Here is a 144,179-nt window from a genome sequence, read left to right as displayed (position 1 = left end):
GAGCGATCATAATGACGATATCAAAACAGACCATCAGACCACAGACACTTGAGAGTTGTGGTTACACCTACCAATTATAGATGGCATGTTGGTATACTGCGTTGTTGCCTGACGGGATTTACGAGTATTTATTACTTGTTAATGGCATTCGCAAAAAGCAGGGCTATTATTAAGCCGCTATACATCTGTGTCCAACCGTTTGTCATGAGAGATCTTATCACACCATTATTGTTATCACAATACTGTCACTGCGGAGAAAGTATAGATCGGAGACCTATTATTGCAAATTCGTGTTGTACAGAGACTTGTCCCCGGTTAAGGTCCTGTACGGCATGTACGCTTATGCATTGAAGGCCTATTTGGTACACTGATGTGAAAGTAAATATTGTGACCTGTTTTAAAGGTCCCGCCCTATTGTTCGACAATGGTTCAGTGATTTCAAATACCTGACGGGCTCATCTTGCCTATAGGTGTATTGTCTCGTGTGAATAGTTTCGACGTCCTGTGAGAGGTGAGAGACCCCTATTGGCTACTTCGTGTAACTTTATTTTGCCTACATAGCTGCTGCCTATAGCGTCCCTTTAAACACTATGAAGACTGTGACACTGGTGTGAAAGTAAATATAGTCCACTATTTAAAAGTCCTGTTCTATTGTTTGATGGGATTTCATGAATAGCAATATGGGCCCAGGCTTATACATCGTAGACGTATTACAGTCATTTGAAAGTCAGTATAGTCCCCAGTTTTAAAAGTCCGGGTGATTTTTCAGGAATTTAAAGATGACTACTGCATTAACTTTCATATCAGGCCATTGATTTTGAACATTCTGCCCTAGGTCATATGCATTCGGAGAGCGCGATCGCTACTGGGGACCTTTTGGTCGCTCGTGGGACCCGATTTGATGATCGCCGCCCAGACCCTCACGTGACCCGCGTGTTGATAGATGGCGACGGCGTTGTTCCAGGCGGTGGTCGACCTTTCCCTGTGTATTTGAGTATAAACTTGTATGTACGATAAATGATAAGCGTCTAGTTACTCAACGGTAATTCAGTACGTATTTCCGTAGTTGGCGTACGCCTTTATTCCAATAATCCCAAGAACGGGCATCAGAGAAGCTAGGATAGCAGCCAACGCCATCTATAATTGTTCCAAGAAACCATGATCCAATGAATCGACCGCTATTTTGATATCGTCATTATGATCGCTCCGCCTGTTCGCGTGGTGGCGTGGTGGTCGCGTGGTGCCCGTGGTGGCGTGGTGCAAATACCGCCTGCCCATTCCAGACCTCCCGTGGAGTAAAGTCGCAATTGATATGTTTGAATATCGGAGCAAGGAATATTTGCTGACTGTGGATTACTTCTTTAAGTTTCCGGAAGTGTGCATTCTTCCCACGCAGACAAGCCAGTCCGTTATTACGGCTCTCAAAGCATCGTTCAGCATATTTGGTATCCCTAATGACGTCATCAGCGAAAATGGGCCCCAATTTTCAAGCCGCGAGTTCCCAGATTTCTCCAAGGCCTGGGGATTCCGCCATACCACCAGCAGCCCTGGTTACTCCTCCAAGTCTAATGGACTGGTAGAACGCGCTATTCTGTCAATAAAGGACATCTTCAAGAAATGCGAACAATCATCCGATGATCCCAGCATAGCGTTACTTAATTTCCGCAACACACCACTCGATGGGGTTGGACAATCTCCGGCGCAACTGTTAATGTCACGCCGAAATTCGAAATTGCCAATTCTCCCAAATCTCTTAAAACCATGGTAGATAACGCTCATTAGAAACTCACAGACCGTCAAAACCGCCAGAAACAGTATTATGACAAGGGTCTGTGAAGTTCTTTATTCGTGCCCATTTTGAAACATGGTAAGTTTGGGTACGAATAAGGAACTAAGCATTTCCCAGTTCCCAATTCAAATTTCTTTCAAATATTAACCCTCCACAGTCCGATAACTCAACTTGGTGGTTTTAACCCTTTCCTACCAAGCTCCCGATTCAACTATCAGTGACTTTAACCCTTTCTGACCCATTTCCCGGTTCAAAATACCAGCTCCTTATTCGTCTTAACTCATTTTAACCCTTTATAACTCCATTTCCCGATTCATTTACAGTCGCTTTAACCCTTTCTGACGCTATTTCACGGTTCAAAATGCCAACTTCTTATTCGTCTTAACGCATTTATAAGCCCATTTCCCGATTCAAATACTGGCTCCCAATTCAGTTACAAGTCACTTTAACACTTTCTAAGCCCATTTCCCAGTTCAAAAGCCAGCTACTTATTCGTCTTAACGCATTTTAGCCATTTATAAGTCCATTTCCCGATTCAAATACTGGCTCCCAATTCAGCTACAAGTCACTTTAACACTTTCTAAGCCCATTTCCCGGTTCAAAATGCCAGTTCCTTATTCGTCGTAACTCATTTTAACCCTTTATAACTCTATTTCCCGATCCAAATGCTGGCTCCCGATTCAGCTAGAAGTCACTTTAACCCTTTCTGACTCCATTTCATTTATTTGCAAGTCACTTTAACCCTTTCTGAATCCATTTCCCGGTTCAAATGCCAGTTCCTTAATCGTCTTAACTCATTTTAACCATTTATAACTCCATTTCCCGATTCAAATACTAGCTCCCAATTCAGTTACAAGTCACTTTAACACTTTCTAAGCCCATTTCCCGGTTCAAAATGCCAGTTTCTTATTCGTCTTAACTCATTTTAACCCTTTATAACTCTATTTCCCGATCCAAATGCTGGCTCCCGATTCAGCTAGAAGTCACTTTAACCCTTTCTGACTCCATTTCATTTATTTGCAAGTCACTTTAACCCTTTCTGAATCCATTTCCCGGTTCAAATGCCAGTTCCTTAATCGTCTTAACTCATTTTAACCATTCATAACTCCATTTCCCGATTCAAATGCTGGTTCCCGATTCAGCTGCTGGCTCCCGATTCAGCGAGCCAGCATTCGAATCGGGAAATTGGATCGGGTAATGGAGTTATAGAGGGTTAAAATGAGTTAAGACGAATAAGTAGCTGAGAATATATGTATTGTGGTGGTAGGAATCTAGGTAATTCTAAGCTATTTTAACAAAAGCCCTTACAGGCCTTTTTGTCTCAAATTAGCTTAGAAACCCCTAAGAACCAGACACCACAATACATATATTCTATCATTCATGAGATTCCCAGTGAAGCGTTGCAATGAAATGGTAAGGGAATACTAGAGTTCAATGGGTTAATGTAATCATGACTTACTGTATTCCAACAGAAAGTACACGTCAATAGCTTTCCAAGGATACATCATTGCAAATATCCATTGAGAAATGGCAGAGAAATGAACCCTTGAAGTTCGCACATCTTGACAGTCCCAGCGTATTCCAATAAATGCTGTAGGCCTACAAAACAGCTGTTACAGTGATTAATCATTGTTGCTTGAATCTATTGAAAATAATGTTGACAGTGTCTGCATGTACATGGTAACATATGTTACCAAACAATACTCACGTCCCAAAGTATTACAATGGTCTATTGTTCGTTAATGCGTTTATCCGACAGAATTTCGAGACATTATTTTAACGACGCAAAAATAATTTTCAGCGCTGAAAATATTTTTCGAAAATTCTGTCGGATAAACGCATTAAGACACAATAGGCCTTTTCATGTCATTGACAAGCAAAAATAATTAATGATTGCAACATCTGATATGGCCATTGTAATTTGCAAGCAAAAATAATTAATGACTGCAACATCTGATATGGCCATTGTACAACTTAATATCACTATGGTTTAAAGGCAAATGTTATTCTGTCCATGGAGACATGATGTTAACGTCACACTTCCTCCATCTGGTGAGATTATTCCATTAAAATAAATGGCCTTTTTACTGTCTTCATTAACCAAAATTCAAGGAAAAAATTCAAGTAAATTAAATGTATTATCCAATAGCAAATCAACATAAAAGTAAATTCACCTATGACTTCTTTAATTTAGAAGTAACTGTTAATACTAATAACTTCTTCAGACTACAAGAAACTAAGATAACACCTGGGTTTTTGAGCCTGAAAAATAAGAAAGACTGTCTGCTACTGGAAAAGAATCCATTATCGTTTTACCAGAACCAATTTAACATGGCTGTTTGGTTTGCTACAACAGGTTGTGGTATTTCAATAGACGATCACTTGAATCACAGTGACCCATTGTTAAGGTCAATTTACAGGTTTCATGTTTACTATCAAATATTGAAGATCATGAAGAATCTAGAGATACCAATTCCAGGTGAAAGTGATTTTAATGAGACAAACAATAACATTAACCGTAGGAAACTAGGAGGGTTATTGAGTGAATTTGGTTTAAAAGACGAGTATGATTTCTCGGTGTTTGAAAATAACGGTGGTTGGAGGTCATGGAATGTACCGGATTACAACCCGAACATAACTGATCCCGGATATTACATCAATGATTCTAAAATCAATTTCTTCCTCATGCAAGTTCATGAAAATAGAATGCCACCGATGTTCAGTAAAGACTGGGATGCTGGAATGGCTAATTTCAAATATCCAGATATTTTCATCAAGGATCATGTCAGGAGACACAAGAATGTATTTGATGTAATTACACAAAATGAATGTCAAACCTATCAACAATTCATGATATTTAAATCAAATGGTTTCTCTAATCCTGGAATAGAGAGGTTAAATGATACAATAAGAACATATGTTTACTGTATTCTGGGTGCTCAGGCGTTGACCAGAACACCAATAATTGGAGTACCGGGTACAGAATTGGATGCACAGAAGGAATTTAACAAACTATTAAAGGATTCGATTAATCAACATCCTGATATTCCCACTTCAATTCAAAGATACCAAAAAGCAGTGAGTGACACTCATACAAGACTAGATTATGTAATATCACCAGGATTGTATGTCATAGGATCAAATATGGTACTCGTTATTGGTAAGCTGGATAACTACAATAATAACATTTTAATAGCACCAAAAAATGCTAAACCCGGTAAGAATGACATTAACCACAAAAAGACCTTACCACCACCACTGATGGAAGGAAATAGCTCTAAGAAAATAAGAGTTAAGAGTAGCGTTGGTACTGTCAAGACGGACTTCGTCCTGAGAGCAAAGCTCGAGACCAGTCATAAACCAAATAGTAATGTTGATACACCAAAAACAACTGAAACCTCAAAGAATACTCCTACTACTACTAAACTTGACACCAAAGTTGAGAAGGTGGATGATACTCATAAAACAATTAAATTCATGCTTTACTCAGTTGTTGGTACATTGATTGTTTTTATGGTTAGATAAATAAGTAATTATGGCTGAAGGAGGTAAAAATTATGAAATGGATGATTACGATCCACAATCATCATCATCATCATCAGGAACTTTTGAACAAATTCTAGAAATGAGAAAGGATGATTTAATTAATCAATATTATCACGCAAGATACAACACAGGTGAAACCAATAGAACTTTTCAAGATGCCGGCACAACATACAACACAGGAGGTGAATATATCCAAATGGATGAGATAGATCCTAATACAAGTGAAACCAATAGAACTTTTCAAGATGACGGCACAACATACAACACAGGAGGTGGAAATCTTACTACTGAAACTTCATTCAGTACACCAGAAAGAGTAAGAGGTATTGTCCCTGAATTGATGGAAAAGGAGTTAAGTTACGATACAATAGAGGATAAACTTGATACAGCATTGGGAGGATCAAACTGGAATTATGACAAGAAAAAATTGAGTAATCTTGCACCACACATTAGTTACAATGGAAACAAACTTTATTACGATCCGAAAACAAAGTATGAAGTTGATTTGATAAAAGGTAAACTTGAAAACGAAAATTTATTTGACTGGCGTAATAAGGATAAAACCATTATTATCAAGTTAATTCCTTTAACTAAGGATAATGGAAGCTTCTATGCTGAAGGCACATTAAAGACTAAGTTTGGTACTAGATTTGTTGACATGATTAGAGGTATGATTGCACCTGACCCACCAGTAAGGGAACCTACATTAGTAACCCCTGAAACACAGGCAGTAATTAATGAGGTAAACAGTTCAAACAAACCAATAGATAAACTGATAGATTCTAATGATGATGAACTTAAATCACTGGGTTTTACTGAATATGCCTTGAGAGAACTTAGAGGGTTAAAACAGGCTGGTGATAAACTAGCTGCAGTAAAGAGGGATAAGGACATGCAAATACAAGAACTAGAAAATCAACTTCATAATTTAACAAGAGACTATGTAAAGTCTGTAGAAGAAGGTTCTGAAGATAAAGGGGAGTTGAAAAAGCAAATAGATGAACTAAATGACAAATTGCATGAGGAACAGTCAAAGGTATGGAGGTTAGACAATGACAGGGAGTCACAAACTAGAAGAATTAAACGTTTAATTGTTGATGTTCTAAAGAAACCAGATTCAACTATTCCTCTGAAGGACAGAATAAAGTTACTTTTTAAGACATATGGTGTAACTATTAGCGCCATAATAACAGCTGTTGTAATGACATTTACAACTCTAGGTCTTAGTATCAGTAGTGCTTTAAGTGGTGCCACTAAATCTGTAAAACCAACTCCAGGACCAGACCCAACTCCAGGACCAGACCCAACTCCAGGACCTACACCAGAACCTGGACCAAAACCATCAATACCAGATAAAGTAAAAGAAGGTCTCAAGAAGTTTGCTGAATGGCTAAAAGAACTAGCCAAGAAATCAGCTGCGGCTTTACCGGGAATCATCGGTTCTATCGTATCATTTCTCCTGAAAACAATTGGTGCAGTTGTTGGCTTTCTAGCTGAACATCTGATCATAGCAGTTATTGCTATTGTGAGCTCCATAATTTATGGTTTAATTGGGGGTGTTAAAGCCTTAAAATCACGTAAAACAGTAAAATCACGTAAAAGGTCTTAGGTGACCTTCTATCAAAACAATGTTTAAAAAATAATTATTATGTAAATATGAATAAATACATCTCATTAAAAGACTATTATTCTAGTGAGTCGGACTTCGTCCTGAGAGCAGAGCTTGAGTGGAACAATGAGAATCTTAAAGGATACATTCGTCCTAGGGTCATGGATCGAGCTATGCTCTCAGGACTGCGTCCGACTAGAAATTTTAGTGAAGAAAATGTCAGCAAGAATTATGACAGTGGGAAATTTGATAAGCCTACTCGAGCTATGCTCTCAAGACGAAGTCTGACTAGGACAAAGTCCCGAGAGCAAAGCTCGACTGAGACAATCAAAGTAGTCCTGCCAAGAATGAAAGAATATGACGTCAGTACCAACACTAATGCTCAATTCTGCCGTAATTGTAAAAGGTGGACACTTTTTGAGTATCAAAAAAACTTGAATTCAGCAAGGTACGCAGCTAAAACTGTGAAGTATCAATTCTGCACCAATTGCAATTCGACTACTTACGACGATGATTTTAAAACTCTTGAGATCAATATTGACAACAAGACACGTTACTTTGACAGTATTCTAAGGAAACTTGGATGGAGTCGGCTGTCCGAATCGGCAGTTAAGTATTTAAAGGACTTTGTGGAAGGGTATTTACAGTGCTACTTTTCAAGTCACAGAAAATGTCTTAGTAAGCAGAGATATGAAAGTACTCTTCAGTCAGCCCTAAAAATGGGTATTAACACTCTCCCCTCTAAGTTATGTAACCAAGGGTTACATGGTGAAGCCATGCTTTTTAAATTTCACTGTGGGGAATATGATTGGTTTCTTGCCATTGAATTTATTAACAGGGCAATTGGTAAACCGCAATTAACCGATGAGAATATCACTGACCTTAGACTAGTGTACTATGCTTTCCTTAGATTTCTGCATTACTGTGGTGTCAAGGTCACCATTAACTACAAGGTATTTTTACACCAAGCCTTTAAAACGCTGAAAATTGATTATGTAATATTTACACCTTTTTTAACCAACAAGGAGCGAGTAAATGATTTGGAGAGATTATGGTATGATTTCACTCAAAGTATTTTCTTCCAGAATTACAAGGTTGAGAAGGAATATGACCAGGATATTGACAAGCAGTTTGACGTTTTACTGAGTGCCAGTGCAGGTCGAGACATTAACTGCATCAGTAATATTAAGTTTACACCAGCCGGACTTCGTCCTGAGAGCATAGCTCGAGCCGGACTTCGTCCTGAGAGCACAGCTCGAGCCGGACTTCGTCCTGAGAGCACAGCTCGATCTAGTGTTAAGATGCAATAAAGTTGTGAAAACAGCATTTTGCACTTAACAGTCATTTTTCCATAATTTTAAATGAATAATCAGCAAATGAATAATCAGACATCTGCAGTGATTGAACAACAGATGAAACAGATTGGTGTTATGAGTCCTGAGAGCTTAGCTCGAGTTGGGGCTTCTAACCAACAGAACACTGGTAGTTACCAACAAAACAGAACTAACTTTCAACAGAACTGCTCTACAAATCAACAAGTTTCAAACAAGCAGTTGAATAGTTCAAATTTTGTTAATCCTAGTCAAGGAATAGTTAATCCCAGTCAAGGAATAGTCAATTCTAGTTGCCAACTAGGCTCAACTCGAGCTACGCTCTCAGGACAAAATCCGACTAGCAATCAACAAAATTTGAACTATTTGACTGATAGTGGCCTTAAAGCCAAACAAGACTTAGAGATTCTAGTTGCAACTGGTAAAAGCAAGGATTTCCTTAATAAACAAATAACTTTTAATGACTTAGATAATATGACTGAAAAAGAAATCTTAAAACACCATAGAATGTATGAAACAAAGATGGCTGCCAGACTTAATGATTCTTTGGGTAAGACAGTAATTAAAGCTTACACTAAATTATCAAGGTGGTTATTACCAATAGATGATGAAGATAATCTTTATCATGATCTTAGAAATGATTATTTGATAACTAACGAGTTGGATAAATGGCTTGGATGGTTGAGTTTGAGAATGGGACCATTAACTGCACTTGCCTCAACAACACTTATTACTTTAGGTCATTGTCATGAGGAATCATCTATGACTGCATCGAGTATGACTGCATCAAATATGAATACACCAAATATGACTGTCTCTGAATGTGACAAATCAATAGATGAAAGTCTAGATATCACAGGTAGTGATGATAAAGAAGACTAAATTAACCTGGTTATGAGAACATAGTTCGAATTAAATTCGGCCAAGATAAATGGAACTTGAAACTGTAACTGATACTACTAAAGTTTCAGTGTCTAAGAAACCTCGATCAGAGAAACAATTAGCATGGTCTAGAGAACTGGGTAGAAGATCTAAGGAATTTAAGAGGATAAAAAAGGATAAGACGACATTTAAAGTACAGGACTCCTCACAAAACAACAGAGTTGTGGAAAAGGAGGAAGAAGAATTAGAGGAAGAAGAACCACAATCTCAAAATACTGATGTATCACTGCGTGAATCTAGTAGTAATACTTATGTCTATGTACTAGGTTTAGGTGCAATTATTTTAGCATCATTTATCATGTTTAAGAAACTTCCTAAAAAAGTAAGTAAAGAGCAGCGATCAGGCTTGAATCGAGCTCTGCTCTCAGGACAAAGTCCTAATCGAACTTTGTTCTCTGGACAAAGTCCGAATGAAGCAGTCATGAAGGGATCAATTAACCCTCTTGTTAAACCTGTAGTTAAAGAGAAGAAATGTACTATTCCTTTAATGGAATGATCTCATCAGGTGGTCGAGCAGAGCTCTCTGGCCTTTGTCCTAGACGGACTTCGTCCTGAGAGCTCTGCTCGACCACCTGATGAGATCATTCCATTAAAGGAATAGTACATTTCTTCTCTTTAACTACAGGTTTAACAAGAGGGTTAATTGATCCCTTCATGACTGCTTCATTCGGACTTTGTCCAGAGAACAAAGTTCGATTAGGACTTTGTCCTGAGAGCAGAGCTCGATTCAAGCCTGATCGCTGCTCTTTACTTACTTTTTTAGGAAGTTTCTTAAACATGATAAATGATGCTAAAATAATTGCACCTAAACCTAGTACATAGTACATATCATAAGTATTACTACTAGATTCACGCAGTGATACATCAGTATTTTGAGATTGTGGTTCTTCTTCCTCTAATTCTTCTTCCTCCTTTTCCACAACTCTGTTGTTTGGTGAGGAGTCCTGTACTTTAAATGTCGTCTTATCCTTTTTTATCCTCTTAAATTCCTTAGATCTTCTACCCAGTTCTCTAGACCATGCTAATTGTTTCTCTGATCGAGGTTTCTTAGACACTGAAACTTTAGTAGTATCAGTTACAGTTTCAAGTTCCATTTATCTTGGCCGAATTTAATTCGAACTATGTTCTCATAACCAGGTTAATTTAGTCTTCTTTATCATCACTACCTGTGATATCTAGACTTTCATCTATTGATTTGTCACATTCAGAGACAGTCATATTTGGTGTATTCATATTTGATGCAGTCATACTCGATGCAGTCATAGATGATTCCTCATGACAATGACCTAAAGTAATAAGTGTTGTTGAGGCAAGTGCAGTTAATGGTCCCATTCTCAAACTCAACCATCCAAGCCATTTATCCAACTCGTTAGTTATCAAATAATCATTTCTAAGATCATGATAAAGATTATCTTCATCATCTATTGGTAATAACCACCTTGATAATTTAGTGTAAGCTTTAATTACTGTCTTACCCAAAGAATCAGTAAGTCTGGCAGCCATCTTTGTTTCATACATTCTATGGTGTTTTAAGATTTCTTTTTCAGTCATATTATCTAAGTCATTAAAAGTTATTTGTTTATTAAGGAAATCCTTGCTTTTACCAGTTGCAACTAGAATCTCTAAGTCTTGTTTGGCTTTAAGGCCACTATCAGTCAAATAGTTCAAATTTTGTTGATTGCTAGTCGGACTTTGTCCTGAGAGCGTAGCTCGAGTTGAGCCTAGTTGGCAACTAGAATTGACTATTCCTTGACTGGGATTAACTATTCCTTGACTAGGATTAACAAAATTTGAACTATTCAACTGCTTGTTTGAAACTTGTTGATTTGTAGAGCAGTTCTGTTGAAAGTTAGTTCTGTTTTGTTGGTAACTACCAGTGTTCTGTTGGTTAGAAGCCCCAACTCGAGCTAAGCTCTCAGGACTCATAACACCAATCTGTTTCATCTGTTGTTCAATCACTGCAGATGTCTGATTATTCATTTGCTGATTATTCATTTAAAATTATGGAAAAATGACTGTTAAGTGCAAAATGCTGTTTTCACAACTTTATTGCATCTTAACACTAGATCGAGCTGTGCTCTCAGGACGAAGTCCGGCTCGAGCTGTGCTCTCAGGACGAAGTCCGGCTCGAGCTATGCTCTCAGGACGAAGTCCGGCTGGTGTAAACTTAATATTACTGATGCAGTTAATGTCTCGACCTGCACTGGCACTCAGTAAAACGTCAAACTGCTTGTCAATATCCTGGTCATATTCCTTCTCAACCTTGTAATTCTGGAAGAAAATACTTTGAGTGAAATCATACCATAATCTCTCCAAATCATTTACTCGCTCCTTGTTGGTTAAAAAAGGTGTAAATATTACATAATCAATTTTCAGCGTTTTAAAGGCTTGGTGTAAAAATACCTTGTAGTTAATGGTGACCTTGACACCACAGTAATGCAGAAATCTAAGGAAAGCATAGTACACTAGTCTAAGGTCAGTGATATTCTCATCGGTTAATTGCGGTTTACCAATTGCCCTGTTAATAAATTCAATGGCAAGAAACCAATCATATTCCCCACAGTGAAATTTAAAAAGCATGGCTTCACCATGTAACCCTTGGTTACATAACTTAGAGGGGAGAGTGTTAATACCCATTTTTAGGGCTGACTGAAGAGTACTTTCATATCTCTGCTTACTAAGACATTTTCTGTGACTTGAAAAGTAGCACTGTAAATACCCTTCCACAAAGTCCTTTAAATACTTAACTGCCGATTGGGACAGCCGACTCCATCCAAGTTTCCTTAGAATACTGTCAAAGTAACGTGTCTTGTTGTCAATATTGATCTCAAGAGTTTTAAAATCATCGTCGTAAGTAGTCGAATTGCAATTGGTGCAGAATTGATACTTCACAGTTTTAGCTGCGTACCTTGCTGAATTCAAGTTTTTTTGATACTCAAAAAGTGTCCACCTTTTACAATTACGGCAGAATTGAGCATTAGTGTTGGTACTGACGTCATATTCTTTCATTCTTGGCAGGACTACTTTGATTGTCTCAGTCGAGCTTTGCTCTCGGGACTTTGTCCTAGTCAGACTTCGTCTTGAGAGCATAGCTCGAGTAGGCTTATCAAATTTCCCACTGTCATAATTCTTGCTGACATTTTCTTCACTAAAATTTCTAGTCGGACGCAGTCCTGAGAGCATAGCTCGATCCATGACCCTAGGACGAATGTATCCTTTAAGATTCTCATTGTTCCACTCAAGCTCTGCTCTCAGGACGAAGTCCGACTCACTAGAATAATAGTCTTTTAATGAGATGTATTTATTCATATTTACATAATAATTATTTTTTACACATTGTTTTGATAGAAGGTCACCTAAGACCTTTTACGTGATTTTACTGTTTTACGTGATTTTAAGGCTTTAACACCCCCAATTAAACCATAAATTATGGAGCTCACAATAGCAATAACTGCTATGATCAGATGTTCAGCTAGAAAGCCAACAACTGCACCAATTGTTTTCAGGAGAAATGATACGATAGAACCGATGATTCCCGGTAAAGCCGCAGCTGATTTCTTGGCTAGTTCTTTTAGCCATTCAGCAAACTTCTTGAGACCTTCTTTTACTTTATCTGGTATTGATGGTTTTGGTCCAGGTTCTGGTGTAGGTCCTGGAGTTGGGTCTGGTCCTGGAGTTGGGTCTGGTCCTGGAGTTGGTTTTACAGATTTAGTGGCACCACTTAAAGCACTACTGATACTAAGACCTAGAGTTGTAAATGTCATTACAACAGCTGTTATTATGGCGCTAATAGTTACACCATATGTCTTAAAAAGTAACTTTATTCTGTCCTTCAGAGGAATAGTTGAATCTGGTTTCTTTAGAACATCAACAATTAAACGTTTTATTCTTCTAGTTTGTGACTCCCTGTCATTGTCTAACCTCCATACCTTTGACTGTTCCTCATGCAATTTGTCATTTAGTTCATCTATTTGCTTTTTCAACTCCCCTTTATCTTCAGAACCTTCTTCTACAGACTTTACATAGTCTCTTGTTAAATTATGAAGTTGATTTTCTAGTTCTTGTATTTGCATGTCCTTATCCCTCTTTACTGCAGCTAGTTTATCACCAGCCTGTTTTAACCCTCTAAGTTCTCTCAAGGCATATTCAGTAAAACCCAGTGATTTAAGTTCATCATCATTAGAATCTATCAGTTTATCTATTGGTTTGTTTGAACTGTTTACCTCATTAATTACTGCCTGTGTTTCAGGGGTTACTAATGTAGGTTCCCTTACTGGTGGGTCAGGTGCAATCATACCTCTAATCATGTCAACAAATCTAGTACCAAACTTAGTCTTTAATGTGCCTTCAGCATAGAAGCTTCCATTATCCTTAGTTAAAGGAATTAACTTGATAATAATGGTTTTATCCTTATTACGCCAGTCAAATAAATTTTCGTTTTCAAGTTTACCTTTTATCAAATCAACTTCATACTTTGTTTTCGGATCGTAATAAAGTTTGTTTCCATTGTAACTAATGTGTGGTGCAAGATTACTCAATTTTTTCTTGTCATAATTCCAGTTTGATCCTCCCAATGCTGTATCAAGTTTATCCTCTATTGTATCGTAACTTAACTCCTTTTCCATCAATTCAGGGACAATACCTCTTACTCTTTCTGGTGTACTGAATGAAGTTTCAGTAGTAAGATTTCCACCTCCTGTGTTGTATGTTGTGCCGTCATCTTGAAAAGTTCTATTGGTTTCACTTGTATTAGGATCTATCTCATCCATTTGGATATATTCACCTCCTGTGTTGTATGTTGTGCCGGCATCTTGAAAAGTTCTATTGGTTTCACCTGTGTTGTATCTTGCGTGATAATATTGATTAATTAAATCATCCTTTCTCATTTCTAGAATTTGTTCAAAAGTTCCTGATGATGATGATGATGATTGTGGATCGTAATCATCCATTTCATAATTTTCACCTCCTTCAGCCATAATTACTTATTTATCTAACCATAAAAACAATCAATGTACCAACAACTGAGTAAAGCATGAATTTAATTGTTTTATGAGTATCATCCACCTTCTCAACTTTGGTGTCAAGTTTAGTAGTAGTAGGAGTATTCTTTGAGGTTTCAGTTGTTTTTGGTGTATCAACATTACTATTTGGTTTATGACTGGTCTCGAGCTTTGCTCTCAGGACGAAGTCCGTCTTGACAGTACCAACGCTACTCTTAACTCTTATTTTCTTAGAGCTATTTCCTTCCATCAGTGGTGGTGGTAAGGTCTTTTTGTGGTTAATGTCATTCTTACCGGGTTTAGCATTTTTTGGTGCTATTAAAATGTTATTATTGTAGTTATCCAGCTTACAAATAACGAGTACCATATTTGATCCTATGACATACAATCCTGGTGATATTACATAATCTAGTCTTGTATGAGTGTCACTCACTGCTTTTTGGTATCTTTGAATTGAAGTGGGAATATCAGGATGTTGATTAATCGAATCCTTTAATAGTTTGTTAAATTCCTTCTGTGCATCCAATTCTGTACCCGGTACTCCAATTATTGGTGTTCTGGTCAACGCCTGAGCACCCAGAATACAGTAAACATATGTTCTTATTGTATCATTTAACCTCTCTATTCCAGGATTAGAGAAACCATTTGATTTAAATATCATGAATTGTTGATAGGTTTGACATTCATTTTGTGTAATTACATCAAATACATTCTTGTGTCTCCTGACATGATCCTTGATGAAAATATCTGGATATTTGAAATTAGCCATTCCAGCATCCCAGTCTTTACTGAACATCGGTGGCATTCTATTTTCATGAACTTGCATGAGGAAGAAATTGATTTTAGAATCATTGATGTAATATCCGGGATCAGTTATGTTCGGGTTGTAATCCGGTACATTCCATGACCTCCAACCACCGTTATTTTCAAACACCGAGAAATCATACTCGTCTTTTAAACCAAATTCACTCAATAACCCTCCTAGTTTCCTACGGTTAATGTTATTGTTTGTCTCATTAAAATCACTTTCACCTGGAATTGGTATCTCTAGATTCTTCATGATCTTCAATATTTGATAGCAAACATGAAACCTGTAAATTGACCTTAACAATGGGTCACTGTGATTCAAGTGATCGTCTATTGAAATACCACAACCTGTTGTAGCAAACCAAACAGCCATGTTAAATTGGTTCTGGTAAAACGATAATGGATTCTTTTCCAGTAGCAGACAGTCTTTCTTATTTTTCAGGCTCAAAAACCCAGGTGTTATCTTAGTTTCTTGTAGTCTGAAGAAGTTATTAGTATTAACAGTTACTTCTAAATTAAAGAAGTCATAGGTGAATTTACTTTTATGTTGATTTGCTATTGGATAATACATTTAATTTACTTGAATTTTTTCCTTGAATTTTGGTTAATGAAGACAGTAAAAAGGCCATTTATTTTAATGGAATAATCTCACCAGATGGAGGAAGTGTGACGTTAACATCATGTCTCCATGGACAGAATAACATTTGCCTTTAAACCATAGTGATATTAAGTTGTACAATGGCCATATCAGATGTTGCAGTCATTAATTATTTTTGCTTGCAAATTACAATGGCCATATCAGATGTTGCAATCATTAATTATTTTTGCTTGTCAAAGACATGAAAAGGCCTATTGTGTCTTAATGCGTTTATCCGACAGAATTTTCGAAAAATATTTTCAGCGCTGAAAATTATTTTTGCGTCGTTAAAATAATGTCTCGAAATTCTGTCGGATAAACGCATTAACGAACAATAGACCATTGTAATACTTTGGGACGTGAGTATTGTTTGGTAACATATGTTACCATGTACATGCAGACACTGTCAACATTATTTTCAATAGATTCAAGCAACAATGATTAATCACTGTAACAGCTGTCTTGTAGGCCTACAGCATTTATTGGAATACGCTGGGACTGTCAAGATGTGCGAACTTCAAGGGTTCATTTCTCTGCCATTTCTCAATGGATATTTGCAATGATGTATCCTTGGAAAGCTATTGACGTGTACTTTCTGTTGGAATACAGTAAGTCATGATTACATTAACCCATTGAACTCTAGTATTCCCTTACCATTTCATTGCAACGCTTCACTGGGAATCTCATGAATGATAGAATATATGTATTGTGGTGTCTGGTTCTTAGGGGTTTCTAAGCTAATTTGAGACAAAAAGGCCTGTAAGGGCTTTTGTTAAAATAGCTTAGAATTACCTAGATTCCTACCACCACAATACATATATTCTTAGCTGGTTTTTGAACCGGGAAATGGGATTGGAAAGGGTTTAGGTGACTTGCAAATGAATGAAATGGAGTCAGAAAGGGTTAAAGTGACTTCTAGCTGAATCAGGACCCAGCATTTGAATCGGTAAATAGAGTTATAAAGGGTTAAAACGAGTTAAGATGAATAAGGAACTGGCATTTTGAACCGGGAAATGGGCTTAGAAAGTGTTAAAGTGACGTGTAGCTGAATTGGGAGCCAGTATTTGAATCGGGAAATGGACTTATCAATGGCTAAATTGAGTGAAGACGAATAAGGAACTGGCATTTTGAACCGGGAAATGGATTCAGAAAGGGTTAAAGTGACTTGTAGCTGAATCGGGAACCAGCATTTGAATCGGGAAATAGAGTTATAAAGGGTTATAGGGAGGAGTTAAGACGAAACAAGAACTGGCATTTTGAACTGGGAAATGGAGTTAGAAAGGGTTAAAGTGACTTGTAGCTGAATCCGGAGCCAGCATTTGAATCGGGAAGTGGAGTTATAGAGGGTTAAAATGCGTTAAGACGAATAAGTAGCTGGCTTTTGAACTGGGAAATGGGTTTATAAAGTGTTAAAGTGACTTGTAGCTGAATTGGGACAGTATTTGAATCGGGAAATGGACTTATAAATGGCTAAAATGCGTTAAGACGAATAAGGAGTTGGCATTTTGAACCGGAAAATAGCGTCAGAAAGGGTTAAAGCGACTGTAAATGAATCGGGAAATGGAGTTATAAAGGGTTAAAATGAGTTAAGACGAATAAGGAGCTGGTATTTTGAACCGGGAAATGGGTCAGAAAGGGTTAAAGTCACTTATAGTTGAATCGGGAGCTTGGTAGGAAAGGGTTAAAACCACAAATTTGAGTTATCGGACTGTGGAGGGTTAATATTTGAAAGAAATTTGAATTGGGAACTGGGAAATGCTAAGCCCATTTCCTAGTTCCTTATTCGTACTCAAACATACCATGTTTTAAAATGGGCACGAATAAGGAACTGGGAACTGGGAGCCAACTTCACAGACCCTTATGACAAGCGTGTTAGTGATAGAACAAATGCTGACATCCATCCTGGAGATGCAGTTCGTGTCAGGACCTTGAGAGGACAGTGGAAATATGGGACGGTGCAAGACAAACTGCCTGATGTGCCGAGGAGCTATAAAATTCAAACCCCCGTGGGTAAATCGTTCAGACGTAACCGCCGTCGCATGTTTCAAACCCGCGAAAATAACATTCACAACGAAGGGACTCGCCCACGTGTAATATATACGTCTGGGGACCCGCCTCATGCGCCTGCGAATGATCAAACTGATGTCAACGTGGCCCCACAGGCTGCAGTTGCTGAGCCCATCCCAGGAGTGGGCGAACAAGCAAGCCACCTGATAAACTAGATCTCTAGCAAGACTAGCCATGAAACATAAACACTTCTTATAATTATTATAAACAAACACTTGTGTGCCGGTACAGGTATCTGGCATGTTATGCAAATTCGTGGAAGTTCCATTTTATTTGTTTTGTGAGTTATAATTAGATTTAGGTTAGAAGTTTATATATTAGTCAGTGCTTTATTGGTAAAAGAACACTTTAGAAGGGAAGATGTAATGTAGGCTACCTGACGAGGAATGCCGAATGGTTTCATGAATATGTATGAATGTGTAGCTGGTGAGTTTGTTACTTATTTGTAGTCTTCAGTAATACAGTAACTATCACACGAATCACTTCGTTGCGTTATATCTTACAGTCACCAGGAGACCACAAAGTGGCCCATTCCCATAGTTCCCATTAAAACGGAGTCAATAGGCAAAAGCCTGGTAGGTTAGATTAAGTTAAACGAATTCACTAATAGTCTCCCCTATTTACGCTGAAAGGGTGGATGTCGTCCTGGGTGCCGACAAATGGTACCCAGGTTCGAGATCGACTGGACAATAAGCACCCTGGGTGCCATTACACTATAGACAAATAGCACCCAGCTTCTTTTTGCCTGGCTTACGGACCTTAGGGACGAGGACGTTTCTTGCAATCTCGTTTTATCTCGCGCCGTGGTACTTGTGGCATTAGCAGTGCGCTAAATAAAAAGAACAGATAAACAGAAAAAAACGCGTTTAGGCCTAAAGGTCTTTGAAAGCATATTTCGGATGATTTATTCAGAAAAGGTATATACATGTAGGAGGGATATATCCGAAATGTGCTTCCAAAGACCTATAGGCCTAAACGCGTTTTTTTCTGTTTATCTGTTCTTTTTATTTCGAGCACGGCTAATGCCGCAAGTACCACGGCGCGAGATAAAACGAGATTGCAAGAAACGTCGTCCCTAAGATCCGTTAGCCAGGCAAAAAGAAGCTGGGTACTGTTTGTCTAGTGTAATGGCACCCAGGGTGCTTATTGTCCAGTCGATCTCGAACCTGGGTACCATTTGTCGGAACCCAGGACGACATCCACCCTTTCAGCCCTATTAACAGTACAATTCACGTTTGTATGAGGATATCTGATACTGAATCAAACATGACCCGGTCTTGTACCTGTGCATACTTTGCAGCTTATGATGACCAACAGGACCCTCTGTGCCTGCCTACAGTCCCCGTTTAAATGATAACATATCTAATCCAATGTTTTTCCAAACTTCTCCATCCAACATGTCCAACAGCAAACATAGCAATACCTGCCAACCACAGCCAACTACCTGAACATGCACTAACATGGAGTCTCCGGTGGTCCTTATTTTCATCACACATCGTCACAGAAATGTTTGTTTATCAGCTGGCGTTCCGTCTGTGACTTCTTCGTAAGTAGGAAGCTGGAGCAAAACAAAAGAGAACATCTTAATCGAACTGGGGTACTGCAAACCACCAATGGAATGAGTTTACAATCCCCATTCACCGCCCAAACAAAGGTGATCGGTTAACTAAACGCCACTGTTCAATGCATTCATAGTTGAATGCGATCAAACTACGTCATTTCTGATCGGGGATTGTTAAATTTAACCGTATTTTTGCACATTTGCAAATGACATTGATTTGTGGAGATAAAAAGTGTGAAAATATTTTTTTAATTGGTAAGACTTTAAAGGCCTACACCCCGATCGTTAAAATTTTTGAAATTGTAATTGAATTGAAAAACGTCCTGTTGCGAAAATACATACATGGATTACGGGGGGGGGGGTCTAAAAATTGGTGTTTTCGTGCGTACGTACTTAATGGATGCTCCCTACTATGAATACCAAGTTTAAACAAATTTGTATTCATAATAACTGCACTACGACATTCTGTATAAGTGGATTTCTATTTAACTGGACCACACGTAATTACGAACGGCGTACCCATTTAAGAAAAAGAAAGCTCATAATCTCCCAAATTGATAATCGAGTTATAGAACTTTTAATGAGTTTCAAAAAGAGGGCCACTGTGCAATCAAGCATCAAGATATGACATACAAAAGAAAAGGTATCTAAGGGTAAGGTATTTTAACCCACCATTGGATCTTTCGCGTGGTTCTGGTTGTCATTCCGCATCGCATCCTCATATGACGGTGGTGGTCCGATGGTTGGATTCTCCCCCGATGTATCGGCATTGGCCGCATCTGGGTAGCTCCTGGGGGAGCTTGCTGCAGCTCCATAGCCTCTTGGAGCATTGGACACCACAGTGTGGCACCTTAAACTAGCACCTGATGGTACGGATGCCGCGGGTACATAAAAACCACTCTGAAGAAACAAAATATCTATTCAGGCAAAGATTATATATTCTGCAAGAGTTATGAAAGAAAAATCACTTGATTTCTTTGGGAAGGGTACATTGGAGCAATGTCCTAGTGCAAGTACAGCATTACACAGTTTTTATTTGTACCCTAAAAGAGGCAGGAATGGTCTTTTTTGTGAAAAGGCAAAAATCAATGTCGGCTATCATGCCAAGCAGAATATTATGATGGGTTTGGTGACAAGAAGTTGATTAAGAAAACTTGACTGAAATTGCTTTTAGGGTTTAGCCTGGTACAACAGGTCAGATACCCCATTTCTTTCTCTTGATACTTGCCTCAGATAGAGAACTTGCTGCTGCTCCATGTCCTCTTGTAGCATTAGATACCACAGTGAGGCCCCTTGGACTAATATCTGATGGCACTGACGCCACGGGTACATAAAAGCCACTCTGAAGAAACAGAATTCCTATTAAGGCAACGATGACATATCATACATGAGACCAATTAATCCTCTTATAACATACTATACATTCCAGTATTTTTTATGATGATTAAAATTTTTCTTTAATCAGTCAATTAGCTGAAGATAGGCAACCACATTTTATCCTGGGTTTGGTGATGACAAGCAGTGGATTACGACTTTTCATCTGAGGTGGATTTTGAGGATTTGGCTGGTACAACAGGTCAGGCACCCCCCGCTTTGAAATAAAGACTCGAAACTGGCCTCAGATAGTGGATTTGATCTGGCAGTGTTGCTTGGACACCGAGTATAAATATATCTGACCCTAACCGCTGGTGGCCTCATTACAGCAGCTGGTGTTGTCTTGGCCACGCGAGGTCCACCTGACCTGTTTTGTTGATTTTGCGATGTGCTTTGCAGCTCCTGTATATTGTTATATACAGTTTAGACCCTTCCATGAGGAGCCTCAGCGTTAGAACCCTCCGTCACGTGACCACGTGGAAGGAGGCTGATCTCCAGGTATAAACTGGGTCAAGCGATCAGAAGTGCGCGGACCTCCGTCTCTATAGGTCACGCGTTGCCCTATCTATTGTCTATTGCTGGTCATCTGACTCTTGCCCTGATGTGGCTTCTTGTCTAGGAAATTATAGTGAATAACTTATAACATGATAAGAGGATATTCTTAGTCCATTCGAATTCTGTTGACGATCCCAACATGACATGGTGGAGAACCGGCTTTATCGTAAATTTTCTCTGATCGGGACTTCGTGAATCCTCTCACACGTGCTCGTGTGCTATCTTCCGACTTTAGGATATTCCATCATCCTTCAAAATGCCCTCTAATGGCAAATATATTCAAGCGGAACATCCTATAACGGACTACTCTCTACTGTAGGACCGATTTTCAACTTCAACAGGCCGCCAGGTTGTATTTCACCAATTCCGTCCCGAACTCATCATTTTAGAAACTGGTCGTGCCGATTTCTTGACGCCATATTGAGCGCCTTGCTCGATGGATTGTTATACGTCACGTGACCACGTGGAAGGAGGCTGATCTCCAGGTATAAACTGGGTCAAGCGATCAGAAGTGCGCGGACCTCCGTCTCTATAGGTCACGCGTTGCCCTATCTATTGTCTATTGCTGGTCATCCGACTCTTGCCCTGATGTGGCTTCGTGTCTAGGAAATTATAGTGAATAAACTTATAACATGATAAGAGGATATTCTTAGTCCATTCGAATTCTGTTGACGATCCCAACATGACAATATCAAGCTGAGACAATACCACCAATGAATATTCATAGGTTGGATATCATCCAGACCTATCAATTAGACGCGAGTATGTTTTTAACTCTCGCAAGTAAATGTTTGGAGAGGTATTGAAAAAATATTTGCTGTGGCAAGTCTACAGATATAAATAAATTGTTTGATGAAAAAATTAATTTTGAATTTTGATAATTTGGCAATAGGGGGCGTGTTTTGAGATTTTTCTGCCAGTTGGCTGAACAGAGTAGAAATATCAATGTTTGTCCAATTTGTCGATTATCAAAAAACTGCCATGGTCAACTACCAGTTAACTTTTTGCAATTTACTTGCCCGACTGTCCGCAATATCATATCAAAATTTCAGATTCACAACCCCGCGCAGTATTTGATGCGTCGCGGTCAAACATTGACAATTGAACTGCCAAAAGGCTTTAAAAATCAATGGTGGTGTTGTCTCCTCCCGAGTGAATTTTCCGATTTTCCATCAATATCTATCAAGATTTAACGATCTGTAATGATGTCATTCCGGGATGAGGGGACTTGTTTATAGTATTTTTTTCTATTTCAGTGACTGTAAGGGTCCACATCCTTATGGGTATGAACTCAGAATTAGTACGTACTAATGTCTCATTTTGGGACATGTAAGGATTTTCACACGTACTTATGATTTAGTACGTGTGATTTGTTTTAGGACAAACGTGTCACATTTCCGTAAGGGACTTGCTATCTTGTTGCTGCACTTGCACCCATCCGAGAAAGCTTCTTCCCGCCTAACCCAATAGTCTCCAACCTGGGCCTGTTGCTAAAAAATGGAATACGTAGACGATATTGATTTCCATCAACCAAGAAAAGACATCTCTGGACCAACTCCAGCCAGCAGCGACAGAGAAAGTGAATGTTGTCAACTTGATCAAGACCGAGTCAAAACAGAGTTCAGTTGTAGAAGCAATTGAGTTGGACCCATGTGGCATGACTCTCTGGCTGCGTCAATGAGAGCTGGTGCGAGGGGGACAAGACCTTAGGCTTCCTGCAGTGCAGCACCACAGACGTGGCAGCCTGCTCAATACAAAGACACATAGTTATCCACTCCTTACAAAAACTATGGAGCTGACAAACCAGGATTCTGTTCATTTCTCTATAACACGTACTGCTTATCCATCATGCTCAGCAACTGGCAGCAGCCAGGCAGTGACAATACCTCACTTGACAAGTTGGAGGAGTGCCTCTGCAGACCCCTCCATTCCACTTGTTGACTGAACAGCCTCATCAGTATAGAACCCGTCGAAAAAGGGGGCCAAACAAAAATGGTCAATCTTAGGTGTTATGTCCTACATATGGACACCGTGACAACTGCTCGGATGGCACTAGACGTTGCCATCACTGGATCGAAAGACGGCAATGCAGAAATGTTCCTGCCTGCCGCAAGATGGCACAGAGAGCACTGGACAAGAATATATTCCCACGGAAAGGATCAATGTGAGGTTTGTGCTTCATTAGCCTCCTATCCTGCGGTGTTTTTCTTTGTTCCATGATTGTTCGTGACCTTGTGACGTGCCACACACAAAGTGAACCTCTGTTTGGCAATTGTGACATTTTCATTGGTTTTACCAGGGACAATTTAAGCAATGCCTAAGGTTCACCGGGAATGAATACACAGCCATATGCATCACTCCCCTGACCAACAGGGTATATGCCAATAACAAGAAGAGTAAAGTGCCTAAAAATAAATGAATGGAGACAACAACAAATTAACTTTCACTTTCTTTCATCATCCTCGAATTTACAAAAACATACAAATAATAAGTTCCAGCACGCCTCGATGAAGTGAAACTGTCCCATGACAGGTTTTTGCTAATGTTAACTTTTGACAACTTTTAAATCTTGCACTATCATCGTAAATAATCTGCCCTCCAAACATTCCTGTGAGGTTCCAGTTTCCACCAGCATGATGTCAGAAAACCTAAATTCAACCCAATTTTGGGCTCACTGAATGACAATCCACCCTAAATTAAAAGCACATTAGCTACTTTGCATGCGCTCATGCTACAATATTTGTGCAAACCTGTCCAAGTCTACACTCACCTTACACCCTGGAGAATCAGTTTCCCAACAAATGCATTTCTGGTGTGGTCAAGGAAATAAAATTGTGTTCATCTGATGATAATTAGGGTTTTCAAGCATAATCTGCATGACAGTTATATGCAGAAGACATGTACCGCGACCAGCACTCTGCAGAATGCAGGAACCAGTTGTTTATTTTCCTCTCAATTCAATGCAATTGGTGTCTTACATGTATTCTACTGATTTCAAGATAAGATGGGACTGATTCTCCCAGCTCCTTCCCATGTAAGACAATTCGATAAGTCTAGCGACCAGCCTAAATACAGATGATTCTTGGCTAATCTTTCTCGGTTGAGAAGCCGATTCTTCAGAATCAATAAACACAGTCGCTGCATCCAATGACACACCATTCAACATGTTTAATGATTACTCGGGGATTGAAACAATGATCACAAAGACGCTCTATAATTGCCCGATGGCGGGTGACTGGTTGCACTAAAATAGTACATGCCAGCAAGTAACGAAATCGAAGAAGCCAGGCAGTTACGTGCACGTTTGAACGGAAATGGCAAAAATCTCGCTTAGAGATCAACAGGCAACTCTACAGGTCTCAATGTAACCTCGTTTCGAAGCTGATCAATGACTCAAAGGTCTTATACACAAAAAAACGTATAGAAAGCTGCAACAATAAAGACCTTTTCAAAGCAGTGAACAATTTGCTTGGCAAAGCCAAAGCTGCGCCTCTCCCGAAAATACAGATCATCTCGCGGATGCATTCGCAAGTTTTTTCAGCGAGAAAATGGAGAAAATTCGAAACAAACTGGCAGACAAAAGGGACTCTGCATCGATTTCATTTAGTGAACCGAACTGTCCTTCAGTAAGAAGTATGGGAGTATTTCAACCTTGCGCAGAGGTTGAGCTACGGAAGCTCATAATGACTGCACCCATAAAGAGTTGTAGTTTGGATCCCATTCCAACGTGGCTCCTTCGCAAATGTTTAAATGTATTGCTTCCTTCTCTTTTTCGGATTATCAATTTGTCTCTCGAAGTGGGCGAAGTTCCAGCTTCGATGAAGTACGCCATCATCACGCCCCTGTTAAAGAAAGCATCATTAGATAAGAACGAACTATCAAATTTACAGGCCGGTTTCGAATCTGAGTTACCTTTCAAAACTGTTGGAGAGAGTAGTTGCCTCTCGCTTCAAACTGCATATGTTAGCAGAAGGTCTATATGATCCCCATCAATCTGCCCATAAGGAAAACCACAGAAACTGTTGTGTTGAAGATGTCTAATGACATTTTGCTTGCCCTAGATTCGAATAAGGAGGCTTTGTTGGTTCTCCTAGACCTCTCGGCTGCGTTCGATACTGTTGACCATATCATTCTGCTGAAGCGTCTGGGAAACCGCATTGGCCTTACTGACATTGCATTGAAATGGTTCGCATCATATCTTAGTGAACGAAAGACGTCTGTATCTGTTGCTGGACAAACTTCCGCCAGGGTTGCTTTGGTTTTTGGAGTACCACAAGGTTCGGTGCTAGGGCCGTTGCTCTTCAATGTGCATACCTTGCCCCTTGGGGATGTAATGAGGGACAAAAACGTGGAGTCTTATGAAATGTTCGCCGACGACAACCAAATTTTGAGCGTTTTTCCTGCAGAACACATGGTACTCGGTGAAACAGCGGTTACTAACGTTGAGCACTGCATACATGATGTTGGTCAGTGACTCCTTCAAAACAACCTGTGCTTAAGACTGAGTTCTTAGCCATAACTTCAACAAGGAAAAGCCCGTCAATTAAGCAGATAACGGTAGACAGTGCCGTAATATCTTCCTCAAGTTGTGTGCGAAATCTTGGTGCCTGGTTTGACAGTCGCATGAACATGTCAGTCCACGTCAAAAAGGTGTGTCGTGGTGCATTTGCAAACCTCCACAAAATCGGTCTGATCAGGAAGTATTTAGACCAGACTACAACCAAACGGTTGGTAAATGCGCTTGTTACCTCGCGACTTGACTTCAACAACTCTATTCTCACGGGACTCCCGACAAAAACCATCGCTCCGATGCATAAAGTGCAGAACTCCGCTGCTAGAATCACTACAAAGAAACGTAAACGTGATCATATCACCCCTGTTCTTCAAGGTCTACACTGGCTACCTGTAGCCCAGTGCATCCAGCACAAAATTCTGACCCTTACTCACAAATTTCTGAAAAATCTTGCTCCACTCTACTTGCAACATCTTGTGCATCTCCACTCCAGTAAACTTAACACCCGTTCAGCTTTGAATAAGAAACCCTCTCCGTCAAACGAACAAGGGCATCCTACGGTGATCGCAGTTATATGGCATCTGCTGCAAGACTGTGGAATCTTCTTCCTCATGAACTTGCCAACACCATCGACTTTCTGCCTTCCAAAAATCTCTAAAAACATTTCTCTTCAAGGAACATTTCGGGCCAGTGCTTTAACAGTCTCATCACTGAGGAGCGCTATATAAATTCGTGACTCTTATCTTATCTTATTAAGAAATCATGGAATTTTAATCCTTTCAAGACAGAGTTTGCAGATCAAGTGTCAACATAAGTAGTATCACCTGGAAACTGTAACCTCACAATGGATGCAAGAAAGGTTTGAAAATCACATGATTCTTGGATAAGGACACCATTCCACAGAAAAAAGGTCTTTGGTTTAAAGCTAAACAACTTTACCAAGGAAACACTTCAGAAAAAAATCCGACTTTGCCATTTTTGCATCACTTAACATGGTTACCTTATTTCGCTTCAAATACCCACTTTAATATAATCACGGTTACTGAAGATGATAACGATATATACATAAACATCTATCACACACAATTTAAGTAACAACCTGATCCTGCTTTAGATCAGTGAGGAGTATTTCAAAAGATCAAAGTTACAAGAATTTTTATAAGGCATCATAGTACACATTCCCTCCAATGTATTCATCCAAGAATGAGATCACAACCATCACATCCTTGACACTTTGAAGTTATAACATCATACGAATTTGAAACAATAAGGAACAACTTGGGCATGAGATTTCGGTGGCCATTAGGTTTATATGGTAAATTCAGATCGCATCTTTGAGTTGTTTCGACTCAAACGGATTCAGGTTATTCCGATAATTCAATGCAGTTCCATTTCTGTTGTCAACAATTCTTTAATCTATTCAGTATTCAAGATTGATTGATACAGCTGCGGTGTTACGGAAAATAAAGACATTATGTGTGTATATTAGAGAAAAGTCTATTGAAATAAAAATTGAAACAAATAATTGGTGTCGCCATTATATTACGAACGCATGCAGCGATATCGATTGCCCTGTCTCATTCACAGATAAAGTATCCGGCTATTGTGAAATCCATTTTTGTGGGCTGTTCACTGATCGTCTCGCCAGGAAGCTTAACTTTGAAGGGACAACTTGGGCGTGGATTCACCTAGCCAGGAGCTTGACACCATGCGCCGGCATCCTTGTCGTATCAAACTAATGCTGACCTCTCATAAGGATTTTCGCCAGTGTTGCGAGGCAGTTTTAAACATGACTATTGTGAATTTCCAGCAGGCCTAAGATTACATCCCGTTCTTTTGCATTGTTTATTGCAGTTTAATGATTTTTCAATGATCCTGTTTGGAGAAGTTGCGGTCCTGCTGGAAGCTGTTTTTGTGTGAAAACCAACATATCTTGTGCCCAAGTTGGAAAGTTAAATTTAATTTTAAATTTCCTGCAGATCTCGACGTGAAAATATTCCTGGACCAATTCATCCCAAACAATCTCTTATTGACCAAATCAGTATTTTGTGAAGTCCCAACCAGACTGCAGGTGTGAACGTGGATAAGCGCGTCCCGGCCCTCGGAGCTTCCTTAAAACATATCCTGACATAACCTGTGATTTTCAATATACTCCACCTCTCGATATTTGTACACGAGGTAGGAGTATCAAAAACATGTATCTCAGGATGCCTTGAGGCCATGCCAGGGACCTTCATCCTCCATCCTATAGAATCGGGAGTATGCGGAGCCCATCATCAAGATACTGACCAGGTTGCATCTTATGTCACGTTATCAGTATATCATGGACTTGCGGAACGTGAAGCATGTTGCTTCAGCAGAGACTTTCACAACATGAGAGTATAGTACATGTTCCACTCGTCGAAGCGCTGATCACAATTGAAGACAATGTCACAACCTTAACCCTTAAATGTCCCATGAAACCCCATATCTGCGACATTGGACATACCCCCATTAACGCCAATTTCTAACAATACGCGGCAGCACCATGCAATTCAGTTGGTCTGATGTTGGAGATTATGGCCTTTTAAGAAAGATTGAACCCCAGGGACAGAGATACTATCCCTACCAGCGCGAGTGTCTGTTTATCAATCATCGACGACACAGTCATCTCTCCTACCTGAATGAGTGGTGTTCAACCGCTCAACACATCAATCAAACAGACTCACAACCACCCAGTCAACTGAAGGGACATCCTTACCGCCGGTCAACTCATCAGACGGATTCACAGCCAGTCAACTGAAGAGACAGCCTTTCCGCCTATTTAACTCATCAGACAGATTCAAAACCAGTCAGTTAGCGGAAGAGCCAGCCTGATAGCCTGTCCACAGTCAGAAAATATCACAACCAGTTAGTCAACTGAAGAGACAGCCTTTCAGACGGACAACTTGCCAGAAGGATTCAGAATAAGCCAGTCGGCTCACGAGACGGTCTATTAGCCGGTCAACTCATTAGACAGATTCACAACTAGCCAGTCAAGTCAAGCGACGGCCTTACAGCGGGTTAACACGTCAGACAGATTCAGAACCAGACAGTTAGCTTAAGAGACAGCCTTGCAATAGATCAACATATCATGCAGATTCGGAACCAGCCAGTCAACTCAATAGACGGCCTTACAGCCTGTCAACACAAAAAGCAGATTCACAACCAGCTAATCAACCGTGGAAACAGCCTTACAGACTGTCAATTCATCAGACATATTTACAACCAGCCAGTCAACTCAAGATACAGCCTTACAGCAAGTCATCTAATCAGACATGTTCACAACCAGACAGTCAACTCAAGATACAGCCTTACCGCCAGTCATCTAATCAGACATGTTCACAACCAGACAGTCAACTCAAGATACAGCTTTACAGCCTGTCAACCCATCAGACTGATTCACAACCAGCCAGTCAACTCGAGAGACAACCTTATACATTGTCAAGTCATCAGACGGATTCACAGCCAGCTAGTCAACTCAAGAGACAGCCATGTAGCCTGTCAATTCATCAGTCAGATTCACAACTAGTCAGTCAACTCGATCAAGAGACAGCCTTACAGACCTGTGAACGCCGCATAGACAGAATCACAAGCAGAAAGTCACATGAAGAGGAAACCTTATACAGCCGACGAACTCATCAGACAAGTTCACAATCAGCCAGTGAACTCAAGAGACAGCCGTCAGCCTTTCAACTCATCAGACAAATTCAAAGCCAGTCGGTCAAATGTGAAAACAAATGACTTTGCATAATATGCAATCTCAAGACATCCTTCATTTCCTCATGAAATTTAAATTCGAATTGATATTAAAGCTTAACACTTGTTTATTACAAAAACTTGGATATCATACATTCTACTAATATCAATAGCCAGGGGCCATTGTGCTCACCGTATGGATATTTGGTGGTCAGGAATTCATGCTGGTAAAGAAACATGCTACATGAATAGTATATACGAACAAACAATATACAATAAAAAAATACATATCACAAAACTTCAACTGAATAAAATAAATGCTGACCAAGAGAGATCTGGGAAAAGGCAAGATTGAGTCATTTTATGGTCATCTATTAAGAAAAGCGTGCATCTCGTGCATGCAACGGGCAAAAGATGGCAACGATTGCTGCCAAAGACATTGATGGCGTACAAATTCACATATAGAGTCGGGAAATACTTCCGCGTGTTAGTCGTTAACCCTATGATGCATATGCCTCACATACGTATGTGAGGCGACTTCAAGCGGTCCTCAAATGCATCAGCGATTTCTTCCAGTTTTCCACAAGAATGGTTTTGAAAAAAGAACGGAACATTTCAACCAAACATTGCAGTTAGTTGTGCTTATAATTTTGTTACTTTTATAGTTCATTAACTTGACTATAGATGGCTCTGTTAACTACTTTGTTGATCAGGGTCTACCACACATGTTAGGCATATGCATTAAAGGGGTGTAAGTTTGGTCCCATGCATCAAAGCTCTGGTGCCTATATCTAGCCTCTATCAATTGCAGAACTGTATTGGCATCGACAATATCACAATTATTCAAGTTCAGTTGAAAATGCACCACATTTCACGCTAAGATGCAAAATGGGTTGCAAAATTACACCGATTCGAGTATCGTGACAACTGACTTCAGTTCAGAAGCGTACAGAAATATCTGGCCATCCTTCAAAAATGTTGTTTCCCGTGAAATTGTTTCAAGTTATGGAAATATATCATCACATGCTGGGAGTTGAATATGTATGCTACGTGAAAGCTACCTATCCCAGGCTGTTACTGAAACTAGTTGGATTAGGTAACCTTACTAGAAGTATTGGTTGCCTCACCATAACCGCGAGGGTGGAGCTAAAATGTTGACAAAAACCGTTGCGAAGTGAGACAGATGTTTTAGAATAGCCCATCAAGTCGTGCACCACAGCACGACAATTGTCGGAGAGTATCAGTCGCGAATTTCACGTGCCACGTTGTGTTTACTTTGAGTTTAGTGCATTTGCCAGGTTTAGGCATAAACGATACCAATAATTCGTTTTGGAACCAATACTACAGCATCTTAACTAGCACTACATGTAGGTTAAACATTTTGACGATAGGGGGCTTTGGCAAGATAATTTGTCTTCTATTCAATGACTATCACTACTGTTAACTAGTTGTTGCTTAATTTTTGTCACAAAATACATGCCTCAAATAGTGTAACTCGTTTAGTAGCGATTATTAGGCTAAATAAGGAATTGGGATGGTGTTTTAACGAGGTTCTAAAACCCCTCCAAGACAATGAATGCCTTCCAACATGCCAAACCATGGGAAATTAGATAATCAACTTTGTCTCTTGGACAAAATGCTCTGTATCTCCCTTGTTTTCAAGAGTTCAGAGTTGAATAAGATATCATTTTGTTTGTCTTGCTATCATCTTTAAATTGAATCAATAACATTTAGTTTCTGAGTTAAGGAAAGTTTTACCCACCCTTTTGAAAAAAACTTGAGATTTTTAAATTTCTGAGATTCCAAATTATCAGTCTATGTGAATTCTTGGTAATACTAACTACTAGCCTACGGTTATTTTGTGGAACGTATTGACACTGAAAACAATCTATTCATGATACAACACAAAACTGCAAATTATCATAACTCCCACTAAATAAATGCACCACACAATATACATGTAGATCAAAAGTGATCCAGTTTTCAGAGGAAAAAGAAGATAGACACTTACCAAGAGGCATAGGAGAAAAGGCAGGAGTGAGCGTTTGTAAAGTCATCTACGATGAAACGGCCAGTGACCATTGTGCTCACCGTAAATATATTTGGTGGTTAAAGATTCATCCTGGTTAAGAAACATGCGACATGTGTAGGATATAGGTCAAACCAAGGTCGGTATGACATGTGATGTATCCTTGCTGGGAGAACCTACCATAAAAATATCATCGAAAACAAGTCAACAATAAGCGAGACATTGCACTTTTTACCTTTTTTAGTTTTGGCCTCCTGACCTGGTGCCCAAGTCGAGAATAAGATCAGACCGAAATTCGGCGTCCGAGGTTATATGACGTAGGGAGTCATTTGTACCAAATTTCAAGTTCATAGCTTTAGCGGTTAAGAAACGTGCCATAGTTACACTCAAACGACCAATTTACGCCATTTGACCTCTGTGACCTTGAAAATAAGGTCGAATCAAAACCTGTAGGATATGTGATGTATCCTTGCTTGGAGTACCTACCATAAAAATATCATCGAAAACAAGTCACTAATAAGCAAGATATTGCACTTTTTACCTTTTTTAGTTTTGGCTCCTGGTGGCCAAGTCGAGAATAAGATCAGACCGAAATTCGGTGTCAGAGGTTATATGATAACATAGGGAGTCATTTGTATCAAATTTCAAGTTCATAGCTTGGTATTTGGTCGGCTACAAACGGTTTTTATCATGTTCACCCCGGAGAATCAAAATCCTGAACTCCGAGCAATTCGTGCCAAGTCCAGATTCCGAGTCATCGGATATTCCTGAGTTCCGAGTGCCACGATTGGTCGTCTTGGAAAACAGCGCTCAGTTCCTTCAAAGACGCGATAAAGTTCTAATTCAACTTGTGCATTCGGATCTTGGGATATTGGGGAACACGATAGTTGAAGTTTCATATTAAAGGTTGCTCTGATAGGCTGCAATAAGGGAAAAGCTTTTGCTTTTCTTGCTTGCTTATTGATCTTTTGCTTCGTCACGCCGTCTAAGCAAAGATAAGGTACTTGAAATCAGTCCATAGCAGGCCAAGTATCTCTAGATCCGAATGTACGCATCAGTTAAATACTACTGAATTTAGGTATGCCATGAGAGAGCCATTTTTGCAAGGAATAAACCGAGGGACTCGGAACTCAGGAATACGATGACTCGGAATCTGGCCTTGGCACGAATTGCCCGGAGTTAGGATTTCGATTCTCCGGGGTGATGTTGAAACAGTCCTTACACATAGCGCCCGAATAGATGGGTCATATGTCAACGTTTTCTTGAGGGGGAAGAAGGTTTGAGACGGATGGCCATCATCGGCCCATCATGCCTATACTGTGTAATTGACCTTCTGAGATGGTGGTATTTCAATCCTGAAAATACCACAACATGGTACACGAGAAGTTATTGGATCTATGATTGCTATATGAACTTATTGATGACATGTCTGCAATGCTGTGAATTCTATTCAATTTTTTTAAACACGTCAAAGTCGGCAATTGTCAGTCTTCATATTTGAACCTTAATCGGGTTGATTGCATTGACTCCGAATCTGGACTTGGCACGAATTGCCCGGAGTTAGGATTTCGAGACAAATGTGAAGTTATTGGATATATGATTGACAAATTAATATTAGGATAGAACTATCATTGATCAATTCATCCATCGTCTGATATTTTCTATGAAAACTTAAGGGACAATAATGTATCACTTGGATACACGTATCAATTGTTACACTGGCTTTTTCATGAGCAACTTCTCAAGTCGACAGGGGACATTGGAAATAACGTCAATATCCAAGGTGTATCCGGTATGGAAGATGATGTAGACCGTACGGTTGTGTTGCAATAGCTTGGAACGAGTGTAACTCCAGTACAGCACGACTCAAAACGAGTGTGTGCTGTTATACTGAAGACGGTATTCTGCTAGTCAATGTTACACGCCAACTGGTTCTGGTGCGAGGGAAAGCGTATAACGTGTAGAATCTAATAGAGTATTATAAGAAGTTTCTGCCATTCTAGCTACAAATAGTGGCGAGATTATAATCGAGGGGGGGGGCCTGAATACCGACCTCGGTAGGCCGCAATCGGAGCAGACCAGTTCTGCAGAATGATTTCCTTGAACGGGAAAATCTTATTTGTGGTTACTCGCATTATTCATGTGACGTTAATTTTACCTTTGAATGTAAAATAACTGGTGAACTAAATCGTATTGGGACACCGATGGATGCTATTGTTCCCAGCGTCCCTGAGGTTAACGAACATCCCTCAAGAGACCTGGTGCCGTAGACCGATGCTGAACTTGCAGACATACTAACTTAGCAGAGAATGAACTCGGAAGGCAGGAGTAATCATATAATAGTTTATTATTACACGTCAAAGTCGGCAATTGTCAGTCTTCATATTTGAACCTTAATCGGGTTGATTGCATTGACTCCGAATCTGGACTTGGCACGAATTGCCCGGAGTTAGGATTTCGAGACAAATGTGAAGTTATTGGATATATGATTGACAAATTAATATTAGGATAGAACTATCATTGATCAATTCATCCATCGTCTGATATTTTCTATGAAAACTTAAGGGACAATAATGTATCACTTGGATATTAGAAGGATCCTACATGCTGCATCCTTGGTTTGTTGTATACATTCAATAGGATAACTATTGTGAAATAAACACTTTTTAAAACTTCCTAATTTCAATTAGTATTTCACAAAGTTGCACAAAACATACAATGATTTATCTGATTTATCTAACAAATATATCAGAATCATGAATTTATTCCCTTCATTCAAGAATTATCATTTCCGGGCGACATCACTGTCATCACTGCGATCTGTTCCTTTGTCTAGTGAATTTTGAGTAGTCCGAGTAGTCCGAGTAGTCGTAGTAGTCGGCGCACCCTTAAAGAGACAAGAGAGGTCAATAAGAAATAAGATAAGAAGATTAAACTGGAAATTGTTACACTGGCTTTTTCATGAGCAACTTCTCAAGTCGACAGGGGACATTGGAAATAACGTCAATATCCAAGGTGTATCCGGTATGGAAGATGATGTAGACCGTACGGTTGTGTTGCAATAGCTTGGAACGAGTGTAACTCCAGTACAGCACGACTCAAAACGAGTGTGTGCTGTTATACTGAAGACGGTATTCTGCTAGTCAATGTTACACGCCAACTGGTTCTGGTGCGAGGGAAAGCGTATAACGTGTAGAATCTAATAGAGTATTATAAGAAGTTTCTGCCATTCTAGCTACAAATAGTGGCGAGATTATAATCGAGGGGGGGGGGGGGACCTGAATACCGACCTCGGTAGGCCGCAATCGGAGCAGACCAGTTCTGCAGAATGATTTCCTTGAACGGGAAAATCTTATTTGTGGTTACTCGCATTATTCATGTGACGTTAATTTTACCTTTGAATGTAAAATAACTGGTGAACTAAATCGTATTGGGACACCGATGGATGCTATTGTTCCCAGCGTCCCTGAGGTTAACGAACATCCCTCAAGAGACCTGGTGCCGTAGACCGATGCTGAACTTGCAGACATACTAACTTAGCAGAGAATGAACTCGGAAGGCAGGAGTAATCATATAATAGTTTATTTGTACTTACTTGATTTAGGAGTTTCTGATTTAGCTAGACACTATTGGATGCAAACTGGGCGGCCCAAGAGAGGTAAGAGAGAGAGAGAGAGAGCCGGCGTGCCCAGTACTTAAATACTCAGACGCCAAGTCACGAGCTCAGAGTCCAAGATTACGGAAGACGAATACTAATTAAAGGAGCAACCCGGTCCAGGATACGAGGCCGTCCAGAGAGAGACCTAACAATGTCAAGTGCCTCCCCCTGGTAGCTGAAGACCATTAGGAAGCTATGATTGGACGCCTCGTACCAGGTGACCATGATCGGAACGTTAACTGTGCCAAGATCACTGGCCATCCCTTTAAGGACTTACTGCTGTCACCGCAATCCTCCGACTTGGAACCGCGTGACTCGAACCCCTGGACTCACTGCTTATATTGTATAATAATATTAATCAAGGCTAAGAACAATGACGAATAGCCTGATAAGGCACGTTCGGTAGACTTCAAACGAATTCAGTTAACCCTATGAACACCGTGAAGCCTACCTTTTAAGGGCTTCACGGTACATGCCCCCCTCGAAAAAGACCAGTCTGTCCCCAGACTGAGAAAGTTTTGCCCGATAATGAAAATATTGTGAGTGGCAGATCGCCAGTGACCCCAATGACAAACGGTGTTACAGTGTGACCCGTAGTAAATAAAAAGAGATAAGGTACATTGCTAATCAGTTGTGATAAAAACCCGAACGACCTTCCAACGCCGCTCACGCCTCGCCATGTTCTTTCACCATTTTTACCCAGAAATTATATATGGTAAGTACAATTTTCTGATTCTCTATGTACTGCATCCTTGTTAAAATTAATCACTTATACCGAAAATGTTGCGTTCACCCCTGATAAATTCATAATATATATATGTACATGTAAGTGACAACTCACGAGAAAGGAAACAAACAAATCTCGGCTCACATTCGGCCTGTGCAAGACACTGAAACGTCGAAAAAAAAAATTATTGGTTGAACTCAATGTTACTTGCCGTACCCAGGCCTATCACTTTCAGGTAACCGTCCCTTCAACCACACCATTATTATTAAAATATGCTTATCATTTCTATCCTTTTCACCGTAATGAAGCGGACCCTTAACACATGACAGCGTAACCTCACCAACACTGGGTAAAGTAACCCAAAGTACTCAATCAACTGGAGTTTGACAAGAAAAACTACCAAAAAACCAAAAAAAACTAATAAATATTGTGCTACTATTCCATAATTCTTTTTACCCCAAATCTAACCCGAATCAGGTCCATTACCCTAGACAAACCGGTCTATGAAAAATATAAAACGCCGTAAATATCCTTCGGTTTGCCCATTGTATGGAATATCCAGGACCATGACTCAGCTGTGTCATAACTAAGCCAGTGCAATCACGCAATCTGCACTAATGGTCCGGTTACTTCTTGCCTGAAACCTACTCCGTTCCCTTGAACGAGAGTAAAAATATCCTCTAGAGTCTGACATTACCCCTATTGCAACCGTTTCTTCAAGCTGATCTGTTTGCGAACCCTCTTTTGAAACCCTACTATACTGCGCTTTGACCCCAGGACCGTCCTTCGGAGGGTCCTTAATCTCTTGGATGTTGGTTTCGTCGGGTAGGTCGTTGTTTGCACCCACAGTGATCAGTTTAGTTTTACTCCCAAGGACCTGCGATAAACCAACTGATTGTGTACTCAGATTTGGCAAGTGCCCCAGTTCCGCAGTGTCTGTAATATTACTTAATGGGGACTCGACCGCGTCCCGGTGTTTATAAACTGAGTTGTTATCACTTTGACCTAGGCCTACCGTTTGCGAGGAACTCTGAGATAACTGTCCACTTAAAGGGAGGACGCCCGAAGTATCCATAATGTCCGATCTGGTTGGCCCCACGAATCCACCTTCCTTAGAAGGAGAGGATTTAGACCTGACTACTGAAATGTCCCCTTTTACATACTCATCACGGTCGCCGACACCTGAGGACTGTTGACCGATACTATCCCTAGGTTCGGCCTGAAGTACAGTAGGCCTATGCCCAGCATTTTCATCCGATGGTTTGCTAACCTTACCAGTAGGCCTACGCAACGGTATACGCAGGGTTGGACCCAAAACTAAGCTTAACTGAGAATAGTCAATTCTAGCATCCGCATATTCTAAAAAATCTGCTCCTAGGACCATGTCCACCTTAATACGATCACAAACATAAAACGAGAAACAAATTGAAAAACCCTTGAACCTAAGTCTAATTGAAACCGTGCCTAATAAAGGGATGTCGTGATTACTTGCTGACGATATGCTCTTGACCTTGCCCTCCGCTATATCTTTGAGGTCAAAACTGGAATCCCATTTCTGTAGTAAAGACGGGGTGACTAACGACAAACTGCCCCCGGTATCAACTAAGGCCTCGAATCGCACACCCTGCATCTCTAGGTGTATCATATTTGCTTCTGAAAAATCTTCTACCTTACCTACTTGGTTCTCTGTCGACTTCTCCGACTGTTTGCATGCATGTACATCGACCGATTCTTGAAAACTATAAACTTCTGGTTGAACAAGACCTACTTCGGTTCGCAAATCCTGGGGTGAACACCTTTCCCCCTTGGTTTCATACCGCACTTCCTGTTCTTTCACTATTGCCTCCAAATACGCCTGGAGATTACCCCCATCAGCATCTAGGCCTGTTTCATCTTTATCTAAGGAACTGTTGCCTAGACCTTCTTCTAAGCTACGGGTAGTATCCTGACTACCCGGTCCTAGTGTATCTCTAACATACTGCTGGAATGCCCGTTCTTCATCATAGGGCACCGTGTCGAAACTATTAACATCTCTACTGAATGTACTCGAGTCACTCGTTTCCCAATTGTGACCCGTATTGCCACCATATAATTCACCTATGTTATCAGGATACCATTCCTGACTCTCTGTGCTCATATAAGCCTCGGATTCACACCCCTCATATCGAGACCTGATTTCAGCTTCCTCAGCATAACTATCATATCCCCTAAAATCTCCAAAATCGCCGTCATCATATGGATACCCATCTAGATCGGTATCAAAAATACAGTCAACCTCCGCATATTCCTCATCTCGGTAGTCTTCACTAACATTTGATCTACCGCTAGGCCTATATCGATCACTATCCTGCCAGTCCAAAGTACAAAACTCGTCACTATCAAGCTTGCCAAAAGTATAATCTAAATCACTAAAAGCACTATCATAGGCATAAACGTTACTATTATCCTGCCCCTGACGTCGTATACGACTACTCTGTAAATACCCGGGTCCATGAAATTTTAAGTTACCGTGATCATGGGCCCTACCAACTAGTTTAAACGCTGAGAGTATGAGGGACCCTGCCGGCTAGGCGGCTGACTGCTTTTTGGACGGAATGGCGTAATATTATCGTGGGGACCCGACCTGTCCTGAAAGTTAGGCCTGTCCCTAGGTGGCCCATTATACCTAGCACTTGGCCTCGACATAGGCCGATACACCTGGGGAGTATAAGCATTAGTCTGAGACTCGGATCTATTCCTAGGACAATTTCTTGCGATATGATCTAAGGAATTACAGGTCCAACATGACCTAGGGACCTGTTGTTGCCGGGTGGTACCTGAACAGACCGAATAATGATGCGATCCTCCACATTTCTGACAAACCACATCACCCCTCTGGTCCCTAGCTGCCCTAAAGTTAGGATTACGGCCCACCTGCATACTCAATGTCTGCAACTGCTGCCGCACCTCGCGTAATTCCCTTCGAACACTTGACTCATCCCGGCCCTCGTTATCTGACAAGGGCTGTGTCTGACTTTGGCCCTGCCCCATGGTCTTGAATGACTCAAGCTTGTCTAGCACCGCTATGATGCCGGCATTGGTGGAAGCATTGGCGTCAAGGCTCTGCGTGTCCTCAAATAATTTCGCTGCCACCAAGGCCTCATCAAAGCTAAGTGGTGCAGCTCTTAAAACATGGGCTCGAATTGGTGGCCTAAGGCCACGGATAAAATAGCTTAATTTTTCAGGAGCTGATACATTCAAGGCCATGGAGGCTTGGACCACCTCCTGTGCATACTGATCAACCGAATCTGAGGGTCCCATCTGCTTAGACATGAGAGCATTAAGTTTAACAAACCTAAACTTTTCATTTTCGAAATGACTGAGGAAAGCCTCGGCCAGTGAATCCCATTCTGCGCGGATTTCTGGGCGTAAGTTTAAGAACCACAACCAAGCGCCTGAGCGCATATTTAACCCAAAGACAGCCACGCGCTGTTCTCGGCTTAAACCTTTCGTTTGCCCGTATAGCGAAAAACGGGTGAGCCAATCTCGGGCCCCAACGCTGTCCTTCATGCCTAACCAGGGTTCAAGTTTAAGCTCAGAAAGTTTTACGCTACTGCCAGTAAATTCGCGGAATGACTCTCTAATATCCTCCCACATTGAGCGGGAGCTGAAGTAACACAATCACGAACAAGGACTACTCCGTCTGCTACACTGCCTTCGGCTTTAGTATCACACTTTTCTCCCTCTACACAAATGTAATAGTACAAGATCCTAGGTGTAAGACATAGTAAGATAAACATCCGTAACTCCACATGGATGCATTTTAGTACAAGAACCTGGGCAACTTCCGCCCACTTCAAACACGTGCGCTGCACTGTCAAAGGCTCGACTGCGGTCTTTCTTCTGTGAAATTCGGCTTCGGACTCCCCTGCGAAGACCCCGTTGTGCCCTTTTATTGGGACGGGAAAGGAGCTTGTGAAAATGTGAATCAATCAGCCAATCACAGTGCTCGCCGGTTTCACATATTTGTAAAAAGAGGCAGCGCCTCTATCCTAAGATTACGGAATTATTTAAAATACGATAGGACCACGTTGACCCAGTTTAAATTGAAACGAGATAAATCTACTCCCCGACATTAGTGCTGGCGTTGAAGTTATTCCTGTGAACGAACGGGTTCATGGGAGAGCTGCGGGAAGAGCTGGGTGGAATGAGGAAATAACGGAGTGTAAGCAAAGGGCTATATTTCGGCACAATTTGTGGAAGGATAACGGAAGGCCACGCCAAGGGGTAGTGTAGCGGATATACGCCGTCATACAATGGCACAATATCATTAATAAGAAGAATCAGGATAGTAGCCGAGTCTCTGCGTAATAATAATAACACTGATTTTTGGAAAGGGGTAAAAAAAGTCAAAGAGTCAAACAATGTCCTTCCGAATAATATTGATGATAGAAAGGGCAGGGAATCTATAGTTGTGAACTGTTCGGTAATATATTTAAGAGGTCATATAATTCCGTTTCAAACGATGTTAATGAAATGAATGATTTGAAAGGAGATATCAATGTTGACATTGGTAGACACTGTATTGACGGAAAGTGTAGTGAAAGCCATAGTATATATCCGTGCTGGAAGTTGAGAATGGGGTACAGAGGTTAAAACGAGGAAAATATGATAGTAATCCGAATTTAGCGTCTGATCATTTTATAAATGGAGGGCATAATTATAAGGTTAAATGTATACATCTCGCTTTTGTTAAGCTGTATGATGAGTCATGGGTATTATCCGGGTGGCTTTGCTTAATATAGGGTAATACTTATTCTAAAAACAACAGAAAGTCGCCAAATGCATCAGATTACTATCGTGGAATCTCCTTAAAGGCCATAACTCCAGGTTTTTTGCCATTTTCTGCTGTAAGACGATTTCAAAAGTGTACCTAACACTTTATACAATACAGAAAACCAAATGCAATTAGCTCCACCCATTTTGAAGATATAGCCAATTATGTGTTTGACAACTTGATTACCTAATCAGGCTAGCAACTGGCTTGTTAGAGCCAGGCGACGGGTTCAGCAAAAGTTGTAATGTAGATCAGGCTATCTGTACATGTCATGCAATCATAAAAGCAGGAGGGCCTTAATTAATTATGCACACCTGGAAGTAATGTGTTTCATTCACTATGGTGTATTGTGTGGCTCCGAATTGTGTCAAGGATAGCACAAAGAACAATCGAATGACGGATGGGACCCATTTTCATGAATTTCCAAAGCCAGTTGAACGAGAGAGGAGGAAGCTGTGGATTCGGAAGTGCAAACGTTTGGAGTGTTGGAAGCCTGGGCCTTCGGCCAAACTTTGCAGTGATCACTTTATCGATACGGATTATCACATGAAGCCGGATATCTGCATCCAACTGAATATTAAATGCCACTTGTTAAAAACAGCTGTTCCATCTGTATTCGATTTGACCAACCCCACTTACATGCGACAGCCTCCATTTTCTGTTGCCTGCACGTTCAGGGCGTTCATCCTCCACTTCCTCATCACTTTCGTCCGAATGATCACTCTCATTATGATCTAGTGATATTAATGGCTCGAACATGTACGGCTCAACGTTTAAATATCCTTCTTTATCGACCAAAACATCCTCAAATTCACTGCTCTCACTCTCTGAACTGTATGCGAAAGCCATCTTGCTTTGTTCTGACTAGCCTGATCTACGTCATCAAAAAATCCCTAGCGGCCACATGTGAAACTAATCTAAAGTTGTGTGTGGTGGGAAATTCAAATAGTTTAAAATTGAAAATTGAAATAACTAAATAATGACTTTATTATTAGAATTTTTTTAATGTCTGGGATCTTGTTTTTTTAACCCTCAACATATTTCATGAGTATCAAGCATGTTTTCAAACCTAGATATATGGCCTTTAAGTAGCATTTCTGGTAAAGTTATGAAGAATATTCTGTAAATCTGTACAAACTGTTGTATGAAATAAACAAATATATATGAACGAACTATGGCCCCATGGTCTCTGATATTTTGTTTAATGAAATCAACTGAAGATCTACAGATCAACCCTAAATTACAGACCACTTTTTAAGGTTAACTTTAATGACCAACTTTGTTCTTTGGGTGTTCCCACCAATTGCATACGTCACAACAGAATTACTGAGTGTCTATTTGGAACCAACCATGTCAATCGGTCGCCAGTAACATTTCACATTTCTTTTTTTTCATTTCAAACAGGGATCACTCAGGAAAATAAGTTTTCCAGGTGGTTTATGACATATTCGCCATTTCCAAAATCGCCTAAATTTCAAAGTGTAGACAAATATGTGCAACGTTTCAGCAAAAATGCATGCACCGTGACTGCACTGCGTGTAGTGCATTGTGCATATAACCATGAATAAGTAACCATTGCCTCACCCACCAGTACACACGAACGCCGTACCCCTTTAAGAGCCTATTCAATCAATCTTTCCAAATCAGGTATGATTACGACTAAATGTGAACTCTACTAGGCAGCTACTAAGCAGATTATGCAACGGCAAATGAATAAGAAAATGCCAAGAAGCTGCAACTAAAATCATTGGAAAACTTACTCTGTCCTGATATTTTTTCCTGATGAATACTATGCCGATTGTCAGTGCTATGACAAACAAAGCACATATTGCCACTATCATGCCTATCACGGCTGTATGAGTAATTAAAGACTGATGTGGACTGGGGGTTACTGGAAAGAAAAAAAACCTTAAGCATATCATTGAAGCTGATAAGCATGCATAAAAAATCCTAGCGGCTATGTGAGAAAACACAATCACCCGTCCGCCACGTTTTGAACGACCGTCAGCCATGATTATGATATACCAGCCACAGTCCCCAGTGGCGCTACTGTGTTCACTCTTGTGAAAACAAACCCGTAGAAGCGAAAATGAAAGAAGTGGTCTGAACACTGAAAAGAATGATGATAGGGAACCAAGTAGGTATAGGAAAGCTTGTCTCCAGTTTCTGAAACAAGGAAACTAACAGTTTTTAGGCATTCACCATGATTAGTGTTTCCACTAGCCTGACAGAATTGAAATAAGCAATGAGTGAGATCACAAAAAATAAACAACGCTATATGACAACGTAAACAATTGAAAGATGCCTACCATAATTGAAACATTGTGGGCAATTGACAGGCATTGTTTTTGAAACGTTTGGCTCTCCAACGACGTTTTCTGCCGTACATGAAATGTCATATTCCTTTCCATCCTCCTCCATGTCTGTCACTGTACTTTCAGTCCGGTACTGGCCCTCCTTCGCGCCTTCGCAGCCCATTTCTGTGACCGTCGCGTTGCCATTAAACGGTTCCTGGAAAATAAGTATGGCAATGGTAAAATTGGCTAAGTGGTCCACGCGCATCATTCATGAGATGTAGCGGAAAGTAGTTTGTGAGAAAAAGGTACCTTTTTGGCTGATGAGCAAAAGTGCAAAAGTACACAATGGCACCATACGACCATCATATAACTCAATGATGAAAATTGATAAACATGTAGCAGAGCACAGTTCTTCTGAAAATGACCGAAATATTGCAATATTTTAAGTGGTCTGATTATGCATGCAGTTCAAAAGTGCATCTGGATTCATTATTGCATAACATGCAATCAACCTTATTAAGGTTCAAATATTATGAAGACTGACAATTGCCGACTTTGACATGTTTAAAATATTTGAATAGGATTCACAGCATTGCAGATATGTCATCAATAAGTGCATATAGCATACAAATGTTTGCAGACGTGACCGGTATTAACACTTGTAGATGCCTGTTTCTACTCACCTATGCAACCTCTGGCTTTTGAAAAATAATAGAGTCATCATGTTTTCATGAGGCCTTCCCAAGCTCGACATCATGATAACGACAGCGAATTCAGAGGCTGTATCGACCTCAGCTAAAAACTGCTGCACCTTTCGTTATTCGAGGAGTTTGACGATAATTTTCCACAGATGAACTCGTGAAAGTTACATGTACATTTTTGAGTAAACGTGTTGTCGAAAGGCTGTGATAACCCCTTTTAAAGTGATTGCTCCGTAGTCAAACTTTTTGATCTGCCCTCATTCGCAACAGCACTCATGCCCCAGATGCCAGTGAAACTTGTGAATTCCTATCCCAGCCTCATACTAATATGTAAAGTCAAGGACTTAGTGAGCCCCCCTTTAGGTCGGGGGAGCTCCCCCGAACCCCCCTACGAGCATATGTTAAGTGCAAGCTCTAGCAACTACAGCTGTTACAATGGGGGGGACACCCCCCAAACCCCCCTCCGTCGACATAGGTTTTTACCAGTGCGTTGGGGGGAAGCTCCCCCCAAACCCGCCCCCCCCCCGGTGGACAGTCAACTAGCCCTTCTGTGTCATACTGCTGGAGGGGGGGGGGGGTGCGATGGGACCATCCATATAGTTCCTTCCGACACATTTTTGTTTTGGTAATGTAATACATTGTGATTGTCCTTATTCACGGGAATCGGGCGTTTCCAGTGATATACGACACAAATAGGTTGTCCTCATGCATTCACTTTGGAAACGCATTTTAAAATAGATGTTACGTCCTGTTAATGGGGCACGTCATCATCGCGTACATTTGGGAAAAACTCCCTAACGAGACCGGAGCAGACGGCTGAAAGTAGTTTAATTATTGGCCGCTAGGGTGCAGAATGTCGCTCACCCGAATTTTTCACGCAACTTTTGCTAAAAAGAGCTAGTTCTAGTTTGTGATTCATTTTGATACTTCAGATTTGGGCAGAAGACCAATATAACTTAGTCGTCAGTGTGGTTTTAAGCTGGAAAAACGTATTTGTTTTTCTTAAAGTGCCTTTTTTGGACGGGTGTGTGCGATTGTTTTGTTTTTATGTCACGTGACCTCGATCATGTCGACACAAAATTAAAATAAACCACCCTTTTCTGTCATTATTTAGGACGGATATTTCTCTAATAAAAATATTACTATAATTGGCCAATTTCTTAGGCATATGATGTAGCGAATTCCCATGAAGATTTAAATTAATTTAAATTAATTTCAACAAATGGGATAGCAACCACCACCGGAAGATCGCGGAGAAATCGGTAAACTCAACGGAGTTAATTCAGAAAAATACCAAAAAAAATTGTTTGTAGGATATACAATAGTTACTCTCTTTATTTCTCATGAAATCAGTATATACTCCCACACACACGTGTATCTTAAGAGCCCCTCCTAAAGGGGGGCTTATTAAGCGCGCAGCTATGGTTAACGTGCATACGACGTATCCAATGTAAACAATGTTTCTCAAGTCCATGGATTCGTTCCAAATGGCTTAAATTTGACTTAAAATGGCCGCCAGAAGAGATAAACGCGCGAAAGTAGTAACTCGACTATTCTGAGCTCCGAGAGAGAACCACACGATTATTCTCACTGTTTTTTAATCAAACTTCAATTTCAGGGGGTTTACCCCCGACATATGTGTTTTGATTTTTCATACTTTAGTGATGATATCCAAAAGATGCTTAAAATGGATATAATCCCGAAATAATAAACCAAAAGACGGGCAGGCGTTTCGAGAAAAAAATTTTATTTTGAGATTTCAATAAACCTTTTGAACGAATTCCACATGGGCCGTGGTGGGATCCGAAGACACCTGAAGGAGGAATGTATGTTTTTATGGGGTACCATTGGTTTTGCAGATCTTCTGTTTTTTTCTAAAGAATAATCAATATTCGCTAGCAGGCTTTTTATGCTCCCAGGTATGAAGAGGGTTCTATGATCCTCATGTTCTTTGTTCATCAGTCTGGTGTTCCTCAAGAGTCAAGTGTTTTCAAGTCTCTTGGCCAGCAAAATCCCTTTCCAACCAATTATTTATGCATTAACCATTCGGCAACATGTTGGTGGGGGAAAAACCTGATCCCTAGATCCCTGACCCCTTGAATTGGTTTCCCAGGTACGACCACAAGCAATTGTCTCAAGGAAGCCACCAGTACGACCTATTGGGCGTCTTGCCAATATTATGCCAGTGAAAAGGAAGGGTAATGATGGTTGAGGGTTGCAGTTAGGGTACCATCAAAGGAGTACCTCTTCCTCGCTCTGGGTTAAACGTGTCAAAGGACTGCACCATCATGAAGATTTCGGGGTTCCACTCGAGCGCCCCAGGGTAAGCAGCTCGGAAGGACTTATTGAGAGGCCAATAGGGGGAGGGGCCTTCCCCCCCATGCACTGGCTAAAACATGTCAGAAGGACGGGGGTTGGGGGGGGGGGGGGGGGGCTCTCCATGGCGACAGTTGCGCGAGATCAATAGAGCTTGCACTTTACATTAGAATCTGCCAGAGTCCCAGACTACGATAGTCTGGACACCTTTCGGGGGGGGGGGGGGCATTTTCCATTTCTTTGCCGGCTATTAATATGACGATGGAGTTGAGTTACTGCTAATGCGATACACGGAGAAAACTGTCTATCAAAACAAAAAATTGGCGGAAGGAACTATAGCAGGGTCCCAACCAGGGGGTTTGGGGGGTTTCCCCCCAACCTAAAGGCGCTGCGCGCTTACTAGGGCACTGCACTGATAATATTATCTGAAATGGCTATACATGCTATATCAAGTTTCCATTACCGACTCTCTCTTTTTGTCGTGTATTCATAAAAGCACTTATCAGAAACTTTGAGATTATGAACGTATTGCTCTACTTACGTCATTTACAAACCATGAAATAATTGGTGCCGGATATGCACAATTTGTTGTGCAGGTCAGGTTCTTTTGCAAGTGCTGTCGCGCATCAACTGTCCTCTCGACGATTTTTTTTAGTCTCACTTCTGTTACCGGAACTGGAAACGGACAATAGATAATCAACCGACAAAGACGAAGCAGAAGCACATTGGTTTACAAGAACACTCCGGCTGAAATGAAGGTAATTTGTGGTACAATTATAGATGTGTGCAGAAATATGTGCACTCCCGATTGCCAGCTGTTTTCTACAATGGACAGGTGATAATTGTACCATGCAGTATGACTGTATTGCTTCAATTCTCCCGAGGGCTAACTAATAATTTAGATCGACTTTGAAACGAATCGAATTAAAACTAATTAGTATTTATTGTCTACCTGTTTTATCAATAAACTATTGTCAGTGTTATTACTGATCTGTTTTATATGCGTATATAGATGTTTTATCATTGTTTAGTGCTTCGAAAATGCATGTACATTATTATAGCACTCCAATCCAAACAAATTATCATTATTATGCCCCCGCCTTCGAGGGGGCATTATGTCGACACTATGTCCGTCATCCGTCGTCGTCGTCGTCCGTCCATAAACTTTTCAATTTCCGTGCGAGTTTTCACGATATCAAAATATCATGAAAAACCTATCTTTTTCAATCCTGCAGTTATTGATACTCGAATAGAACAGAATCATACTCTTGGCCATTCTTTAACTTTTTGTAAAAAAATTCTCAAAAAATTCTTTCTACTATGATAATATCGCGAATCTCAAGGGTGAAAAAGTGCCCAAATCGTCGGCAACTTGGAAGTTATCCGAAACCTCAAAAGTTCCCACCATGTCAAACATCAATAAAAATAGTCATTGCCATTATAAAGGGCATCAAGAGGAACAGAAACTCATAAAAATTTTCGAAAATTGGAATTCTCATAAGTTTGATATTTTGTGATATCAACAAAGTGCACCGATTTTTTTCAAACTTTTTTTTCACAGAAAGTCAGAGACAGAGAATGGACCAGAGTACGATTCTGTTCTATTGCGGGATTAATTACTGCAGGATTTGAAAAGATAGTTTTATCGTGGTATTTTGATATTGGGATATTTTGCACACAATGCCATTTTTTGCATGTGGCCAAAGAAAGAATAGATATGGCTTGCAACATTTGAAATAGTTTTGGTAAGAATTGCAGATTTTATTCAAAATTATCAAGTGTATGTCAACTTCTGGGCACGACTCCAGCTATTTAAAGACAGCGCTTTTACATCATAACGGTAGGTGTGGTTTGTTGTTGGAATAGCAACCATGTTGTCATTATACACAGAGCATCCTTTTTATTGCATTAAATTTGTTTAATTAAAGTGCTCTTACGCATATATATGTATCCTGTTCATAACTTACCCAAAACATGTAAATCCACAATGGCCATGACGTTGGCACGTAAACATCGATATTCTCCTTTATCGGTCCATTGGGCATCCATGATTGACAAATTATAAAATCTAAGACTGTCCTCAGTATCTGAACATGACATTTTGTGTTTATCTTTTGCATAAGACTCACAATTGGTCGTTATTGTTCTGAAATTTGGTGGCGAATGCCAGTTTACTGGTATATCTTTATTAGTGTCATTTTTCAGTCGACACCACAGACTGACGTTATGTCCTTGCTTCACTTCGACTGGTCCTGGTTGTATTGCGATCTGAGAAGGAACACCGGTCGATGCTGAAAAGAAAATGAGTCACTATGTTGATCTTCAAGGCGACAAGCGGTGGAAAAATTTTCTCTAGAAATAGGCAGCTTACAAGATCCACAAAGCCCCTAGAAATTGTCCAAAATTGATCTAAGATATGGCCGGTAGCAAATATTTTACAAACGACATACCCATTGCAATTGTTATTCGTACTACATAGAAGGTGCGCGCGCACGTATAATCGTTCTGTATAATCGACTTAATTCGCGCGCGGTGGGTATGATGAACGGATATATCATCATCATCATCATCATAATCATCATCATCATATCATTACCGGTGTCGTAACCGAATTGGATTGGCGGAGGTATGAAGTCCACCAGAGGCTACTGTCTACCTATGTGGGATCTTTTACTTGCCCTGGCATAGACACTCAGGTCCAAGGGACCACGGCTTAGTCTCATCCGACAAACCGTTGTACATGTACGTGTTGAGAAGGGCCAGGAATTTTAGTTGCATGAAAGCCACGCCGGTTCATCCAGAAAAAAATGATTTTTAGAGCTGCCAATCCCTGTAGGACCCATTTCAGATTTTTTTCACCAGAAACTCCATATTTTTCAGATTTTGAGGGGGTGAATTCGGTGCTTTTAGTTTTTTTGACAACAAGTGCAATTCACCTCGCTCCACTGGTAGTCCAGTTCTGGTCATTTCTCAGCATACTTTGCCAAGAACTTCTGTACATGGCGAGATTTCTTTGTTATATCAGCATTGTCATCATTCACTGCATTTCGTTTCGGCATTGTTAGCCGATGTCAATGGATTTTTATCACAGAATAAATATGAAGAAATTTCGATAACAAAACCAAAGGTGCCTATGAAGAGTTAAGAGTGGATTCGCGGCATAGGCGCTCACTGGAAGGGCGTGTGTGTGCTCGGTGTGTTGGCCGGGAGGCCAGCTTGCTTGAAATGTTAGTAAGAATTTACCACTTGATCGTCAAGGGGCACCTGTTTTTGTTGCAGTCTTCCCAAAACATGGATACTGTTGCGGCACAAGACATGAATTGACTTGCCCAAGGCCTAATCAAGTTATATTTCTATGTGATTATATTGAATCAATGATTATCTGGATGCTTTTGGGATGAGAAAATGTTCATTTACAGTATGTGTAAGGATGTAAACCCCGGGTCCAAGACAGGTGCGAACACTAAGGAAATCAATATACCATATTTTTCTACCAACAATCAATAATAAATCCAGACTTCTAGGCGTTTCTAAAATTAGGTTCCTGGCAAAGTGTAAATCAATATATATCGTCCGCCTTCTTGGCCATCAACGATCAATGACGGGTCAATATTAATATCTAGCAAAATGTTTATTATTAAATCCATATTTCTCGGTGTATCTAATAATTATTAGGTTCCTGGCAAAATGCAAATCAACATCATCCGATATGTTGATTAATATCTTGAATTATTCTCGGTGTTACTAATATATAGTTCCCAGCAAAATGTAGAAAATTGCCCAACATATGTAACGGACGTTGAGCGTGGTATTCTGCCTAGTTGTGGCGTTCTATATATTTCAGCTCATGGGACGCTGAGTATGACAAAATGTTAGCAAAATGTCAGTGAACATCTAATATTTTACGATGGTAGTTCAAGCCTTTCCTTTGATAAAAACCCTCTTGTGGGGCACCCGGAGACTTATGAAGCTGAACTTTCATCCAAAAGGAGCCCTACTGAAAATATAAATTTCACATTAAGGTGCCTTTAAAGAGTTTCCGTGGATAAATCCGACTAGCCGTAGTTCCTTAAAAAAATGTTGGATTTCCTGCTGCCTATTATATCTAGCACTGGGTACTGGGAGATGGAACGAAAAAAATGGAGGGGTAATTGGCAGCTCGAAACCCTACATTTTCTACGTGACGCCACGACGTCGTAAAACGTTAGACCGCCCCCGGGTCGATCTAGACGACCTTATTGCAAGCAAAAGAGAAGAAATCGTGGCATTATATTATGAAACGATAACACTGCTGGTTTTGGCCCATGAACACCCTAGTCCAATGGGTCCCGAGCTTAATCTTAGCTTGCAGGAATTGAGTGTGAATGCTGCTTTTAATTAGGAGCCTATTGTTTGTTTGCAGTCAACTAGCAACTTTAGCAAGAGGCTTTAGTTTTATTTCCAGGCTGCTGCAGTCACTACAGTCCCACAAATCGTCGCTGTTTTCACGAAATGACCAATCAAAAAATTTTCAATTTTGGGGGTTTGCCACCAAACCTAATCATATAGGTCAATGGTATTTGCAGACCTGTACAAGTCGTTTAGAACACACAACCAATTGAGTTTTCTCGAATCATAAAAAATGTGAACACTTGAATATGGGCAGAGACATGTATTCACCACGACCGGAAGTCACAAAGAACAACGATCCACACTGAATTTACACAGTGTTTAATAGAGTTTAATAGAGCGCTGGCCATATGCTGATTACTCAAAATCAAAAAAGTTTTGTGAAAGTGAAAACAGTGACGAAATGATCGTCCGCGCTGAATTATACAGTGTAGTCATTGGGCAATTGATTGTTTTTGTTTGGAATGGAAATCCTTTGTTTTGACAAATAAATGGGCAAAGAAATGCATGGGTCGTTGCTGGTACACATATTTTGTATTGTCAAAGAATTTCTTGATCAAAACACAACATGCACGTATATGAGTTTCCAAGTAGTATTTTATGTGGAAATAAGAACAAATTGCACCATTCTAGATTGAAATTAGAAGATGTTTAATGTATATCTGCTGTTGGTACAAGCTAACATGTGGTAGCCCTATAATATGTACCCCCCCCCCCCCCCCCCCCACACACACAAACACACTAACTCGTCTTAGTTCAAGTGGTTAAGTTGTCCTACATTGCAGATTCTTCTGCGTCAAACCTTCAGGCAAAATAAACCTATGGCTATCATTTAACTTAAACTTTTATTATACATGTATAGCCATAATAAAATCATAAATATTGCGATTGCGTGATGAAACACAATGTTTACTCAGTATTCAAGCAGTAAAAACAAAGCATTGCTATCACAACACTAAGATTATCCACCAATGAAGCAAGCGACCCATTACTGTCACACAGGCCTGGATCAACTGACGCTGAACCCCACTCTGCAAATTGAAAACTATTTAAATGTGAAAGGTTTATTATGGTACAGAGCTAAAAATTACTGCAAGCTGAAAGGTATTCATTGGTATCTATACTTTTCAAGGTCACTTGGCGATTTAAAATATTTTTAAGTGGCTTCTGCTAAGAGTCACTTAAAGTTGATACAATGCGACTTTAATTCATTAAATCCAATTTAATTCACAAATCATGTTCTGTTTTAAAAATCGCTCTGTAGGCCTAAAGCATGGTAGCAAATGACTAAACACTCACGTATCCAACAAACAGAATTAAATTTCATCGAGAAATGGCGCTGTAATACCTGAAAATTTGTTTTTTCGTATCAATTTTGAAGTTTATATATAGGGAATTTTTTGTGGTAATATCATTGAGAATGGTCTAAACATCATAATGAAAGTACTGATGAGGAATGCCTATATGCCACTTGATATGTCTTTGATTATCACAGCATAACCTGAAAGGCCAAAAATTATGAGCCAGCAGTGAAACACTTTGTGATACTTTCAATAACATTTCGTGGCATAATATTTTCACGAGCATACTAGTATAAACCTATACCCGCGAAAGACGTAAACATTTCCAGCACACGGATTTTTTTCAGTTCTACGGCATTGTTTCGTCATAATCGGCTTTTATAGATGATTATACTACGTAAACTTTGTCTGTGTGTTTGTCCATCTCTGCTTGTTGCAAGTCAAGCTGAATCGCAGTAAAAATGTAATTGCCTACGCAGCCTCTTAATTTTGTAATGACTTATATATTGTAGCAAGGAGTGTGTAAATTATTACCCACCGGTCTGTGTAACAACCAGCTGCATCACCAAAAACGTCACGACTCTTGTCTCCATGAGTGAAATCGGTTCACAAAAAACGAGACGAAGATGAACGGGAAATGGCGCGCGTTTTGGCTTCCAAGGTCATTTGTGGGAAATCAGAATCTTCGGCTAGGAATAAGTTTTAGTGTTTTAACGACGCAACATCAGTTTGTTTCATATAAGTTGTCTGTTTCAGTCATAAATGACACATATGATTGTTAGTATGGACAAGTAGATTTAATTCAATAAAATATTCCATGTTGGAAAATCAACGACCAACTTCTGTTATAAACGTTGTCCATATGCTCCCGCCCGCGAGTTTTTTTTACAGGTAGGTTCGTACCATATTGTACATTGACAGCCAATCAGAGCTCAGTAACTTCACCTGACGAAACGCAGTTAGTCAGTAAACAAGATAAGCGATGCACATTGACAAATGGTGCGAGTTCGAATCTCGGAAGGACCCAAAAAATTATGCACTTTTTGTTTTTGTTGGTTTTTTTCATTTACTTAATTATTTTAATAATAAATTTCTGGCTGTCAATGTACACAATTGTACGAACCTACCTGTAAAAAAAACTCGCCTCCCGCCCGATGGCCAGTGTGTAGCGTAACCACTATTGCTCACTTCCGGGCCACTCTCTGTAATGTATTCAAGAAGTGGTTATCGCGTAGTTATCGCTACGCGTTTTGTCCGTAGGTCTCACTGTTAATTAGGGAGTTTTTCTCGAATAATGTACGCGATGATGACGTGCCCCATTATCAACAGGACGTGACATCTATTTTAAAATGCGTTTCGAAAGTGATTGCATGAGGACAACTCATTTGCGTCGTGTATCACTGGAAACGCCTTATTCTGCAGGATGTTAAATCCCGCGTTTTATATCTTTAAATAACTCAAAGGCGTCGCATTTGCTCCTAGCTCTGTTCACCATCCCAAATGGCAATATTGCCAATTGGGCCGGACAATCACGGAAAAAAGCAAACATTTTACATTTCTTCCTGGATAATTCTTACAGTAACCATTCTCCCGTGAAAGAAAGTTACACAAAAATTCAAAAAAAATCGAGGGTCAACTATTGCGCTTTTGAGATATATTGAATTTGCACAAATCAGCGAAAAACGCACCACTGGCACTGGACGGCATTTCAACACGGGGCCGACGCACACCCCGAGTTCACTGTACACAAACGTCGGTGACAGCAGTAAAATGCGTAGTTTCTTGTTATCAGCCTATTGAGCAGCGCTCCAGGTTTCAGAAACTCCAAATAACATGTCTTTGTCAAAACAATCGCTAAATCAACACTGGCATACACTGAGGACCAAGAAATCAACGATTTTTTAGGAACTATCGTACTGGGGGACATTGCGCAAGAATACATTCAAACTCCCTTATCATACCTTAGGCGTGTTCTAGTGATAATGACAAATTAAACTGTTATGTAGTCCTACATATGAGTTATCAATTAGCAAATTTCTCGACACTATCAGCCCATAATTGCGTCGGCAACCACATTTCGCGGAAAACACCTTAGAGATTTTCGGCGAGTTCAAAATCCACGCCCGTGTTCGTATCCCTATCGAATTTAATGACATTTTCCCATCCTGTACAATGTTGAAAGGTGAAATGAATATGCATCTTCCAAATAACTTCTCAATCAAGTAGGCCTATGTATCATTTACATGTTAATCAGCTTCGCATATCACGCATCGGGAAAAACACCATATGTAAGAAACGATCGGATACGCAATACGGGCATGAATTTTGAACATGCGGAAAGTCCCTATACTATGGCGTACCAAAAAGGTCACAATAAAAACATATTCCCGTTCACCGTTATTGCTTTCCCGTTTTAAATAGATATTCCGTTAATATCTATTTAACGCTTATTTGACCTCTATATTGACCATCTGACAGCCGAGAGGAAGCTCCCGACCGACTATTAATGATTTTGGGTTCAAGTTATATTTGAATAGCCTTTAACAAGGATTATGTAGCGTTGTGGTACAATTTGAAAACCGTTTAATGACATCCACTGTTCAGTTACTGGTTAACGCAATGCGTTAAATATATAGCTTTTAACTAATCTAAATGCTGCAATTCCCGTTCAACGGGAAAGAAATAGCGTTGAATGGGAATAGGGTAATTGTGACCGCCATACTATAACTATACACAGAGCAAACAACGACGCCCTACATCGCTGACCCTAATACTTTGATAAAGTCAACGAGATGTCCATATCGATAAAATGTTCTGAAAGTTATCTAACCAATACGGTGGCCCATAGAGGACATGCGTTTCGCGTTTATTTTCAATATATTAGAATATTTTTCTCTTTACAATGCGATTTTTTTCTTTCGAATTACAACGCCGTCGGATTTATTTCTCACCGCCGAAAAAAAAATTCCCACCGCCGGGTTAAAAATAATAATTCCCACCACCACGGTGGAAAATAATATCCACCGCGGTGGAAAATAATATCCAACGCGGTGGAAAATGATATCCACCGCGGTGGGAAATGATATCCACCCCGGTGGGAAATGATATCCACCGCGGTGGGAAATGATATCCACCGCGGTGGAAATGATACCCACCGCGGTGGGAAATGATACCCACCGCGGTGAAAATAATATCCACCGCGGTGGAAAATAATATCCACCCCGGTGGGAAATAATATCCACCGCGGTGAGAAATGTGGACATTCTAGTAGTATAGGATACATCGAACACACAGCATGGATGCCCCCGGCCAGCTACTAGGCTAGGCTATGTCCTGAAGTGAAATGAAACGAAATGAAACGAAACGAAACGAAACGACACGACACGACACGACACGACACGACACGACATGAAATTTATTGGCCAAAACACAATCTTTGCATATAAGGCACGAAACACAAATACAAATGTACATTACTATCAAAATATCAAAACAATAAATTTACAATATAACCACAATCCCACGTTGCTATCGTTACAGCACAGCTAATCAGAGGTCTAAAAGCGCTCTAGTTTTTTGAAGAAAACAGAGACATATGCGTTATGAAGACACAGTGACAGTAAACACACAAATAATGCAGCAACTGCATGTACATGTAATTTCAAACAAACCAAAAAATTGTAGTAAGTGCTATGATTATTTACAGGACTAGAAATATTTAGGAACGTATTCAACATTTACGTTCCTAATTTTGAAAGCTTTGGTTATAAAATGTCCCAATGATGATACGACATGAAAATCTGTAGATGACATTGTTTTTATGAATTTTAAGTCATTGGGAAGATTGCAGTTAGGCAAGTTGAGTCGGGACCATTGATAGTTGAAAAGATTACATTCAAACAGGAATTAATGAATCTCTGTTTCAACTTTATTGCAGTGGGGGCACAATCTTTCTGCAACCGGGGTGCCCGTGTATCTGCCAGACTCAATTTTTAATTTGTGATTACTTATCCTAAATCTAGTTAAATGAATTCGATCAATGGTCGGTAGCATCATTGATAGATAACTTTCATATGTGAAAGATGATTTGAATTGTCTGTAAAGATGGAGTTTGTTTTTCTGTGCAGGGTTCCTACGTACATCATTATACAATATGGAATGCAATTCATGTTGGTACATATCCTTTAACCTCATATTAAACAGAGAAATATCAACATTTGACCCCTTGAAGTAGAGGAGTGACTGCCAAATGTTCCCAAGGCCAGAAAGATTTAAAGACTTTTTCAGAGAGCCAATCCATGAAGATTTAGGATACCGTTTGACATTATCTAACTGATATTTGAAGGCGAGTTTTAGGAGAAGATTATTGTTATTAAAGTCAGTTACATGTTCACAAAAACGTAAAATTCTAGTAAGAATAACAACCTTCAAAGGATATCTCCCGAGTTCCCCAAGCACAGCAGCATTGGGAGCGTATTTAGAGACACCTAAAACCTCTTTGCAACATTTTAATTGCAGAGAATCAATACTGTTATTTGATTTTAACGACTCAAAACCCCATATCTCGCATCCATAAAATAATACTGGGAGAACCATTGCATCAAATAGCTTCATGGATAAATGCACATCTTGCGAGAGTGATACAGGTAGATCATGCTTCAATTTGAAAACTGCCTTCCTGGCTTTATGACATATATCCGTTGCAGAGAATGAACATTTGCCAGAGGCATAAAATTTAATACCGAGGTAAGTGTAACTGTCTGCTACCTCAATCACTGAATTATTATATAGATACGTGTTTACCGCGTCACACCTTAAACGTGGACTTTTAAACTCAACTACCTTTGTTTTGGATCTGTTCACTGTCGGATTCCACATACCGCAGTACTGTTGAAGGCTGGCTAAAGTTTTATTCAAACCTTCAGCAGAGGAGGACAGTAAAACCAAGTCATCAGCATATAGTAAACAACATAATTTATAATAATCAAGTTCAACACAATCATCACTATTTGATAACAAATGGCTTGGCAGATCTGACAAAAATAAATTAAAAAGAGTTGGACTCAACGAACAACCTTGCCGGACACCTCTAGACGTTCCAATTTTGGGAAGGAGACCGTCCGCCAGTTTAATTTGTGTCGAGCTATTTGCAAACATCGACTGAATAATATTGAACATTCCCTGTAACATTGCACTTTTGGAGCTTGTAGAGCAGACCAGGTCTCCAAACTGAGTCAAAAGCTTTGGAAAAGTCAACAAAACATGAGAAGAGACCTGTTTTTTCTTTAAATTTGTATTTGTCTTGAAGAGACGTTGTCCGAAGGCGTTGTCCGAGGTGCGAACATTTTTCCGAAACCCACCTTGCTCTGGCGGGATATGACCATTTGCATTTAAAAAACATGTCAGCCGAGTGTTGACTCATTTAGTGAATAATTTACCAAGACAACTCGAGAGGCTAATACCCCTATAATTATTCGGGTCTTTTTGGTACCTTTTTTATGTAAAACAGTCATATAGTCATTCGCCCAACTGGAGGGAAAATTTCCGGACTCAAGAATGGTATTGAACAGCTTACTGAGCGGTTTGACTAACTTTGATTTTCCACACTTGAGCATCTCATTGAGAATATTGTCTGGACCACCAGCCTTACCATTTTTCAGTTGTTTCAACTCCAGAAGTATTTCATCTGAAGTTATTGGATCATCAAGTGGTCCTGGACCACTATTGCTCCTTTCAAGAGCTTCAAGTTGAGCAACAATATTTTTCTGGAAGGGTTTTAGTTCCAGTTCCACCGTGGGATCAGAGAGTATACCTTTAAAGTGGGTAAACCATGTTTCTGGAGAAACGTCATCGAAACGCCATTGTAATTATGGCATGTTATCGGACCAAGGTAGTCACCAAGAGTTCTGCCATTCAGTATTCTAAGATTACTGCCAATGCACAGGTTCTGCAGATCTTTGAAATAAGCATTTGTCTTACAATCTAATGACATTCTCCGTGAAGCATTATCGTCCTCATACACATTACATGGTAAGAATTTGCCACAGTCATTGGAGATAAAATCATCATGCCTTCCAATTCGGGCATTAAAATTACCAGTAACCATTACGTAACCTTGGTTAGAGTATTCAACAACATCGTTTTCAAGATCTGGAAAATGAAGTTGACCACCAACACCTTTTAATCTCAGAGAATTATTTGGAGCAATGTACACCACACCGACAAATAGGTCTTGTTCTAATTGGAGTAGACCTTTGTCTATCTTGAAAAACAAGAAATCCTCATTTGATGATTCTAATTTACATACATAGTTGCTGATTTGCTTCTTCACCAAGAGCGACACCACCACCGTTATGACCAGATGAAGAGCTTTGGCGACAGTTGTAATAGTGAACGAAATCGTTCGGAATATATAGGTTATTTACAGAGTCATATGTACACCAAGTCTCGGTGTGACAAATAATATCAGAACAAGTGAGATCAGAGACAAAATCGCTATCATAAAGTTTGGTATCTAAACCGCCCTGAATATTCCAGGTGGATAGATCTAAAGACGCCATAGTAACAAGCCAAATAAGCTGGACCCAAAATGGAGGGTCAGGAGAACAGAAACAGAAGTAAAAAGTTTAAAATAAAATGCATATTATAACGTAAAGTGGTGGGAAGACGCAAGGAGTTTGCTTCCCCATCCACCATACCAATTATGTAATAACAAATCAAGCAAAAAGAAAGTTATATACAGTTATTTACACGCTAAAGCATGTAACAAGCTCCACCAGCATTCACTTGCTCTCAGTTGAGCCAATTTTGTAAGTTCGCAATTCATTGCACGTGTCATACCACTTGTGCTGTGAAGATGCCGGCTCTTTGTAATGATAGGACCTGCATTGATTTAGTAGCTTGTGGCAGTAGACCTGAATAATACAATGTCAATGACCTACCTCTTCAATTGTCTTCATCCTTGCGATGTCAATAACGAATTAGCTCCCGCTCCGATCTATACTCTCCTTGACCTGATACTAGTCCAGCCACAATCGTGGTTGTAAACATTTCTCACCGCGGTGGATATTATTTTCCACCGCGGTGGTGGGAATTATTATTTCTAACCCGGCGGTGGGAATTATTTTTTCGGCGGTGAGAAATAAATCCGACGACGGTTGTAATTCGGGAGAAAAAAATCGCATTGTAAAAAGAAAATATTCTAATATATTGAAAATAAACGCATGTCCTCTATGGGCCACCGTAGTCTTCTGTATATACAAGAGTCATGAAAACAAGCTCCGCTATCACAATTCACTTTCCAAAATATAGCTCTCACTTTGCCTATTCTCATTTTTCTCTATACCTGGTCGAGATGGTAACCGGAAAAATACCTGGTCGAGATGGTAACCGGAAAAACGCCGAGTTACCGACTGACCACCACATTTACCGTATCCCATTCGCTCCTCGCAGTGCCCAGCGCCATTGAGTTCATCCTCTTGCCAACAGGGCCTACAACAGGACTTCTCCTTGAGCATGAGGGAGTATAAAGTATGTATCAAGTGAAATGGCCCGATATTGTCATGATGCATAGAGTCTGGCAGCAGCACGATTTGGTGAAATCCGAAAAAACTAATAAAACGGGAGACGTTTACTCATTTGCATGATGGGCGTTATCAAATGTAGGCCTAGGCCTACATCCGGGTTGGAGCGTATTACACGTATAGGTATATATATACTTCACTTTATTTCGGTCGGTTCTAAACGCGGCATTGGCACTGATATTGGCATTGGAATGGCGATGGTAATCTGCCAAATGAGTACCAAATATGGAAGTTGGATGCGCTGCAGACCACATGGGCAACATTCTTCGTAAGGCTAATTACAGGGTAGCCCAAAATAATTTAAAGGCGACTTGGCGGGCCTCTCCATTATGTTTTCCTCCATGTCCTCGGCCATGCATTTTGCAGATTGCCAATGTCAATGCCAATGCCAATGCCAATGTCAATGCCAATGCCAATGTCAATGTCAATGTCAATGCCAATGTCAATGTCAATGCCAATGCCAATGCCAATGTCAATGCCAATGCCAATGTCAATGCCAATGTCAATGTCAATGTCAATGCCAATGTCAATGTCAATGCCAATGCCAATGTCAATGTCAATGTCAATGCCAATGTCAATGTCAATGCCAATGCCAATGCCAATGTCAATGCCAATGCCAATGTCAATGCCAATGTCAATGTCAATGTCAATGCCAATGTCAATGTCAATGCCAAGGTCAATGTCAATGTCAATACCAATGTCAATGTCAATGCCAATGTCAATGTCAATGCCAATGCCAATGCCAATGTCAATGCCAATGCAAGTGCCAATGCCAATGTCAATGCCAATGCAGCGTTAAGGACCGATCCACTTTATTTGAAGTAGTACGTTTTTGATAAGAGAATAAGTTTACACATGAAAAACTTGATAATCAACTGTGGCTGGCGCGAGTGGACAAAATTCAGAATTATGCTACGGCATCAATAGGAAGTGTGGTGCATCATAAATCAACCAATCAAAACATCGGATCGCGTGAATTATGCCACGGTAGAATTCAAAATTATGCCACGGCATACATAGGAATTGTGGTGTGGCATAGTTAGATCAGAAGGTGGCAATCGTTTTATTTATGGTGCGGTATGAATCGCACTTCCGTCCACAGTTCCTATTTATGCCGCGGCATAATTCACGAGATCCGAGGTTTTGATTGGTCGATTTAATGGTGCACCACAATTCCTATTTATGCCGTGGCATAATTCTGAATTCTGTCCACTCGCGCCAGCCATAAATCAACAGCATTATAACAGGTTTTGCTGTGGGTATTTTAGACCGATAATGGAACGAGCGGATAGCAACACTTGATAGGATCTAACAACGATAAAACCAACGGACCGTGTCTTCAGATGTTTAATTCAATGTTCTAAAGACAGGTGTCGCCTCTGTGTAATCAGTGTAACATTGTAGTGATGTCCGGAGTAATAAAGTCATCTGTTGCTACCCGCTCGTTCCATCATCGTTACAGTATAAAAGAACCACAGCAAAACCTTCATAATCAACATTTGAATATGACCTGATCGCATATGAAATAAACGACAGTGATTTTGCTATCAATTGTGAGCACTGCTATTTGCACACACAAAGAGAGAGATAAGACGAATCGAGACTGACTGCAGTTGCGCCGCGGATTGGGGACAAGATGAAATAATCACAACCAGACCGAATCGGGCTTGGTAGCCCCGATTTGTGTTTCCAGCACGGTGACATACACCACGGTGAGAAAAATGAGACGGCTTAGAGTAACGGGAGCAAGTTCGCAGCCGACATCAAACGTTCAATCACACAACCCGCCACAGCATGATCTTCCGCTTATCCACAGCTGAGCGTCTTGTGTTACAACTTGTTATGGACCTTGGTATTTCCTAAATCGGGATCTCCCGGTATCTCTCGGTGGACACTGGCGAAACGTAGTATTCCAGTGACTGATTTATGACTTATTGAAATATCACCAAGGGTCATTGTACCTAACTGTGGTGGGTGTAACAGGGAAAAATGTCACGCAGACCCATGATCATTGTGCTCAACTACGACCAATGTAATAGGAACAAATGTATCCCAGTAGGGCCATTTGTGCCGAATTGTGGCCAGTGTAGCCTAACAGGGAGAAATGCCTCCAAGACTAGGAAAAAATGTCTCACAGGGTTGTTGTGACGGCCACTGTCTGAAGCAACATTTACAAATGTCTCTGTGGGTAATTAGTACATTCGAAATGATAATACCTCGAGACCTTATGGGTTAATTGTGGCGAGTGTAATAGTAAGAAATGTCACCAAGGGTCACTATACCTAATTGTGGCGGGTATAACAGGGGAAAATGTCTCCCAGGATCAGTGTGCTAAACTATGGCCAGTTTAATAGGAATACGTCTCCCAGGGTAATTGCGCCCAACTGTGGCCAGTGTGACAGGAAATGTACCTCAGGGTACCAAGTGGCCGGTGTAACAGGAAAAACTGCGGCGGGTGTAACAGGAAGAAATCTCCCTCAGGGTCATTGTGCTTTAAAATCGTGGCCTGTGTAATAGGAACAAATGTCTCCCAGGATTGTTGTGCCGGAGAGGGGGGCCGGTGTGAACAGTAACAATTGTCATGAGTACATTCGAAATAATGCTCCCTCGAGTTGTTATCGGTTAACAGTGGCGGGTGTAACAGTAACAAATGTCACCAAGGGTCATTGTACCTAATTGTGGTGGGTGTAACAGGGAAAATGTCACGCAAACCAACTATCATTGTGCTCAACTACGGCCAATGTAATCTCCAGGGTAATTGCAACCAACTGTGGCCGGTGTGACAGGAAGAAATGTACCTCAGGGTCATAGTGTCAATGTGGCCGGTGTAACAGGAGCAAATGTCTCCTAGGGTTATTGTGCCCAAATGAGCCCGACGTAATGGGATCAACTGATGTTCCTCAGGGTTATTGTGCTAAACTGTGGTAGGCGTATATAAACAGGGAGTCCTTAGGGTAATTGTGCTCAACTGTGGCCAGTGGAACAAATGTCTCTCAGGGTCATTGGGCCAGACTGTGGGCGGTGTAACAGGATCAAATGTCCCTCAGGGTTATTGTATCAATGTGGCCTGTGCAGCAGGAACAATTGCCTCCAAGAGTCATTGCAACTAACTGGCGTTTGTATTAAACATTTATTCATATCTTCAAAAAGTACCCATAGTTGATAACACCCAGAAAGAGAAATGACAACAGAATCGCAGCAGATGCTATATTTCTTTTGTTTCAGAAATAACACTACACGATCCTTTACATACAAATATATTGCACGGTTTCAGAGTGACAGCAAGACTCAAAGGGACAACTTGGGCGTGGTAGTTACCTGGCCAGGAGGATGATGACCCTGCTTGACACCATGCGCCGCCACCAGTAGTATCACGGTTGCCGCGTGTTCAAATAATAACTTTTGACGGTGTTGCAAGGCAGTTTTGGACATGGCCAGTGATATCAGGCCGGCCTATGGTTACACCCCGTCCTAGTGCATTGTTTATTGCAGTTCAATAACTTTTCAATTATCCTGTTTGGAGAAGTCACGGTCCTGCAAGAAGCCATTTTTGTATGAAAAAAACAACATATCTCCTGCCTAAGCTGTCCCTTTAAATGCTTAAAAAGCAAATGAACACCGAGCACGGTCATAACCTTGAATTGGATGGCTGACCACCGCAAACATCACACATCCTGAAGGTGAGCTTAGGCCCAGATGCACAATCCACGTTAGCAGTACCGGCATCGACCGGTGTGCGAGGGGAGGACGGAGGAGGATACGACTGACTTTGGATTTTCGAGGATGCAGTACCGGTGACTTAGGGGTTAAATCCAATGTTAACATTGTAATTGAACTGAAGGGTAACGCGGGAACTAACGATGGTATTCTAATGCTGATTGAGCAACTTGGCCTGACACTCCACTCCAGGAAAAATGGGACTGCATGCAAAACAATTAGCCTAAGATGGCTTGGGAAATTGGTCATGGTTTTTCTGAATCTGGCAAACTAAGTATCATATTTTGGACGCTGAAGTATAGAATATGTAAAGAGCAAGCTCTAGTGAACTCGCACAACTGTATGTCCTAGCAGACGATTTTTGAATACATGATGTCCCACACCCGCACTTCAGTGGCGCCGGTGTGAATAAATCTACTTGTGTGAATGGTCAATGGCTCATGACGTCATGAAATAATTGCGTCACGAGGAAGGAAACAATGGGATTCACGTCCGACGTCGTAACTGTGGGTGCGGCGCGTCATGAATGCAGGATCGGCCAACGCGCGGCCCATATGGAATGCGACAAAACTGTACCGGAACCAGAATTGTCATGGGTCTGCACAAATTTTTTCAGATTCGATGGACATGATGTATATAATATGTAAAGTCAAGGACTTAGTGAGCCCCCCTTTAGGTCGGGGGAGCTCCCCCGAACCCCCCTACGAGCATATGTTAAGTCAGCCCTGCAATGGTAGAAGGCAGTAACTCCATATTTTGGTCAAATCCACCTTTTGGGCATTTATGGAACTACTGCTAGTGCTTTATCTTCTGAAATGGTTGTTATCCCTGTAGAAGCAATATTTTCTGAGATTTCAGCATGGTGGTGAGAAGTAACTCCGACCTCCAGACACTAATACAATGGTAAAAGGCAGTAACTCCAATTGCAATGGTAAAAGGCAGTAACTCCATGTCCAAAGTGGAGTTACTGCCTTCTACCATTGTTTTTTTAAACCCCTGTGGAGTTACTGCCTTCTACCAAAAAGAAGTTCAAATCCATTGCCTGGAAAGCTGTGCACTGACCCCCACACCCCACCCCAGTACCCCGCCCCTGATAATTCATTGACTGGGTGCCCTTGATCCTTGACAGCCACTGTTCTCCCACTTCCCTGTTACAGTCAAAAACGCATTGGAGTTACTGCCTTTTTGTGGCGGTGGTTTACAATGGAAGAAGGCAGTAACTCCACTTTGACCTTGAACTCTGACCTTTTGACCTAAATCACAGTACTTTTGATATTTGGAAGATGAAAAGACAAATATCAAATTGTAAGTATTTTGATAAGATTCCTCATGTTTGAGGCATAAGGTTGATCACAAATTGTTGTTTTTCTCAAAACTATGAAAAGTGGAGTTACTGCCTTCTACCATTGCAGGGCTGAAGTGCAAGCTCTAACAACTACAGCTGTTAATATGTAAAGAGCAATCTCTAGTGAACTCACACAACTGTTTGACATGGGGGAGCCCCCCAAACCCCCGTCCTTCTGACATATATAGCCAGTACATTGGGGGATGAGTCCCCCAAACCCCCTCCCCCGTTCTCTGAAAGTGACAGGTTTTAGTCAGTACATTGGGGGGAAGGCCCCCCCCCACCCCCCCCCCCCCCCACCCCCCCCCCCACCCCCCCCCCCCCACCCCCTCCATTGGACTCTAAAAATAGAATTCCTTGGAGACGCTGAACAATAAGGCCCCATAAAGAAATAGTCCCCGCCCCGGTAGCTGTCTCATATCTGCTGGAAGAAGCAGCTATTTGTGGTGAAATAATAATTGAATGCATGTCATGACACCCAGGAGCTTTTTCTCATTTCTGAAACAGTTGCATGGTTGGAATGAATTTCCAAATCAGTCTGTCAAATCTCTATCCAAATGGAACATTATGACCACTCTATATTTGTGCAGTAGTGTTAAAACTGACTTTTTTGAAGTAAAGTACCTAATTCGAGAAGAAGAGGACGTTTACTTCGTCTGCAATGAAATGTCACAACTGTCTCCGCCGACGTTGTTGTCCTGTATGTTCTAGCAGACGATTTTTAGATACATGATGTCCCACACCCGCACTTCAGGACAGTGGCGCCGGTGTGAATAAATCTACTTGCGTGAATGATCAATGGCTCATGACGTCATGAAATAATTGCGTCACGAGGAAGGAAACAATGGGAATCATGGTAACTGTGGTTGCGGTGCGTCGTGAAAGCAGGATCGGCAAGCGCGGCCCGTATGGAATGCGACAAACTGTACCGGAACCAGAATTGTCATGGGTCTGCACAAATTTTTTCAGATTCGATGGACATGATGGATATATGAATTTTGTTTACACTTTATATACATACGTAACCATTACACTCACTACGTTGTGTGAGTTAATATGTAAAGAGCAATCTCTAGTGAACTCACACAACTGTTTGACATGGGGGAGCCCCCAAACCCCCGTCCTTCTGACATATATAGCCAGTACATTGGGGGATGAGTCCCCCAAACCCCCTCCCCGTTCTCTGAAAGTGACAGGTTTTAGTCAGTACATTGGGGGGAAGGCCCCCCAACCCCCCCCCCCCCCATTGGACTCTAAAAATAGAATTCCTTGGAGACGCTGAACAATAAGGCCCCATAAAGAAATAGTCCCCGCCCCGGTAGCTGTCTCATATCGGGTGTCTATAAACCGAAGATCGAAGACCGAAGATCGAAGATAGAAGACCCACCCAAAACTATAAAACGAAGATCCCCCAACTATAAAAGGAAGACCCTAATGTCAACTATAAAACGAAGATCCCCCCAACTATAAAAGGAAGACCCTAATGTCAACTATAAAACGAAGATCCCCCCATCTATAAAAGGAAGACCCTAATGTCAACTATAAAACGAAGATCCCCCAACTATAAAAGGAAGACCCTGATGTCAACTATAAAACGAAGATCCCCCCATCTATAAAAGGAAGACCCTAATGTCAACTATAAAACGAAGATCCCCCCCAACTATAAAAGGAAGACCCTGATGTCAACTATAAAACGAAGATCCCCCCAACTATAAAAGGAAGACCCTAATGTCAACTATAAAACGAAGATCCCCCATCTATAAAAGGAAGACCCTGATGGTTTTCATTCTCATGTTCAGTTACTGCACAGTTTGTTTTCATTTTCGGTCCATGCTACATTAATGATTTGAGAAAGTAAGTGTACCGGGTACTACACCAGTCGTGTCTAGCCTTAGCAGCTTAGTGGCACAGTTTACATAAGGCGGGGAGCCCCGTACCTGTTACCATGCAGCCGTGCTCCAATATGACCTAGTTTCTCACTGTACTCATCATAGCCAGCCCTCAGCTTCGTCCAGAAGCTGTTTCTATGTGCATGTGTGTGTATCGTCATAGGCTCCCAGCAGGTTAGTTGATCACACGGCCAATATGGAATTGGTCCTACATACAGAATTTAGAATCTCGTCCCCAGGGGTTAGGCTCCACCATCATGGGTCGAGACTGGCAGGTCGGTCGCCAACTCCTAAATGCAGTGTTAGGAAAATCCGGAATTTACCTGAATGATCTGATCTCCTATGTCACTACGCCGCACTCAGGCTAGCTTGCTTGTTGAAATACAGATGCTCAGTCACGTGTTATGACATGCAAGTCTGCAGTAACTGAACTTGAGGGTCTAAAACCACCAGGGTCTTCCTTTTATAGATGGGGGGATCTTCGTTTTATAGTTGACATTAGGGTCTTCCTTTTCTAGTTGGGGGGATCTTCGTTTTATAGTTGACATTAGGGTCTTCCTTTTATAGATTGGGGGATCTTCGTTTTATAGTTGACATCAGGGTCTTCCTTTTATAGTTGGGGGGATCTTCGTTTTATAGTTGACATCAGGGTCTTCCTTTTATAGTTGGGGGATCTTCGTTTTATAGTTGACATCAGGGTCTTCCTTTTATAGTTGGGGGGATCTTCGTTTTATAGTTGACATTAGGGTCTTCCTTTTATAGATGGGGGGATCTTCGTTTTATAGTTGACATCAGGGTCTTCCTTTTATAGTTGGGGGGATCTTCGTTTTATAGTTGACATTAGGGTCTTCCTTTTCTAGTTGGGGGATCTTCGTTTTATAGTTGACATTAGGGTCTTCCTTTTATAGTTGGGGGGATCTTCGTTTTATAGTTGACATCAGGGTCTTCCTTTTATAGTTGGGGGGATCTTCGTTTTATAGTTTTGGGGGGGTCTTCCATCTTCGATCTTCGGTCTTCGGTCTTTGGTCTTCGGTTTATAGACACCCGTCTCATATCTGCTGAAAGAAGCAGCTCTTTGTGGTGAAATTATAATTGAATGCATGTCATGACACCCAGGAGCTTTTTCTCATTTCTGAAACAGTTGCATGGTTGGATTGGAATGAATTGCCAAATCAGTCCGTCAAATCTCTATGCAATGAAAATTGAAATGTCACAACTGTCTCCACCGACGTTGTCCTGTATGTCCTAGCAGACGATTTTTAAATAAATGATGTGATTGATATACTTGTAGATTGGAATGAATTATTTCTTCAATGGTATGAAAGTTGGAAACCCTCGAGTACGAAAATGCAGAGGCAAGACACATCATGCATGTCATGACACCCTGGAGCTTTTTCTCATTTCTGAAACAGTTGCATGGTTGGAATGAATTTCCAAATCAGTCCGTCAAATCTCTATCCAAATGGAACATTATGACCACTCTATATTTGTGCAGTAGTGTTAAAACTGACTTTTTGAAGTAAAGTACGTAAATCGAGAAGAAAAGGACGTTTACTTCGTCTGCAATGAAATGTCATAACTGTCTCCGCCGACGTTGTTGTCCTGTATGTTCTAGCAGACGATTTTTAGATACACTTCAGGACAGTGGCGCCGGTGTGAATAAATCTACTTGCGTGAATGGTCAATGGCTCATGACGTCATGAAATAATTGCGTCAACAACGGGAATCATGGTAACTGTGGTTGCGGTGCGTCGTGAAAGCAGGATCGGCAAGCGCGGCCCGTATGGAATGCAACAAACTGTACCGGAACCGGAACTGTCATGGGTTTGCAGAAATTTTTTCAGATTCGATGGACATGATGGATATATGAATTTTGTTTACACTTTATATACATACGTAACCATTACACTCACTACGTTGTGTGAGTTACAATGGGGGGGGGACACCCCCCAAACCCCCCTCCGTCGACATAGGTTTTTACCAGTGCGTTGGGGGGAAGCTCCCCCCAAACCCCCCCCCCCGGTGGACAGTCAACTAGCCCTTCTGTGTCATACTGCTGGGGGGGGGGGGTGCGATGGATGTCATGATATTTTCCAGTGCAATGGAGAGCCCCCCCAAATCCCCCCGGTGAACAGTGAACTAGCCCTTCCAATTCCATGTCATTTACCGCTGGGGGGGGGGATGGATGTTATCTGTACTGCGCGAGTTTTGATTGAATTCCGCAAATAAACAGCACTTTTGTACAGGATTTAAGCTGTTAAGGCGGACATGCAAATGAAATTCTTTGATCTGTCCTGAAGTATGTGTTGGGGGGATAAATCCCCCGAACCCCCCTAAAATTGCTGGTATTATTAGGCCACGGCCGAGGTGGAAATGGTTCCGCTGGTGTATATATTGAAGAAAAAAAAGTCAATAACAATAACTTTTTCTCGCTAATTTGCACGCGCAGTGGGCAGTCAAGTGCATGTTAGATGGCACGAAAAGCGTATTTGCATTATTTGGATCATATTGTATTGTTGATTTAGTGTGATTTCGAGAAAACACTGAAGAAACACGTCTTGGCAACAGTTACCTGTACCAGGCGAGCGCGCGTGTGTGGAATAAACTATATGTCACGTGACCTCGGCAAAATTGAAATAAAACGTCGGCATTTTTGTGAGTAATGCGTGATTTAGGCGGCAGTTTTTCTAATTAGAATACAAATAATGTTTCCTGATTTTTTTAGGCATGTGTCGGGGGGAAAGGCCCCCCGAAACCCCTAAAATTGAAATTAATTCTTGAAAATTGAAAATCAGCCAATGGGCGCGCGACCCACCGACCCACTGGAGTGACGCACAGACACATGAAACAACCCCGCATATTTATCAGAGCCATTTTTTACCAAAAAAATTTGTTTCAAGCTATACATTGAATTTCTAATGGAAATGCACTAATTCCTTCACGCATGTATCTTAAGAGTACATGTTTGTATCATATTTTGGACGCTGAATTTAGTTTACACTTTACATACAGTGTATACATACGTTACCATTACACTCACTACGTTGTGTGAGTGAATATTTTCTCAAATAGTTCGTTTTCTCTGTGCAATCACCCAAAATAAGAATGTCATTTATTCAGCAATTTTTTGGTTGAAAAATCACTTTCACAAAATAGTTCCATGAGCAGTGTCATTGCCTGAGGAAAATGGCACTTGACTTATTAGTTAGATGGCAAATAAGTAGCATATTTTGAAATTAACACAGAGGAGCTTACATGTATTAAAAATAAACATAAATATGTATACAAACAAAGAGGTAAAGTAAACGGGTAATAAATAAACATACAAACAATAAAGTAGTACATATATACAGGTAATAAATATGCATACAATAATAAAGGAGTAGGTATACATGTGTGAGGGCACTAACATTGGAATAACGCTAAAAGCAGTAGTTGGTTTTAGGGTTGGCCGTTAGGCGCCGCAGGCTCATGTGCGCGTGTTAGCTGCGCGCGCACTAGCTGCCCTGAGACTGTATTTTAATTGTAAATAAATGCACGTGTATAAACATAGACATGACATGTCAGCCGGCTTTTTCAAACGAGGGAGATTGAACATGAAAACAAGACAAAACATAGCATAAAATTTGCATCAATCGCTATTAAACCTTGACCAGAGCCTATATCATCGCAATGTCTTGGGCTAGCTAGTAGAAATCCGAGAATGTCTGATTTAACGAGCAGAAAATGTTAGAATCACGGTGCTGCCCTGATCACGCCCACTCCTGACTTTTCTGTGTATTGTGAATTGTGTGTGTTCCAACACTAACCCTGACCCTGATAACCCCACCAGTTGCTCAAAAACTGCATTGATGGTTCGGTAAAGGTAGGAAATATAATAATATTACATGAAACATGGCTTTATATTGAAATAAAAGTTTGTTCATATGATTTAAAGTCACTTGAGCTAAGGACACTTTCACTTTGTCGCATCCTTCCTCCTTGTCTGTTTTAACACGTTCTCTAATTTCATTTGTGATTTATCCCAAGGTCTATTGTTTTTCTGTTACAAAGGAAATATGTAGTGTTCCTTTATGCATGTAAAACTGGTTTGAATGCAAGAACCACACTTGAGTTATTTTTTAACAAAAACAAATGATGTGAAAGACAAAATTGTGACTGTCCTTCAGAAAATGGCATTTTCAACTCGTTCGGCACCACCAACAACCGAGAAAAATGTAAAAGACCGTTGGTCTTGAATTAGATCAGTGCAGAATTGGGAATATATCAGGAAATTGTCCCAGTGGATGAGGTGATTTTAGGCAATTCTTAGGCGTATTGCATTAGGTCTTATTTTGGCCCTTTTTGACCGATCTAACCCTTATATTTTCTGTAATTCACACTGAACATCTTAGTTTTAGTGCGTTTCATCATTAGTAATCCCCTCATACCAAAAACAGATTAAAAAAACTATAATTCATAATTTTAGGTTTTTCGGTTAACTTTAACTGAAAATCCTCATAGACCCCAACCCTTTTAGTACCTGATTTATCAGTCGAATATGGCAAATATACTTTTTTTTGGTGGAAATGATCTGGAACAATCATTTATTCATATAAAACTGGTATATATGTCCATCGCACGGTAAATTTGTTTTTTAATTGAAATTTTTTGAAAATAGCCCCAAAAAGTACCCCGCCCAATATTGAAAGGGTCCATTTGAACCCTCCAAACGTAGTCGATTTGCACCGAATGCTAAATAATGTTGAGATCTATGCCCTTCCAACAAAATATGATGAAATGGAAACATTCGTAATGATTTTAGCTGTAATTTCAGCCATTATCTAAAGAGCCCCTTCCGCCGCCTCTTTTCTGTTATATTCCTGATGGAGACAAGTCTTCAGTGTGCTGACCCAATCAATCAACAAGATAGTCTCATAGAGATGATATTTATAGAGACAAGAATTCAGTGTGCCCTCCCAATAAGTCAACAAAATGTCGCATGGAGGTGTCACTTATGGACACATGACTGTCTTGTCTCAATCAGACAAAAAGATTGTCATAAAGAGATTCCCTTTTGGAGGCAAGTCTTCGATGTGCTGTCCCAATCAGCAAGGTGTCCTCATATAGATGTCACTTATGGAAACATAGTCTTGTCTCAATCAGAATACAAGATGGTATCAACAAGATGTCCCTTTTGGAGGCAAGTTTTCAGTGTGCTCTCGAAGGGATGCCACTAGAGACAAGTCTTCAATGTGCTGTCACAATCAGCCAACAAGGTGTCCTCATACATATGCCACTTATGAAGACATGTCTTGTCTCAACCAAACAACTAGATGGTATCAAAGACGTGTCCCTTTTTGAGGCAAGTCTTTAGTGTGCTGTCGAAGGGATGCCGCTTATAGAGATAGGTCTTCAATGTGCTGTCACAATCAGCCAACAAGGTGTCCTCATACATATCTCACTTATGAAGACGTGTCTTGTCTCAATCAGACAACTAGATGGTCTCAAAGACATGTCCCTTTTTGAGGAAAGTCTTCAGTGTGTTCTCGAATGGATGTCTTTTATGGAGACAAGTCTTCAATGTGCTGTCACAATCAGCCAACAAGGTGTCCTCATACATATGTCACTTATGGAGACATGTCTTGTCTCAATCAGACAACTAGATGGTCTCAAAGACGTGTCCCTTTTTGAGGCAAGTCTTTAGTGAGCTGTCGAAGGGATTCCACTTATAGAGACAGTATTCAGTGTGCCCTCCCAATAAGTCAACAAAATGTCGCATGGAGGTGTCACTTATGGACACATGACTGTCTTGTCTCAATCAGACAAAAAGATTGTCATAAAGAGATTCCCTTTTGGAGGCAAGTCTTCGATGTGCTGTCCCAATCAGCAAGGTGTCCTCATATAGATGTCACTTATGGAAACATAGTCTTGTCTCAATCAGAATACAAGATGGTATCAACAAGATGTCCCTTTTGGAGGCAAGTTTTCAGTGTGCTCTCGAAGGGATGCCACTAGAGACAGGTCTTCAATGTGCTGTCACAATCAGCCAACAAGGTGTCCTCATACATATGTCACTTATGGAGACATGTCTTGTCTCAATCAGACAACTAGATGGTCTCAAAGACGTGTCCCTTTTTGAGGCAAGTCTTTAGTGAGCTGTCGAAGGGATTCCACTTAAATAGAGACAGGTCTTCAGTGTGCTGTCACAATCAGCCAACAAGGTGTCCTCATACAGATGTCACTTATGGAGACATGTCTTGTCCAATCAGACAACAAGATGGTCTCATAGAGATGTCCTTTATGGACGCATATCTTCAGTGTGCATGCTGCACCGAACAGACAACAAGGTGGTCTCATTGAGATGTCACTTATGGAGACTATGGTGTGCTGTCTTGATCAGACAAAAAGGAGGTCTCAAATGGATGTCCCTTATTGAGACATGTATTCGGTGTGGTCTCAAAGGTATGTAGGCACGTCTTCAGTGTGGTGTCCCAATCGGTCAACAATATTTTCTCGTAGAGTCTAGAGCGTTCCTTATGGAGGGAAGTCTTCGGTGTGCAGTCCTAATCAGACAACAAGATGTTTTCAAAGAGATATTGCTTATGGAGCCATGTCTTGGTGTGCAGTCTTTAACAGACAACAAGGTGGTCTCACAGAGATGTCACTGTGATACAAAGAAGAGTCGCAGAAATGAACTTTAGCCTAGTGAAAAAGATGAAAGACAAGGCGATAGATTTCAGGTCATTTCATTATTATTATCTGCTCTGCTCATTGCCCACACCAAACCCTTATTCAAGACTTTAAAAGCATTGGAAGTAACAGATATACACACTCTACTACAAATGAAGTTTCTACACAATCTTTTCAATAATTGCGATCCGGGTTACTTCATGCATCAAAACAAATGACCAAATACATCCTCACAATACTAGAAACGGGCAAAAATCAATATTCCCACGATCCCGACTTAACATTAGGAAAAAATACAATTTTTGTCACTATCTTCAATTTCCTTTCTGCCTTTAACTAGGTATCAGGATAAAATTCACACTCACAGTCTTCATGACTTCAATATGTATAAAAATCATTTACTGGGATTATACAGTTCTCGCTGTGTAATTCCACACTTTTAAATAATGTGTTCACACTTGAACTTTCAATATTCACCACACATTTAATTTTGCCAAACATGATTATCATTTGTACATATGTGGCTGGGGCACTTGAGATACATTATCACGGTGGCAATTGCAGGACAAGGGCTTTTAAAATTATGTCAGTCATTTCAAACAACTTGATCTGTCTACTACTCTCATATATGATAAGGTCAAATAAGCTCAAAAGGCCCAAAAACGGTTGTTGTCAGACAAAAATATTACCGGTACAAGTACTTGCTGGAAATTCTTGCAGCCATTCAGTTCACTGTCACGCTGATTTCAACTTAACTCAATGAATGTTATCTTGGGACTTGAAGAAATGTGTAATTACCCTACAACTTGGGCACTGTCACGTTTCTCAGGAAAGACAAGTTTTTCAGATAAATGCCAGAAAAAGCCATTATCTCTCGTCAAAGGGCTCCAGTTGAGATGAGGCACGAGCGAAGAATGTAAATGTACTTATGGACGCCATTTTTCAAAACTTTCCCAGATTACTCAAACAAATTATTACAGAAGATGATTAACGAGTGTCGTACGCTCATGGCTTGATTACACGACACATCTCTTTGTATGAAGCAATTAAGCCGACAGCACAAAAGATCAAGTCATTGATGAGTTGTGGAATTTGTGTTCGTTTGGTGTGACGTTAATTGTATACGTGCTAATTACCAATTGCAATGGATATGCGCGGTCTCAAATCTATAATCTCTTTATGGCTATTAGTAAGCTTAGATCTATATAGGGCCTAGCTGGATGCAATGCCTGTGGAAGCATAACAACAATGACATGGAATTCTTGCTGGAAAGCTAGTGATTTTCGCGGCAGAATATTTTCGTGAGCATTACCTACTCTAGAAATTCGCGAAAATATCCTGGACGCGAAATTTTTGGGCAGTGTAGAGTGGCCAGTATTTACAGCTTAAGTGACCTCAATAGAATTAGTCTTTTACCTGGAAGTGTTTCTTTAACGATGCCTGTGGAGACAATCTCCGAGTCACCCCCACCCTCCCTCCCCGACGTACAATGCCTACGCCTATGGCTGGCGCGAGTGGACAAAATTCAGAATTATGCCGCGGCATAATTCACAAGATCCGATGTTTTGATTGGTCGATTTATAGCACACCATTCCGATTTACTTCCGTCCTCCATAAATGACACTTCCGTCCACAATTCCTATTTATGCCGAGGCACAACTCACGAGATCCGAGGTTTTGATTGGTCGATTAATGGTTCACCACAATTCCGATTTATTCCGTGGCATAATTGTGAATTCTGTCCACTCGTGCCAGCCATATACGCCAGGCACCTTTGGGTACCCTTATTGAAGACGTCATTCAGAAGGGTTTGGTTAACTTAAGGACTTGTCACATCCCCCCAAAATATACACCTGCCCTCGTGAAATAACCACTTGATGTTATTCAAATATGTTTAAGTTACACCAAGACTAGTCACACCATACCAGATACTGGGTGATATGAATAAAGACTAGCAAATGCTTTTACTTCAATTTTGTACAGAAAGGCCTAGTGTAAATGTACATGGCGTTTTAGATAAAAGCATTTGCTGGTCTTTATTCATATCACCCACTATCTGCCCCTTACCGAAATACCGTCTTCGTAGTCGTACAGTTTGCTCAAGACTTGTCACGTCCAACCAGAATACCAACTATCCTGGTTGGTGTAATTGTAATACCATGTTTGAACACTTGTCAATGTCTCCATGATTAGTGTTTCCACTGGGCTGACAGAACTGAAATAAACAATGAGTGAGATCACAAAAAAGAAACAACGCTATTTGATAACGTAAAACAATTGTAAGATACTTACAATTATTGAAATATTGTGAGCAATTGACAGGCATTGCCTTTGAAACGTCTTACTCTCCAATAACGATTTCTGCCGTACACGAATTGTTATATTCCTTTCCCTCCTCATCCATGTCTGTCACTGTGCTTTTAGTCCGTTTCTGGCCCTCCTTCGCCCCTGAGCAGCCCAACTCTGTGATCGTCGCGTTGTCATTAAAAGGGTTCCTTGAAAAAGAAGTATGGCAGATACGCATTCGGCGCGGTTCTGCATAGGGAAAGGAGAAGAGAGCCGTTTTGTTATCCCTCCCCTAACACTTGAATTCATCATCAAAATGACCGTTGCACACAGACCAAGCTATCAAGTGCAATAGTTTTTTTTCGTAATCATTGTAAGAACCAGACTAATGAGAGATGGCTTTCCACCGAACGACACTACGAGAATGTCGCAACCGGAGCAGAGAGGACATAGTCCGTGAGACAATCAACAACCAGACTGAAGGGGGCATGGCAGTTACAACCCTTGGAGACGATTAGGCTACAGAATGTCATGGCTATACACCTTTCCAGAAATGGGGCGCTGAGTGTCCGAAATATTGATGCCATAAGGCTGATGTTACATAGGAATGAGCTACTCACGCCACATTTTTCATCGACTCACGGCTCATTTTCACGTGTCACTCCTCATTTGTCACGAGTGACCGCGGCGGTTTACATACAGATCATTTTTCGCTCGTTCATTTGTCACTTGGATTTTCTAGGCGACGCACATGGACTCAGAAGAAGAAGAGATGGCAGCCATGCTGCTCCTGATGGAGAAGAGAAAACGAAAGCGGAGGCGACGGACGAGAACAATGTGGTACATAAAAGTGCTGCATTTTTGCATTTTTTGTTTCTCATTTCCAATCGAAATTAGCTATTGTATTAATGTGTAAACTAATGAAAATGCCGAAAAGTAGCTATACTCACAGTTTCGAAGGCGATATCACTACAAATGCACATGGGCGTCCACTTTCTTTGCCAGCTCATTTCACAAAGAATGAACATGTCCGTTCATCGCCTCACGCGTGAAATGACATGAAATGACGTGAGGCGACGAATGCGGGCAAAACTTACAAAATTCACTTCAATGAGAACAGGTCAATAGGTTTTCCAATGTCCATTCATCAGCTCACGAATGACAAGTGACAAATGAGTCGTGAGTCGATGAAACGTGAGGTCTATGTAACTTCAGCCTAAGGGGAAACTAGGCCTTATGGTGGAGGGACAAAGGAGATAGTCCTGGTTGACCAACACACTTGAATGCCTTTAATGACGGACAAGGGGGGAAAAGTTAGTTCCAATGGAAGACACCAATTTCGGAAAGCATGTACAGGAGACATTCATTGCTGCCTCTTAGTAAGATAGAGCTAGACTGTACTGCCACAAACAGCAGACCAAAGGCGTATGACTGTTCGTTCGTGAGACATGGTGAGACTGTCACAACCACACCTGGCAAATTGCCTGCATGGCCATGGCTATGACATCTATATAGAGACACGCCGAGCGACTTTAGATGTCGGGCTTACCAACTGTGTTCTATACACAGATCGATGTTACCTGGGATGCAACAAAGATGTCCTATGTATTTATGAAACCAGAGTCGTTCAAATAACAAAAACAAATAAATTGAAAAACACTTAAATGAATTGTTACGCGCTGGGATGTTACTTTTAAAGGACGCTGTCTTTTTGACTTGTCAAACGACTCATCAAAAATGTACGGCACAATGGCGTTGAACCATTTGTGTAAAGAAAGCGGTTCATTTCGTTGTATCTGAAAAAGAACAAGGTCAAGTCCAATTACTGTATTGCCGGGTAAGAGCCGTCCTATCAGAATGTGACCATTGTATCGCCAGTAATGACGACATCTGTGAGGATGACACGATGTGATAATCTTTATGTGGTATTCAGGAGTGAGAAATTGAACGCCAACGCAGTATCAAATTGGTCAAGCGCGGTGCAAGTTGGGAACCAATTTGACGAATTATGTCTTCTGGTGTTGGATTTCTATTCACGAGTTTGCGCTGACGACGTATACGGCTGACTCCGATCCGAAGGGGTATACATACTTTTTGCGTTTGCGGAGACAGCATATGTGCGTCAACTTGACCATTGACGTCCGATTAGGGGTGCCATTCACTGCCGCAACCCCGAGAACAAGACCTATCCACAGAATAAAAACCGCCACACATTGGTAAATCCAGATCGCCTCTTTGAGTTGTCTCGACTCAAACGGATTCAAGTCATTCCGATAATTCAATGCAGTTACATTTCTGTTGTCAACAATTCTTTAATCGATTCAGTATTCAAGAGTGAAAATAAAGACATTGTGTGTGTACATTAGAGAAAAGTCTATTGAAATGAAAATTGAGACAAATATTTGCGTCGCCATTATATTACGAACGCAAGCAATGATATCGATTGCCCTGTCTCATTCACAGGTTAAGTATCCGGCTATTGTGAAATCCATTTTTGTGGGCTGTTACAGTAGGCCTACTGATCGTCTCGCCAGGAAGCTTAACTTTGAAGGGACAACTTGGGCTTGGATTCACCAAGCCAGGAGCTTGACACTATGCGCCGCCATCCTTGTCGTATCAAACTAATGCTGACCTCTCATAACGATTTTCGCCAGTGTTGCGAGGCAGTTTTGGACATGACTACTGTGAAATTCCAGCAGGCCTAAGGTTACATCCCGTTCTTTTGCATTGTTTATTACAGTTTAATGATTTTTCAATGACCCTGTTTGGAGAAGTTGCGGTCCTGCTGGAAGCTGTTTTTGTGTGGAAAACCAACATATCTTGTGCCCAAGTTGGAAATTTAAATTTAATTTTAAACTTCCTGCAGATCTCGTCGTGAGAAGATTCCTGGACCAATTCATCCCAAACAATCTCTTATTGACCAAATCAGTATTTTGTGAAGTCCCAACCAGACTGCAGGTGTGAACGTGGATAAGCGCGTCCCGGCCCTCGGAGCTTCCTTAATACCCATCCTGACATAACCTGTGATTTTCAATATACTCCACCTCTCGATATTTGTACACGAGGTAGGAGTATCAAAAACATGTATCTCAGGATGCCTTGAGGCCATGCCAGGGACCTTCATCCTCCATCCTAAAGAATCTGGAGTATGCGGAGCCCATCATCAAGATACTGACTACGTTGCATCTTATGTCACGTTATCAGTATATCATGGACTCGCGGAACATGAAGCTTGTTGTTTCAGCAGAGACTTTCACAACATGAGAGTAGAGGACATGTTCCACTCGTCGAAGCGCTGATCACAATCGAAGACAGTGTCAAAACCTTAACCCTTAAATGTCCCACGAAACCCAATATCTGCGACATTGGACATACCCCCATTAATGCCAATTTCTAACAATACGCGGCAGCACCATGCAATCCAGTTGGTCTGATGTTGGAGATTATGGCCTTTCAAGAAAGATTGAACCCCAGGGACAGAGATACTATCCCTACCAGCGCGAGTGTCTGTTTATCAATCATCCACGACACAGTCATCTCTAATACCTGAATGAGTGGTGTTCACCCGCTCAACACATCAGACAGACTCACAACCACCCAGTCAACTGATCGGACATCCTTACCGCCGGTGAACTCATCAGACGGATTCACAGCCAGTCAACTGAAGAGACAGCCTTTCCGCCTATTTAACTCATCAGACAGATTCAAAACCAGTCAGTTAGCGGAAGAGCAAGCCTGATAGCCTGTCCACAGTCAGAAAATATCACAACCAGCTAGTCAACTGAAGAGACAGCCTTTCAGACGGACAACTTGCCAGAAGGATTCAGAATAAGCCAGTCGGCTCACGAGACAGTCTTTTTGCCGGTCAACTCATTAGACAGATTCACAACTAGCCAGTCAAGTCAAGCGACGGCCTTACAGCGGGTTAACACGTCAGACAGATTCAGAACCAGACAGTTAGCTCAAGAGACAGCCTTGCAATAGATCAACATATCATGCAGATTCGGAACCAGCCAGTCAACTCAATAGACGGCCTTACAGCCTGTCAACACAAAAAGCAGATTCACAACCCGCCAATCAACCATGGAAACAGCCTTACAGACTGTCAATTCATCAGACATATTTACAACCAGCCAGTCAACTTAAGATACAGCCTTACAGCAAGTCATCTAATCAGACATGTTCACAACCAGACAGTCAACTCAAGATACAGCCTTACCGCCAGTCATCTAATCAGACATGTTCACAACCAGAAAGTCAACTCCAGAGACAACCTTACACATTGTCAAGTCATCAGACGGATTCACAGCCAGCTAGTCAACTCAAGAGACAGCCATGTAGCCTGTCAATTCATCAGTCAGATTCACAACTAGTCAGTCAACTCGATCAGGAGACAGCCTTACAGACCTGTCAACGCCGCACAGACAGAATCACCAGCAGCAAGTCACATGAAGAGAAAGCCTTAACAGCCGACGAACTCATCAGACAAGTTCACAATCAGCCAGTGAACTCAAGAGACAGCCGTCAGCCTTTCAACTCATCAGACAAATTCAAAGCCAGTCGGTCAAATGTGAAAACAAATGACTTCGTATAATATGCAATTTCTAGACATCCTTCATTTCCTCATAAAATTCAAATTCGAATTGCTATTAAATTTAAAAACTTGTTTATGACAACAATCCTGGATATCATACATTCTATAGTATATACGAACAAACATGATACAATGAAAAAAATACAATTCACAAATCTTCAACTGAATAAAATAAATGCTGACCAAGAGACATCAGGGAAAAGGCAAGATTGAGTCTTTTTATGGTCATCTATTAAGAAAAGCGTGCATCTCATGCATGCAACGGGCAGAAGATGGCAACGATTGCTGCCAAAGACATTGATGGCGTACAAGTTCACATAGAGATTCGGGAAATACTTCCGCGTGTTGGTCGTTAACCATATGATGCATATGCCTCACATATATAATTCCATTAAAGAGATTACAATCTCTTTAATGGAATGGCAATCTCTTTAATGGAATGGCAATCTCTTTAAAGGAATGGCACTGGGCCACACCAAGCATTCACTTAAATAGTATATACATGTAGGATTATATAATAATAGTAGTATAGTATAAAAGGTATAAATATATTTGAAGTAAGGAGGACCAGTTTGTGCTGCCATCTGAATCCAGGCAGCCCAACAAATATCCTAAAGGATATTAACCCGCTCTTCCACACTAAAACAAGTTGGATTAGGTAACCTTACTGGAAGTATTGGTTGCCTCACCATAACCGCGAGGGTGGAGCTAAAATGTTGACAAAAACCGAGGCGAAGTGAGACAGATGTTTTAGAATAGCCCATCAAGTCGTGCACCACAACACGACAATTGACGGAGAGCATCAGTCGCGAATTTCACGTGCCACGTTGTGTTTACTTTGAGTTTAGTGCATTTGCCAGGTTTAGGCATAAACGATACCAATAATTCGTTTTGGAACCAATACTACAGCATCTTAACTAGCACTACATGAAGGTTAAACATTTTGACGATAGGGGGCTTTGGCAAGATAATTCGTCTTCTATTCAATGACTATCACTACTGTTGGCTAGTTGTTGCTTAATATTTTTGTCACAAAATACATGCCTCAAATAGTGTTACTCGTTTAGTAGCGATTATTAGGCTAAATAAGGAATTGGGATGGTGTTTTAACGAGGTTCTAAGACCCATCTAAGACAACGAATGCCTTCCAACATGCCAAACCATTGGAAATTAGTTAATCAACTTTGTCTCTTGGACAAAATGCTCTGTATCTCCCTTGTTTTCAAGAGTTCAGAGTTGAATAAGGTATCATTTTGTTTGTCTTGCTATCATCTTTACATTGAATCAATAACATTTAGTTTCTGAGTTCAGGAAAGTTTTACCCACCCTTTTGAAAAAAACTTGAGATTTTTAAATTTCTGAGATTCCAAATTATCAGTCTATATGAATTCTTGGTAATACTAACAACTAGCCTACGGTTATTTTGTGGAACGTATTGACACTGTATATAATCTATTCATGATACAATGGAGAACTGCAAATTATCATAACTACCACTAAATAAATGCACCACACGATATACATGTAGATCAAAAATGCTCCGGTTTTCAGAAGAAAAAGAAGACAGACACTTACCAAGAGGCATCGGAGAAAAGGCAGGAGTGAGCGTTTGTAAAGTCATCTAAGATGAAAAGGCCAGGGACTATTGTGCTCACCGTATAGATATTTGGTGGTTAAAAAGAAACATGCGACATGTATAGGATATAGGTCAAACCAAAGTCGGTATGACATGTGATGTATCCTTGCTTGGAGTACCTACCATAAAAATATCATCGAAAACAAGTCACTAACAAGCTAGATATTGCACTTTTTACCTTTTTTAGTTTTGGCTTCCTGGTGCCCAAGTCGAGAATAAGATCAGACCGGAATTCGGTGTCCGAGGTTATATGACGTAGGGAGTCATTTGTACCAAATTTCAAGTTCATAGCTTTAGCGGTTAAGAAACGTGCCATAGTTACACTCAAACGGCCAATTTACGCCATTTGACCTCTGTGACCTTGAAAATAAGGTCGAATCAAAAACCGTAGGATATGTGATGTATCCTTGCTTGGAGTACCTACCATAGAAATATGATCGAAAACAAGTCACTAATAAGCTAGATATTGCACTTTGCACTGGTATTTAGTCCTGAAAATACCCCAACATTGGACACAAATGAGAAGTTATTGGATCTATGATTGCTATATGTACTTATTGATGAGGCTTACTGGACTTTGCGCAATATTTCGCCAAAAAAGTATTCTACGCAACGGTCCCTAGGTGACGTTTCCTATTCAGGTCTCACTAGCCAGTGCAATGGCCGGGCCTACCTGGCTCCACAAATGGCGCGACGTCATTTCATGCATACCCCTGTTCAAGTGGCTGTCGACCTTGCAGTATATCACTCTCACACATAAACCTATACATTTCTGAATAGCTTGTCGCTTCTAGAATACATCTGGCCAGCTTTCATTGTTATCAAGTAATTCAGTCATGAGAACATGGGGGCAGCACAATACATGAGACACCATGTACATCGATGAAAATTTTGAAAATTTCACCTTGCCGCCTTATAACTTGACGATTAACATGGATGGTGAAATAATATTTTTATAAACTTCTACTTATCACCTTGAGAAAGCCAAATAATAACAATTTTAAATTTTGATACCAAAATAGGGTGTCGTTGCGGCTTTTCTTTGAGCATTTTGACCGCGAAGTCTCACCTTGAGAACATGTGCACTCTGACAGGAACCAGTTCATGTCAACATCCGATTGAGCTATAAAAAGCATGCGAGGCCTGGTCACTGCGGACGTGCACAGAAGAAGCTGATAATTTCCTCAAATAATCGTCAGAGCTACCTCTTCACAAAATACCCAGGACACCGACATTTGAACATGCAGCAATAGCGATATGATAGGCATATCTGTATCCATGGTAATCGCCTGAGATTGAAGAACTTTTTTTGACCTGATCACCACTGGCTAGTGAGACCTCATAATACACAGCCTGTCCATCCTAGATCGTGGTTACATGGGGAGTAATCGTTGTAAAATGAGCCAAACGCAAAGACAGTTAACCAGGGTACCACTATGTTACGATGCGAACAAGCCGTGTAAGTCATTATCACCATTTTTTTCATTGAACATTTGCGGGTACATCGTCACAGGGAACAGCATTGAACGGTAAACAGGTTCACATCATATTCAGACAACGGCTTGTAACGGCCATACAGGAAACGATTCGTATCAAAAACCGACGATCACTATTCGCTAGGCTGAGAGTATACGTTACGCGCATACATTACATTCAGACATTTGAGCTTCCAAGCTTTGAGAAATAACAGGTCATGTGCGAATTTGGCATGTAATTTTGGTAATTTACGTGAGTACATTTTCAACCCCGGAAAGTGTGAAGTGAAGTTATGCTTTTATTTAGTAAAAATCGGTAGGCATGCCCAACAAGACATGTGTCTCAGCTGCCTGGGTGGGTGTGGGTCATCACTCATCCATACTGGTGACTGACACCATGTATCGAACTTGACGTACCGGGGTAAAACATAATGGTCGCTCCCCCATTTCGCTCGTTTCGTTTCGTTGCGCAAAGTCCAGTAAGCCTATTGATGACATGTCTGCAATGCTGTGAATTCTATTAAATTTTTTTAAACACGTCAAAGTCGGCAATTGTCAGTCTTCATATTTGAACCTTAATCAGGTTGATTGCATTGACTCGGAATCTGGACTTGGCACGAATTGTCCGGAGTTAGAATTTCAACACAAATGAGAAGTTATTGGATCTATGATTGACAAAATAATATCAAGATAGAACTATCATTGATCAATTCATCCATCGTCTGATATCGTCCTAATTTCACAAAGATGCACATATCTCATAAGAAATATATCAGAATCATGAATTCCCCTCATTCAAGAATTATCATTTCCGCGGGGCATCAAAGGCATTTCTTTGTGGTTCTGGTGGATTTCGGGTTGTCGGGGTTGTCGCTGAAAGAGACAAGGGAGGTCAATGAGAAATAAGATGAGAAGATTAAACTGGAACTAAATTGTTACATAGGCCTCAATCGGAGCACACCAGAGCTCTGCAGAATTTCCTTGAATGGGAAAATCTTATTGGTGGTTTTTACTCGCATAAATTTTACCCTTGAAAGTAAAATAGCTGGTGACTACTTTATTATTTCACTTTATCTGAAGGTCCGTTTTTAAGATTGTAAATTACAATGTACTTCACAAGGGATATAATACATCGGATAACTACACATGGGTTTAGAAGTAAATGCAAGAGTGGATCATAATAGGATGAGATATGACAATGAGGCCAAAAAATAATTAGCCTGGGGCAGAGCTAAATCAGATGATATATTGAACTACGGGCAAAATCTTATCGAGAAACTAAATCGTATTGGGACAACGATGGATGCTATACACAGTGATGATTTTTTTTGTACAACTTATGGTGAGCAAATAGGACGATTTCATGATGAAATCATATCAGCTTGTATTAGTGCTGGCGTTGAAGCACTCCCTGTGAACGAATGGGTTCATGGGAGAGCTGCAGGAAGAGCTGGGTGGAATGAGGAAGTAACGGAGTGTAACCAAAGGGCTATTTTTCGGCACAATTTGTGGAAGTATAACGTAAGGCCTCGCCCAGGGGTAGTGTTGCGGACATACGCCGTCACAGTAGCTGCGCGTACACCACCTGAAAATGGACCACACATCTTGGTTCGCGAACCAATGCCGCACCATCGAAAATCCACCAAGCGCGTACACCACCGCTGCAGCTAGTAATAAAATCCGGCAACAGATGTCGCGCAAACAATAAATTGCTCTCTTTGTAATCGCGCCGCCATCTCTTCACTTTGGCCTGCACTTGCTCCCTATCAACGTGCACCCCTATGGCTGTGAGTTCTTTTGCAATTTTTAAATATGACCTTTGTATCCTTAACTGTGCCTTCAAAAAGCGCCTGAATATCTTCCCTTTCCCAAATCGTCCAAAGCGCGAGTGACTCCGCCGCTGGCCACGAATGATATTCAATCTTGTTGGCACTTTTGGGATCCATTTTCGATTGTTTACGAACGCGGTTGAATGTCAAAATTTCTTTCAAGATTTCCGCGCCAACTTTAGTTTGTTTACATTTTCTGAGCATGCGCAGAAAGCGCCATTTCGAAAGCGCCGCCTGTCGCCGAACCAACTAACTAGCTAATTGCCGATCAAGCTTGATGGGACAAATTCGCCCGGCAATTTGTACCGGCAATGGATTGCCGAACAAATTTGTCGCAGCAATGTGGTGGTGTACGTGCAATTGGTCCGCCAATATTTCGTGGTTGCGCGTACACCACGAAATATTAAAGGTACTGTGACGGCGTATATCCGCAACACTACCCCTGGGCGTGGCCTTCCGTTATACTTCCACAAATTGTGCCGAAAAATAGCCCTTTGGTAGTGTTGGGGACATACGCCGTCACAGTATCATTTAGCTGCTTAAAGAAATAAGAACAATCCGGATAGGGCTGCCTATAAAGAAGCTGATTCTCTGCGTAATAATAATAACACTGAATTTTGGAAAGGGGTAAAAAAAATTCAAAGAGTCAGACAATGTCCTTCCGAACAATGTTGATGAAAAAAAGGGCAGGGAAGCTAGTTGTGAACTGTTTGGTAATACATTTAAGAGGTTATATAATTCCGTTTCATTCGATGTTAATGAAATGAATGATTTTGAAAGGAAATTTCAATCTTTACACTGCTAAACACTGTATAGACGGAAAGTGTAGTGAAAGCCATAGTATGTACATGTATATAACAGTGCTGGAAGTTGTGAGTGGGGTTCAGCGGTTAAAACGGGGAAAATATGATAGTAATCCGAAGTTAGCGTCTGATCATTTTATAAATGGAGGACATGCAAGGTTAAATATATACACCTCGCTTTTGCTAAGCTCTATGATGAGTCATGGGTATTGTCCGGCTGGCTTTAGGCTAATACATATTTCTAAAAACAACAGAAAGTCGCCGAATGCATCAGATAACTATCGTTGAATCTCCTTGAGTAGCATTATTGGTAAAGTTATGGAGAATATTCAATAAATCTGCAAAAAACCAAATATATATGAACGAACTATGGTCCCATGGTCTCTGATATTTTGTTTAATGAAATCAACTGACTGAGATCTACAGATCAACCCTAAATTACAGACCACTTTTTAAGGTTAACTTTAATAACCAACTTTGTTCTTTGGGTGTTCCCACCAATTGCATACGTCACAAGAGAATTACTGAATGTCTATTTGGAACCAACCATGTCAATTGGTCGCCTGTAACATTTCACATCTCTTTTTTTTTCATTTCCAACAGGGATCAATCAGGAAAATAAGTTTTCCAGGTGGTTTATGCCATTTATCGCCATTTCCACATTCGCCTAGATTTCAAAGTGTAGACAGATATGTGCAAAGTTTCAGCAAAAATGCATCCACAGTGACTGCACTGAATGTAGTGCATTGTGCATCTAACCATGAAAAAGTATTCTAAAATACCTTGGTACCGTAAAGTCAACTTTTAAGTGGAAAATGCATAAGCCTCGTTCTGAGAGCGGAGTGTTTTGGACACGCAACCAAGGTGCTCTACCAAAGTTCCCTCGGGTTGCACTAAAATGTGGAACCATGCACACGTCACGTCAATGGAATTTCAGCTCACTTCAGAAGTTTGAGGCTCTCAAAACACTGCTTCAAACACAAATCAGTCAAGGAAGCATCAACCACCCTAAGTTTTTTAATGAGCACTACACATATTTGCCGAGAAAAACGCTTCAAATAGCCCATTTGCGCGGATTTTAGCATCACTTGAGCGAGCCGATGCGGACTTCCTATGCGCGCTGTACAAAATGTACATGTCTCAATTTCTGTAACGTTGCCGTAACATAATGTAAACAATGGCGCTACCGGCGCTCCGGCCGGGCCGGCGATGGATGGAATTTGCCAAATTCGCACATATTCAAGTTATTTTCGTGGCCTATCTTTTTAAGTTTGAGGTATTTTAGAATAGAAATTGAACCCTCGGCTTCGGACCTTGGTTGAGTTACCAAGACACTCTCGGGTGGAGCTAAAATTTCAATATGGACTCTACTAGGCAGCTACTAAGCAGATTATGCAACGGTAAATGAATAAAAAAAGTGCCAAGAAGCTGCAACAAAAATCATCGGAAAACTTACCCTGTTTTTTTGTTTTCCCCGCCATTTAAAAAAGACGATTAGTGCTATGAAAAACAAAGCACATAATACTACTGTCGCTATCATGCCTATCACGGTTGGATTAGCAATTATGGGCTGATTTGGACAGGGGGTTACTGGAAAGAAAACAAGTCATAAACAATTTAAGACATCAATATCATTGAAGCTGATAAGCATGCATAAAAATCCTAGCGGCTATGTGAGAAAAACACAATCACCCGTCCGCCATGTTTTAAACGACCGTCACCCATGGTTATAATATACCAGCCACAGTCCCAAGTGGCGCTACTGTGTTCACTCTTGTGAAGCCATACCCGTGGAGCAGCGAAAATGAAAGAAGTGGTCTGAACACTGAAAAGAATGATGATAGGGAACCAACTAGGTATAGGAAAACTTGTCTCCAGTTACTGAAACTAGGACACTAACAATTTTTAGACATTCACCATGATTAGTGTTTCCACTGGCCTGACAGAACTGAAATAAACAATGAGTGAGATCACGAAAAATAAATAACGCTATATGATAACGTAAAACAATTGAAAGATGCTTACCATCATTGAAACATTGTGGGCAATTGACGGGCATTGTTTTTGAAACGTTTGGCTCTCCATTAACGTTTTCTGCCGTGCACGAAATGTTATATTCCTTGTCATCCTCCTCCATGGGTGTCACTGTACTTTCAGTCCGGTACTGACCCTCCTTCGCGCCTTCGCAGCCCATTTCTGTGACCGTCGCGGTGCCATTAAACGGTTTCTGGAAAATAAGTATGGCAGTGGTAAAGTTGGCTTAGTGGACTACGCGCATCATTCTTGAGATGTAGCTGAAAGTTGTTTGTGAGAAAAAGGGACCGTTTTGGCTGATGAGCAAAAGTCCTAAAGTACATAATGGCACCATACGACCATCACATAACTCAATGATAAAAACATAAATATACATGTAGCAGAGTACACTTCTTATAAAAATGACCGAAATATTGCAATATTTTAAGTGTCTGATTATGCATGTAGTTCAAAAGTGCATCTGGAATCATTATTGCATAACATACAATCAACCCGATTAAGGTTCAAATATGAAGACTGTGTATGAGAAAATAAAACAACTGCAACAATCTTTTTTCTCATACGTTTCGTGTTCTTGGCACTTTCTCAATGAGTGACATAATAAATTGATCAACCTGGTTATATATTTTGCTGCGAACAGAGATTGTAGTTTACCCTACGTCCTAACAAACGCCTATGAAAATATGAAGACTGACAATTTACTTTGACGTGTTTGAAATATTTGAATAGAATTCACAGCATTGCAGATATGTCATCAATAAGTGCAAATAGCATACAAAGGTTTGCCGATGTGGCCGATATTAACACTTGTAGTTGCCTGTTTCTACTCACCTATGCAACCTCTGCCTTTTGAAAAATAATCGAGTCATCATGTTTTCATGAGGCCTTTCCAAGCTCGACATCATGATAACGACAGCGAATTCAGAGGCTGTATCGACCTCAGCTAAAATCTGCTGCACCATTCGTTATTCGAGGAGTTTGACGATAATTTTCCACAGATGAACTCGTGAAAGTTACATGTACATTTTTGAGTAAAGGGGTTGTCGAAAGGCTGTGATAACCCCTTTTGAAGTGATTGCCATGTTGTCAAACTTTTTGATCTGCTCTCATTCGTAACAGCACTCAAGCCTGAGCTTTGAGATTATGAACGTATTGCTCTCTACTTACATCATTTACAAACCATGAAATATTGGGAGCCGGATATGCACAATTTGTTGTGCAGGTCAGTTTCTTTTGCAAGTGCTGTGGCGCATCAACTGTCATCTCGACGATTTCTTTTAGTCTCACTTCTGTTACCGGAACTGGAAACGGACAATAGATAATCAACCGACAAAGACGAAACAGAAGCACATTGGTTTACAAGAACACCCCGGGTGAAATGAAGGTAATTTGTGGTACAATTATAGATGTGTGCAGAAATATGTGCACTCCCAATTGCCAGCTGTTTTCTACAATGGACAGGTGATAATTGTACAATGCAGTATGACTGTATTGCTTCAATTCTCCCGAGGGCTAACTAATAATTTAGATCGACTTTGAAAGGAATCGAATTAAAACTGATTAGCATTTATCGTGTACCTGTTTTATCAATAAACTATTGTCAGTGTTATTACTGATCTGTTTTATATGCGTATATAAATGTTTTATCATTGTTTAGTGCTTAGAAAATGCATGTACATTATTTTAGCACTCTAATCCAAACAAATCATCATTATTATGCCCCCGCTTTCGAGGGGGCATTATGTCGACACTATGTCCGTCATCCGTCGTCGTCGTCGTCCGTCCATAAACTTTTCAATTTCCGTGCGAGTTTTCACGATATCAAAATATCATGAAAAACCTATCTTTTTCAAACCTGTAGTTATTGATACTCGAATAGAACAGAATCATACTCTTGGCCATTCTTTAACTTTCTGTAAAAAAATTCTCAAAAAATTATTTCTACTATGATAATATCGCGAATCTCAAAAGTGAAAAAGTGCCCAATTCGTCGGCAACTTGGAAGTTATCCGAAACCTCAAAAGTTCCCACTATGTCAAACATCAATAAAAATAGTCATTGTCATTATAAAGGGCATCAAGAGGAACAGAAACTCATAGAAATTTTCGAAAATTGGAATTCTCATAAGTTTGATATTTTGTGATATCAACAAAGTGCACCGATTTTTTTCAAACTTTTTTTTCACAGAAAGTCAGAGACAGAGAATGGACCAGAGTACGATTCTGTTCTATTGCGGGATTAATTACTGCAGGATTTGAAAAGATAGTTTTATCGTGGTATTTTGATATTGGGATATTTTGCACACAATGCCACTGATTTTTTGCATGTGGCCAAAGAAAAAATAGATACGGCTTGCAACATTTGAAGTAGTTTTGGTAAGAATTGCAGATTTTATTCAAAATTATCAAGTGTATGTCAACTTTTGGGCACGACTCTAGCTATTTAAAGACAGCGCTTTTACATCATAACGGTAGATGTGGTTTGTTGTTGGAATAGCAACCATGTTGTCATTATACACAGAGCGTCCTTTTTATTGCATTAATTTTGTTTAATTAAAGTGCTCTTACGCCTTATGTTCGCATATATGTGTCCTGTTCATAACTTACCCAAAACATGTAAATCCACAATGTCCATGACGTTGGCACGTAGACATCGATATTCTCCTTTATCGGCCCATTGGGCATCCATGATTGACAAATTATGAAATCTAAGACTGTCCTCAGTATCTGAACATGACATTTTGTATTTATCCTTTGCATAAGACTCACAATTGGTCGTTATTGTTTTGAAATGTGGTGGCGAATGCCAGTTTACTGGTATATCTTTATCAGTGCCATTTTTCAGTCGACACCACAGACTGACGTTATGTCCTTGCTTCACTTCGACTGGTCCTGGCTGTATTGCGATCTGAGAAAGAACACCGGTCGATGCTGAAAAGAAAATGAATCACTATGTTGATCTACAAGGCGACAAGCGATGGAAATATTTTCACTCGAAATAGGTAGCTTACAAAATCTACAAGGCTCCTAGAAATTGTCCAAAATTGATCTAAGATATGCCCGGTAGCGAATACTGTATGTCCCAAACGACATACCCATCGCAATTGTTATTCGTACTACATGTACTATTATATAGAGGGTGTGCGCGCACGGATAATCGTTCTGTATAATCGACCTAATTCGCGCGCTGGGTATGGTATACGGATATATCATCATCATCATCATCATCATTACCGGTGTCGTAACCCTATTGGATTGGCGGAGGTATGAAGTCCACCAGAGGCTACTGTCTACCTATGTGGGATCTTTTACTAGCCCTGGCATAGACACTCGGGTCCAAGGGACCACGGCTTAGTCCCATCCGACAAACCCTCGAGTATTTAATGCGCTGTACATGTACGTGTTAAGAAGGGCCAGGAATTTTATTCGCTTGAAAGCCACGCTGGTTCATCAAGAAAAAATAATTTTTAGAGCTGCCAACCCCGGTAGGACCCATTTCAGATTTTTTCACCAGAAACTCCATATTTTTCAGATTTTGAGGGGGATCCCGGGAGAATTCGGCGTTTTTAGTTTTTCTTGACAACAAGTGCAATTCACCTCGCTCCACTGGTAGTCCAGTTCTGGCCATTTCTCAGCATACTTTGCCAAGAACTTCGGCACATAGCAAGATTTCTTTGTTGTCCAGCATTGTCATCATTCACTGCATTTCGTTTCGGCATTGTTAACCGATGTCAATGGATTTTTATCACAGAACAAACATGAAGAAATTTCAATAACAATACCGTTGCAGTCTTCCCAAAACATGGACACTGTTGCGGCACAAGACATGAATTGCCTTTCCAAAGATATGTGATATATTGAATGAATGATTATCCGGATGCTTTTGGGATGAGAAAATGTTCATTAACAGTATGTAATGGACGTTGAGGGTGGTATTCTGCGCAGTTGTGGCTTTCTATATATTTCGGTTTATGGGATGCTGAGTATGACAAAATGTTAGCAAAATGTGAGTGAACATCTGATATTTCACGATGGTAGTTCAAGCCTTTCCTTTTGTAAAAATCTTCCTTGTTGGGCATTAAGAGTCTTATGAAGCTGAACCTTCATTTTCTATCCAAAAGGACCCCTACTGAAAATATAAATTTCGCATTAAGGTGCTTTCCGTGGATTAATCCGACTAGCCGTAGTTCCTAAAAAATGCTGGATTTCCTGCTGCCTATTATATCTAGCACTGGGGAATTGAAGATGGAACAAAAAAATTAACCCTTATTTATTGCAAGAATTTTTTTTGGGCAGGGAAATCGGAGTTTTTGACTTTTTTGGTGAAAAATCGGAGGGGTTGGCAGCTCTAAACCCTACATTTTCTACATGACACCACGACGTCGTAAAACGTCAGACCGCCCCGGGTCGATATAGACGACCATATTGCAAGCAAAAGAGAAGAAATAGTGGCATTATATTATGAAACGATAACACTGCTGGTTTTGGCCCATGAACTCCCTGGTCTACTGAGTCCCGAGCATAATCTTAGCTGGCAGGAGTTGAGTGTGAATGCTGCTTTAATTTGGAGCCTATTGTTTGTTTGCAGTCAACTAGCAACTTCAGCAGGGAGTACCTAATCTGAGAGCCACGAGCCGAAGAGCCCAAGAGCCCAAGAGCCCAAGAGCCACGAGCCACCCAAGTAAAACCTAATGTGAGAGCCATGAGTTGTAAAAATGCTACGAGCACCGTCTGGAAAACCGTAATTGAGCCTTTTTTGAGTAGACTGGTTCCTACACCGAAATTTTGTTGAGTGTGTAAGGTGATGTTGTCCCAATGAAGCGGAGTCCCTCTACCAAAATGTTTGGTGTGTAAGGGGATGTAGTCCCTATGAAGCAGAGTCACTCTACCAAAATCTTTGCCTTTGATGTGTGAGAAGGATTAGAGAAAAATATTAGTAAGATTCGGCGGGACTCGAGCCAACACCAATGTCACCATGGACAGCTGGAACTCCAGTGCCCTGGCCTGCAGTTTTACTTGCGGTGTACTTGATTTTTAACCGGGGTAACCTCGGAGGGTCTGGGGTAGACAGGCATCTCTCCATTTTTCGTCCATTTCACCTCCAGCCAATTCAGTTGTGAGGAGAGGAATCTTATCAGGGCTGGGAATAGAGTGATGAGAACCGAAAGGGATTCAGGAAATCAAGACTTCCTATGCAAAGTGTATGGGTGGGAGAGGAGACCAGTCATAATTTCACATCTATTAATTGGTGGTGAAGAGCGATGACATATTACGTTGTGACTCGTGGCTCTTGGCTCTTGGGCTCTTGGGCTCTTGGCTCTCAGATTAGGCACTCCCACTTTAGCAAGATACTTTAGTTTTATTTCCATGCTGCTCAGGTTCTGATTATTGCAGTCACTACAGTCGCACAAATCGTCGCTGTTTTCATGAAGTGACCAATCAACAAATTTTCAATGTTGAGGTTTTGCCACCAAACCTAATCATATAGGTCAATGGTTCTTCTCTCAAATTTGTAGACCTGTATATGAAGTCGTTTAGAACATACAATCAATTAAGTTTGTCGAATGAACTTTGGACGTGATTGATCACGTCCAAAGTCCGCATGCGAATCGGGGCAAAAGATTGCCTGGTCGAATATCGCCTCAATCACTCGCCTCCAAATAGCTGCCTGCTTCGGGGGACACCCTAAACTAAGAGCCAAGAGCCAATACTCTATTTAAGAGCCAAGTGCCGCCAGGAAAGCCACGAGCAAAGGGAAAATATAGGAAAATGAATATAATTATTATCTTTGGGAGGCCGAGGCCCACAGGTGCTAATGAATAAAGTTTTTTTGTAACCGTTTATGACGTTGTAAGACATCGCCACCTGGACAGGGGTTGTAGATTCTGCTCATCAAAGGAATGAAAGTACGATAGAATCTCAACTGATCAGATTCTTTATTCCAGCCAAAACATGAGGCTGAGCCTCGGTTTGGACTGGAGTAACATCATTTACATACAATGTATATAGTATACTACAGTAAGTGTAGGTGGAGACACTGTTGTGAAGTCGTGGTAGCACCTAGCCTGCTTTACATCCTCCCCTCTTTAGAAGAACACATTGTTACTGATTAAAGTCCAATACCTGCTCAATGCTGTAGAGTCTAACTAATGAACTGTAAACTAAAAGATTATGCAAACTATTATAAACACACTTGACTGCAGATGCTTATTTCAGTAAGATCAACCTATTAATCCAAAATGTCCAAAGCATTGTCTTAAACCGCAGAAGTAAACAACTCTAACATAATTCAACACTAATTGTCTGAACAGTCTAACTATCCCTATATAGCGGGAGAATACCAAATGTCATTTTTGCCAATGATATCAGCAAAACCAACACCTAGGGTCGGATTAACCCTTCAAGTCATAATCAGTTAGCCTTGCCGGTGGCACAACAGACCTACCACTTCTGGTGGTATACGGAGTGTTATTAGTGTTATTAACCCCTGCTGCGGGCGCAGTTGCGGATTCAGGAGTTGGATTGGGTGCCTGCGGTGTGATTGGCGAGTGTCCTGAGTTCGTCTGGTTCACTGGTGGAGATTGCGGAGATAGCACTGGCGCAGATGGTGATGATTGTGTGCCAGTGGGAATATTGTCATTGGGCACTTTTAAAAGGTGTCTCCGATTCCTTCGATATTCAAATCCGCCAGGTGTTGCTTGGGCGTAGTAGGATCTGGGTTGGTCCGCCCTCCTGGTGATAACGGCTTCCTTGTCATAGCCCTTGCTGGTCTGTATGCGGACGCTGTCCCCTGGTGCTAGTGGTGTTAGTGGCCTTGATGACTTGTCCGCTGATTTCTTCTGAGTCTGCCGAAGTTCAGACAAACGGTTCTGAACAATCTTCGTGTCTAATGCTTGTGGTTCCAGCAGGGCCTCAGCTATGGGTAATGTTGACCGTGTGCGCCTGGACAGATTTCGCTGTGCCTGAGAGCCCAGTACCGAGTCTCTGGGAGTATTCCTCCAATTGAGCAAGTTCATGTAAAAGTCTGTACCATCCCTGTATGATTTCTCTAGGAGACGCTTTGCTGATTGTACAGCTTTCTCAGCTAAACCATTGCTAGATGGAAGTAAGGGCTGCTCGTAGTATGTTTGAAGTTCCAAGCGCTAGCGAAGTCCTTGAATTCTTTGGACCTGTACTGCGGTCCCGGATCAGATACTACCAGGTCTGGTATACCAAACCTGGCAAAGTGAGATTTTAGCTTTCTCACAATTGTCTTCGTCAATGTATCGGTGAGTGTGTTTACCTCGAACCATCCTGAGTACGAGTCAACTGTCACGAGACATGAGTGGGCTTGCCATTCAAACATATCTGTGCCGATTATGGCCAAAGGTCGGCTAGGTACAGGTATAGCATCAGCGGTTCCCTCTGTTGGTGCATCTTCTGACTGAGACACACACTACATGCTTTGACCATTGTTTCAATGACCACCATGAGCTTGCTTCATGTAGTCCTGTTGAAGTTTGGTGGGAACGACTATTTTCTGTCCTTTGAACACGATACCTTCATCGATGATCATTTCATCGCGAAACGGGAAATACGACCTGATCTGAGGAGCAAGTTCCCTTTCATATGGCTTGGCCATCCCGCCATGATAACGTTGCTTAACTGCTGGAGGATGCTGTCATCTGCCGTAGCTCGTTTCAATTCCTCCAGCTTGTTATCGCTAATTGGGAGAACGGTGAGCACATCCAAGTCACTCAATTGCTCCTCAATGTTGGCGTCCGACTGATTTAGCGGTAGATAAGCGCGGGAAAGGGTGTCGGCGATGTACAGTTCCTTTCCTTTCTTGTATACGAGTTCAAACTGATAACGTTGCAGTCTTAACAGTAGCCGTTGCAATCTTGCCGGTGCTGCAGCGAGCGGTTTTTTCACAATGGCGACCAGCGGCATGTGGTCGGTCTCAATAGTTACATCTTTCTTTTCGTAGATATAATTGTGAAACTTTGAACAGGCGAAAACAACGGCCAACAACTCCTTTTCAATTTGCGCATAACGTGTCTCTGCGTCGGACATTGCTCTCGATGCAAAAGCCACAGGTTTTCCGTTTTGCAAACAAGCGGCTCCAATGCCACTTTTCGATGAGTCACAGGTCAGAGTTACCTCATCTTTGACATTGTAAAATGTCAACGCGGTTGCCTCAGCAATACACTGTTTGATCACCTGAAATGCAGTCTCTTGCTGGTGATCCCAGTGCCAATGTCTGTCTTTACGTAAGAGTTGAGCGATGCGGCTTTCTCACTAAGGTTGGGTATAAACTTTGTGAGATATTTCACCATTCCTAAGAATCTTAACAACGCGGTGGTGTCCTCTGGTTGCGGCATTTCTGTGATCACTTTCATTTTCTCGGGATCAGGTTTCAGCCCCTGATCTGACATCACATGCCCGATGTACGGTACTTCCGGTTTCTTATAGCGTAGCTTCCGGAGAGTTGCTTTCACGTTTAACTCAACCAAACGTTCACAAACTGATTCAAGGTTTGTGTCATGGTCCTGAGAGTCATCGCCAGGTACAAACATGTCATCCATGATTGACTCCACCGGATATCCCGTTAAGAGCTGATCGATTGTTTGTTGCCAAACCTCTGCTGCAGAGCAGATTCCCATAGGCAAACGGAGATAGCGAATTCTCCCGAACGGTGTCCCAAATGTTGTGAGATAGGACGATTCTTCATCGATCGGAATATGGTAGAAAGCCTGGCTCACATCTATAACTGTGAACAGCTTAGCATTAGGCATGTCTGCCACCACCTGGTCGATTGTTTTCATCAGATACCGCGGGCGCTTGATCGCTTTGTTCAAATCACCCGGGTCAATGCAGATACGAATGTCACCAGTACTCTTCTTAGTTGTGACAACCAATGGCCGAAACCCAGTCCGTAGGTTCCGTCACATGAGCTAAGATACCTTCATCAACCATTTCAAATAGCCTGTCGTAGACTTTGTCCTTAATGGCGACGGGCACACTACAGGGGGAACGTTAGGGTCCACAACTATCTTGTGTGGCTCGATAGGTAGTTTCCCTAGCTTACTGTCAAATAACTGAGGACACTTTTTCATGATACCCGGCAGCTCTGGCTGCTTTTGCTTGTCTAGTTCCAATACTTCAGAACTCAAAGTTACTAGCCCTAACCGAAGACTGTCTTTCAGTCCTAACAAGATCTTTACGTCCTGATCCACGATGTGAAACTCGATGTTGTACATCAAGTTACGATGTACACATGGCAGTGTTGCCATGCCGACGGACGATATCGCGTGTCCGCCAAACCCAATGAGCTTGACGGTTCTCGAAGTGACCAACTTTCCTTTGAGGCACCTTAGCTTTGTCAGGCTCATGACGTTACACTTTGCCCCAGTGTCAACTTTCATCTTGGTTTTAATGTTATTAACCTTTATGACAATGTGAATGTCGTCTTTTTGTCTACTGGGGTGGTCTACTGATTCAATGAAAAAGTGGTCCTCGAACTGTTCATCCGATACCTCCAGCTGACTCACATGTTTCCTGGGGTTGCCACGCGGGTTGTGGTTTCCCTCACGCGACGACCTACAAACTGCAGCAAAGTGATTCCACTTTGAACATTTAGCACATTGCTTTCCATGTGCTGGGCACGATTTTTCCTTCCCTGTGTGGGTGTATCCACAATTAGTGCATTTCGGGTCATGTCCTTGAGAGTCTTTCTTTCTGAAGTCAAACTGTTTCTTCCCAGTGTGACTGGGCGGCTTAAAAGGGCGTTTCCCTTTTTTCACGAAGTGAATTTGTTCCACCTTCTTTGCTGTATTTCCTTGAATGTCTTTCGCGTCCTGCTCAGATATTTCGTGTATCTGACATAGCTGTACAGCCTTTTCCAATGTCAACTCACGCTCCCTTAGGAGAATCTTACGAACGTTATCTTTTGTGATGCCGGTTACTAACCGATCACGTAGCAGTTGGTCTTTGAGGTCACCATAGTCACATGCGTTCGCCTTATTTCTAAGGTCTGATAGAAATGTCTGGAATGATTCCCCAGGCTGTTGGGACCTCGAATTAAATTTGTGTCTCTCCATGATCACATTTGTCCTAGGATTAGAATGTTCCTTGAATTTGGCTTTCAGAATTGCAGGGTCCTCCCTGGATTCCGCTGCAAGCTCCGGCTGTCCGCCAACAGGGTTAGGACGAGCGGGCAGGTACGTGAATGCACGTGCTCTTTCTATAGCTTCTGGGCCTGCCAAGTTCAAGAGAATGGCAGCTTTGGTGGCTGCATTCTTAGTTGAGTAGCCGGCCGCAATGAAAATGTCATACTCTTGTTCGAATATGCGCCAGTTTTCAGCGCAGTTTCCCTCGAAACTCAAGGGAGATGGCTTCCTCAAACCGAAATCGGCGGCCATTGTTTATGTGCAAATTTCTTTGTTTTCAACACGAATGTTGTTCACTGTTTCTGAGCCAAATTTCTCTGTCAATCTGGGTGGAATGTCACTTTTTTAGGGTCAAACCTGTTCTCTGTGAATTCCGCTTCTAATATTCATGGGCCTTCACTTCTGACACCATGTAGATTCTGCTCATCAAAGGAATGAAAGTACGATAGAATCTCAACTGATCACATTCTTTATTCCAGCCAAGACATGAGGCTGAGCCTCGGTTTGGAGTAACATCATTTACAGACAATGTATATAGTGTACTACAGTAAGTGTAGGTGGAGACACTGTTGTGAAGTCGTGGTAGCACCTAGCCTGCTTTACAGGGGTTGTCTGCAGCCTGGATTTTTTATCGTACTATCGTTACGCCGTCCGTACAATACGGTGAACATTGTTCCAGGAAAATCGCCTGGGGCCTACCGGCGATTTTACGTTGAAAACAAGTAAGTGTTCGATAGCATTAGGTAGGCCTACCGTCATCGGTAAAGCATGAAACATTAATCTATATCATAATACTATAAGGCGGCTCGATAAAGTGCCATTTGGGGGTAGTGTTTCGTCTCGAAATTTTGCACGTTTGCAGGTGACATGTTATCCTGATGCAACGTTATGTTTATTTTCGGAAATTTACTTCAGCGGAGCAGTAATGAGGGATTTTTTAATCGTACACTGTCAATTCTCATTACCACTCACAGAAGCCAAGTCATTGCTGTTTAGTTATGCAGGGGCTTAATCAATTACCTACACTCCCTGTTGGATGACTAACATTACCGGTTGAACAGCTGGCTGTAGGGGGATGATTGGAACAGCCTGTACCTGTTGACCTGCTGAACCAAGGTTAATGTTATTTTCAATCCACGATTGCAAGTCACCTGATCTTCGAGAATTACTGCCAAACCATAGGCCGACTTCGATTGCTTACTCGAGTTCTCCCCGAGTGACTCGGGGAGCAATCGAACATAGAATTTTGCTCGGGTGACTACCCGAGTGACGTCATATTTGACCTACTTAGTTCCTCGAGGACTACCCTGGACCGCACAGGAGTGGGTTTTGAATTACCCGCAGAACACGTGATTAATCATGGCTGCCAGCAACTTGTAAGCACGTTTTCTGATGAAAAAAAAGCCTGTTTTTGGCCGTATTTCTTCTGTTCGTTACCAAATATCCCTAAATGAAGTAGAACTAGAACAATAGAACAATTGAAAAGTCACGCAGGCCGAACATGGGCACAACATCTTCGCAGAATCCTTGGATCTTTGGGACTTTAGACCTTCGCATGCATAATGTCAGAGCAGCAGCGATCATGAACGATGTTTTGCCAAGAAATTGACCGTCTGGGGGCTGGAGTAACTCGTCAAATTGGAAAAAACTTATCACAAACTCACGATTTAAGTTCGGCGCCGCCATGATTATTCGCTACTCCATTCTCGCGGGCCGTTCGATTGTTCCCCTCACTCGACATGCGCAGAGCACGCATTACCTCATCGGTGACGTCACGCTCGGGCACTCGCACTCTACCCTAGAGTAAGCAATCGAAGTCGGCCATAGATTCGAGATTTCGCGGGGAAATTGTAAACAAACGCATGTGTGCAGTTCAAATGTAAACAAAAATGTATTTTTGGTACTTTTGTTTGCTGAACTTGGGTTTTCCAGTAAGGAGCTGGGGTCAAATTGGTGGTCTATTGTTTATGGATGCTGTGGTAGCCAATGCTAGCCCTTGATTATGAAGGGATTTTCAAATGAAGGTTACCATGGTACTTGATGTATCTGAAGAGGCACTCTGAACTTGGCATGGCATTATCAAGGAGCTGCTCACGGTGCTGAACTTCTAGCTTGCCTGTCGACTAAGTGCCTTGCCCGAGATCATGCTACATGTAGGAGGAGCACGCATTTTAAAGTCATAGTAGTGATAGTGAATAATTGGTTCGAGCCATTTGGAGGCCGACATGTGAAGGCCTATCTGGTTCTCCTTCTCTGTATAAAAAGGCGCATATTGCTGACTAAGGAACGAGGCATATTCACATTGCCTCATCATCTCTATCAGACCAATTGATATACTTTCATGTGGACGCATACAGCACGCCACAGCTAGGTCCGAGTCTGTGGACAAATGGTTGGTTTAATTTGTCTCTTCGATATTGAAACCTTTGATATTGCATTAGATTTTCATTGCAATTCATCTATTCAAGGTATAGCCCATTTGAACCTGCCTGCGCCACGGGTACAATGCTAGTATACTATATGGATGGTGGTTGCATGATACGGCTCTCGGTCGATCAGATCACCTAGTACAGCACATGATGTACAATGACGATGTACAGCTGGGCCGTGGGGAGGGGGTAGAATTAGACAAGTACGTACGCCTATCTGTCCTGTAAAAAAAGGTGATCGTGGCTCTTGGCTCTTGGCTCTTAGTTTAGGGTATCCCCTGCTTCGGTGATTCTATCATGATCAGGCAAAAATTCAGACTGAATGAAAATCACAGGCAAACATCTATCATTATCAATAATCGCGCCTAATTCGCTCACCGGCCATCGGAACGGAGCGAATATTACATGTGTTGCAGTATGCGAATTCCGACATCAGCTGATAGCAGACCAAACAAAAACACAAATTGGAATTCCCGGTCAACCTGACTCCAGTAATCAAACACATCTATCAACGAGGATCGAGCTACACAAATTTGGCACAGAGGTGTGAGGTTGTTAGTATTATGGTATGCATTCCGAAGAATTGTGGCGGAATGTACCGAATCATACAGCTAATCATAGTTAGGCTTTATGTTTCCGAGTCTCAGCCAACCAATCAAGATCGTTGTAGTATCTGGTCATCCTAAACAGCGTCCATCAGCGTCCACCAGGTTTAAAGTCGGGTATGAAGTCTTCAAAATAAAAGTTAGTAGCCATAAACGTAATAAGTACACCATAAAACACATTTCCTGAAAATTTCATGACATTTGGGTGTAAGATAAGGGAGATGTTGTCTAAAATCATAGGGCTCCTTGGAAGCCCTATCATTTCATCCAAGTCAAATCCAACATGGCCGCCGACTGGGTGGTGGATGCTGCTACATTTTAGACAACAACTCGCTAATCTAGCACAAAAATGTCATGAAACTACTAAGTATCAGGAAATGTGGAAAATGTTCTGCTTATTTCGTTTTTGACCAGCATATTTTATTTTGATGACTTGAAATATGCTTTTAAACCTGGTGGACGCTGTTTAGTATTACCCGTAGTATCAAACCTTTGGCGGCAGGCAACCTGTACGAATTCATTAAATTGAAAAAATAAATTGCTGTAGTTCTACGTCAAACCTTCAGGCAAAATAAACATATGACTATCATTTAACTCAAACTTTTATTATACGTGTATAGCCAAAATAAAATCATAAAGAATTAAAGTATAGTCATTCATTGTGGCTTAAAAATATAGCAAAAAACTTCTTGTGACTTTAGTTCCGACTAACTAGTCAAAACAATTGTACTCTAGCTATGATGATTATGGTCATAAGAATATGAAAATGTGTATACAGCATTTATCAGACTTTATCACAGACATACATGTACTTGACTATGTGACATCTATAAAGGCAAATACAGGCCTGCGTACTGGAAGGAAACTTTGCTCTACTGACACGCAAAGCCCATTGATAGATCGACAGCATTTATCAGACTTTATCACTGACTTACATGTACTTACATGTAGGCCTAATTTGGATTTCGTTACCTTGTGATCCATCCACCCGATTGCGATTGCGTGACGAAACACAATGTTTACTCAGTATTCAAGCAGTAAAAACAAAGCATTGCTATCACAGCACTAAGATTATCTACCAATGAAGCAAGCGACCCATTAGTGTCACACAGGCCTGGATCTGGGGCTCAACCGAAGCTGATCCCCACTCTGCAAATTGAAAACTAGTCAAATGTGAAAAGTTTATTATGGTACAGAGATAAAAAATACCGCAAGCTGAAAGGTATTCATTCTATACTTTTAAATTCAGGTCGCTTGGCGATTTAAATATTTTTAAGTGGCTTCTGCTTAATATCATTTAAAGTTGATAAAATGCAACTTTAATTCTTTAAATTCAATATAATTCTCAAATCATGTTTTGTTTTAAAAATCGCCATGTAGGCCTAAAAGCATGGTAGCAAATGATTAACACTGACGTATCCAACAAACAGAATTAAATTTAATCGAGAAATGGCGCTGTAATACCTGAAAATTTGTTTTTTCGTATCAATTTTGAAGTTTATATACAGGGAAATTTTGGTGGTAATATCATTGAGAATGGTCTAAACATCATAATGAGTATACAGACTGATGAGGAATGCCTATATGCCACTTGATATGTCTTTGAATATCACAGCATAACCTGAAAGGCCAAAAATTATAAGCCAGCAGTAAAACACTTTGTGATACTTTCAATTACCTTTCGTGGCATAATAATATGTTCACGAGCAAACTAGTATAAACCTATACCCGCGAAAGACGTAAAACTTACCTGCACAGGGATATTTTTCAGTTCTATGGCATTGTTTCCTCATAATCGGCTTTTATAGATGCTTATACTACGTCAACCTTGTCTGTGTGTTTGTCCACCTCTGCTTGTTGCAAGTCAAGCTGAATCACAGTGAAAATGTAAAAGCCTACGCAACCTCTTAATTTTGTAACGACATATAGGCCTATAATAGTAATAGCCTATATTGTTGGTTGGGACGACCCCATTGCCTGATGATCATGCAGAACACTGGCAACGGATATTCACCGATTTGAAGAAACTGGAAACTGTCTAATTCCCGAGAAGCGTGAAGCCAACGACAGCAAACGGAGTAGCAGAATTACGTGTTTTTGCAGATGCGAGCTTCAAGGCATACGGAGCAGTTGGATATATGCGTTGGAACACAGACGACGGCCCTAGAGTTCGACTATTTACTGCAAAAGGGAGACTAGCCCCACTCCAACAGACTACAATCCCAAGACTTGAACTGATGGCAGCACTTGTAGCATCTAGACTAGCAAAAACAATTGTAACTGAACTCAAGGACAAACCGACCGTGACACTATGGACTGATTCGCAGATTGTTTTACACTGGTTGCAGTCAGAATCCTCAAAATGTACAAAGTATTCAAAACAATTGTAGTTAGAAGTGTGTAAATCATTACCCACCGGCCTGTGTAACAACCAGCTGCATCACCAAAAACATCACGAGTCCTGTCTCCATGAGTATTGGTTCAGAAAAAGGAGACAAAGACGAACGGCGAATTAATGGCGGGCGTTTTGGCTTCCAATGGCGCGCGTTTTAACGACGCAAAAATTCTAATAGCAAAAATGCAGTTTGTTTCATATGAGTTGTCTGTTTCAGTCATAAAGTACACACATTTGATTGTTCGTATGGAAAAGCAGATTTAATTCAATAAAATATTCCATGTTGGAAAAAAAACGACCAACTTCTGGTATAAACGTTGTCCGTATGCTTACGCCCGATGGCCAGTGTGTAGCGTAACCACTATTGGCCAGTTCCGGGCCATTCTCTGTAATGTATTCAAGAAAGTGTTTATATTGTAGTTATGGCGACGCGTTTCGTTCGTAGGTCTCGTTGTTAATTAAGGAGTTTTCCCCGAATGTACGCGATGATGAAGTGCCCATTAACAGGACGTGACACATATTTTAAGGTAGGTATATACTCCTAAAATATGGATTTTTTCAAAAAATATTTTTTTTGAGATTTTTGTATAAAAATGATTTCTTTAATACATATGAATAATGTTTTGTGGGTTTTTTCCTCCAAAACAAATTTTAAGTGGGTTAATGAGCCTAATTAAGAAGAAAAAAATTAATTGCTTAAACTCCCTAGCAACCACTTTCAGCCTTGGATACAGCCAGTTCTATCCAATCAAATTTAAAAACAATTGTGCCAATGATGAAGGGGATTTTTATGATGCTGGTGGACATTGATATCATTCTCAACTGTTTTAATAGCTGAAATGTTGTATTTGGAGTATAAGTAGGTCTGAAACACATTTTCTCACATTTTTTGGTGGTTCGATTGCGAACCACCATCTGTGCTTGGTTATTCGTTTTTACTCCTCTATAGTCCCATGTATGCATCTGTGTGAACAAATCAGTTCACATGTTTGTAACGTCCAAAAAGACGATGCTATTCTGCCTAGATCTCTCAGATTAATCTCAGCTTGATTCGCCCACTTGAATTTACTAATAGCCGCTATAACCTGCTGAATAAATAATTTTTTAACACCCATTTTGTTCCATACATCGCCGTTAGCTCTGTTCACAATATTGCCAATTGGGCCGGACAATCACGGAAAAAAGCAAACATTTTACATTTCTTCCTGTATAATTCTTAAAGTAACCATTCTCCCGTGAAAAAAAGTTACACAAAAATTCAAAAAAATCGAGGGTCAACCATTCAACTTTTGAGATATATTGAATTTTGCACAAATCAGCGAAACACGCACCACTTGGCACTGGACGGCATTTCAACACGGGCCCGACGCACACCTCAAGTTCACTGTACACAAACGTCGGCAACAGCAGTAAAATGCGTAGTTTCTTGTTATCAGCCTATTGAGCAGCGCTCCAGGTTTCAGAAACTCCAAATAACAGAAACTCCAAATGTCTTTGTCAAAACAATTGATAAATCAACATTGGCATACACTGAGGACCAAGAAATCAACGATTTTTTAGGAACTATCGCACTGGGGACATTGTGCATGCATACATTGAAACTCCCTTATGAGACCTTAGGCGTGTTCTAGTGATAATGACAAATTAAACTGTTATGTAGTCCTACATCTAAGTTATCAATTAGCAAAAATTTCTCGACACTATCAGTCCATGTTTGCGTCGGGAACTACAATTTGAAAATCGTTAAATGACATCCACTGTTCAGTTACTGGTTAACGCAATGCGTTGAATAGCTGTTAACGAATCTAAATGCTGCAAATCCCATTCAACGGGAGAGAAATAGCGTTGAACGGGAATAGGGTAATTGTGACCGCCATACTAGAGCAAACAACGACGCCCGACATCGCTGACCCCAATGCTTTGGTAAAGTCAACGATATCTCCATAGCGATAAAATGTTATGAAAGTTATCTAACCAGGCCAGTAACATAAATCACTCGAACATGAAGCTCAGTCTCCTGTATCAACGTAGAATCCTCTATACAATCGTGGTGTATGTACGATTGGCATCTGGCCTTTATAACGCCTGTATTCTACGAAGCGCTAACTGCCAATTACTGAACCAGGTTGTTGATGATGCACGATTGGCATCTAGCCTTTATATTGGGTGTGTTCTAAGAATCAGTAACAGCCAATCATTCAGCCCGTTACTAAAGGAGGATGGATTTGCCGCACCTGCAGCCTGCTTCGTCCCCCACCCCCCCCCCCCCCCCCCCCCCCTCCTCACTACAACCAACGTACTCTTGTTTTACTGTAGAGAAGGTTTTTATAGGCCTATTTTCGGCCTCGGCAAAACCCGTCAAAATTGTTCACGCGCACGTAACGTGCCCCAGCCAGCACGTGCCGGACTGGTGTAATGCTAATTGTATAGACCTATGAAGATATTAGCCCGGGATATTTAGTCACTGTAGAACCGAAAATTTCCCGGCTGATGGACATATTTCGCGCCATAATATTTTCGCGAGTCAAGAATTGTTTTTGCCTCAGAGGTGCATGTACTGTACAACTGGTGAATAGGTACTGAAGAGTGCGTGTCTATAAAGCATACTCAAATCCACTGTCAACTGGGCCCAGGTCTCTCTGTATGAAGCAATTAAGCCGACAGCACAAAAGATCAAGTCATTGATGAGTTGTGGAATTTGTGTTTGTTTGGTGTGACGTTAATTGTATACGTGCTAATTTCCAATTGCAATGGATATGCGCGGTCTCAAATCTATAATCTCTTTATGGTTATTAGTAAGCTTAGATCTATATAGGGCCTAGCTGGATGCAATGCCTGTGGAAGCATAACAACAATGACATGGAATTCTTGCTGGAAAGCTAGTGATTTTCGCGGCAGAATATTTTCGTGAGCATTACCTACTCTAGAAATTCGCGAAAATATCCTGGACGCGAAATTTTTGGGCTGTGTAGAGTGGCCAGTATTTACAGCTTAAGTGACCTCAATAGAATTAATCTTTTACCTGGAAGTGTTTCTTTAACGATGCCTGTGGAGACAATCTCCGAGTCACCCCCCACCCTCCCTCCCCGCCGTACAATGCCTACGCCTATGGCTGGCGCGAGTGGACAAAATTCAGAATTATGCCGCGGCATAATTCGCGAGATCCGATGTTTTGATTGGTCGATTTATAGTACACCATTCCGATTTACTTCCGTCCTCCATAAATGACACTTCCGTCCACAATTCCTATTTATGCCGCGGCACAACTCACGAGATCCGAGGTTTTGATTGGTCGATTTATGGTGCACCACAATTCCGATTTATTCCGTGGCATAATTGTGAATTCTGTCCACTCGTGCCAGCCATATACGCCAGGCACCTTTGGGTACCCTTATTGAAGACGTCATTCAGAAGGGTTTGGTTAACTTCAGGACTTGTCACATCCCCCCAAAATATACACCTGCCCTCGTGAAATAACCACTTGATGTTATTCAAATGTGTTTAAGTTACATCAAGACTAGTCACACCATACCAGATAATGGGTGATATGAATAAAGACTAGCAAATGCTTTTACTTCAATTTTGTACAGAAAGGCCCAGTGTAAATGTACATGGAGTTTTAGATAAAAGCATTTGCTAGTCTTTATTCGTATCACCCACTATCTGCCCCTTACCGAAATACCGTCTTCGTAGTCGTACAGTTTGCTCAAGACTTGTCACGTCCAACCAGAATACCAACTATCCTGGTTGGTGTAATTGTAATATCATATTTGAATACATGCACTTGTCAATGTCTCCATGATTAGTGTTTCCACTGGGCTGACAGAACTGAAATAAACAATGAGTGAGATCACAAAAAAGAAACAATGCTATTTGATAACGTAAAACAATTGTAAGATACTTACAATTATTGAAATATTGTGGGCAATTGACAGGCATTGCCTTTGAAACGTCTTGCTCTCCAATAACGCTTTCTGCCGTACACGAATTGTTATATTCCTTTCCCTCCTCATCCATGTCTGTCACTGTGCTTTTAGTCTGTTTCTGGCCCTCCTTCGCCCCTGAGCAGCCCAACTCTGTGATCGTCGCGTTGTCATTAAAAGGGTTCCTTGAAAAAGAAGTATGGCAGATACGCATTCGGCGCGGTTCTGCACTAGGGAAAGGAGAAGAGAGCCGTTCTGTTATCCCTCCCCTAACGCTTGAATTCATCATCAAAATGACCGTTGCACACAGACCAAGCTATCAAGTGCAATAGTTTTTTTTCGTAATCATTGTAAGAACCAGACTAATGAGAGATGGCTTTCCACCGAACGACACTACGAGATTGTCGTAACCGGAGCAGAGAGGACATAGTCCGTGAGACAATCAACAACCAGACTAAAGGGGGCATGGCAGTTACAACCCTTGGAGACGATTAGGCTACATAATGTCATGGCTATACACCTTTCCAGAAATGGGGCGCTGAGTGTCCGAAATATTGATGTCATAAGGGGAAACTAGGCCTTATGGTGGAGGGACAAAGGAGATAGTCCTGGTTGACCAACACACTTGAATGCCTTTAATGCCGGACAAGGGGGGGAAAGTTAGTTCCAATGGAAGACACCAATTTCGGAAAGCATGTATAGGAGACATTCATTGCTGCCTCTTAGTAAGATAGAGCTAGACTGTACTGCCACAAACAGCAGACCAAAGGCGGTATGACTGTTCGTTCGTGAGACATGGTGAGACTGTCACAACCAGACCTTGCAAATTGCCTGCATGGCCATGGCTACGACATCTATATAGAGACACGTCGAGCAACTTAAGATGTCGGGCTTACCAACTGTGTTCTATACACAGATCGATGTTACCTGGGATGCAACAAAGATGTCCTATATATATTTGAGGGAGACATCCATCATAATAGGTTTTATGCTAAGATGCTCCAGTTTGGCTAGTAGGCCTATCGATCATTTGGGGTCACGTCTGTCATGACTCATACTATCCTACTTAGGGGACATCGCCGCGCGTGTCTACCTCATTCGAGAGAAGTAGTTCAAGATTCATGATCACGTTGTCTACAAAATTTCATCTTTAACTTTTATGAAACCAGAGTCGTTCAAATAACAAAAAACAAATAAATTGAAAAACACTAAAACGAATTGTTACGCGCTGGGATGTTACTTTTATAGGACGCTGTCTTTTTTGACTTGCCAAACGACTCATCAAAAACGTAAGGCACAATGGAGTTGGACCATTTGTGTAAAGAAAGCGGTACATTTCGTTGTATCTGAAAAAGAACAAGGTCAAGTCCAATTACTGTATGGCCGGGTAAGAGCCGTTCTAACAGATTGTGACCATTGTGTCGCCAGTTGACGACAATTGTGAGGCTGACACGATGTGATAATCATTATGTGGTATTCAAGAGTGAGAAATTGAACGCCAACGCAGTATCAAATTGGTCTAGCGCGGTGCATATTGCATACAAATTTGAGGAATTATGTCATATGGTATGGGGTTTGATTTCTATTCACGAGTTTGCGCTGACGACGTATACGGCTGACTCCGAAGGGGTATACATACTTATGGCGTTTGCGGAGACAGCATAGGTGCGTCAACTTGAAAAAGGGTAAACTCACCATTGACCTCCGATTAGGGGTGCCATCCACTGCCGCGACCACGAGAACAAGACCTATCCACGGATATAAAAACCGCCACACATTGGTAAATCCAGATCGCATCTTTGAGTTGTCTCGACTCAAACGGATTCAGGTTATTCCGATAATTCAATGCAGTTCCATTTCTGTTGTCAACAATTGTCCTGTCTCATTCACAGGTTAAGTATCCGGCTATTGTGAAATCCATTTTTGTGGGCTGTTACAGTACTGATTGTCTCGCCAGGAAGCTTAACCTTGAAGGGACAACTTGGGCGTGGATTCACCTAGCCAGGAGCTTTACACCATGCGCCGCCATCCTTGTCGTATCAAACTAATGCTGACCTTTTTTAATGATCCTGTTTGGAGAAGTTGCGGTCCTGCTGGAAGCTGTTTTTGTGTGGAAAACCAACATATCTTGTGCCCAAGTTGGAAATTCAAATTTAATTTTAAATTTCCTGCAGATCTCGTGAAAATATTCCTGGACCAATTCATCCCAAACGATCTCTTATTGACCAAATCAGTATTTTGTGAAGTCCCAACCAGACTGCAGGTGTGAACGTGGATAAGCGCGTCCGGCCCTCGGAGGTTCCTTAATATACCCATCCTGACATAACCTGTGATATTCAATATACTCCACCTTTCGATATTTGCACACGAGGTAGGAGTATCAAAAACATGTATCTCAGGATGCCTTGAGACCATGCCAGGGACCTTCATCCTCCATCCTAAAGAATCGGGAGTATGCAGAGCCCATCATCAAGATACTGACTACGTTGCATCTTATGTCACGTTATCAGTATATCATGGACTGGCGGAACATGAAGCTTGTTGCTTCAGCAGAGACTTTCACAACATGAGAGTAGAGGACATGTTCCACTCGTCGAAGCGCTGATCACAATCGAAGACAGTGTCAAAACCTTAACCCTTGAATGTCCCATGAAACCCCATATCTGCGACATTGGACATACCCCCATTAACGCCAATTTCTAACAATACGCGGCAGCACCATGCAATCCAGTTTGTCTGATGTTGGAGATTATGGCCCAGGGACCACGTGCTCACCTCGGATAATGTATGCATGTCATTTACAGTGGATATGGGGAGAACAATTTCTGGCCAGTTTCACCAGTTTTGATTCTATTGCATATTATGATTCTACTCGGCTCAATGGCACAAAAGAAAATTACCGGTACCATCTAAGTATGACATTTTGGTTACAAAGTTGACTGAATTTCAGGGTTATTGAAGAGTGTACATGTCACATGGAAATTGGTTGACATCTGTTTAACAGTTTAGGAGTAATAGGACAGTGGATTTTCAAAATGGCGGCCTGGCGGCCATATTTGTCATGGGATTAGACTGAAAATTTGGGATATTGATAAGAGTACATAGATGCATTATCACATGAGTTTGGTTGCAATCCGATAATAAGTTTCGGAGTAATAGGACTTTGTATACTTTTCAAGATGGCCGCATGGCGGCCACATTGGTCGATGGATTTGACTAAAAATCAGGGATGTTGTAGAAAGAACATTGATATACAATCACATGAAATTTGGCTGCAATCCGACTTTGTTTAATTTTCAAGATGGCCGCCTGGCGGTACAAATTTTTTGGGTAGAATATAGACGGTCCCTAGATACAGAACCTTCCAGTTAAAATAGAAACGAAACCAGCTACCTATCTGTGATTTAGTTAACTTTGACCTCTGTGACCTTGAAAAGAAGGTCAAATCAAAAACCCGGGTGACATGTCATTTAACCTTATTCGATACACCCACCATAAAAATTTCGTCACTCTACGTACTAGCTATTAGCTACGTACTAGCTAGTACTACGTATTAGCTTCAAAAAGGCAAAAAACTATTTCCAAGATGGTTGCCTGGAGGCCAGAAAGTAGGTCATATCGAAGCTACCAACACACCAAGTTTTAGCCATTTAGCCCTAGCGGTGATGACACGTGCTCCGGTAACGGCCGACGACGACGGACGACGGACGCCACGGTATTGTATAAGCTCCCCGAGGTGAGCTAAAAAGTGAGTCGACTGAAGACAGTATTCTAGTCAATGTTTTCATGCCAACTGGTTCTGGTGCGAGGGAAAATCTATGAGTGTAGGATTTAATAGAGTATTACAAGATGTTTCTGCCATTCTAGCTACCGACCTCGGAAGGCCGCAATTGGAGCACACCAGAGCTCTGTAGAATTTTCTTTTACGGGAAAATCTAATTGGTGGTTTATACTCGCATAAATTTTACTCTTGAAAGTAAAATAACTGGTGAACGGTCCCTACTTTCTTATTTCATTTTATCTGAAGGTCTGTTTTAAAAATAAGAAGTATTGCAATGTACTTCACAAGGGATATTATACATCGGGTCACTCAAGCCTACACATGGGTTTTGAAGTAAATGCAAGTGTGACAATATTAGGAATTGCTTACTATATCTGTAATTATTATTTCTGTGTTTCTCTCTAGCCCTGGTGAACCCAGACGGTATCCAGTAAAAAAGGTACAGGTAAAAAAGGTACAGGTAAAAAAGGTACGGTAAAAAAGGTACAGGAAAAAAGGTACAAGTAAAAAAGGTATCGGTAAAAAAGGTACAGGAAAAAAAGGTATCGGTAAAAAAGGTACAGGAAAAAAAGGTATCGGTAAAAAAGGTACAAGAAAAATGGTGACTAGGTAAAAAAGGTACAGACACTTTTTAAAAAGTTATTGTATGAAATTCGTTGATTCTCACATTGACTGAATGGGTACTGATGGCCAATGTCCTCTTTGATTACTCATTTACAGTTAGATTAGAAGCCCTTAGTTTCATAGTTACAAAAGTGCGAAAGAAGCCCTGAATGTATTCAAAACCGTTGGTATCAGTAAAATAAATATTCCAGGTGGTATCAGCTTAGGAAGACCTTCCTAATTAATACCAGACCTGGAACAATCCACCTTGGACAAGGGATTTTCTGATTGATTGTTAATTGGATTAATTACAGTAGTCATAATTATGCTTTGGCAATTAGAAGTTAATCAACTTTACTCTAGCAAGGAAGTAATTAGTTTGGATACACAAAAAACAAATAACCAAAACATAACATGGTTTCCATTTGACTGACTGATTGAAAGCATATCTAAACTTTGCCTATCTCAGTATAAGTTACCTCCACCACACAACATCTACATAATAATCATGATAACCCCAAAATTTGACTTCATTTACAATAAACAAGACGTGCAATTTATAACATTTGACAGCAAAGACACCATACCAGTCCTGTACCTTTTTTACCTAGTCCCCATTTTTCTTGTACCTTTTTTACCTGTACTTTTTTTCCTGTACCTTTTTTACCGATACCTTTTTTACTTGTACCTTTTTTACTTGTACCTTTTTTTCTTGTACCTTTTTTACCGTACCTTTTTTACCTGTACCTTTTTTACCTGTACCTTTTTTACCTACATTCAACCCAGACACCCAGGATCGTTAACCATTATAAGTTTTAACACCTTCCTTCTTAATTGCCCCTTTCCATTGTTTTATAATCTCTATCTTTTAAGCTGTTTGACCCCTTTTATGATCTTCCTGATTAGCTTTGTTCTTTGGGTGTTCCCACCAATTGCATACGTCACAACAGAATTACTGAATGTCTATTTGGAACCAACCATGTCAATTGGTCGCCAGTAACACTCCACATTTCTTTTTTTTCATTTCCAACAGGGATCGATCAGGAAAATAAGTTTTCCAGGTGGTTTGTGAAAATGCCAAGAAGCTGCAACTAAAATCATCGGAAAACTTACTCTGTCCTGATATTTTTTCGGTTTATGCCTGTTTCGCCTATTCCTGTTTCGCCTATTCCTGTTTCGCCTACAGAATTCCTGTTTCGCCTATTCCTGATTCGCCTATTCCTGTTCCGCCTATTCCTGTTCCGCCTATTCCTTTTTCGCCTATTTCCTGTTTGGCCTATTTCCTGTTTGGCCTATTTCCTGTTTCGCCTATTCCTGTTTCGCCTACTTTCCAGTACCCCTACAATAAATCGACTCTCCCACGGGGAACCTTAGGGATGCATGTCCATTTTATGGGGAAAATGTGAGGGGACAATTGGATGATGTTAACGATGTGATGACAATTTGACTAATCAAATGCCATCAACTTTGTTAACAAACCATGCCATGACCGTTTTGAAAGAGTCACCTTGAAAGCGGGGATAGTCCGGGACTTATTTGACCATAGGACCATAGGACCATACTGACACACAGTAAAAACTAATAGATTAAGTAGAGTAAAGCAGTCGTTTATTTTATGAAAACTGAATTCATGAGTTTTTGAAAAAAATACATAATATTGTACATTCTCATAATTATTTGATCAAAATCAGCTGTAAAACCCATGTCATAATATACATGTAGGTATATAAAGTCAAACAAGGTGGAAAATACATATCATGATATTATGTCAGACAAGGTAACTGATGGCATCAACGTAGCTCATTATGTCCCTCTCTCCATTGACGTATTGTTCTTTGAGGCGTAACATGCGTTCGTCAATGCGTACATATGTGGCTCTCCTCGGGTTTGGTCGGTCAGTAAGGGACGGTTCATATTCCTACGTCTGTGGGGAGGTTAGCAATACATTTGAATAGGCGAAACAGGAATAGGCTAAACAGGAATTAGGCGAAACAGGAATAGGCGAAACAGGAATTAGGCGAAACGGGAATAGGCGAAACAGGAATTAGGCGAAACAGGAATTAGGCGAAACAGGAATAGGCGAAACAGGAATAGGCGGAACAGGAATAGGCGAAACAGGAATACACCATTTTTGCCTGATGAATGCTATGACAAACAAAGCACATATTGCCACTATCATGCCTAACATGGTTCTAGGTAATAAAGGTACAGGAAAAAGGTACATACAAAAAGGTACGGAAATAAAAGTACAGTAAATAAAAGTACTGGAAATAATGGTACCGGAAAAAAGGTACTGGAAATAAAGGTACACAAATGGCATAAATAGGTAAAAAAGGTACACAATTTTTTTAGAATTTTTTAGAATCTCATGTTCTTCAACTGGTTCAGATTCGGCCTATGCCTTCTTTTCTTGCCCATTTTCCTTCTTCTGTGACTAAGGTGGTGCCTTAAAATAGTTTAATACATTGCGGACTATTTTGTTATGGAAGAAGTTGGGGGAGCTGACGTTTTTTAACTACATTCATGTTCTTTTAAATTTTAAAATACTCGTGTCATATTCTTATCATGGGCGGATCCAGAATCTTGGGAATGGGGCTGGGGTGGGGTGGGGGGGGGGGGGGGCCACATCTGGCATCCTACCTTGCATTTCACATTAAGATTTTCGCCAATTTCCCTATATAGCTTGTGTTTGGTCTTAAATCTAATAATTTGTCTGTTAAGACCTAATTGGCCAGGCAAATTCTTAATTGGGTCCAGTTCTATGATGAATGTTAATTGATTAATTGCAATTTAATGAGTTTAATGCGAAACAACACAGAATGAGTTTAATCATATTCAGATTTATGTCCAGGGGTTGCTGATAGAACTTCTCCTTACAGTTCAACTTTAAATCACATGGTTTCTTGTGCAATACATGGTTTCTTGTGCAATATTTCTATTCTTTTAGTTTGCAATGTCTTCACCACATTATTGGAAAAAAGGGATTCCAGTTGGACTACTTACTGATTACTCAATTAAAGGTAATTAACATCATGGTAATTAACATCATGGGAAGCATAAAAATATAAGGAAGGGTCCAACAGGCGAAGCATCTGTCGTCGGTTAGCGGGGCTTTATTGACTTGAAAATTGGTACACTGGTACCACCAACAAGTTATCTCTGTTGATAGCAAGGGACGATTTCAGCCTGCCTCTGCATCCTGCATTAAACTTCGAACATCGCCAATATATAGCTGTTGCAGTCTGCCTATGCTTGTTGTACGTAAAGCCATCAAAACAAAACTTTTGGCCCCCCTTATTATTTGTGATCAACTCCATGTCTGCATCAATCGTGTTCTGATAACTGTTGGACCCTTCCTTATATTTTTATGCTTCCCATGATGTTAATTACCATGATGTTAATTACCTTTAATTGAGTAATCAGTAATTAGTCCAACTGGAATCCCTTTTTTCCAATAATGTTGTTTCGCATTAAACTCATTAAATTGCAATTAATCAATTAACATTCATCATAGAACTGGACCCAATTAAGAATTTGTCTGGCCAATTAGGTCTTAACAGACAAATTATTAGATTTAAGACCAAACGCAAGCTATATTGGGAAATTGGCGAAAATCTTAATGTGAAATGCAAAGCCCCTAGAAATTGTCCAAAATTGATCTAAGATATGTCCTGTAGCGAATATGTCCCAAACGACATACCCATTGCAAACGTTATTCGTACTACATATACTATTATATAGAGGGTCATCATCATCATCATCATCATCATCACCATATCATTACCGGTGTCGTAACCCTGTTGGATTGACGGAGGTATGGAGTCCACCAGAGGCTACTGTCTACCTATGTGGGATCTTGTACTTGCCCTGGCATAGACACTCAGGTCCAAGGGACCAGGGCTTAGTCTCATCCGACAAACCCTCGAGTATTTCATTCGTTGTACATATACGTGTTGAGAAGGGCCAGGAATTTTAGTTGCTTGAAAGCCACGCCGGTTCATCCAGAAAAAATAACTTTTAGAGCTGCCAACCCCAGTAGGACCCATTTCAGATTTTTTTTCACCAGAAACTCCATATTTTTCAGATTTTGATGAGGTGAATTCGGAGTTCTTAGTTTTTCTTGGCAAAAAGTGCAATTTTACGGTGGCTGGGAAAGGACATCGAATTTTTTTTTTTCTGGGCGGGACGACTTATTAAGTCGGGGGGACGACTTACGACAAAACATTTTTGTTTCATTTTCATAATCTCGGGCAGACGACTTAATAAGTCGGGGGGGGGGCGACTTATTATGTTAGGGGAACGACTTATTATCTCAGGGGACGACTTACTAAGTCGGGGGACGACTTACAACAAAAAACGAAGAAAAAAAAGTTTTCAAGAACTTTTTTTTCTTGCATTTTGCCGTCTTTTTTATTATCTCGGGGGTACGGCTTACAAAACAAGTCTGGGCTTATTTAACTTTACAAAACGATTTTGGCGTAAGCACCTTACAAGATAAAACGACATTGTAAGAAACGTCCTCGTCCCTAAGATCCGTAAGCCAGGCAAAAAGAAGCTGGGTGCTGTTTGAAGACTCGGATACTCGGATGTTCAATATATAGTTTTATTTGAAACCTGAAACATATGGACTACATTTAGCACCGGACAGTAAATTAGACATGAATTACAAACAGTGACATACAAAAGTGAAAAAGAATATTTTTTGGTATTTTAAGAATATATGTAAAGAAGGAACCTACAAGACAGTAATACAACGTGGAACTAAATGAAATGCATAAAATTAAATACTTACAAATCCGAAACTACCGAAACCGAAATGTGTGGTTATCCGGGACAAAGAACCTGCCCTTACTATATGTACTTCCAGACCAAGTGCAGGAAAATTGTGAATGACCAAAGGGCGTAAAAGAAGCCTAAAAGGTAAAATTAGCTCGTGACGTAAAAAGTGCCGCCAAAACCGAAGTGCGAAGTGCGCGAAATTTAAAACTGGTAAATAGAATAAAAGAAAGTCCAAGATTCGCATTATCAGCGAAACACTGTTTGTCTAGTGTAATGGCATCCAGGGTGCTTATTGTCCAGTCGATCTCAAACCTGGGTACCATTTGTCGGCACCCAGGACGACATCCACCCTTTCAGCTTCATTGGAAGTATGACAAAATGTTAGCAAAATGTCAGTGAACATATGATATTTCACGATGGTACTTCAAGCCTTTCCTTTGGTAAAATCCCTCTTGTGGGGCACCCGGAGACTTATGAAGCTGAGCTTTCATTTTCTATCAAAAAGGAGCCCTACTAAAAATATAAATTTCACATTAAGGTGCCCTTAAAGAGTTTCCGTGGATTAATCCGCCTTGCCGTAGTTCCTCAAAAATGCTGGATTTCCTGCTGCCTATCATATCTAGCCCTGGGGATTTGGAGATGGAAGAAAAAAATTAACACTAATTTATTGCCAGAATGGTGGTTTTTTGGTAGGGAAATCGGAGTTTTTGACTTTTTTTGTGAAAAATCGAGCAACTCGCCAAAATCGGAGGGGTGGCAGCTCTAAACCCTACACTTCATGACACCACGACGTCGTAAAACGTGAGACCGCCCCGGGTCGATTTAGACGGTCTTATTGCAAGCAAAAGAGAAGAAATAGTGGCATTATATTATGAAACGATAACACTGCTGGTTTTGACCCATGAACACCCTAGAGTCCCGAGCTTAATCTTAGCTGGCAGGAGTTGAGTGTGAATGCTGTTTTAATTCGTAGCCAATTGTTTGTTTGTAGTCAACTAGCAACTTCAGCAAGAGGCTTTAGTTTTATTTCCATGCTGCTCAGGTTCTGATTATTGCAGTCACTACAGTCCCACAAATCGTCGCTGTTTTCACGAAATGACCAATCAACAAATTTTCAATTTTGGGGGTTTGCCATCAAACTCAACTCTTTCAGGCCCGGGCCCTTTTTTGGAGCGCAGTCCCCTATTCCGGGCGATTTTGTGAAAAATGCCAATATTCAAAAGAATTTAAAAAATATTCTACTCACTCTATTCAAAAAAACTTGACAACATTTTGACCGGCTATGCAAGCTCTTTCTATTGATGTACATGTAAAGTCTATATATATTTCAATGTCACTCTGTATTTTTTTCCCAAGTTTCCTGTGAAATTGTGTAATTTAAAACAGCATCCACCAGGTTTAAAGTCGGGTATAAAGTCTTTAAAATAAAAGTTAGTAGCCATAAACGTAATAAGTACACCATAAAACACATTTCCTGAAAATTTCATGACATTTGGGTGTAAGATAAGGGATATGTTGTCTAAAATCATAGGGCTCCTTGGAAGCCCTATCATTTCATCCAAGTCAAATCCAACATGGCCGCCGACTGGGTGGTGGATGCTGCTACATTTTAGACAACAACTCGCTAATCTAGCACAAAAATGTCATGAAACTACTAAGTATCAGGAAATGTGGAAAATGTTCTGCTTATTTCGTTTTTGACCAGCATATTTTATTTTGATGAGTTGAAATATGCTTTTAAACTTGGTGGACGCTGTTTAGTATTACCCGTAGTATCAAACCTTTGGCGGCAGGCAACCTGTACGAATTCATTAAATTGAAAAAATAAATTGCTGTAGTTCTACGTCAAACCTTCAGGCAAAATAAACATATGACTATCATTTAGCTCAAACTTTTATTATACGTGTATAGCCAAAATAAAATCATAAAGACTTTAAGTATATCATTCATTGTGGCTAAAAAATATAGCAAAAAACTTCTTGTGATTTTAGTTCCGACTAACTAGTCAAAAACAATTGTACTCTAGCTATGATGATTATGGTCATAAGAATATGAAAATGTGTATACAGCATTTATCAGACTTTATCACAGACATACATGAACTTGACTATGTGACATCTATAAAGGCAAATATAGGCCTGCGTACTGGAAGGAAACTTTTCTCTACTGACACGCAAAGCCCATTGATAGATCGACAGCATTTATCAGACTTTATCACTGACTTACATGTACTTGAATATGTGACGTCTATAAAGGCAAATATAGGCCTGCATACTGGAAGGAAACTTTGCTCTACTGACACGCAAAGCCCCTTGATAGATCGACAGCATTTATCAGACTTTATTAATGACTTACATGTACTTACCTGTAGGCCTAATTTGGATTTCGTTACCTTGTGATCCATCCACCCGATTGCGATTGCGTGACGAAACACAATGTTTACTCAGTATTCAAGCAGTAAAAACAAAACATTGCTATCACAGCACTAAGATTATCCACCAGTGAAGCAAGCGACCCATTAGTGTCACACAGGCCTGGATCTGGGGCTCAACCGAAGCTGATCCCCACTCTGCAAATTGAAAACTCAAATGTGAAAAGTTTATTTACAGAGATAAAAATTACCGCAAGCTGAAAGGTATTCATTGGTATCTATACTTTTCAAGGTCACTTGGCGATTTAAAATATTTTAAGTGGCTTCTGCTAAATGTCATTTAAAGTTGATAAAATGCGACTTTAATTCATTAAATCCAATTTAATTCGTAAATCATATTTTGTTTTGAAAATCGCCCTGTAGGCCTAAAAGCATGGTAGCAAATGATAACACTGACGTATCCAACAAACAGAATTAAATTTTATCGAGAAATGGCGCTGTAATACCTGAAAATTTGTTTTTTCGTATCTCAATTTTGAAGTTTATATACAGGGAATGTGTTGTGGTAATATCATTGAGAATGGTCTAAACATCGTAATCGGTAGGCCTATACAGACTGATGAGGAATGAGTACATGCCACTTGATATGTATTTGAATATCACAGCATAACCTGAAAGGCCAAAAATTATAAGCCAGCAGTGAAACACTTTGTGATACTTTCAATTACATTTCGTGGCATAATATTTTCACGAGCATACTAGTATAAACCTATACCTGCGAAAGACAAACATTTCCTCCACACGGATTTTTTTTCAGTTGTACGGCATTGTTTCGTCATAATCGGCTTTTACAGATGATTATAAACCTTTCCAGAAATGGGGCGCTGAGTCAATCTTGACACTAGAGGCGCTGATTTCATTCCTTACAACGCCTCTATAACTGGTAAATTGCCACCATCTTGAAAAGCAGTACTGCGGATGTGGAAATGTAAAGAATCTTTACAATTGCAAAGAGGCTATCGCATCACCACTACGCCCGAGAACACGATGGCTGCACTACGCTGCATTGATAGTTCGCAATAAATTCACGTAAAAACACACCAGAACAACTCGGGTTTTATTTACAAAGATCATATTTTGGTATTTATTTATAAAACAAACCATTTTATGAAAGAAGGTGGCACTTACTAGGCCTGGATAAGACTTAGGAGTTTGAAGTGGTGATGACGCAGTGTTGAAAGCACCTGAATCTCAGGATGCCGATATCCAAGATGGCGGAATTTTACCAATTCCAGTGTCTGAAATTGAATTTTAATTTCGGCACTGTGCGAGTTTGGCGCTGAGTGTCCGAAATACACGTAGTGATGTCATAAGGGGAAACTAGGCCTTATGGTGGAGGGACAAAGGAGATAGTCATGGTTGACCAACACACTTGAATGCCTTTAGTGACGGACAAGAGGGAAAAGGTTAGTTTCAATGCAAGCCACCAATTTCGGGAAGCATGTATACTACGTCAACTTTGTCTGTGTGTTTTTCCATCTCTGCTTGTTGCAAGTCAAGCTAAATCGCAGTGAAAATGAAATTGCCTACGCAACCTCTTAATTTTGTAATGACATATATATTGTAGCAAGGAGTGTGTAAATTATTACCCACCGGTCTGTGTAACAACCAGCTGCATCACCAAAAACGTCATGCCTCTTGTCTCCATGAGTGAAATTGGTTCAGAAAAAACGAGACAAAGATGAACGGGGAATGGCGCGCGTTTTGGCTTCCAAGGCAATTTGCGGGAAATCAGAATCTTCGGCTAGGAATAAGTTTTAGTGTTTTAACGACGCAAAAAAATTCTAACAGTTTGTTTCATATAAGTTGTCTGTTTCAGTCATAAATGACACATATGATTGTTAGTATGGACAAGCAGATTTAATTCAATAAAATATTCCATGTTGGAAAATCAATGACCAACTTCTGTTATGTACGTGTACGTTGTCCATATGCTCCCGCCCGATGGCCAGTGTGTAGCGTAACCACTATTGCCCACTTCCGGGCCACTCTCTGTAATGTATTCAAGAAAGTGGTTATCGCGTAGTTATCGCAACGCGTTTTGTCCGTAGGTCTCGTTGTTAATTAGGGAGTTTTTCCCGAATGTTGATGATGACGTGCCCCATTATCAACAGGACGTGACATCTATTTTAAAACGCGTTTCGAAGGTGATTGCATGAGGACAACTCATTTGCGTCGTGTATCACTGGAAACGCCTGATTCTGCAGGATGTTAAATCTTTAAATAACTCATAAGCGTCGCATTTGCTCCTAGCTCTGTTCACCAGATCCCAAATGGCAATATTGCCAATTGGGCCGGACAATCACGGAAAAAAGCAAACATTTTACATTTCTTCCTGGATAATTCTTACAGAAACCATTCTCCCGTGAAAGAAAGTTACACAAAAATTCCAAAAAAATCGAGGGTCAACTGTTGCCCTTTTGAGATATATTGAATTTGCACAAATCAGCGAAAAACGCACCAACTGGCACTGGACGGCATTTCAACACGGGGCCGCGACGCACACCCCGAGTTCACTGTACACAAATGTCGGCAAATGCGTAGTTTCTTGTTATCAGCCTATTGAGCAGCGCTCCAGGTTTCAGAAACTCCCAATAACATGTCTTTGTCAAAACAATCGCTAAATCAACACTGGCATACACTGAGGACCAAGAAATCAAAGATTTTTTAGGAACTATCGTACTGGGGGACATTGCGCAAGAATACATTCAAACTCCCTTATCATACCTTAGACGCGTTCTAGTGATAATGACAAATTAAACTGTCATGTAGTCCTACATATGAATTATCAATTAGCAAATTTCTCGACACTATCAGCCCATAATTGCGTCGGCAACCACATTTCGCGGAAAACACCTTAGGGATTTTCGGCGAGTTCAAAATCCACGCCCGTGTACGTATCCCTATCGAATTTAATGACATTTTCCCATCCTGTACAATGTTGAAAGGTGAAATGAATATGCATCTTCCAAATAACTTCTCAATCAAGTAGGCCTATGTATCATTTACATGTAAATCAGCTTCGCATATCACGCATCGGGAAAAACACCATATGTAAGAAACGATCGGATACGCAATACGGGCATGAATTTTGAACATGCAGAAAGTCCCTATACCATGGCGTACCAAAAAGGTCACAATAAAAACCTATTCCGTTCACCGTTATTTCTTTCCAATTTTAAATAGATATTCCGTTAATATCTATTTAACGCTTATTTGACCTCTATATATTGACCATCTTACAGCCGAGAGGAATCTCCCGACCGACTATTAATGATTTTGGGTTCAAGTTCTATTTGAATAGCCTTTAACAAGGATTATGTAGCGTTGTGGTACAATTTGAAAACCGTTTAATGACATCCACTGTTCAGTTACTGGTAAACGCAATGCGTTAAATAGCTTTTAACGAATCTAAATGCTGCAATTCCCGTTCAACGGGAAAGAAATAGCGTTGAATGGGAATAGGGTAATTGTGACCGCCATACTATAACTATACACAGAGCAAACAACGACGCTCGACATCGCTGACCCTAATGCTTTGATAAAGTCAACGAGATGTCCATATTGACAAAATGTTCTGAAAGTTATCTAACTTATCTAACTTTAAGTGGCTGTGGTATGTGTTATCCAGGTCTCTGGACTGGTGCGAAAGTGAAACTTTGGGAGAGCGTGTGCTCTCCGTCACTATTTTATGGTATACACTCAATTGATCTGAATCGGGGCAATTTTCGGAAACTGGAAAAGTTGCAGGGTTCCCTGATCAAACGATGCTTTGGTTTATCGAAATGTTGTCATCATAGCCCTCTATTAGAGGCATTAGATATTGACAACCCGCGGAAAGTAATCGAACAGAAGCAAATTGGACTTTTAAGAAGGATTCTCTCCATCGATTGTAAAGCACGAGACGTCGTCATTGGCACGAGAAAAATTAAGGGTACCCTGTGTAACCAAGTGTTTAGTTCGTCGGGCCTCTCTACCGCCAATGTCCTGTTTGTAAATCCAAGGCCCAGACGTAGGCCTAGACGTATCACCAGGGAGGAGAATGGAATTGTCGCTTCGGTAAAAACCGGCCCTTATGTGCCAATCTAAACCGGAAAAACCATAAACTATTGAAGCTTTTACTTTCACCCTTTTGATCGCTTTTTTTTATTCGTTCTCTGTGTATGATTTTTATTGCATATTTGTGTTGTCTGCTCCTTATTTGGAGGTTTTTTACAATAAATTATTATGATTATTATTAACCAGGCCAGTAACATAAATCAATCGAACATGAAAACATGCTCCGCTATCACCATTCACTTTCCAAAATATAGCTCTCACTTTGCCTATTCTCATTTTTCTCTACACCTGGTCGAGATGGTAACCGGAAAAACGCCGACTTACCGACTGACCACCACATTTACCGTATCCCATTCGCTCCTCACCGTGCCAAGCGCCATTGAGTTCATCCTCTTGCCAACAGGGCCTACAACAGGACTTCTCCTTGAGTATGTATCAAGTGAAATGGCTTGATATTGTCATGATGCATTGAATCTGACAGCAGCACGATTTGGTGAAATCCGAAAAAACTAATAAAACGGTGGAGGTTTACTCATTTGCGTGATGTGCGTCATCAAATGTAGGCCTAGGCCTACATCCGGGTTGGAGCGTATCACATGTATAGGCCTATATATACTTCACTTCGGTCGGTTCTAAACGCGGCATTGGCACTGACATTGGCATTGGCATTGGCAATGGTAATCTGCCAAATGAGTACCAAATATGGAAGTTGGATAGGCCTACGCTGCAGACCACATGGACAACATCCTTCGTAAGGCTTATTACAGGGTAGCCTAAAATAATTTAAAGGCGACTTGCCGGGCCTCTCCATTAGAGACAATACCACCAATGAATATTCATAGGTTGGAGGGTCGAGGCCTATTAATTAGACGCGAGTATGTTTTTAACTCTCAAGTAAATATTTGGAGAGGTATCGAAAAAATATTTGCTGTGGCAAGTCTACAGATAAAAAGGAATTGTTTGATGAAAAAATTAATTTTGAATTTTGATAATTTGGCAATAGTGGCGTGTTTTGAGATTTTTCTGCCAGTTGGCTTACAACCGGACCCAGGTGCCTACTTATAAATGTAAATGTCGAAAATCGTCGGAAAACCACTCGATATTAACATTTGTGATATGTCTCCTATCTAAAGAATATTCATGAGCTATGGCCACTAATGAATGGTTTTATAAAGGTCTCATTTTGGGAACTTTGCAGATTGCCAATGCCTGTGCCAATGTCAATGCCAATGTCAATGCCAATGCCAGTGCCAATGCCAATGTCAATGTCAATGTCAATGCCAATGTCAATGTCAATGTCAATGCCAATGTCAATGTCAATGTCAATGTCAATGTCAATGCCAATGTCAATGTCAATGTCAATGCCAATGCCAATGCGGCGTTAAGAACCGACCCTCTTTATTGGAAGTAGTACGTTTTTGATAAGAGAATAAGTTTACACATGAAAAACTTTTAAACAAACTTTCAAACTATGGCTGGCGCGAGTGGACCAAATTCAGAATTATGCAACGGCATAAATAGGAATTGTGGTGCACCATAAATCAACCAATCAAAACATCGGATCTCGTGAATTATGCCGCGGTAGAATTCAAAATTAGACCAATCAGAAGGTGGCAATCGTTTTATTTTTTGGTACGGTATAAATCGCACTTCCGTCCACAATTCCTCTTTATGCCGCGGCATAATTCGAAAGACCCGAGGCTTTGATTGGTCGATTTAATGGTGCACCAAAATTCCAATTTAGGCCTATGCCGTGGCATAATTCTGAATTCTGTCCACTCGCGCCATGCAGCCATAGATGATTGCCACCTTCTGATTGGTCTAATTATGCCACACACCACAATTCCTATTTATGCCGTGGCATAATTCTGAATTTTGCGAGATCCGATGTTTTGATTGGTTGATTTATGGTGCATCACAATTCCTATTCATGCCGTGGCATAAGGCATAATTCTGAATTATGCGAGATCCGATGTTTTGATTGGTTGATTTATGGTGCACCACAATTCATATTTATGCCGTGGCATAATTCTGAATTTCGTCCACTCGCGCCAGCCATAGACAATAGCCCCCGGTGGACTCCATACCTCCGTCAATCCAATAGGGTTACATTTATGCCGCGGCATAATTCACGAGATCCGAGGTTTTGATTGGTCGATTTATGGTGCACCACAATTCCTATTTATGCCGTGGCATAATTCTGAATTTGGTCCACTCGCGCCAGCCATAAATCAACAGCATTATAACAGGTTTTGCTGTGGTTATTTTAGCCTGATAATGGAATGAGCGGATAGCAACACTTAATGGGATCTAACAACGATAAAACCAATGGACTCGTGTCTTCAGATGTTTAGTTCAATGTTCTAAAGACAGGTGTCGCCTCTGTGTAATCAGTGTAACATTGTAGTGATGTCCTAAGTAATAAAGTCATCTGTTGCTACCCGCTCGTTCCATCATCGTTACAGTCTAAAAGAACCACAGCAAAACCTTCATAATCAACATTTCAATATGACCTGATCGCATATGAAATAGATGATGATAATGCTATCAATTGTGAGCACTGCTATATACATACACAAAGAGAGAGGATTGGGGACAAGATGAAACAATCACAACCAGACCGAATCGGGGTTGGTTGCCCCGCTGTGTGTTTCCAGCACGGTGCTGTCACACGGGGTGAGAAAAATGAGACAGCTTAAGAGTATCTTCCGCTTATCCACAGCTGAGCGTCTTGTGTTACAACTTGTTACGGACCTTGTTAATTCCATCATCGGGATCTCCTGGTATCTCTCGGTGGACACTGGCGAAACGTAAACTTAAGTTGTGTATTCCAGTGACTGATTTATGACTAATTGAAATATGACCAGGGGTCACTGTACCTAAATGTGTCGGGTGTAATAGGGAAAATGTCAATCCAATAGGGTTACATTCATGCAGTTTATTTCACGGTTTCAAATGGGGTTAAGCAAGGTGGGATCCTATCCCCTTTTCTTTTTTCGACTTATATCGATGTTTTACTCCTGAAACTATAAAAGGGCTCAGGGGTCGGATGCCATATAGGAACTAACTTTGTTGGTGCGTTTGGCTACGCCGACGATATCATTATTTTATGCCCATCAAAATTATCGTTGAATATACAGCTGCAGATAGCGGGAGAGTTTTCAGTCGAGTATATGATAACATTTAATCCCACCAAATGCAAACTTTTGTTTTTCCAATCTGATCACGGCAGAGTCGACTACCGGGATATTTTTGTTCTCTTTCAGGGGGTCCGTGTTCAGGCCGACAGCACGGCGGTTCACTTGGGTATTGTTATAGGCCCAAAGAAAGGAGACTCAAATATTATTAACACCGTGTCAGATTTTAACAGACGGGTGAATTTGTTACTTTCTAAATTCCACTACTGTAAGGTCGATACAAAGGTTAAACTATTTACCACACTTTGTATGTCATTGTATGGGTGCACGCTGTGGAATCTATCAGAGAGGTCCACAGAGAAGGTTTACACTGCTTGGAGGAAGGCAATTAGGAGGCTGATTGGTCTTAACCCCAGAACACACTGTGCTCTTGTCCCTACCTTAATCAACTCCAATCCGATTGATTTTATGCTCCATATCAGGCTGTATAATTTCCTAATGCGAGCTTTACTCTCAGAAAACATCTATGTAAAATTATCTTACAAATTGAAGGGCGGGAGTAATTAACTCGGATGTTTCCAAATCTCTCAGTTTAATGGCAGAATCATACAACATTCCTTGGCAGGATATTGTGGCTAGAGGTAAGTAAACCAGAGCTTGTCAAACCACGAGATGAAATTTTGAGGAGAGCCGCAGCGATCAGGGACTTCCTGGGACTAAGGGACAGTATGGACACTGATGATAAAGCAATGGTAAATGCCATTCTAGACTTCCTGTGCACACAATAGATCTCATAAGCACTATCTTATGGTGACTGGGGGATGGCTCTGATTTCTGCGGCCGTCCTCCGCCGGTTTTTTTAGGCTTGATGTACACTATTGTAAACATACAAATTATGTTAAGTACGGTATTTGTGAATCTTTTTGTCACCTTCCGTTCTTTTGTTATACGCACACCACAATGTAATCGATTATTACATGAATAAAGATACATAATAATAATAATAATTTGTGCCGAACTGTGGCCAGTGTAGCCTAACAGGGAGAAATGCCTCCAAGGCTAGGAAAAAATGTCGCCCAGGGTTGTGGTGACGGCTGTGATGTCTCTGTGGGTAATTAGTACATTCGAAATGATAATACCTCGAGACCTTATGGGTTAATTGTGGCGAGTGTAATAGTAAGAAATGTCACCAAGGGTCACTATACCTAATTGTGGCGGGTGTAACAGGGGAAAATGTCTCCCAGGATGGCCAGTTTAATAGGAATACGTCTCTCAGGGTAATTGCGCCCAACTGTGGCCGGTGTGACAGGAAATGTACCTCAGGGTACCAAGTGGCCGGTGTAACAGGAAAAAACTGCGGGAGGTGCAACAGGAATAAATCTCCCTCAGGGTCATTGTGCTTTAAAATTGTGGCCTGTGTATTAGGAACAAATGTCTCCCAGGATTGTTATGCCGGAGAGGGGGGCCGGTGTGAACAGTAACAATTGTCATGAGTACATTCGAAATAATGCTCCCTCGAGTTTTTATCGGTTAACAGTGTGGCGGGTGTAACAGTAACAAATGTCACCAAGGGTCATTGTACCCAATTGTGGTGGGTGTAACAGGGAAAATGTCACGCAGACCAACTATCATTGTGCTCAACTACGGCCAATGTAATAGGAACAAATGTCTCCAGGGTAATTGCAACCAACTGTGGCCGGTGTGACAGGAAGAAGAAGTACCTCAGGGTCATAGTGTCAATGTGGCCGGTGTAACAGGAGCAAATATCTCCTAGGGTTATTGTGCCCAAATGAGCCCGACGTAATGGGATCAATTGATGTTCCTCAGGGTTATTGTGCTAAACTGTGGTGGGCGTAACAGGGAGTCCTTAGGGTCATTGTGCTCAACTGTGGCCAGTGGAACAAATGTCTCCCAGGGTCATTGGGCCAGACTGTGGGCGGTGTAACAGGATCAAATGTCCCTCAGGGTTATTGTATCAATGTGCAGCAGGAACAATTGCCTCCAAGGGTCATTGCAACTAACTGGCGTTTGTATTAAACATTTATTCATATCTTCAAAAAGTACCCATAGTTGATAACACCAAGAAAGAGAAAAGACAACAGCAGATGCTATATTTCTTTTGTTTCAGAAATAACACTACACGGTCCTTTTCATACAAATATATTGCACGGTTTCAGAGTGACAGCAAGACTTAAAGGGACAACTTGGGCGTGGTAGTTACCTGACCAGGAGGATGATGACCCTGCTTGACACCATGCGCCGCCACCAGTAGTATCACGGTTGCCGTGTTCAAATAATGATTATAGACGGTGTTGCGAGGCAGTTTTGGACATGGCCAGTGAATTTCAGGCCGGCCTATGGTTACACCCCGTTCTAGTGCATTGTTTATTGCAGGTCCATAACTTTTCAATTATCCTGTTTGGAGAAGTCCCGATCCTGCTGGAAGCCATTTTTGTATGAAAAAAACAAAACAACTCCTGCCTAAGTTGTCCCTTTAAATAAATTTCCGATGGGAAACTTTTATTATATACACTATCATCCTGCACTGCACTCTCGAGTTATATGGCACCGTTAAAGCTGCCGGTCGTAGAGGAATACCTTTATGGCCTTGGAGGTTGGCGCGTAGTCACGGAGCATGGAAGGTAAGCAAATGAACACCGAGCACGGTCATAATTTGGATGGCTGACCGCCGCATATATCACACATCCTGAAGGTGAGCTTGGGCCCAGATGCACAATCCACGTTAGCAGTACCGGCATCCTGAAGCTCGGGCCAACACTCGGTTATATCGACCGGTGTGCGAGGGGAGGAGGATACGACTGACTTTGGATTTTCGAGGATGCAGTGCCGGTGACTTTGGGGTTAAATCCAATGTTAACATTGTAATTGAACTGAAGGGTAACGCTTAGTTGAACTAACGCTGGTATTCTAATGCTGATTGAGCAACTTGGCATGAAACTCCACTCCAGGAAAAATGGGACTGCATGCAAAACAAGCCTTAGATGGCTGGGGAAATTGGTCATGGTTTTTCTGAATCTGGCAAACTAAGTATCATACTTTGGACGCTGAAGTATAGAATATATATTTTCTCAAATACATGTAGTTCGTTTTCTCTGTGCAATCACCCAAAATCAGAATGTCATTTATTCAGCAATTTTTTGGTTGAAAAATCACTTTCATTAGCAAAATAGTTCCATGCGCAGTGTCATTGCCTGAGGAAAATGGCACTTGACTTATTAGTTAGATGGCAAATAAGTAGCATATTTTGAAATTAACACAGAGGAGCTTACATGTATTAAAAATAAACATAAATATGTATACAAACAAAGAGGTAAAGTAAACAGGTAATAAATATACATACAAACAATAAAGTAGTACATATATACAGGTAATAAATACGCATACAAACAATAAAGTAGTACATATATACAGGTAATAAATATGCATACAAACAATAAATACATAGGTATACATGCAGGTAATAAATATGCATACAAACAATAAAGGAGTACATGTATACATGTAATCAATATGCATACAAACAATAAAGGATTACATGTATTCAGGCAATCAATATGCAAACAAACAATAAAGGAGTACATGTACATGTAATCAATATGCATACAAACAATAAAGCATTAGGTATACAGGTAATCCTCACAAATACTGTAGCGCCGCTTTCAAAATCTTAAAAATTTCCCCGATTTTTATTTTTTCATCAATTTCTTTTAGTGAACATGGTTGGCCTTTCAAGGAAGTGCGAAACCAAGAGGATCAGGATAATAACAGTTGGAAAGACTCCCTATACGGTGCCATTGTAAAGTAAGACTTGCAATTTTAACTCTCCAGTACATGAACAAAAGGTTATCAATTATTTTTTACTTATCTATTATTTATTCCATTTTTTATCTGAGAAATCTAAAGATTGAGATTCAGAACACTGCATGGACATGCAAATGTCCAAGTGGAGTTTTTCAGAATCTCAGGGATGCCAATAAACTACAGCAAAAATCTGACATCTTTTTCTTGTAAACACTTGTCCTTTGAACTGCACTAACTTGCACAAAAATGCCTCAAAAATGCTCATCTTTGGTCCAATTTTGAAAATTCAAAGTTTTACAGAGAGTTGAGAGAGGGGTCTTTCCATTCCTGCTATTAAATTTGACATTCAGCAAGAGGAAAAAGTCTGAAATCCGCCTAAGATCGGAAATTTGACATCAATAGAATCTGACAATTGAGAATATCCAACAATAGGCATCTCCTAAATCGTCAGACACACTATACCTTCATCGGACTACATGGAAAGAAACTACGTGTACTAATCCTTTATCTGGGCAGGGGAAGGGGAGCCTCATATCCTAGTGGTTAACACTGCTGGCTACCACACAATAGGGCCCGGGTTTCAATCCGGGGAGAACCCAGGATTGTATCTGTGGATGATCCGGCGTGACTTTCAAGGAACTCAAATTCCTGGCTCTTCACAACACATTCAACGTATGAAATACTTGAGGGGCTGTTGGTTGAGACTAAAAGCTGTGGTCCCTTGTACCTGAGTGTCTATACCAGGGCAAGTAAAAGATCCCACATAGGTGGACAGTAGCCTATGAGTGGACTCCATACCTCCGGCCAAAATCCAATAGGATTTACGACGCCGGTAATATGATGATGATGAAAACAACATACATTTATTACACACAAGTCAGTATAAATATCTTTCTAGGTCAATTACATGCAATAGCATAAAATTTGGCAGTAAAACAAAGCTTAATCTCCTTTGATGGGTCTGTTCATTCTACAAAATGGAATTTGAGAACCAATATATCTTAGAAGAACCATCTCTACAGATGGTATGTAAAATACTCTTAACACCAGACAAAGAAAAGTCACCAGGTCCACCTTCATGGTGAATATTGATGACCCTAGCAATAGCCTATTTCATGCATCAAGCACCCAGAAATAATGGGTGTCTACAAAACCAAGACCTACAAAACCAAGACCCAAGACCCAAGACCTACAAAACCAAGACCCCCACCTACAAAACCAAGACCTACAAAACCAAGACCCCATCTACAAAACCAAGACCTACAAAACCAAGACCCCATCTACAAAACCAAGACCTACAAAACCAAGACCCCATCTACATCTCTCCTTTTTTCAGCAGGAAGTTGCAATTTATCAATAAAACAGAAGCTCCTATATAAACAAGCTCTTTGATGCTTTGTACTCAGATTCTGTTCAGAACATTTAACACTGGTTAAGCTTTTCCAAGAAAATAAGGATCTCGGGGTAAGGATATAATACAAAAGCTAAAATACCTTAAATAGTCCTCTCGAGGGTATTCGTGATAATATAGCCTAGCTTTCCAAAGGGTAAGGGTGAATGAAAAAAAAGAACAATGTAATTACTTCTTGGGCAGGTACTATGGTACTAGGTACTAGTTTGGAGTAGGTTTGTTGATGGATCTTGGTTTTGTAGATCTTGGTTTTGTAGATCTTGGTTTTGTAGGTGGGGGTCTTGGTTTTGTAGGTCTTGGTTTTGTAGACACCTGTGTGGGTGTCTACAAAACCAAGACCCAAGACCCAAGACCTACAAAACCAAGACCCCACCTACAAAACCAAGACCTACAAAACCAAGACCCATCAACATCTTGGGTCTTGGGTCTTGGTTTTGTAGGTCTTGGGTCTTGGGTCTTGGTTTTGTAGACACCCCAGAAATAATTGACTGGCTCGGGGTGGAGTTATCTGGTGTTATAGTTCTGGTGATGGAGTATATTCGTGCCAGCCCTGCATTTTTTGAGACACTTCTCATTTAAAGGAAAACTTAACTAAACTAAAAAAATTAAACCTTCAATTAAAATAATCAGCCAGAGAACGACTAGTTTTTTTTCTATTTTGCCAATGTAAGTGAATTTAGGGGGCTGTTCTAAAAACATCAAAAGGTTGGCCTAACTGGCTCCGAATGATCCTGAAATGCTTTGATTTACATGTCGTCACTTACAGCACATAATTTAGAACTGAAACAATGTATAAAATACAAAACAATCCATTACAAACAACAGATATAGAAAATTTGTCGAACAGTAACGGTGATTTTTGAACCAACCTCCAAATTTGCGACGACACACCGTCCATCTTGTTCATGGAATGACCACGCTCTCGAGATGGAAACAAGGCCAAGGTCCAAGGTAAGTCTGGCCAGTCACCTTGCCATGTTATGGAGCAGTGTTGGGTAGACGTGGGGAGCCCAATCCATCGTTTTAGTTCCACGTAACACAGTTCGGCCTGACTGAAGCATTCACTACCACTTTGCTCTAATGAGAAATGCCCTTTATTTCGTCACTCAAACCAAGGCATATGACCTTTTCTTGGAAATGGCAGTGAATTGTAAAGTCTTAGTGTTCAATCAGTGCCGATTTACAGACATCGCAGTCAATGGATTTTTGGTGTTCTTAAGTCCTTTAACCGAGTGACCTAGATAGATTCAATCCTCGGACCTTTACCTTGCATCCATCTTGAGATCAAGGCCAATCCGTAAACAAGACAAGTACATCATCGAAAATTTGGAGGTAGGTTCAATAACCGTCTAATTTCACAGTCACTGTTTCACGAATTTCCTTTAACCTGGATTATCAAGTAAAAAATTAATCAGATTGAAGTACATGTATAAACAATATAAATGATGATGATAGCACTATCACATTCAACCTGGTCACCACAAAAATCATGCACAAAAATATTACCTGTGAGTTGTTTTATATCTCCCATATTTTGATTGTTTGATTACATACTCCAAGTCAATGGTAAGATTCATACATATGTCATGTAAGTTTATAAATGCTCTCCTAATACGCAATATACTAATCTGCTATGGCAGACTATAACATGCTCAATAATAGAGGGAGACTGTAGTCTGGAGTTGGGTGGCCAGATTAGGTTAGTAGAGTCACCAATAGGTGTATCTACCATCTCACAGTCCATTACGGTATTTGTGGTTGTGCCAGGGACATTTTTATCTCAAAGTCAGACCAGACCCAGCCCCTAGCTGACTGTGCAGTCACCAGGAGACCACGAAGTGACCCCTTCCTACAGTTCCCATTAAAACGGAGTCAATAGGCAAAGGCTTGGGTCCGGTTGTTAGAAAGCATGTTAGCACATAACATCATGCTGATATGTTGTAACATGTGCATTGATGTACATGAAACAAGATGTCAACATCATGTTATAAGTTAACATGCTTTCTAACAACTGGACCCTGGTTGGTCAGATTAAGTTACACAAATTCACTAATACAGTCTCCCCTATTAACAGTACAATTCACGTTTGTATGAGGATATCTGATACTGAATCAAACATGACCCAGTCTTGTACCTGTGCATATTTGGCAGCTGAAGATGACCAACAGGACCCTCTGTGCCTGCCTACAGTCCCCGTTTAAATGATAACAGATCTAATCCAATGTTTTTCCAAACTTCTCCATCCAACATGTCCAACAGCAAATATAGCAATACCTGCCAACCACAGCCAACTACCTGAACATGCACTAACATGGAGTCTCCGGTGGTCCTTATTTTCATCACACATTGTCACAGAAATGTTTGTTTATCAGCTGGCGTTCCGTCTGTGACTTCTTCGTAAGTAGGAAGCTGGAGCAGAACAAAAGAGAAAATCATAATCGAACCTGGGTACTGCAAACCACCAATGAAACGAGTTTACAATCCCCATTCACGGCCCAAACAAAGGTGATCGGTTGACTAAAGAAGCGCCATATTCAATGTATTCATAGTTGAATGCGTCATTTCCGATCGGGGATTGTAAATTTTAGCCATACTGCACATTTGCAAATGATATTGATTTGTGGAGATATAAAGTCCGAAAATAGTTTTTTAATTGGTAAGACTTTAAAGGCCTACACGCCGATCGTTAAAAATTTTGAATTTGTAATTGAATTGAAAAACGTCCAATTGCGAAATACATATTAAGGGGGAGGGGGTCTAAAAATGGTGTTTTCGTGCGTACGTACTTAATGGATGCTCCCTACTATGAATAATAAGTTTAAACAAATTTGTATACATAATAACTGCACTACGACATTGTGTATAAGTGGATTTCTATTCAACTGGACCACAAGTAATTATGAACGGCATACCCCTTTAAGAAAGCTCATAATCTCCCAAAATGATAATCGTGTTATTTCAAAAGAACTTTTGATGAGTTTCAAAAAGAGGGCCACTGTGTAATCAAGCATCAAGATATGACATACAAAAGAAAAGGTATCTAAGGGTAAGGTATTTTAACCCACCATTGGATCTTTCGCGTGGTTCTGGTTATCATTCCGCATCGCATCCTCATATGACGGTGGCGGTCCGATGGTTGGATTCTCCCCCGATGTATCGGCATTGGCCGCATCTGGGTAGCTCCTGGGGGAGCTTGCTGCAGCTCCATAGCCTCTTGGAGCATTGGACACCACAGTGTGGCACCTTAAACTAGCACCTGATGGTACGGATGCCGCGGGTACATAAAAACCGCTCTGAAGAAACAAAATATCTATTCAGGCAAAGATTACATATTCTGCAACAGTTTGGAATGAAAAATCACTTGATTTATTTGGGAGTAATGTTTTGTTGCAAGTCCAGCATTACACATGTTATTATTTGTACCCTAAAAGAGGCAGGAATGGTATTTTCTGTGAAAAGGCAAAAATCAATGTCGGCTATCATGCCAAGCAGAATATTTTGATGGGTTTGGTGACCTGTGGATTATGAAAACTTGACTGAAATTGCTTTTAGTTTTAGGGTTTAGCCGGGTACAACAGGTCAGATACCCCATTTCTTTCTCTTGATACTTGCCTCAGATAGTGAACTTGCTGCTGCTCCATGTCCTCTTGTAGCATTAGATACCACAGTGAGGCCCCTTGGACTAATATATGATGGCACTGACGCCACGGGTACATAAAAGCCACTCTGAAGAAACAGAATTCCTATTAAGGCAACGATGACATATCATACATGAGACCAATTAATCCTCTTATAACATACTATACATTCCAGTATTTTTTATGATGATTAAAATTTTTTCTTTAATCAGTCAATTAGCTGAAGATAGGCAACCACATTTTATCCTGGGTTTGGTGATGACAAGCAGTGGATTACGACTTTTCATCTGAGGTGGATTTTGAGGATTTGGCTGGTACAACAGGTCAGGCACCCCCCGCTTTGAAATAAAGACTCGAAACTGGCCTCAGATAGTGGATTTGATCTGGCAGTGTTGCTTGGACGCCGAGTATAAATATATCTGACCCTAACCGCTGGTGGCCTCATCACAGCAGCTGGTGTTGTCTTGGCCACGCGAGGTCCACCTGACCTGTTTTGTTGATTTTGCGATGTGCTTTGCAGCTCCTGTATATTGTTATATATAGTTTAGACCCTTCAATGAGGAGCCTCAGCGTTAGGACCCTCCGTCACGTGACCACGTGGAAGGAGGCTGATCTCCAGGTATAAACTGGGTCAAGCGATCAGAAGTGCGCGGACCTCCGTCTCTATAGGTCACGCGTTGCCCTATCTATTGTCTATTGCTGGTCATCCGACTCTTGCCCTGATGTGGCTTTTTGTCTAGGAAATTATAGTGAATAAACTTATAACATGATAAGAGGATATTCTTAGTCCATTCGAATTCTGTTGACGATCCCAACATGACATGGTGGAGAACCGGCTTTATCGTAAATTTTCTCTGATCGGGACTTCGTGAATCCTCTCACACGTGCTCGTGTGCTATCTTCCGACTTTAGGATATTCCATCATCCTTCAAAATGCCCTCTAATGGCAAATATATTCAAGCGGAACATCCTATAACGGACTACTCTCTACTGTAGGACCGATTTTCAACTTCAACAGGCCGCCAGGTTGTATATCACCAATTCCGTCCCGAACTCATCATTTTAGAAACCGGTCGTGCCGATTTCTTGACGCCATATTGAGCGCCTTGCTCGATGGATTGTTATACGTCACGTGACCACGTGGAAGGAGGCTGATCTCCAGGTATAAACTGGGTCAAGCGATCAGAAGTGCGCGGACCTCCGTCTCTATAGGTCACGCGATGCCCTATCTATTGTCTATTGCTGGTCATCCGACTCTTGCCCTGATGTGGCTTCTTGTCTAGGAAATTATAGTGAATAAACTTATAACATGATAAGAGGATATTCTTAGTCCATTCGAATTCTGTTGACGATCCCAACATGACAATATCAAGCTGAGACAATACCACCAATGAATATTCATAGGTTGGATATCATCCAGACCTATCAATTAGACGCGAGTATGTTTTTAACTCTCGCAAGTAAATGTTTGGAGAGGTATTGAAAAAATATTTGCTGTGGCAAGTCTACAGATATAAATAAATTGTTTGATGAAAAAATTAGTTTTGAATTTTGATAATTTGGCAATAGGGGGCGTGTTTTGAGATTTTTCTGCCAGTTGGCTGAAAAGAGTAGAAATATCAACGTTTGTCCAATTTGTCGATTATCAAAAAACTGCCATACTTGCCCGACTGTCCGCAATATCATATCAAAATTTCAGATTCACAACCCCAAGCAGTATTTGATGCGTCGCGGTCATACATTGACAATTGAACTGCCAAAAGGCTTTAAAAATCAATGGTGGTGTTGTCTCCTCCCGAGTGAATTTTCCGATTTTCCATCAATAGCTATCAAGATTTAACGATCTGTAATGATGTCATTCCGGGATGATGGTGGGGACTTGTTTATAGTATTTTTTTCTATTTCAGTGACTGTAAGGGTAATCACATCCTTATGGGTATGAACTCAGAATTAGTACGTACTAATGTCTCATTTTGGGACATGTAAGGATTTTCACACGTACTTATGATTTAGTACGTGTGATTTTTTTTAGGACAAACGTGTCACATTTCCGTAAGGGACTTGCTATCTTGTTGCTGCACTTGCACCCATCCGAGAAAGCTTCTTCCCGCCTAACCCAATAGTCTCCAAACTGGGTCTGTTGCTAAAAAATGGAATACGTAGACGATATTGATTTCCATCAACCAAGAAAAGACATCTCTGGACAAACTCCAGCCAGCAGCGACAGAGAAAGCGAATGTCGTCAACTTGATCAAGACCGAGTCAAAACAGAGTTCAGTTGTAGAAGCGATTGAGTTGGACCCATGTGGCATGACTCTCTGGCTGCGTGAATGAGAGCTGGTGCGAGGGGGACAAGACCTTAGGCTTCCTGCAGTGCAGCACCACAGACGTGGTAGCCTGCTTAATACAAAGACACATAGTTATCCACTCATTACAAAAACTATGGAGCTGACAAACCAGGATTCTGTTCATTTCTCTATAACACGTACTGCTTAGCCATCATGCTCAGCAACTGGCAGCAGCCAGGCAGTGACAATACCTTACTTGACAAGTTGTAGGAGTGCCTCTGCAGACCCCTCCATTCCACTTGTTGACTGAACAGCCTCATCAGTATAGAACCCGTCGAAAAAGGGGGCCTATGGCCTGTTATGTGTAGCACTATGCGATTCACTGATTCATTCAATATTTCAGTCAGAAATCGAATGAATAGTTTCTTTAGTGAAAAATAAATCAAATAAATTGTCAATCGAATCGAATGATAGGTTGTTTTATCAAAAATGTATTGGGAAGAGTTTAAAATATCAAGACCTAGATCAAACAATCTCATTCGATTCTTACAAATCACCTATTCAATATTAATCGCATAATTCGTCATATAGATTAAAGTACATTTCGATATAATCAAATAGTTCTTACAAAAAATTGAATGATAATTTGATTTTAAGAATGAATGTTCATTCGATTCCATATCAAATGAAAAGCAATATTCGATTTAAAAATCAAATGGTCTATTTGATTTAAATCGAATAAAAAATATATATATTTGATTTCAAAATCGAATGGTCTATTCGATTTAAATCAAATGATTATTCGATTTAAAAATCAAATTATCTATTCGATTTAAATCGAATGATGTCTCATTCGATTCTGCTCCTATTCCATTCGATTCTAATTGGTTGCTAGTTTGTTACGTGACTACGATTGACCAATCAAAATCGAATAGAAATCTACAAAAATCGAATGACATATTCAATTTTAAATCGAATGGTCTATTCGATTTTAAATCGAATGACCTATTCGATTTAAATCGAATGAGTATTCGATTTCTAAATCAAATGGTCTCATTCGATTCTGCTCCTATTCCATTCGATTCTAATTGGTTGCTAGTTTGTCACGTGACTATGATTGACCAATCAAAATCGAATAGAAATCTACACAAAATCGAATGACCTATTCGGTTTTAAATCGAATAAAATCTGATGATAATTCGATTTTAAAATCGAAAGACCCATTCGATTTCAAATCGAATATATGAAATCGAATAATACTAAAATCTAATTCATATATTCGATTTGAAATCGAATTTACATTCGATTTAAATATCAAATCGAATAGTGCATTCGATTTTGAAATCGAATAGCTATTCGATTTCAAAATCGTATATACTTCTTATTTGATTCTGAAATTGAATATACTTTGATTAAATTGAAAGATTTGGTGTAACTAAAATCGAAAATGCTTCGTTTTTTGACCAGTTAATGCGATATATTTGAATCTGATTTTGATCTATTTCTTTCACCTTTTGATTTTTTCTAAGTTATATTCGATTATGAATTTATAGTGTTTGATTTGATATACAACAAGAACAGTATTTTTTGTTGATAAATGTTTGAAAAAAATCGAATGAATATGCAAAAAAATCAAATGATTGAGGGAAGAATCGAACAAAGTTGATTAAAATCGAATAGATAGGCACAAAAATCGAATTTTAATTGCAATGTTGCTCAAATCGAATTTTGCTACAAAAAACATGCCATAGGGGGCCAAACAAAAATGGTCAATCTTAGGTGTTATGTCCTACATATGGACACCGTGACAACTGCTCGGATGGCACTAGACGTTGCCATCACTGGATCGAAAGACGGCAATGCAGAAATTTTCCTGCCTGCCGCAAGAGAGCACTGGACAAGAATACATTCCCACCGAAAGGATCAATGTGAGGTTTGTGCTTCATTAACCTCCTATCCTGCGGTGTTTTCTCTTGTTCCGTGATTGTTCGTGACCTTGTGACGTGCCACACACAAAGTGAACCTCTGTTTGGCAATTGTGACATTTTCATTGGTTTTACCAGGGACAATTGAAGCAATGCCTAAGGTTCACCGGGAATGAATACACAGCCATATGCATCACTCCCCTGACCAACAGGGTATATGCCAATAACAAGAAGAGTAAAGTGCCTCAAAATAAATGAATGGAGACAACAACAAATTAACTTTCACTTTCTTTCATCATCCTCGAATTTACAAAAACATACAAATAATGAGTTCCAGCACGCTAAGATGAAGTCAAACTGTCCCATGACAGGTTTTTGCTAATGTTAACCTTTGACAACTTTTAAATCTTGCACTATCATCGTAAATAATCTGCCCTCCAAACATTCCTGTGAGGTTCCAGTTTCCACCAGCATGATGTCAGAAAACCTAAATTCAACCCAATTTTGGGCTCACTGAATGACAATCCACCCTCAATTAAAAGCACATTGCATTGGCTACTTTGCATGCGCTCATGCTACAATAGTTGTGCAAACCTGTCCAAGTCTACACTCACCTTACACCCTGGAGAATCGGTTTCCCAACAAATGCATTTCTGGAGTGGTCAAGGAAATAAAATTGTGTTCATCAGATGATAATTAGGGTTTTCAAGCATAATCTGCATGACAGTTATATGCAGAAGACATGTACCGCGACCAGCACTCCGCAGAATGCAGGAACCAGTTGTTTATTTTCCTCTCAATTCAATGCAATTGGTGTCTTACATGTATTCTACTGATTTCAAGATAAGATGGGACTGATTCTCCCAGCTCCTTCCCATGTAAGACCATTCGATAAGTCTAGCGACCAGCCTAAATACAGATGATTCTTGGCTTATCTTTCTCGGTTGAGAAGCCGATTCTTCAGAATCAATAAACACAGTCGCTGCATCCAATGACACACCATTCAACATGTTTAATGATTACTCGGGGATTGAAACAATGATCACAAAGACGCTCTATAATTGCCCGATAGCGGGTGACTGGTTGCGCTAAAATAGTACATGCCAGCAAGTAACGAAATCGAAGAAGCCAGGCAGTTACGTGCACGTTTGAACGGAAATGGCAAAAATCTCGCTTAGAGATCAACAGGCAACTCTACAGGTCTCAATGTAACCTCGTTTCCAAGCTGATCAATGACTCAAAGGTCTTATACACAAAAACCGTATAGAAAGCTGCAACAATAAAGACCTTTTCAAAGCAGTGAACAATTTGCTTGGCAAAGCCAAAGCTGCGCCTCTCCCGAAAATACAGATCATCTCGCGGATGCATTCGCAAGTTTTTTCAGCGAGAAAATGGAGAAAATTCGAAACAAACTGGCAGACAAAAGGGACTCTGCATCGATTTCATTTAGTGAACCGAACTGTCCTTCAGTAAGAAGTATGGGAGTATTTCAACCTTGCGCAGAGGTTGAGCTACGGAAGCTCATAATGACTGCACCCATAAAGAGTTGTAGTTTGGATCCCATTCCAACGTGGCTCCTTCGCAAATGTTTAAATGTATTGCTTCCTTCTCTTTTTCGGATTATCAATTTGTCTCTCGAAGTGGGCGAAGTTCCAGCTTCGATGAAGTACGCCATCATCACGCCCCTGTTAAAGAAAGCATCATTAGATAAGAACGAACTATCAAATTTACAGGCCGGTTTCGAATCTGAGTTACCTTTCAAAACTGTTGGAGAGAGTAGTTGCCTCTCGCTTCAAACTGCATATGTTAGCAGAAGGTCTATATGATCCCCATCAATCTGCCCATAAGGAAAACCACAGAAACTGTTGTGTTGAAGATGTCTAATGACATTTTGCTTGTCCTAGATTCGAATAAGGAGGCTTTGTTGGTTCTCCTAGACCTCTCGGCTGCGTTCGATACTGTTGACCATATCATTCTGCTGAAGCGTCTGGGAAACCGCATTGGCCTTACTGACATTGCATTGAAATGGTTCGCATCATATCTTAGTGAACGAAAGACGTCTGTATCTGTTGCTGGACAAACTTCCGCCAGGGTTGCTTTGGTTTTTGGAGTACCACAAGGTTCGGTGCTAGGGCCGCTGCTCTTCAATGTGTATACCTTGCCCCTTGGGGATGTAATGAGGGACAAAAACGTGGAGTCTTATGAAATGTTCGCCGACGACAACCAAATTTTGAGCGTTTTTCCTGCAGAACACATGGTACTCGGTGAAACAGCGGTTACTAACGTTGAGCACTGCATACATGATGTTGGTCAGTGACTCCTTCAAAACAACCTGTGCTTAAGACTGAGTTCTTAGCCATAACTTCAACAAGGAAAACCCCGTCAATTAAGCAGATAACGGTAGACAGTGCCGTAATATCTTCCTCAAGTTGTGTGCGAAATCTTGGTGCCTGGTTTGACAGTCGCATGAACATGTCAGTCCACGTCAAAAAGGTGTGCCGTGGTGCATTTGCAAACCTCCACAAAATCGGTCTGATCAGGAAGTATTTAGACCAGACTACAACCAAACGGTTGGTAAATGCGCTTGTTACCTCGCGACTTGACTTCAACAACTCCATTCTCACGGGACTCCCGACAAAAACCATCGCTCCGATGCATAAAGTGCAGAACTCCGCTGCTAGAATCACTACAAAGAAACGTAAACGTGATCATATCACCCCTGTTCTTCAAGGTCTACACTGGCTACCTGTAGCCCAGTGCATCCAGCACAAAATTCTGACCCTTACTCACAAATTTCTGAAAAATCTTGCTCCACTCTACTTACAACATCTTGTGCATCTCCACTCCAGTAAACTTAACACCCGTTCAGCCCTCTCCGTCAAACGAACAAGGGCATCCTACGGTGATCGCAGTTATATGGCATCTGCTGCAAGACTGTGGAATCTTCTTCCTCATGAACTTGCCAACACCATCGACTTTCTGCCTTCCAAAAATCTCTAAAAACATTTCTCTTCAAGGAACATTTCGGGCCAGTGCTTTAACAGTCTCATCACTGAGGAGCGCTATATAAATTCGTGACTCTTATCTTATCTTATTAAGAAAGCATGGAATTTTAATCCTTTCAAGACAGAGTTTGCAGATCAAGTGTCAACATAAGTAGTATCACCTGGAAACTGTAACCTCACAATGGATGCAAGAAAGGTTTGAAAATCACATGATTCTTGGATAAGGAAACCATTCCACAGAAAAAAAGGTCTTTGATTTAAAGCTAAACAACTTTACCAAGGAAACACTTCAGAAAAAATTCCGACTTTGCCATTTTTGCATCACTTAACATGGTTACCTTATTTCGCTTCAAATACCCACTTTAATATAATCACGGTTACTGAAGATGATGATAACGATATATACATAAACATCTATCACACACAATTTAAGTAACAACCTGATCCTGCTTTAGATCAGTGAGGAGTATTTCAAAAGATCAAAGTTACAAGAATTTTTATAAGGCATCATAGTACACATTCCCTCCAATGTATTCATCCAAGAATGAGATCACAACCATCACATCCTTGACACTTTGAAGTTATAACATCATACGAATTTGAAACAATAAGGAACAACTTGGGCATGAGATTTCGGTGGCCATTAGGTTTATATGGTAAATCCAGATCGCATCTTTGAGTTGTTTCGACTCAAACGGATTCAGGTTATTCCGATAATTCAATGCAGTTCCATTTCTGTTGTCAACAATTCTTTAATCTATTCAGTATTCAAGATTGATTGATACAGCTGCGGTGTTACGGAAAATAAAGACATTATGTGTGTATATTAGAGAAAAGTCTATTGAAATAAAAATTGACACAAATAATTGGTGTCGCCATTATATTACGAACGCATGCAGCGATATCGATTGCCCTGTCTCATTCACAGATAAAGTATCCGGCTATTGTGAAATCCATTTTTGTGGGCTGTTCACTGATCGTCTCGCCAGGAAGCTTAACTTTGAAGGGACAACTTGGGCGTGGATTCACCTAGCCAGGAGCTTGACACCATGCGCCGGCATCCTTGTCGTATCAAACTAATGCTGACCTCTCATAAGGATTTTCGCCAGTGTTGCGAGGCAGTTTTGGACATGACTATTGTGAATTTCCAGCAGGCCTAAGATGACATCCCGTTCTTTTGCATTGTTTATTGCAGTTTAATGATTTTTCAATGATCCTGTTTGGAGAAGTTGCGGTCCTGCTGGAAGCTGTTTTTGTGTGGAAAACCACATATCTTGTGCCCAAGTTGGAAAGTTAAATTTAATTTTAAATTTCCTGCAGATCTCGACGTGAAAATATTCCTGGACCAATTCATCCCAAACAATCTCTTATTGACCAAATCAGTATTTTGTGAAGTCCCAACCAGACTGCAGGTGTGAACGTGGATAAGCGCGTCCCGGCCCTCGGAGCTTCCTTAAAACATATCCTGACATAACCTGTGATTTTCAATATACTCCACCTCTCGATATTTGTACACGAGGTAGGAGTATCAAAAACATGTATCTCAGGATGCCTTGAGGCCATGCCAGGGACCTTCATCCTCCATCCTATAGAATCGGGAGTATGCAGAGCCCATCATCAAGATACTGACCAGGTTGCATCTTATGTCACGTTATCAGTATATCATGGACTTGCGGAACGTGAAGCATGTTGCTTCAGCAGAGACTTTCACAACATGAGAGTATAGTACATTTTCCACTCGTCGAAGCGCTGATCACAATTGAAGACAATGTCACAACCTTAACCCTTAAATGTCCCATGAAACCCCATATCTGCGACATTGGACATACCCCCATTAACGTCAATTTCAAACAATACGCGGCAGCACCATGCAATTCAGTTGGTCTGATGTTGGAGATTATGGCCTTTTAAGAAAGATTGAACCCCAGGGACAGAGATACTATCCCTACCAGCGCGAGTGTCTGTTTATCAATCATCGACGACACAGTCATCTCTCCTACCTGAATGAGTGGTGTTCAACCGCTCAACACATCAATCAAACAGACTCACAACCACCCAGTCAACTGAAGGGACATCCTTACCGCCGGTCAACTCATCAGACGGATTCACAGCCAGTCAACTGAAGAGACAGCCTTTCCGCCTATTTAACTCATCAGACAGATTCAAAACCAGTCAGTTAGCGGAAGAGCCAGCCTGATAGCCTGTCCACAGTCAGAAAATATCACAACCAGTTAGTCAACTGAAGAGACAGCCTTT

The 144,179-nt window shown here is 40.7% G+C and overlaps 2 protein-coding genes across 4 annotated transcripts; both read right to left on the bottom strand.

The window, feature by feature from the left end:
* Positions 1-33,814: 33,814 nt before the first annotated feature.
* LOC135495396 (uncharacterized) lies at positions 33,815-123,259 on the bottom strand. Of its 3 annotated transcripts, XM_064783975.1 has the most exons (8): positions 123,022-123,259; positions 107,027-107,229; positions 90,152-90,475; positions 88,713-88,846; positions 87,537-87,738; positions 42,439-42,569; positions 35,977-36,025; positions 33,815-34,364 (listed from the first exon to the last, which is right to left on the bottom strand). In XM_064783975.1, exons 1-8 carry the CDS (start codon positions 123,084-123,086, stop codon positions 34,288-34,290), a joined length of 1,185 nt encoding a protein of 394 aa, XP_064640045.1. In that variant the 5' UTR covers positions 123,087-123,259; the 3' UTR covers positions 33,815-34,287. The 3 variants fall into 3 exon arrangements, with proteins under 3 accessions (XP_064640045.1, XP_064640046.1, XP_064640047.1); XM_064783976.1 differs by lacking the exons at positions 87,537-87,738; positions 88,713-88,846; positions 90,152-90,475; positions 107,027-107,229; positions 123,022-123,259 and adding exons at positions 42,988-43,189; positions 46,534-46,667; positions 47,960-48,283; positions 59,112-59,336; XM_064783977.1 differs by lacking the exons at positions 87,537-87,738; positions 88,713-88,846; positions 90,152-90,475; positions 107,027-107,229; positions 123,022-123,259 and adding exons at positions 42,988-43,189; positions 46,534-46,667; positions 47,960-48,283; positions 52,221-52,415.
* A 9,842-nt stretch (positions 123,260-133,101) lies between these two features.
* Positions 133,102-141,563, bottom strand: LOC135496108 (uncharacterized). Its single transcript, XM_064785245.1, has 4 exons — positions 141,510-141,563; positions 134,680-134,793; positions 134,133-134,360; positions 133,102-133,476 (listed from the first exon to the last, which is right to left on the bottom strand). Exons 1-4 carry the CDS (start codon positions 141,561-141,563, stop codon positions 133,417-133,419), a joined length of 456 nt encoding a protein of 151 aa, XP_064641315.1. The 3' UTR covers positions 133,102-133,416.
* Between the last annotated feature and the right edge of the window lie 2,616 nt (positions 141,564-144,179).

Source organism: Lineus longissimus, chromosome 11 (assembly GCF_910592395.1).
Source record: "Lineus longissimus chromosome 11, tnLinLong1.2, whole genome shotgun sequence".
Taxonomy (NCBI): Eukaryota; Metazoa; Nemertea; class Pilidiophora; order Heteronemertea; family Lineidae; genus Lineus; species Lineus longissimus.
The sequence above is the reverse complement of the archived record's forward strand: the minus strand, read 5'-3'. Positions and strand labels throughout refer to the sequence as shown.

What these genes read in the sequence shown, in the direction of transcription:
- LOC135495396 (XM_064783975.1), bottom strand. Translation starts at nt 123,086, where the DNA reads ATGAACTCAATGGCGCTTGGCACGGTGAGGAGCGAATGGGATACGGTA. An exon ending in TTTCATGGTTTGTAAATGAT is followed by an intron (nt 87,739 to 88,712) that starts GTAAGTAGAGAG and finishes CTTATTTTCCAG; the next exon opens with AAACCGTTTAATGGCACCGC. An exon ending in GGAAAAAATATCAGGACAGA is followed by an intron (nt 36,026 to 42,438) that starts GTAAGTTTTCCA and finishes TCGACGTTTCAG; the next exon opens with TGTCTTGCACAGGCCGAATG.
- LOC135496108 (XM_064785245.1), bottom strand. Translation starts at nt 141,563, where the DNA reads ATGGTTTTTGTCGGGAGTCCCGTGAGAATGGAGTTGTTGAAGTCAAGT. An exon ending in CAGCAAGTTCACTATCTGAG is followed by an intron (nt 134,361 to 134,679) that starts GCAAGTATCAAG and finishes TTGTTTCTTCAG; the next exon opens with AGCGGTTTTTATGTACCCGC. An exon ending in ACCACGCGAAAGATCCAATG is followed by an intron (nt 133,477 to 134,132) that starts GTGGGTTAAAAT and finishes GTTCTGCTCCAG; the next exon opens with CTTCCTACTTACGAAGAAGT.